The 125,506-nt window shown below is 42.7% G+C and overlaps 2 protein-coding genes across 4 annotated transcripts; one reads left to right on the plus strand and one right to left on the minus strand.

The window, feature by feature from the left end:
• Positions 1-6,842: 6,842 nt before the first annotated feature.
• On the plus strand, positions 6,843-73,756 carry GGTA1 (glycoprotein alpha-galactosyltransferase 1 (inactive)). 3 transcript variants are annotated; one of them, XM_037796900.1, is made up of 8 exons: positions 6,843-7,144; positions 42,761-42,870; positions 55,701-55,788; positions 60,460-60,495; positions 62,186-62,251; positions 62,793-62,888; positions 68,419-68,556; positions 71,270-73,756. In XM_037796900.1, the coding sequence occupies exons 3-8, from the start codon at positions 55,709-55,711 to the stop codon at positions 71,961-71,963; spliced, it is 1,110 nt and encodes a 369-aa protein (XP_037652828.1). In that variant the 5' UTR covers positions 6,843-7,144; positions 42,761-42,870; positions 55,701-55,708; the 3' UTR covers positions 71,964-73,756. The 3 variants fall into 3 exon arrangements, with proteins under 3 accessions (XP_037652828.1, XP_037652829.1, XP_037652830.1); XM_037796901.1 differs by lacking the exon at positions 60,460-60,495; XM_037796902.1 differs by lacking the exons at positions 55,701-55,788; positions 60,460-60,495 and having other exon boundaries at positions 6,844-7,144.
• Positions 73,757-108,390: 34,634 nt separating this feature from the next.
• Positions 108,391-109,840, minus strand: LOC119504958 (glutamine synthetase-like). Its single transcript, XM_037797597.1, has one exon. The coding sequence runs from the start codon at positions 109,786-109,788 to the stop codon at positions 108,667-108,669; it is 1,122 nt and encodes a 373-aa protein (XP_037653525.1). The 5' UTR covers positions 109,789-109,840; the 3' UTR covers positions 108,391-108,666.
• Between the last annotated feature and the right edge of the window lie 15,666 nt (positions 109,841-125,506).

The following is a 125,506-nucleotide window of genomic DNA, read 5'->3' on the forward strand; positions in this document are numbered from 1 at the left end:
ATTTACCTTAGTCATTACCCAGTCATTATTTCTCTGTGCAGCTTTGATTTATTGTCTATTGCCCTTTTCTTTCAACTGTCAGGGCTCACTTTAGCATCTCTTGTGGTGACGGACTTCCTCAGCTTTTGTTTATCTGGGAAAGTCTTAAATCTCTCCCTCATTTTTTTTTCCTTTTATTAAATTGTGAACTTTAACATATTTACATAACAGTAATAACTTTCAAAGTATGATTTCACAAGTAGTTAGCAAATTTCAAAGAATGTCATGGGTCACAGTTCCACAACTGCAACCATTTGCATTACTGTAAAATATAACATACATACAGAAAGATGTGAACTCTCGATGTACAGCTCAACACGCAGTTATATAGGTAATTTCAAAAACTGTAATGGATTACAGTTCCACAGTCTCAGTCCCTTCCCTATTATGCAATAGAAGGTATATACAGAAAGGTGAAGACCTTCAAGGCACAACTCAAGCAGCTATAGAGCAAATCCCAAAAGATGCTACAGGTTACAGTTCCACCATGTCATTTACCTCCTTCCAGCCATTCCAACACCCCAGCATCCAAATATTTATATATATATAAAATTATATAAAGTTCCAGTATGCATAGACCTTTGTTCAATCTTATCTTGTTTGTTGCTACTCCTTCCTCTCACTTAATCTCTTTCTCCATCCTCAAGGGTGTCTAGGCAGTGAGCACCCTAACTTGTTCCTATTGAAAGGGGGTGTCAACAGTATGGGAAGGAGGCTGCATCTGATTGTTGATCTTAAAGAGGCTCTTGCCTCTGGGTTTTAGGACTTATATAGGAACAGTCTGGTGGATTTAAGTTTCTGAAAGATAAAATTTAGTGAGTGTATCTTTTATAGAATCTCAGGTAGGGACCTAGGTATTTGGGGGCTATTATTTGTGAGGGCATGGCATACTCTGGCCATTTGGGATGTCTAGCTGGAGCTTGCATAAGAGAAACCTCCAGGATAACCTCTTGATTCTATTTGGGATCTCTCAGCCACTGTGACCTCAGCTTGTTATCTTTCTTTTTATTCCCCCTTTTGGTCAAGTAGGCATTTTCAATCTTTCTCTGCCAGGGCCAGGTTCATTCCTGGGAATCATGTCCCATGTTGCCAGGGAGATTCATTCCGCTGGGAGTCATGTCCCTCATGGTGGGGGTTGGGGAGGGAGGTTAATGAATTTATTTGCCAAGTTGGCTTTAGAGAGAGAAAGGCCACATCTGAGCAAGAAGAGAGGTTCCCTGTAGGTGCCTCTTAGGCACAATTACAGGAGGGCTCAGCCTCCTATTTACAACCCTAAATTTCACAAGAGCAAGCCTCAAGTCAAGGGCTTGATTTATAAAGTAGTGGGTTCCTAACTTCACTTAATATATAGTGTATCCCAAGATAAATGGTCAGTTTCTTACTATTCACTTAGTTGTATAATCATCATCACTTTCAACTTTAAACAATTATCATAACATAATACATCCCAGAACTCTTATCAGCTGCTAATTATTCATCCCTAGAATTAGTGCAGAGTTGGTAAGATATTCCTATTACATATAGTCTTTAATAAGTAATGTCTCCCTCATTTTTGAAAGATACTTTCACCAGATAGAATCCTTCGGTTGGCAGTTTCTTGCTTTCAGCACTTTAAATATGTTATCCCACTGCCTTCTTGCCTCCATGGTTTCCATTGAGAATTGACACTTAACCTTACTAAGGCTCCTTTACACATGACATGTTGCTGCTCTTGTGCAGCTTTCAGAATTCTTTCTTTATCTTTGGCATTCTACAGCTTGATTATAATATGCTGCAGCATAGGCCTATTTAGGTTTATTTGCCTTAGAGTTTGTTGAGGGACTTGGATATGTATATTCATGTCTTTCATTAAATTTGGGAAGTTGTCAGCTGTTATTTCTTTGACTATTTTCTCTCCCCCTTTCTCTCTTTCTTCTTCTGAGACTCCCCCATTGTGTACATTGGTGTCCCACAGGTTCCATAGGCTATGTTCACTTTTCTTCATTCTTTCTTCCTTCTGTTTCTCAGACTAGATGATTTCAATTGTCTTAACTTCAAGTTTACTAATTCTTTCTTCAGCCAGCTTCAATCTGTCGTTGATCCCCTCTAAGGAATTTTTAATTTCTTGTACTGTAGTCTTTGGCTTTGTTTAGTTCTTCTTCATAATTTCCATCTGTTCCAGTTTGCTAAGCTGTCAGAATGCAAAATACCAGAAATGGATTGGCTTTTACAATGGGGGTTTATTAGTTCACAAATTGACAGTTCTAAGGCTATGAAAATGTTCCAATTAAGGCATCAAAAGGACAATACTTTCTCTGAACAAAGGCCAATATAATCTGGGGTTCCTCTGTCACATGGGAAGGCACATGGCCAGAGTCTGCTGGGCCTCTCCCAGGGTTAGCTTCTGGTTTCTACTGCTTTCTCCAAAATATCTCTGGGCTTCTGTCTTAGCTTCTCTCTCAGCTCCTGTGTGTCTTTGCTTATTACTCCCAGGGCATTTCTCTCTAAGTTTCTGGGGGTCCTCTCTTAACTTCTCTGTGGCAAACTCAGGATCTGATCTCTTAGCTTCTCTCCTGGTTCTGGTTTCAACAGCTATCTCCAATATGGCTCTGGCCATTTTCTCTCTAAGTGTCTCTCTGCTTTCTTCAAAATGTCTCTGCCTTTTATCTTCTCCTAGAGGATGCCAGTAAAGATGATTAAGACCCACCTTGAATGGGCAGGGTTACATCTCCATGGAAACAATCTAATCAAAAGGTCCCACCCACAATTAGTCTGTCTCCACAAGATTGGATTGAAAGAACTTGGCTTCCCTGGGGTACATAGTAGATTCAAACCAGCACACCATCTCTCTGTCGATATTCTTTTTGTGTTCATCTATCATTCTACTGGTTTTCTTTAAGTCTTTGTCCACATTTTCCTTTAGCTCTTTGAGCATCAGGACCATTGTTAAAAAAGTTTCATCTGGTGTGTCCCAGGTCTTGTCCTCCTCATTGAGTTCCCAATGCTTTAATTTTCTCTTTTGCCTGGGCCATCATTTCCCGTTTCTTTGCATGTTTTGTATCTTTTGTTGAAACCTGGACATTTTTATAATTTTAAGATGGTATGGCTGAAATTTAGACTCTGAGGCACATGTTCCTTAAACCTGTATTCAGCTAATGCTTTATGACAGCTTTTCTTGAATGTCAGGAACTAACAAAAAAATAAAAGGTGGAAAAAAGAAAACACCTTTCCCAGTCTTTGCAGAATGACTTGTGTGAGCTGTGAGTGCTTTCCTTCAGGACTTATCTATACAATGATTTTAGAGAGTAGCTCCAGGCCCAAAACATTGGGGCCTCCTTAATCCTTTCTGCACATGCATCTTGCCTTGGGCATGGGCGTGAGGCTCTAGGAATTCCACCCCTTTACTGTTTATGAATGTCCCTTCTTCCCCAGGAAACAGAGCACTGCATTGTATGCCCTAGAGCCAGCAATCCCTTGCCCCAGCACAACTGGACTGCCCTCTCACGGTGTTCTGTAGGAGAACTTGGTGAACTGTCTCTTACACACAAGGCAAGTTCTGGGACAACAAGTCCCTCCAGCCACGACCAGATTGGGCCAGACATACATGCTCCCAGCATGTACATGAGGTTTACTCTGCTCCCTCCAGAATGGAAGCCAACCCCATGCTGAGCCTGTGAGGGGTGGAGGGGCCAGCCAGGGTACCACGAGATCCTATTGCTTTTAAGTCGCCTTTTTCTTGATTCAGAGCTCACCCTGTTACTGCAGTCCTTTTTACCTGTTTTCTGGAGCTTTGAGAAAGATGTTTCTGCAGGTTCTACTGGTTGGTCCCTCTGTGAGGGGTAAGGAGCCCTGAAGTGTCTCACTCCACCATCTCAATTGGGGAAGGTGCCTCTAAATGTTTAAAAATTTGTCTTTTCCTTAGGTCTTGTGCCCATCTATTATATGTGTGTGTGTGTGGTGTGATATAGGGATCTAATTTTATTTTATTGTGTATGGGTAACCAATTGCCTAACAACACTTTTTGAGTAGTCAGTTCTTTCCCCACTGATCTGCAGTTCTCTCTCTGTCACCACTGAGTTTCCCACATGTATGGGTCTCTTTCTAGGCTCCCTATTGTTACCCTCTCTAACAATCCATCTCATACTATCTTAATTAACCATACTATCTTAATTAACAGCTTCAAGGACATCTTGTCATCTGGTTGCACCCATGCCCCTTCCCCCATCCCTCCCCAACTGCTCTGTGTCAACATTGCCTTGGTTAAATTTAACCCTTTGCTCTTCCATGTGAATTTTGGGAGTAGCTCACTTGAGTTCCATGAAAACTCTATTGGGATTTGTGTGAATTTACATGTGGACTTGAGGAGAGTTGCAATCTTTGTGACATTGAAGCTTTCCACCTGGGTGCTTTTCCTCCCACTTCAGGACTTTAGTTTAAGACTCTGCCCGGGTCCCTCTCCATCAAATCTTCACCTAATGAACTCCTTCTGCTGGTCTCAGTCTTCCCAACACTAAGACCCTTTGCACTCTGTATTTCTCCTTCGGAGCACTGATCACAAGTGTCCTGAAATAGTTAACTGGGTGATTATTGGTTTAATGTCTGACCCTACTAGAAGGCAAACTCCTTCAGGGCAGTGATGCTTGTGCTATGTGGTGTCCTCAGCATATAGAACAGGGACTGACACACAGTAGGTTCCCAGTAAATATCTGTTGAAGGAATTAAGGAGGTACAGGGAGAAGGTTGTCGGGCCCCGGGTCACCTTGTCCATCCTTAGAGAGACGGTGAACGAAGTGATTTAACTTCCCTCTGGAAAACAGGGATGTATTTAGATCTATCTCATAGGGTGATCTGAAGATTAAATGAGTTCATGTGTGTACAGTGCTTGAAGCAATGCACGGCAGGTGGTAAGAGCTACCTAAGTGAATATTCAGCCTCACATCCCTGTGCTCTCCAGGTTCCAGAGCCCTTTCACCAACATTATTTCATTGAAAAATTTTTTTTTATTTGTTTAGTTTTACTCCTCCAGTGAGGTAGTCTTTTTATCCTCATTTTGCATATAAGGCAAATGAGCCCAGAGGGGAAGAGTGACTTATCTTCCAGTTCTTAAACCTAGAATCTAGAACCCAAGCCAATGTATATTATCTCTATGGTATTTCCCAGCTCAGACATTAAACCAGGGGAATTATTAGTTTGATTTTGAGAACTATATGGCACCTCTCAAAGGGGAAAATAAAAATGCTTCCAGACCCACAGTGTGTACTTAAATTATTTATATTTTAACAGGTACTGAAATAGGTACAAACCTAAAATTAGGGATGAATTCCTCACACTTATAGCACTAGAAACCAATTATAAAACTAAAAACAAATTCTTAAAGTAAATACAAACACAATAAATTAACAACATTAAATCAATGTGATTGATGTGTTGCAGAAACCAAACCTGACATTCGGTTTAACAGTAGCACAGTAACATTTTTGTGTGTTTTATATTTCCTCTATCATCTTTTAATTTTGCTCATGATGGGCTATCATTTGAGCCACTGTCACAATCAGTCATTGTTTTTCTTAAAAACAAAACAAAACAAAACTTGTTCATAATCCAGTTTGATGGGCCAAGCAATGCATACTCAAATGCAATAATGAAAAATGGGAAATACTCCACTTAATATAACATTGCTCATTGTATATTTACTGTGATACTACTAATGAACTATTTCAAGTATGTTCACAAAAGACAATAATGGCACAATTGATCTGCTAGCAAAGGATGCATTGTGCTGACTGCTATGGAGCTTGCCATTCCAGAGCTGCTGTGTGGGGCGATGACTGGATTCTCCCCCCCCCCCTTTTCACCATGGGCCCCACCAGGAAACTTCACTCTCTCAGTCCATGTGACGTCACCTGGCCTGCCTGTGGCCTCCGAGTACCCCTCAAGTATTAAATCAGGCCTCTGTTCTTTCCTCATTAGTAGGAAACAATTAAAATTGTACATGACACTCATGCTCCGGGCCATTTCTAGGATGTCAAATTGCAGTTCCAACCTATTAAATTATTTAAATAGCTAGTTTCTTAGTCTATGAAAATGACTTTTGGGCAAACGAACCCGGCAAAAGGAAGTTTTTACTTTCTCACCTGGTAAAATAAATCAGCAGGAACCCGAGGTTTGGTTGTCATTTCCAGAGCAGGACAAGCTAAACTGAAGGCAGCCAGGTGTGCCTACATCAGCTCACTGAAGTGAACCTTTGTCATACCGGACTCAGAAGCTCAAACTGTATAGTACAGTATTTTTGATTCCCTTCTAATCCTAGTGAAGAACCCCCAGAGGATGTGTAGAGCCCATTCGTAGGAACTCTGGGCTAAAAGATCACTGAGTCTGAACACACACCCGCAGGACCCGCCCTATGACCAGCCCCCCACTTCCCCAGCTCACGACTTCGGGGGACAGCGGGGACTCCGGCGAGAGCAACCCCAGCTCGCCCGCCTGTGGATGTCTCCTCGTGCACTCTTCCGTCCCCAGGAAACAAAGGGTGGGACAGACCTCCCAGGCTCTCCATTCCCCAGTGGCCCGGGGCACCGAGGCCCCTCCCTGCAGTACGGGGTGACAGACCCCACCCCACCCTCCAATGCCCCCGATGTCCCCCTCCTCCACGTGCAGGCCGAGAAGGCAGAGGCGGCCCAGGGAGTTTATTTTCTTTTTTGCTAGTTTCAGGGTTTTTTCTGCTTGAGTGAAAATGAAACGAATACTAACACTCCACCCACCCCCCCGCCCCTCCACCACACCGACACGCACTCAGTCGCGCGCCCGACCTCCCAGCTGTGTGTCGGGGGCGGCGACCGGCTTTGCACAAACAGCGGCGAGCGAGGGCACAGCTGGGAGGCGCGCAGCTCGCGGTGCGGGGCGCTCGCAGGGTCCCTCAGTCCGCGGCCCCTGTCCCCGGGGAGGCGCCCCGCCGCGGAGGCGGGCACACCCTGCTCGGACACGCCCAGCCCGGGCTCGGGCGGAGGAGGCAGCGCCGGCAACTGCTCTGGCTGCGGAGGGCGCCGCCGGGGCCAGGAGCCGAGGCGCGGTCCAGCCCCGAGCGCCGCTGCACGCCTGCTCTCGCCGCTCAAGTTCTGCGGATCAGGTGGGTGCGTGGGACGCAGCCGAGGCCCCCCCGAGGCCGCGATCCGGGCGTGGTGGGAGACAGGCGCTGGGCCGCCGGGCCCCAGGGGTCGCGGCGTGGGGCTCGGGTGGGGGCTGGGGAGTCTGCTGCTGCTCCGACCCTGCCCCGTTTCCCTTCCTGCTTTTGTTCTTGGCGCTGCCTCTGCCCAGGTCACCCAGTCTGTGTCCCCATCTCTGTCCTTGTCGCTACCTTGTCCAAGCCTTCCAGATCCGCGGCTAAGGGCTTGCGGGTGGAGGGCTCCACCGGGTCCGCAGGGGCGGGGCGGATGGCGTCTGAGGGAGCCCAGGGTACGACCATCCGACGAAGTCTCGCAAACAGTGAGGGGTCTGCCCCCATTTTGTGGGCCATGGCTCTGCCCGGGACAAGATGGGAAGGGAGCGTCTCTGAGAAGGGGAAGCTTGGGAGGGTAGTGATGGGCGCATGAAACCCTGATACCATAGGTATAGAGGGGAGATCGGAGAGGTTGGGGAGCTGAGGACCAAGCCCAAAACCCCGCTCTGGGAAAGTTTCAAACATTGTCCCTGTTACCTTACAGTAATGGGAGGTGGAAGGGTCGCTTCGATTCTTCAAACTACCTCGCTTTCACTGTAAAGGGACACCAGCCCGGGTTTGAAAATGGCAAAAAAAAAAAAAAAAAAAAAAAAGTTGGGGAAAAAATGTCTGGGCGCGAGAAGAGAAAGCTGAGAGACTTCAGATTTCCCAATTTCCCCCCAGGCGTGCGCGAGGGAGGACGGAGCGGGGAAGGGTGTCGGCGCCGCTCCCCCCCCCCCCCCCAGGAAGGTACCGAGACCCAGGCGGCTGGTTTTGTGGCTGCCTGTCGTTTGCACTCGTTCTGGCTCCTGAACGGGCCTGGATCCCTCCTTCATTTTACCTGGAAATAGGTGTGTCTCAGGAGGCAGGAGATGCAGGGTGGAGCCCTGGCTTTGCCGCGTCTCAGCTGGGAGACACTTAACCAGACTGAGCCTGTCCTCAACCGGGAAATAGGCCCCTGCTAGCGACCTGCCTCCTGGCTCTGAATAAGGAATTGGAAAGTGTGTTGCCAGTCAGTGGTGGAGGGGGTCTGTGGGGAGTAGAGGACATGGTTACTCGTTTGCAGTTCTGGCCTTCTTTGGTTACACTAAGCACTTTCTGCCTTTTTCTGCCTTGTTCAATTACTTCTGGATGTTCTTTGCCTTCCCTACCGGATGGGGGCGGGGCACAGGATGCAGAGCCATCCCAGTTATATCTTTTACAAGTAACAGGTGCTGAATGACTGAATGAGGCAGAGCTCAGTCCCCAAGGATTATTTGCTCCAGAGAATTTTGAAAGGTGCGCCTGGGAGGCCTAGGATCCTGGCTCCAGTGCTGCCATGGTGCGGGAGGGGAGCCCAGCCTTCCCTATTTCAGACAGAGCCAGTCCAGTTCTGCTGTGGTCTCTTCTGTGTATTGGGAAACATCAGAGGATGTTTTTGATACCAGTTTACTCAGATTCAGTATGCTCTTTGATGGAGAAACTGAGATCAAGAGGTGTGCAAATTATTGAGGCAAGGTCCTCCAAACCTTACCGGGAACCCTGGTCTCCTTAGTCACAGGACGGGAGGGGCCTCTTCCTGTCCATGGGGACTCTGAGCCCCCCCCTCACTTAGACTCTAACTCCAGGGTCCTAGGGCTGGCTTCTTACCCCTCTGGGAGAGGAAACCTAAGTGTCTCAACCTCTGAGCATTGCCAGGCCTTTAGTGGGAACTTTATGTGCGAACTGCTTGCACAGTTTCGAGTAAAAAAGAATTCACTTCCCCAGGAGCAAGTCAGCAAGTTCATGGTGCCCTTTCCTCAGCCCCACACAGAGAAACCGTGCCTCTCGCTGTGTCTATGCGGGCTCCCTGCTTATTTCCCTTAAATGGTGAAAAAGACTGTGGACCTTATTTCTGACTTTTAGGATCTAAGGTGACCTCAAATAGGAAGCTAGTGATGGTGGTGACCCTTCCCTAATGGAGTTTCGTTCCAGTTTTACAGGGTCCCCAGTCCTTATGGGGGAATGATACCCACCATAATAATGGCCTTTTATGGGGCTGTGCTGGGCTCCTTTTGATTCCCACAATCAGTGTGTAGGGTAAGTATCACTAACCCATTTTATAGTTGAGGAAATGAAGGTTCAGGGACGTCAAATAATTCGCCCATGGCCACTCAGCTATCATATGGCAGCTGGGATTAGAATGCAGTTCTGTCTGGCTCTAAAACCTGTGCTCTTTCCATTATATCACCTCTCATGAGGGCTAGAAAATGGTTAATGGACAGAAGGCCTCAAGACTGGGGGAGGGCAGAATGCTGAAAGGGGGGCACCATTAAGTGGGGGAACTGAGACCCTCAGGAGAAATATGCCAGATAATACAGGTACATTCATAGTGTAAATATAATATTATTTGAAATGAATGTAACTTCTGCCCTTTATCTCCTTTTTATATTAGTGTTTATTTTATAGAAACATTAAAATTTTATTTTGTTTTTCTAATTTTTAATTACAGTATAATTTACTTAGTATAAAATCTACAGATCTTAAGTATCCAGTTCAGTAAGCTTTGCCAGTTGTTTACACCCATGTAACCACGACCCAATACAAGAAATAAACTATTTCCAAAGTTCCCATTTTCAATTATGAGAATACCCTGGAGATATTGTGGGTTCGGTTCCAGATCATCACACGAAGGCAAATGCTGAAATAAAGTGAGTCACACACATATTTTAGTTTCCTGGTGCATATAAAAGTTATGTTTACACTATGGTGTACTTTGTTAATTTTGCAATAGCATTATGTCTAAAAAAAAAACCCAATGTATACACCTTAATTAAAAAATACTTTTTTGCTAACAATCATCTGAGCCTTCAATGAGTTGTAGTCTTTTTGCTGATGAGGGGGTCTTGCCTCAGTGTTGATGGCTGCTGAGTGATTGGGGTGGTGGTTGCTAAAGTTGGAGTGGCTGTGGCAGTTTCTTAAAATGAGACAACAATGAAGTTTGTGGCATCGATCGGCTCTTCCTTTCATGAAAAATTTCTCTGTAGCATGTGATGCTGTTTGATAGCATTTTACCCACAGTAGAACATCTTTCAAAATTGGAGTCAGTCCTCTCAAACCCTGTCACTGCTTTATCAACTAAGTTGATGTAATATTCTAAATCCTTCATTGTCATTTCAGCGGTGTTCACAGCATTGTCACTAGGAGTAGATTCCATCTCCGGAAACTACTTTCTGTGCTCATCCATAAGAAGCAACTCCTCATCTGTCCAAGTTTTATCATGAGATTGCAGCAATTCAGTCATATCTTCAGGCTCCACTTCTAATTCTAGTTCTCTTGCTATTTCTGCCACATCTGCAGCTACTTCCTCCACTGAAGTCTTGAACCCCTCAAAGTCATCTATGAGGGTTGGAATCAACTTCTTCCAAACTCCTGTTTATGTCAATATTTTGACCTTGTCCCACGAATCATGAATATTCTTAATGGCCTCTAGAATGGTGAATCCTTTCCAGAAGGTTTATAATTTACTTTGCCCATATCCATCAGAGCAATCACTATCGATGGCTCCTATAGCCTTACGAAATGTATTTCTTCAATAATTAGACTTGAAAGTCAAAATTACTCCTCGATCCATGGGCTGCAGGATGGATGTTGTGTTAGTAGGCATGAAAACAACAGTCATCTCATTGCACATCTCCGTCAGAGCCTTGAGTGATAGGTGTATTGTCAATGAGCAGTGATATTTTGAAAACAACCTTTTTTTCTGAGGAGTAGGTCTCAACAGTGGATTTGAAATACTCAGTAGACCATGTTGTAAACAGATGTGCTGTCACCCAGGCTTTCTTGTTCCATTTAGAGAGCACAGGCAGAGTAGATTTAGTATACTTAAGGGCTCTCCCTAGGATTTTCAGAAAATTCTTAAGGGCCCTCCCTAGGATTTTCAGGATGGTAAATGAGTATTGGCTTCAACTGAAAATCACCAGCTGCATTATCCCCTAATAAGACAGTCAGCCTGTCCTTTGAAGCTTTGAAGCCAGACATTGACGAATCTTCTTCCAGTAGAAGGCTGCTTTGTCTACACTGGAAATCTATTGTTTAATGTGGCCACCTTTATCAGTTATCTTAGCTAAATCTTCTGAATAACTTGCTGCAGCTTCTCTGTTAGCACTTGCTGCTTTACCTTGCACTTTCATGTTATGGAGATGTCTTCTTAATTTAAACCTCCTGAGCCAACCTCTGCTAGCTTCAGACTTTTCTTCTGCAGTTTCCTCACCTCTCTCAGCCATCACAGAATTGAAGAGAGTTAGGGCCTTGCTCTGGATTAGGCTTTGGCTTAAGGGAATGTTGTGGCTGGTTTGATCTTCCATCCAGACCACTAAAACTTTCTCCATGTCAGCAATAAGGCTTTTTTGCTTTCTTATCATTCATGTGTTCACTTGAGTAGCAATTTTAATTTCCTTCAAGAACTTTTTCCTTTGCATTCACGACTTGGCTAACTGGTGCAAGAGGCCCAGCTTTCAGTTTACTTCGGCTTTTGAAGTGCCTTCCTCGCTAAGCTTAATCATTTCTAGCTTTTGATTTAAAGTGAGAGACATTTGACTCTTCCTTTCGCTTCAATACTTAGTGGCCATTTTATTAATTGGCTCAATTTCAATATTGTGTCTCAGGGATTAGGGAGGCCCGAGGAGGGGGGGGGGGGTGGCTGGTGAGGGGAGCAGTTCAAACACACACATTTATCGATTACATTCATGGTTTGTGGCACCCCAAAACAGTTACAATAATGACATCAAAGATCACTAATCACAGATCACCATAACAGATTTAATAATATTGAAAAAGTTTGAAATATTGTGAGAATTATCAAAATGTGACACATAAACTAAGTGAGCACACACTGTTGGAAAAATGGCACCGATAGACTTGCTTGAGGCAGAGTTGCCACATACAAATGGAGAATTTGTAAAAAAAAAAATGGCTTATATGTGAAGTGCAATAAACTGAAGCACAAGAAGACAAGGTATGCCTGTAATTTTCTTTCCAACCTTCCAGGCCATTTTATCACCTTTGATTAATTTTGTTGGTTCTTGGACTTCACATGAATAGGATCATACTGTATACACTCTTTCATGTCTGGCTTATTTCACCCAACATACTATTTTTGAGATTCACCCATGTAGTTGTATCTACCAGTGGTTCATTCTTTTTATTGCTGAGTAATATTTCATTGTATGGATGCACTGCAATTTCTTTATCTATTTTCCTGTTGATGGACATTTGGGTTATTTCCAGTTTTTGACTATTATGTTTAAAACTGCTATGAACACTCTTGTACAAGTATTTGTGGACATTTGTTTTTACCTAGGAGTGAAATTGCTAGGTCTGTACCATTTTACACTCCCACAGAAATATATGAGGGGTAAGTCCACATCCTTGACAGTATTTGGTGCTGTCAGATTTTTTTGATTTTAGCCAATTTAGTGACCTGCTAGTGGTATCTTATTGTGCTTCCTTTCTATTTTTTTTAATTACTTTATTTATCAAATAAAAAAAAATCTCCAACAAAATAAAGCAAAACAATGGGAAAAACAAATATCCTGAAATAATTTCATTCCTTCCAATAAGGAATAGCTTTGAATGCACCTCTATATTAATCTTTATCTTCAAGTCATATCTCTGTTTTGGGCTCCCTGTCCCCATGTTTAATTGCCCACTGGGCATTTCTTCTTGAGTGTCTCAAAGGCACTGCCAACTCAACAAGTCCAAACAGAATTCATTATCCCATGTGGGCTTTCTTTCATGTGTCATTGTACAAATGATGGTACTACGAGCTGAGAGAGAGAACAGGGAAGGAGGAAATGTTTGGGAATGGGGAAGTAACCAGTTTAGTTCCATGTTAAATGGTATACAGCAGTAGAGGAAGACAAGGACTGCAGATTGTGCTGGGTAATTATGAGATTACTGAAACATACTGAAAGCAGTTTTGGTGGAGGGGAGGGCAGGTTCCTTGCTCATAGGTGAGAAGGGAAGAAATGAAGACAGTAAGTAAAGTCAACTCTCAAGAAATTTGTTTGAGAAGGTCAGGAGAGTGATTGAACTAGCTATAGGGAGATAGGATGAAGGAAGGAATTTTAGGAAGGAAAGGATTAGTGAGGTATAGGCTCAAGGGAAGGACTCAGTCCAGAAGAGGAAAGGTATATCCAGTAGAGCCAGGTGCGAAGAGGAGTGGGAGGGAATGCAGAGGCTGGTTTTGCAAGGATAGATGTCTCCGCCCCTGAGACTAAATGTAAGTGCACGGAGATGAGACGGTTCATCAACTACACATTCTGTGTTGACTCCCCGTTGGTCAAAACTCCTTATCACAACATCTAAGGTTCTTCACAATTTGCTGTCTTCTCGTCTCATATATATAGTGTGTATCAGTTAGCTTTTGCTGGGGCCATGCTGCATAATAAACAATCCCCAAATCTTGGATTATGGCTGCAAAAGCTTTGCTGTTGTTTGCACTCCATGTCAGCTGCCGGGCTGTTGTGGAGCAGAAGATCTGCTCCATGTGTCTTCTCATTCTAGGATTCAGGCTGAAGGAGCTGCTTCTGTCTGGTACATGTTATTTTCCTGGTGAAGGCTGGAGCAAGGAAGAAGTGACTTTGATGCTTCTTAAGGCTTCCATTCTGAACGGGCACACTGTCACTTCTACCCTCATTGCTTTGGTCAAAGTCAGTCAAATGACTAGGTGCAAAGTCAGTGGGATAGAGGTATATACTCTGCCTGCTGGCAGAGAATGGATACCTGGGAACAATAATACAATGGAACACTTACGTTTGATAACAACTCCTTGATAGAGGTCCCCATCTATCTTTATCTCTCCAACCTAATCCCCATCACACAGCTCTTTGGTACGTGCTGCCCTTTCCTCAAACATGGCAATGCACCCTCACCATGGAATCTATGACCTAGTTCAGTCAATCCCACCTGTCTACCAAATCTCCAGATAGTCCTTTAAATTCCAGCCCCACTCTTCTTGCTTAGTTAGGTTTACCCCTTCTCTTCCTCAGGCCTGGACCTCTTCTGTGACGTCCTCCCTTGTCTCTCTGCCCCAATCACATCTCCTCTTGTCACTGCAGCCATGTCATCTTCCCAAACCCCAAACTGATTTTTTTTTTTTTTTTTTTAAATTTTTCTAAGGCTCCCCTCCCTACTGCCCTCAGGATAAAGCACATATTCATTTAGATGACATTTAAGCTCCTGCACAAGCTGCTTTCTTAACTCGTTGCCACCTTCATCGCCCCACCCCTCAGAAATTCTGTTCCAGCCTCAGGGAACTACTGCAATTCCTGAAACTGTCTCTTGGCTTTATGCCTCTGGGTTTTTTACTCTTGCTGTGCCGTTTGCTTGGAATGCCCTCTCTACCTCCTTCCCAAATCCATTCGTACTTACCCTTCAAAACCCAGCTTAGTCTTTACCCTTCCTCTGAAGCCTTTCTCTTCCTCCTGCCTCCCATGAAATGAGTCCTCTCCTCCTCCCTTCCTCCCTCCCTGGGCATCCTGGTTACTTTCTGTAGCATGACTTTTCCCCTCCTCCACTGCAAGCTGCTGGAGGCCAGAAAGCACATTACTCACAGGACCACTATGGCTTTCATTTGCCACACTCTGGTGGATAAGTGAGGCCTCTGGAGTCCCACCGCCTGAGTTTGAATCCTTAATGGCTGTGAGACCTTGGGCAAGTCACCCGTCTCTTTGGGTTAAAAGGGCTGTTGCAGCTTCTCCTTTATTCCTGAGAGAGACTTTCGGTTCAAAAAAAAAGAGGAAGTAAAAATATAATTGTCTAAACCTCCAGCCAAGTCGCTGATCTGTTCAAGAGATAAAACACAAAGTGATGTCATTCCCGGTTTGGAGAATATAGGCCTCCTGCTGCACACCACCCGGATGTGGCTGTGGGAGGCTTTGAGACGTGGGCTTCAGAAGCCATCATGATCTTGTAATTGCCAAATGCAGCCTCATGAAGGAAGAGTGCCACAGCAGCATGGTAGAGATGATCCAGTGTGTCATGCTCACATTTTCGTGTACTGGGGAAACCCCACACAAGCATGTAAAAGGAAGTTTGGGGATGGGCAGGTGTTTCCTGTGGTTCTCGAAGCCACGTGTGATTGGCAGACATGAATGGCAGGGGAAAGTAGGGAGCTGCCCCTTGGGTCAGAGCCTTCCTTGGAGAATGAGTGGTCCAAGAACCAGGTCTAGGAAGCCAAGGAGGGAGAGGGTTTCTAGGCGGGGTGTGGTTGAAGGGGTTGAATGGTGTAGAGCGGGTGGATAGAGAGACAGGGGACTGGAATAAACCAGCTGACCGTGGGCTCAACACAAGAGTGTTCAGGAAATGGAGTGATAATTATAGAATTATTGTTGTCAGAGTTCTTGACATTGATGGACAAAAGCCCTGCAAGATGAGCAGAGCAGGAATTATTCCCCCCACTTTACACATGGGAAACTGAGGCTTGGAGTTTAATGACTTGTCCAAAGTCTCTCAAGAATTAAGTGGCAGAACTGGGGCATGAAACTTGGGTCTTGACTCTGAACAGAGTGTGACTTATAGACCCCAGTGTGGTGTGGGAGGGAAATGAAGGTGGTTCAGAAGGAGGAGGGGTGCTGGGGGCAACTGTGGTGTCCTTTGCTGGGGTGCAGATCCATGCCCAGCACAGGAGAGGAGGGTCCCCGCCTAGTGTTACTCAGACTGAAATCAGCCAGAGATAGCAAAAAGCAGCAGTTGGGAGGGGCTGGGGAGACAGGCCAGGTCTTGTGATTAATTCCAAATAGAGTTTTTAATTCCATCCCAATCTGGGTGTGATTGTCTTCAGGCTCACTCTAAATGCCCTGGACTTTCTTCTCCTTAAGGGTGGGACACTGAAACAAGCTCTGATTGTTGAGCTGAATTTCTGAGCTGAAAGTGAGGCAGTCTGCTTTCATCTGGTGCTGGGTAGCCATTGAGCCTCAGTTTCCCCATCAGCAAAATAGCACAAGGCTTTGACCTAGCAAATCTCTTTCTAAACCCTGAGCAATAATTGCTGTTAAACAAAGTGCAGAGAAAAGTCCAAACCCACAGGAAATAGACGCTCAACCTGAAAACCTACAAGAGAGAAGCAGTTGGCCCAAGGCTGAATCAATTATGCTGTTGCTCCCAGAGGGATCACAAGCTTTGGCCCACCCCCTGCCCACTTGCCAGTTTGGGCATCAGGAACTATGATTCTAGAAGTTGTGTGTGTTCCAGACTCTCATGCTTTGAATCAAACATTCATTCAACAGTCACTGGGTCACCATAGATTCATTCGTTCATTTGCTCATTCACTCACTCATCCACAGTTTATCGAGTACCTACTGTGTGCTGTGCTAGATAACCTGAGATGTTGCAATGGACAAGATAGATGTCATCCCTGCCCATGTGGAGGCTACAGGTTAGCTTGGAGACCTTCATTAAATAACAATTGCACAGTGAAAGCCACGAAGGAGAAGTGCAGGGTGTGGTTGAGAGGGCCCTGCCCTCGCCTGGGGAAGTGTCCAGGGAAGGCTTCCCTGAGGAAGTGACTTTTCAACTGAGCCCTGAAGGAATTAGAGGGTGAAGAGGGACTAGTGTTCCAGGCAGAGGGAAGAGGCCATGAGAACCTGTCATTCTGATATTCTTCCAGCTGTGCCAGAATCCACATGGCCCTGAGTGGCCAGTGGGGCACAGAGGAGGGAGCAAGCTTGGGGGATAAGAGGCTGGCTGCCCAGAGGGGTGACATGAGTGTTGGCAGCCCTGGATTATCTGTGTGCAGAAGACCAGCTGCCCGCCTCTCCCCTTCCTCAGGGAAACTGCGAGTCCTCAAATGTCAGGCCAGCTGTCTCCAGAGAAAATTCTTTAGCATCTGTGGGGAAGGCCAAGACATTTTTCAAAATCAAGGGCTGCATTTCTTTTAAGGAGGAGATGGCTCCCTAAGAGCAGGGACTGGATCTCAAGGTTGACTAAATCCTTGGCTTTGACTGCCCTGTGAGCCACTTCCATGTGCAGGGCAAATTCTGGGATGGCAAGGCAGAGATGAGTGTCCTGGTTCAGTCCTTCAGGCTGCCACCAGACAGACTGGCACAGGCATACATGCCCCCTAGTATGTGTATAAAGGCTACTCTGCTTCCTCTGGAACCGGGACCAGGAACCCACACTGGAGCACAGGCTGGCTGTGTACCGAGCTGGGGATGGGTTGGGGGAGGAGCCAGCAAAGTCACCACAAGGTTTTCCTACTGTTTTTAAGTTGTTTTTTTCTAAATTTGGTGCTTGCCCTGTTATTGCAACCCTTAAACTATTTTTTGGAGCTTTGAGAAAGACGGTTCTGCCAGTTTTTGCTTGTTGTTTGAAGATTCTGTACAGGGCGGAACCTGGAGCATCTTACTCCACCATCTTGGTGATGTCACTCCCTGTCACTGAGCTGAGCAGCCATAGAGTCCACAGAGCCACCAGGGATGGGGACCTTGTGGTGCCCCAGAACCTTGCAGGTCTAAGGCTGCAGCCCAGGGAAGGGAAGGGCTTTGGGGAAACTTTCAGAGGGCAGCTTTGTGAAAGAAGGGGCTCTCCCTCTCCTTCCCCATGGCCCTGAGCAAGTTATTGAACGTCTGAATCTCAGCATCTTTGTGTGTAAAATGGGTTGGTGTGGATTTTAGATATGTGTCTAATGGCTGCCATGTGGTGCTATTAAATGGCAGCTGCCATTATCACTATTATTAGAACAAGTAATAGTAACTTCACTCAGCTGTTACCACAACAGTTATGTCCTCCAATGAATGAAATCCTACATATGAAAATGTAGAGGAATTAAGAAGGACTAAATGCATTTATACAAAGAGATTTTCTACAGGGTTCCTTTAAATTTTTACTGCCCCAGGACACCTAATATCGGGGGTTTAATTTACCAAAAATAAATAATCAAATGAATGAATGAATCATCATTATTTTACAAACTCTTGATAAATGCTGAAGAGAGCAGTTCTTTTGCAGGGACAGACAGATTCGCTTAGAGATCCCAGACTTGCTTCCTCACTGTGGAAGCCTTAAAAAAGGAAGAAGAAAGTTCACATCCACACTTGATTGGAGGAGCCGCCCCCATCCTCACTTCCCTGGGAGAGCTGAGCTGAACCCCCACACCCTCCCATCTGAAGATGCAGACTCCCACAGCCACAGAAGGCCTGGGTTAGAGCCAGAGCTCAAGGCAGAGGTGAGCTGGTAAATGTTTCACAGCCAGCTCTTTGGAAAACCAAAGCCTTATATGTGGTATTTGCCAATTTCTATAGTGTAAATATTTCCAGCATGATGAATTCCAGGCTACCACTTGAGGAGTTGGGAGGAGATACTTAGCAGCACTCTGTTCTTTAGTATTTTCCACTATGTCTAGATACAATAGCTGTAAATAACCTCAAGAGTGCAAGGAAAAAACCTCAAGAGTGTAGGAAAATAATTAGGAAGTGATGTGTTTTGATTATTACCTTTGTTTTTAATATAATCCACTTAATTGTAAGTTTATATAATTTAATTTGGCTGTGCTTAACAGCTGGTTTGCCAGGTTCCTGAAAATTTAACATTTGGGTGTCATGAGCTGTATGAGCCAAATCCAGCACGCTACTGGCATGGGGGAGTGCGGTCGCAGTTGATTCGTCTGGGGGAGGGTGGCAGCCGGTTGCTAAATCCTAGGCTCCCAGGATTGCTCCGAGGGTACCGGCGGCGGGGGCTCTTTCCCGCAGGCGAGGGCGAGGCGGGGGACTTGGCCAGGTCCCCGGCGGGAGGCGTGCAAGTATGGAGGGCGGCGAGAAAGGAACAGGCGGGACACGTTTCTTTTAGGATGATGAAAACCAAGAGAGAGAGAGCTTTATTAGGGGAGAGTACAAGTTTATATTGGGCCGTTTAGAGGGCGGGGTAGCTGTAGGGGTTAAAGGCTTGGATTGGTTCTGAGAGGGCGCGGAGGTTGATTGAAAAGGGGCGAGAGTTGCTCCCGTAACGGTGTCCGGCAACAATGTATGCGCACCGGTGGTGATGGGAGTTGCGCTGGCAACGGGGAGTGTCCGGGCAAGATAAGGGGGTGGGGAAAAGGCGGTTCCCTCCGGCAAGCCTCTCCTAACATTTGGTATATTTTGGGTGAGGAAATGGGGCCTGCCTCCGGCCTCACTTTCCCAGGCCCGGGGGGCTGTAGAGGGCGCACTCACCCGTACCCACTACCCTCCCCAGGGGTGGATCCGGTCCCCCAGCCCAGGCCCGCCAAGTTAAAGCGCGTAATCAGTGTCCCGCATTTCCCCCTTCTTTTGTAATTAAAGGAAGAAGCTTACCGGAGAGGTCAGCTAAGGGATGAGGGAAGGGGGAGGTCGGGGAGGGGAAAAGGGGTTGACGGTGGCTCAGCGAGGCTGGAGCTCGGCGTTGGTGTGGCGCCCGGGCGCTCGACAGGGGCCTTGCTGCTTGCGGGATGGACGAGGGTGGGGGGTTTAAAGTTGGAGGTTCAGAGAAGCTGGAGCTCGAGGTTGGTGCGATGTTCAGGCGATCGAGAAGGGCCTCGCGGTCGGCGGGTTGACCGGTGGCGGTGAGGTCGCGGAGGGTTGGTTGTCATCTCGGAGTAGGGAGCGTCAGAGGTGGCGAGTCGCTGGTACTGGACTTGCACGAATGAGGAAAAAATAGCATCCGTTTGTTTCCTTACAAGCTGGACAATTCTGCGGATAATGCAGGGTGCTAAGGTGAGAGCTAGAATAATCATTAGTAGGGGGCCGAGGAGAGGGAGGAGGTATGGGAGGAGGGGGGTAAAGATGTGGGACCAATAGCTGGTGGCTTCACGGTCCTTTTTTGCATTGTTCCAGTCCCTCTCGGACCTTTTTTAGGCTGTCCTCGGCGAGACCTGTGGAATTGGCATATACACAGCACTTTTCTCCTAGGGCGGCGCAGAGGCCTCCTTCTTTGAGGAGGAGAAGGTCGAGACCTCGGCGGTTTTGGAGCACGACCTCAGAGAGGGAATTGACAGAATTTTTAAGATGGGAAACAGCGTCTTGTAGGTGACGAATGTCCTCGTCAACAGCCGCCCGGAGGTGAGTTAGGGCGGAGTCTTGACTGGCTAATGCAGCGATTCCGGTGCCAGCGCCTGCAAGACCTAGGAGGGAGGCAATTGTGAGGACGGTGATGGGCTCTCGCTTTTGCAGTGGGGCAGAAGCTGCAGTTGTTTCCAGGCGGAGGAAGAAGTCTTCCTCGCTGTGGTATAGGACCCTAGGGATGAGGACAATTAGGAGGCAAGTTTCATTAGTTGTATTGAGGGTTTGCACGTTAAGGCAGGGGGTAAGCCCTGTAGAGGAGCAGAGCCATTGGGAGGAGTTATGAGGAATGAGAAATTTTGCAGAGCTGCTGGGAGATGAGTAGTCGGCGCAAGCTGTGAGGTTGGGAGAGTTACTTGAGCGAGGGCGGATGCACTTTCCTGTAAAGGAGACTGAATGAAAGGTTAGGGGGACGGCAGAGGTATTCCAATTGCATTCCGAGGGGCTGTCCTCTGTGTTTTCTGAAAAGGAGAGGTTGGAGGCAACTGGCTCATACAGGGGGGAGGAGGTGGAGAGGCAAAGCCAACAAGAGGAGGTAAGATTGGGGTTGGAGGAATTCACTGAGGTGAAGGCCGCTTGGATAAGGCTGAGGAGGGGAGAGGAGTAACGGGCGGGGGGCGGACGAGGTTGGGGTGGTGGTGTTGGCAACGCGCCGTTTGCAGCTGAGGTGCGGCTGGTTGGAGCTGAGGTGCGGCTGGAGAGCTGTGGAAAAAGGGGGTTAATGACTTTATTGGGACCAATGGCAGAGGGGTTTTTTTTGTACAGCCTCCTTTTTTACAAGAATAAGGGAACCTGGGTCGACTCCTTTCAAATAAATTCTGAAGCCCCAGGTTCGACCGAGTAACCAGGAGGGATCATTGGGGAGCTGCACACTGAGATTTAAATGTGAGCAGGTACCTGTAGGTGCAATCTGGTGATGGCCTCCATAGATACCCCAGTTAATGGGTTCTTGAGGTGGTTTGCAGTTAAAGGGTGCCCATTTTAGAGTTAGGTAATGATCAGTGGCGTAAGTCTCCCACTGAGTGGCTAATGTTTCACATCCCCAATATGCACAGTAGTATTGGTTGGGGGAATTGCAGTACTGTTTTCCAGGATTTGAGGATGGGCACATATAATATTGGGCTTGATTCCAGCCAGTGGCTCCCACTACCGAGGGACCATCGAGAACCATGCACATGGTGGCATACTGAGCGGGCATGCAAGAGACCTCTGCCCCTGAATCGAGCGTGCCCGTGTACCATTGCCCCTCTATTCTTAACTTACGAGTAGGCTTTTCTGGGGTGATAGGGACTGTCCAGAGAAGCGTTTTACTGCCGGTGAAGTGATTAGTTTTATTAGAACCGGCCGGCACGCTGCCTCTTAGGGGCGGGGCTGAGGCTTGCCCCGCTTGGAGTTTAAAGCTTGCTCAGTGCCCTGGCGCTGACTGCCGTCAGGGCACCAGGGATAGCAGAGGTTTTTTAAGCTATTCTTGCTAAGATCTCTGGGGCTGCTCTTGCAGTCGCGCGCCCAGTGATAGCCACGCTGGCAGCGTGGGCAAGGAGTGGGAGGGGGGCGCCCATTACGCTGCATGAAAGGTAGGCGGTTGATTTCTGCATTGGGGCACTCCCGTGCAAAATGACCGCTCTGCCCGCACTTAAAACAACCGGTGGTGGCGGCTAAGGCGGCAGTGACAGCGCCAGAGACAGCCTGGGCTAGGGACGCGGCAGCTGGGTCAAAGGCGCTGCAGGCGAGAACCCAGTCATCTAGACTTTTTTCCCTCAAGGGGAGAATGGCTTGCTTACAGGGGGGGTTAGCCCCTTCTAGAATGAGTTCTCGGGTGAGAGCTAGCTGGGCTTGGGGGTTGCTAACTTTTCTAGCGCAGGTTTCTTCGACTCTGGATACGAAGGTGGCGAAAGGTTCGTTTGGCTCCTGGAGGAGCTTGGTAAAGCTGTCAGGTCGACGGGCAGAGCAGTTGGCAAACGCGCGTAGGGCGATGCCTCTGAGGATAGTCCAGAAGGTGGCAGGGACATTAATATAAGCAGACACATTTAGAAACGCTCCCGTGCCTAGATAGGCTTCGGGGGGATGATAGACTCCAGTGGCTGCGTCTTGCTCACTTTGCTTAGCTGCTTCCGCCTGGAAGTGAGCACGCCAATCAATAAACTGGCCGGGGTTAAGAATGGAACGGGCAAGCGAGGCCCAGTCTTGGGGGATGCAAAAGTCCATGCCGAGATCCTGCAGTATTTGGGAAGCGTATGGGCTACCCAACCCGTCCTCCTTGACGGCCCTGCGAAGCTGCTTAATAGTATTAGAGTCAATGGGATACCAGTCATACGGTTTCTGTGGTGTGGGGGTAAGGTTAAGAGGAAAGCAGTGAAAGGCACGAGAGAAAGGAGGACGCGCTTGCAGAGGGCTTGGCGCGGGAGTGGGGGTAGGGGGAGTGTTGCCCCAAGGGTTGCCTTGAGGTGTAGAAGGCAGCCAGGGGTTGTTAGTCGGCAGGGTGGGAGGAGCGGCGGCAGCTGCCGGAAGCGGCTCCGAGGGGGAGCTCGCCGGAGGGGGAGGCGGAAGTGGGAGGCCCCAAGCGTCGCAAGACGGCGGCGCGGTGGGAGTGGCTAAGGCATAAGATGGTGGACTAGCTCCGCCCTGTGAAAGGGCGGGGTAAAGCGCTTGCGGTTTCCGGCCCAGCTTAGGGCTGACGTCATCGCCGGAGCACTTCCTCCCCTTGATGGAAGAAGAAGGAGGAGGAGGAAGTTCGCCATCTTGGCGAGGCTCAGTGTTATTTTGTTTTTTGGGAGTCACTTCGAGCGCGTTGTTAATCTGCTCGACTAAGGATTCTGTGTCCGAATCGTGGTCTACATTAGTATCGCTGTCTGAATCTGTTGGCTGGGTTGATAGGGCCTCCTTGGATTTAATGGGGCCTCGATCAGGGGGGAGGGAGCCTTGAAGGCAGGAGCGGACGGTTATTAAGGTGGGGAGCAAGCCGGGAGGGAAGCGTTTGCTCTCATGTTCCATGGCGTTGGTGACCCGATCAATAAGGCGATCATAAGTAACAGGGTCCCAAAGATGGCAAGTGGTGAGCCATGGGTTAAAGGGCAGCAGGAGGTCCCAGTATACCTGCAGCTGCCGGACAGACACTTTACAGCGATGTGTGTCTAGGAGACCCGCCAGAGCGCGAACTTGGGGTGCTTGGCGTGCAGATAGACGATTACCCATAGCGGAGTGAGAAAAGAGAAAAAAGGGGGGTTGATTATTGAGTAAAGAAAATGAGGTAAACTGTGGCAGCGAGGCCGAAGGAGATGGTGAGAATGGAAGGCAGGAGCCTCTAGTAGCGAGAGCAGTTTGGGGGGGGGGGGGCGGTTGCAAAGAGGCACACCGCGCGAAACAAAGAAACAAAGACACAGAGGACCACAGCAAAGTAATGGAGGGGAAGAGGGAAAGCTACTGGAGGAAGAGTGTTAGGAGGAATGTGGGGATATAGGAAGAGAAGACGAAAGGTAGTCGGGGGTAAGAGTTAGGTTAACGCGGGAAAGGAAGAGCGGCCCGGGCGCGGAGCGGCATGGGAGGGGCGGCTCCGCGGGGCGGCGAGGGAGAGGCGGCCCTTACTTTGCAGGCGAGGAGAAGGGGAGCTGGAGAGGCGTCCGGGCGAGCGGGTGGTTTTACTGGACCGCTGCGTAGAGAGGACTTTTAATTCCAGGTGGCCCCACGTTGGGCGCCAGTTGCGGTCGCAGTTGATTCGTCTGGGGGAGGGTGGCGGCCGGTTGCTAAATCCTAGGCTCCCAGGATTGCTCCGAGGGTACCGGCGGCGGGGGCTCTTTCCCGGAGGTGAGGGCGAGGCGGGGGACTTGGCCAGGTCCCCGGCGGGAGGCGTGCAAGTATGGAGGGCGGCGAGAAAGGAACAGGCAGGACACGTTTCTTTTAGGATGATGAAAACCAAGAGAGAGAGAGCTTTATTAGGGGAGAGTACAAGTTTATATTGGGCCGTTTAGAGGGCGGGGTAGCTGTAGGGGTTAAAGGCTTGGATTGGTTCTGAGAGGGCGCGGAGGTTGATTGAAAAGGGGCGAGAGTTGCTCCCGTAACGGTGTCCGGCAACAATGTATGCGCACCGGTGGTGATGGGAGTTGCGCTGGCAACGGGGAGTGTCCGGGCAAGATAAGGGGGTGGGGAAAAGGCGGTTCCCTCCGGCAAGCCTCTCCTAACATTTGGTATATTTTGGGTGAGGAAATGGGGCCTGCCTCCGGCCTCACTTTCCCAGGCCCGGGGGGCTGTAGAGGGCGCACTCACCCGTACCCACTACCCTCCCCAGGGGTGGATCCGGTCCCCCAGCCCAGGCCCGCCAAGTTAAAGCGCGTAATCAGTGTCCCGCAGGGGAGCCTTGGGGATTCCAGAGAGAGGCCAATACAAAGAGGCCATCCCTGAGCAGGGCCTCCTCCCCACCATTCACTCCTTAACATGTCAGTGTCCGCTATTTGCTTTACAACCTTCTTCACCACCTGAAGTTAGTTCCTTTGGTTATTTGTTGACCAACTAGAAAGTGAACTCCACGAGAATAGTCTGTGTCTGTTTGGTTCGCTGCTGAATCCCGGTGCTTGGAACAGCAGTGGCCTGCATAACGTGGGTTGATTGGTCAAGGGCTGTGGGGCAAGGAACTAGACAGGGTTCAAATCCTGCCTCTGCCATCCTCTCCTTGAGCCTCTGTTTCTTCATCTGTAAAAGAAAAGGGCTTGACTATAGACCCCTAAAAGTTCCCTTCCGTTCTAAAAAGTCTCTACCTGATACAGACATCCCTTCCACACCACCCGGCTCAGGCAGAGATTCTCCACTAAGCATCTTCAAAAGTGAGTGCTCCTGTGTCTTTTTTATTCTTTTCCTCTGTGGACTGCTTTTTTTTTTTTTTAATCATATGTTTTTAAATTGTAGAATATAACATATACATAGAAGTGATAACTTTCCAAGTACAAGTTAAAAAGTAGTTAGCAAATTTCAAGGAACGTTATGGTTACAGTTCCACAGTTTCAGTTATTTCCTTATTGTGAAATATAACATGCAAAAAGGTAATATCTTTCAAAATATGTTTTAACAAATAGTTATATAGGAAATTTCTGAACATGTTATGAGTTACAGCACCATAGTTTCAATTATTTCTTTATTGTGAAATATAGCATATATGCAAAAAGGTGATAACTTTTCAAATTACAATTTAACAAGTAGCTATAGAACAAATTTCAAAAGATGCTATGTGTTACAGTTCCACCATTTCAGTTCTTTCCTTCTAGCTATTCTAGTACCCTAGCAATTAAGAAAAAGAAAATTATAGAGAGATTCAGTATTCATAGTCCTTTGCTAAATTCCATCTCGTCTGTTTTGCTACCCCTTCCTCTAGTTTAACCACTTTCCCGAACTTCATGGATGTCTAGGCGGTGACCACCCTAACCTGTTCCTGTTGAAAAGGGGTGTGTGGGCTGCTTTTAAACACAGAGTTTAATATGGGCTGTGCTGGGAGAAAGGCCACCTCCCAAGATGGAAGGAGGCTCAGCCTGTTTGAGGCATACTGTGAAGCCCATTGCGCTGGCTGCTTGGCAAAATGCTGTAGGGTTAGGGAGGGAAGGCTGCCTGGGTGAGCCGTCCCAGCGAGATGGGACCCACAGCTCCATCTGGAACACGGAGCCCACTGGAGCTGACGGGGCAGTCCCAAGAGGCTGTACCATGATCCTACCTCTTTTGCGTGGTGCATCGTACTTTACGCCTCAGGACAGCGTGGTAAAAGACCAGTCCTCCCTTTTTTTTTTCTTTATATTTCTAATTCTGTAGGGAAGGATACATTCGACAATGACTCACTCTCAAAATCTTTGCCTCCTTGTGGAGGAACAATCAGCACCCATCTGTGGGCCACACGTGGAGGGTTGCTGTCCTGGGAGACACTGCACTGCCGTTAGGTGACAGTGCCGCTGATTCTCGCGGCAGCTTGCCGAAGTGGTTATTTGAGAATCCTCGCTTTGCAGATGAGAAAACCGAGGCCCAGAGAAGTAGGGTGGCTTGCTCAGTTCTGTCACTATAGAAACATGAGAGGGTGAATGTACAACCCTCACGGCCGAGGTGGGGCCAGTACCACCCGTACTTCCCACCACCCCGGCCTGAGTCAGGCGTGCCCCATTCTTCCCAGAGCAGAGGTGGCTGAACCCATCCTCTTCTACCTCTGAGGTTCAGTGGCAGAGACAAAGCCAGAACCTGCATCTTCTGCTGCATCCTCCTTGCACCATCCCCAAAAGGCTGTCTTCCTCAGGGCAAACGGGATGGGCCGAGGATCTTCCCTCAGCTGCAGAATCTGGGTGCCGCCTGAGGCCTTCTCTGGTGCCCGGCACTCTGGGACAGCTGCCATCTCCCAAATCCATCTGCCTCAGGGTGGCATCATAGTAATTTCTGCCTTTCCCCTACCATTTTCTTTCCTTGCTGTGCTTAGTTCAGACTGACATTCAGATTTACTTTCCCTGATAGTAAAGCTTGGATGTGGTCTGCAGGGCAGCAGCCTGCATGGGCTGGGCTCTCTGGGTTCTGCAGAAAGAAACCCTGGGAAAGGGAAGTGATCCAGAATCCAGAGTAATAATAAAACAACCTACTGGGCATTTACTCATTCCAGACACTGTTCAGGTGCTTTATGGGAACCCCGCCATTTATTCATTCAGAAACTCCATTGTGGTAGGAGTTAGTCTCCTGGGGCTGCCGTAACAAAGAACCACAAACTGGGAGGCTTAAAACAACAGAAATGTACTGTCTCACAGTGCTGGAGCTGGAGTCTGGGGGAAGGTGTTGGCAGGGGCCAGGCTCCTTCTGACATCTCTGGAGAAGACTCTGTCCCCGGCTTGTCTTCTGGCTTCTGGCAATCCATGGCGTTCTTGCCTCTGCCTGTGTGTGGCCAATTCTCCCTTTCTTGGAAGGTCACTGGTCATATTGGATTAAGGACCCACCCTACTCCAGGGTGACTGCATTTGAACTTGCCCACTTCCACCTTCAATGACCCTATTCCAAGTAAGGTTGCATTCTGAGGGATGGGAGTTAGGACTTCAACACATCTTTTTGGGGAGCACATTTCAACCCTTAACCATGGATACTGTTAAGCAGAGATTGTTATTATTCCAGTTTTGCAACTGAGGAAAGTGAGGTACAGAAAGATTAAGACATTTCCTGGTGCCTTGGGCAGTGACCTGTGTCATTCACCACTGCATGGTCCTGAGAGAGGGCATCATTGCAGGCAGGGAGCAGGGAGGTCCCCAAGTCCAGCCCCTCCTCACTTAACAGATGGGGAAACCCAGGCCTGGAAGTGGGTAGGGGCTTCCCTGAGGTCACACCGGGCCTGGCCTGAATCCAGGAGTCTTGACCCCATCTCTGCTTTCTCCCCTCCACCATCCACTCTGATCTGGGGCCCTCCCACCTACGGTCAAGCACCAGCATTTAACAATCATAACCTAACCTTCCGGGACTGCTAGTTCTGTGCTATGAGGTTTCCTGCTGGATGGACCAGAGTGGGGGTGGCGGGGGACGCCCAGCCAGACACGAACAACTTCCTCCTCCTCCTGCCTGGAAAAGGTCTTGGGGCGTGCAGTCCTGAATTGTGCTGGAAAATTCAGAAAGTCTTTGTTCCCCCATCAGTCTACCCATGCTGTGGAGAAACAAGCTGCACATCCGCTCCTGGATGTCACATTTCCTGTTTGTGCACCCAGACAGAAATAGAGTTTTAGGTGAGGGGCATAGGGAGGGAGGAGGCTTCCTTACTGGAAACACCACTGTTGGAGGTAGAGGGGACCTAGAAGACTATGTCTAAGTCCTTCATTTTGTGAGTGGGGAAACTGAAGCCCAGAGAAGGCAAGAACCTGTCCTTGTTCACACAGCACGCTAGAACTGTAATCACAAGTGCTTTACGTTTTGTTTTGCTTCTGAGCTGGCAGTAATCTAAGAAGTTACCCAGTCCTACTCCCCAGGCTCTGTAGATAAGAAGCTGAGGAACAGGATGGGGTGGGTAGGAAGTGCAGGGGGTGGGGGCAAAAGGTGCATTCCTGAGATCTTAGAGCTGGCCGCTGGAGAGCCCCCGAAGAATCCACCATTTTTCAAGGATGATACAACAGATATTGTTGACTGCCTCATCTCTGCTAGACACTGATGAATGAGTTTGTAATCTCATGGGCGGCACATATTAATCCAAGAATCACACATACGTTTCTGTGTAGTGCTCAGAGCTCTAAAGGAAAAGAGCACTATGGAAGAGAATAACATGGGGAAGACTTTTCTTCAGAGGTGACATTTTAGCTGAAATCTGAAGGGGGTGAGGGGATGGGGAAAGAGGGTCCTGGGCAGAGGGAAAGGCTTGTGCAAAGGTCTTGAGGAAAGAAGTGCAAATCCATCATCGCCTGCTCATTTAATAGATGAGAAAACTGGAGCCGAGAGATTGGAAACCCATCTAGTTTAGTGCTTCAAAGAACTTTCTTTTCCTCATCAACCCCCTTTTTTGGAAAGAGGTAGGAGGTTAACTAATTAGACAAAAGAGGTATAGCTAGTGTCAGAGCTGGAATTTCTGGGACTACCCCCTCTCGAGTAAGTTCTAGAAAACCCCAAAACTGGCTTGTTCCTTATTCTGAGACCTTGAACAAGCCAGTTAACCTTGTTGAATCTGTTTCTTCATTTGTAAAATGGAGCCCAAGTGCCTGCTGGGCTCATCTCACACAAACTTCCCAAGAAAGGACTTTGTGAAAGGGCTAATGAATGTGGGAGCTAAGCTGGGTGGGGGCAGCTGGCTGCTGGGTTTGCCTGTCCTGTGCCCCCTTCCTTTTCTTGATCCTTGGGCCTGTCCCTGAGCCCTAGGCCTGAGGGGCCTTGTCCCCATCCCGTTGCCCCCGGTTCTTAGTTGCCTAGAGCTGCCATAGCAAACTACCAGGAACTGGGTGACTTAAAACAACAGAAATTTATACTCCTAGTGTTTTGGAGGCCAGAAGTTCAAAATTTGGGTGTCGGCAAGGCTGATTCTCCTAGTGTCAGTGGCTCCCTGCAAGCCCTGGCATGCCTGGGTTTGTAGATTCATCACTTCTGTCTTTGCCTCCATCTTCATATCACCTTCTCTGGGTTCCTCTGTGTCTCAAATCTCCCTCTGCCTTTCTCTTATAAGGCCACCTGTCACTAGATTTAGGGCCTACTTGGATAATCCAGGGTGATCTCCTCTGGGATCCTTAATTAATCTGCAAAGGTCCTTTTTCCAGATAAGGCCACAGCTTCCAGGGGTTAGGACTAGGACTGATCTTTTTGGGAAGCCACCGTTCAGCCCATTACCACCCCACCCCATCCCACGGAGCTATGTAATTCAAAGGAATGAATCGTGAACAATGAACTTCCAGGAAATAAACGAGGACAAGTGAGCACCTACTGTGTGTCAGACATGGCCCTAGACACATGACACATGCGGTACCAGTTAATCTTCATGACAGCCTGCAAGGTTGGCTAGGTAGGGGCTGAAGGTCTGAGGGACATTCTGTAGGGGGTGGTGGATCCCAACCTTCTCAAACCCTACTGGGGGCCACCTTTTTGCTGTCTGCCCTTGAGCCAGTCCTAAGCAGAGGGAGCAGCAGCCAGGAACAGTGGGCCATGTGGCCTGGGACAGAAGGACCCTGGCAGGCAGACACGTTGGCTGCCCTTCAAACCAGTATTCTTTAAATATTTGTTCCACATTTTTCTGCTGTGGGGGTGGGAGGGGTGTTGGAGGAAATGGATTTCCTCTTCTAGATTCTGAATTTGTTTTTACATAGAATCTTCTCTGGAGATAAAGAGGACAGAAATTCTCAGCAACAGTGAGTTCATGTCCTGAAAAAACATTGGCTGTTCCCACTTTCCTATAGGTTGCTTTCTCTCCCCAGTTTGTGTTGGAGGTTTTGCCAAGCCAGACATCCTCCTGAGGAGCTCAGTAAAGGATTTATTTTGGTTCAGTTTTAATTTGAAATTTATTTGAGTATCGATGAGAACAAGTAGTCTTAGAGAGGTGGACCACTCTGCCTGACATTTATTTCAGCTGAGCAACTTGGCATCCTTAAAGTGGCTCCTTTTATTAATCAAGTACATCAAGTTCTTAATTACATTTACACAGAAGACAACCATGCATTTTTAGAGAGTGCCAGAGAACCACCAGATTTATTTACTTAAATAACTTTGTGTCTGGTTATAAAAGTAATATATTCTCATTGTGGAGCATTTGAAAAATGTGGAGAAGGAGAAAGGATAACATGATCACTCTCCAATAAGCCCTTTGCATAGAGGACACCACCATTACGGTGTGAGTCTAGTTTTGATGTATAAATTACACAGTTGTGATAATAGCCCATGTACAATTTTGTATCTGACTTTCATTTAATTTTCCATTTTATTGACTATTCTTCATAAACATTACTTTTTAAGGTGGCATAATATTCCTATGTACTGCTATATCATTTTTCCCCATTTATTGATTGTTAGACCACAACAAGTGATTTTAAACTATGATGATAAAATAAATAACTTCTTATGCTCTGCTGCCATCAAGATTTTTAACTTCTCCTTGAGTATTCTTGGGGATCATCCAATTCAGTGGTTTTTAAAGTCCTTTTCAGTTAAGGAACCCTACTTCAAGTAAAATAGCCGATGAGAACACAGTATACAGATAAAACATAGTACACAGATAAAAGGAGACCTGCTCTGAAGATGAGGTGGTTGGGGGCTTAGACTCCTGTCCTCTGGTCCTTCCTCTCTCCTCTCTGCAATCCCTGAGGCTCTTCCGGGGGTTCTATGGAACACAGTTTGAAAACCACCAGGCTGGGGTGGACATTTTGAGAGAGGAAGGGACTTACTCAAGGTCAAGTTTGTTCATTCATTCATTTATCCACCATCCATCCATCCACCCATCCATCCATTTTTTTCAACACATAGTACCTATACTGCCCACATCTAGGAATCACTTAGGGAGCTTGTTAAAAATACAGGCTTCTAGGACTTTTCCTTCTGGAATCCACAGCAGTAGGTGTGGGAGGAGATCAGACTAGATACCATGGCTCCCTGCTGCGTCTCTGTGGGGTGCCTGTCACTCCAACCACCTGGGTTTGCTAATGCTTGTCCTCCAACCCCAGAAGGTCCTTTCCCACTGATGGGACTCCTGCTCACCATTTCAAGCCTGCCTGCAAAACCCCACGCAGGACGGCTGACTCCTTCTGTTGCCCCCAAACTTGAAATTCTATTGCTACTTCACATTTCTTTCTTTCTGTCTTACGTAATAGTTCATTGTTTCCAATTTTGGCTCCCCCACTAGAATGCAAACTTGTTAAGAGGAGAGATGAGGAGCTTGTATAATCTCCGCATTCCCCACAGTGCCAGGCACACTGTAGGGGCTTTGTAATTCTTATTGGCTGGAATTGGACCTAGTACACTCCCCATATTTGGAGGATAAGGAAACCAAGGAAGGAAGGTCATGCAGCTCATTGGGGCAGCATCAGGATCCTAAGGATCAGCTCTTGGCACTGGCTACCTTATCCCTTGAGTCCTACTATAGCCAGTTCCCAGCCTGAGAGCTTCCTGAAACCCAGAAAGCTCTGCCTGATTTGTGATTCAATGTACCTGTTTCTATGCCTGTAATTTACAAAAAATACACAAAAATTCAGCAGATAGAGCATGAGATATTATACTGGTACTAGGTTGAGCTCATGGCATCTGCTTCTAATGGGGGTGTCTCTCAGGCTGCTAGGCCCCCTTATTCTTACCAGATGATCTAGCTTCCTATTAAGAAAGGGAGGCTGAATCAGTGGCCTACAGACCACCTGTGGGGCATGACGGGTTCAGAGAGAGTCCTTAGCTCCACCCTGAGTGACCTTGATCTCAGCCCCCCACTCTGCATGGAGAAAGTAGCACCAATCCTGCCTCACAGGTTGTGGCAGAGACTCCAGAAGCAGGAAGGAGGATTTGAAAATACTCTGGGAACTGTCAAGCCCATGCAAAGGGAAGGAATGATTGTTTCGGGACACAGGAATGTTACTGATCAAACGCGTGGTTCTCTGTTCCATGTGCAGAACGGCCAGTTGATGACACTGGGGTTTCAAAAGGAGAGAGAGTTTACTGCCATGTGAAGCAAGAACAGATCTGCCTAAAATCTGGTTCCCTGAACTGCAGTAATTGAAAGTTTTAGAGTATCAAAAGATGGTCAGGTTTTAGGATAAAGACTATAATGGCTCGAGATGATGAAGTTAGAGATGATTTAATTACAGAGCATGTGTAGATTGATTACAGAACATTTATAAGAAAATGGCAGCCTTAATATGATGATGGGCATGATTTTTAGTATTATAATGAGGTATAGGTCACTTATAGGTTAAGTTTTAAGCTACTGCACATGTCAGGTGGGCCAATTTTTGTTAGATCCAGCTTTGTCTAATAAGATAGTTTAGGAATTCGGGTGGGTTAATTCTGGGCTAACTCAAGTTCCTTCATTAATCAACATTACGGTGTTGCCCATGTGATCACAAGACTTCAAAGTTGTAAAACAGGATAAGGAGATGTAAGTGGGAACAGTCATAAAGTTTTTAAAATCACAAATAAAGGTTATATAGTTATATAATCAGTATAAAAGAACAAGGCCATCTGGGTTACAGTTCAATAAGTTTCAGTAATTTGATATTTCCTTTTGGCTATTCTATAATATTCTAGAAAGTAAGAAAAATGCATCTATATCAGTCATCAAAATTATTTGTTAACTCTTAATTTTTTAGTTACAGGAACATGGTGCTAGAGCCTGTGAAATGGAGAATTCTGGAATAATCATTATTAGGAATTTAGTAGTTACCTCTCATTGAGCATTTGCTGCAGTACTAGGCCCTAAGCCATGTGCTTTATATACGCCATCTTGATTCCGGACAAACTCGGATTTGCTACCTGATGTACTCAATGACCGATTCTGAGACACTGGGATTTCAGAGAGAAAAAGTTTTTATTGTGATGCTCAGCACAAGAAGAACAGGAGGTTAAAAACCTCTGATCTGTCTCCTTCAACTGCAAGAAATTTGGACAGTTTTATAGTATTCAAGCAAAGGCAGGGCAGACTGAGGACAGTGAGCAAGGTGGTGAATTCTGGGCGACCCATGTCAGTTTAATAATTATTAAGGGTTCAGTGTGGGGGTACCAGGCTGCAGGTTGGAAAATAAGATGAGAGGGTCTTGTTGTTCAGTTATAAATTGAGATTGGGAGTCTTGGCAGAGCTAGTCAGGAGTTATAATGTAAGGTGTCATTATGCAAACCTTCAGGTGTCTGCGTTACAAGTATTTACTGCTTCAAAGGTTAAGACACTAAGACAAGATCAGAGTTTCGTGGCAGAGCCAGTTACAAGTTTTTAAGACGTGTTACATTTTTCAAGAAACGTCCATTTTCAGATAAGGTTTATATATCCACTTAAGGCGTTATTGTCAAAACATCCGGGCATCTAGGTTGCAGTCCAGTGCCTATAGCTATAGGCTTTTGCTTCTGGCTACTTCAAAAGTTACAGACTATATTTCAAGGAGGATTTGTGGGGTTTTGTTTTTGTTTTTAATATTTTAAGTATTTATCTTCTCGCTACATCAAAGGTTAGCACACTTTTGGACTCCAGTTCATTTAAGCTTTGGCCATTCTACTATATATATATACCACAGATATGATATGAACAAAAGCTAGTTTTATAAAATAATTCAGTTGCTAATAAAAGATAATACACCACTGTGGGTATGTGGGTTTCAATTTCATTTCTTCTTTTTCTTTTTAAATTGAGTTGTCAAAAAGTATAGGAAAGCAGGCATTCCTATATATTGTTGGTGGGAGTATAGACTGCTAAAACCTCTATGAAGGGAAGTAGGTGAATCAAAATTTTAGATGCACATGCTTTTGAACCCAACAATTGTACTTAAGAATACAACATGTGTTACAGATATTTATGGTAGTATTTTTTTCATAATAGGAAAAACCTAGAAACAACTTAAATGTACATAAATAGAGACTGGCAAATTGAATATGGTATAGCCATGCAATAAAACACTGTGACTGTTGAAAATAGTGAGGCACCTTTTCATGCACTTATGTGGAAAGATCTCTAAGACACAGTACAGAAAAAGTTTCAAGGTATATAATGGTGTGTGCAATATGATAAAGAACTTGGCTAGCCTTTGTACCTCGTTCCTGGAAGATAACCTCTGCTTCCTTGGAATTTGTTAGGAGTGTCTTTGGTTATTAATAATGACCTTGACCATGCCTGAATAATTTATGCTAACGAAATGTTATGGTAAGGTGCAGCCTAGTCTTAGGATGGGAGACAGGGGTGGGGTTGGCCACCCCAGAAAGACATGAGGTTACAGGGCTGGAGGTTGAGTTCAACACCTAGGCATCAATTCCTTCAATCATGCCTATATAATGAAACCCCTATAAACATGGGGTACTTGAGGCTCAGTAAGAGCTCCACCCTTCTGACTCTACCTGGAGAGGACAAGAAAGCTTGTATTTGAGAACCTCCCAGACTTTGCCCTCTGCATGTTTTCTTTTGGTTGTTTCTCATTTGCATCCTTTTCCGTATAATAGAACTATAACTATAAGTATAGTGCTTTCAGTGAGTTTTATAAGTCATTCTAGAGAATTATCAAACCTGAGGGAGTGATGGGAACTCTTGAATTTGTAGCCAGTTGGCCAGAAATGTGGGTGCCTGGGTTCCCGAACTTGGATCTGGTGACTGAAGGGCAGTTTTGCAGGGGATCGCCCTTAATCTGTTACTGGACAAAGATGGTGGATTCTTTGCCCTAAGGTCTCACATGACCAATTCCTGAGACACCAGGGTTTCAAAGAGAGAAAGCGTTTATTGTTTCACTTGAAGCAAGAGATCAGATGGCCTAACAGTCCCTAAATCTGTCTCCCCAAACTGCAGAATTTCTGATAGTGTTATGGTATCAAAGATGGGTAGGTTTTAGGATAATGAGCACAATGCTCCGTATGATGTAATTAGAGGTGATCTAATTATTGAGCATGCACAGACTGATTACATGCTCAGTCATAGAACATATGTAAGAAAATGGTGGCCTTAATATGATGGGCATGATTTTTAGTACTATAATGAGGTATAGGTCACTTAAAGTCTAAACTACTGTGCATGTCAGGTGGGCCCACTTTGGTTAGATCCAGTTTTGGTTATCAAGATAACTTTGGAATTGGGGTGGGTTAGTTCTGGGCTGATCCAAGCCCTTCATTAATAAACATTAGGGGCTGTCCTTAGTGATCTCAAGACTCCAAAGTCTAAAAACTAGATAAATGGATACAAATAAGGGTCAGTCACAAGGTTTTTAGAATCACAAGGGCACAAGATAAAGGCTATACAATCGTTACCAAAGATCAAGGCAACTGGATTACAGTTCAGAGATTTGTTATTTTCCTTTGTCTACTCTAATATATCAGAGAGTAAAAGGAATATCTATATAATGATTCAGTAATCATAATCATCCCTTAAATCCTAACTTCTCGGTCACAACTGAACATTATCATTTTTGATACTGAACAAAAGCGGTAGGTTCTCTGCCAGATGTGCACAACAGCCAATCTAGGACACCGGGGTTTCAAAGAAAGATTTTAATGATCTGCTTGAAGCAGGAGATCAAACGGCCATAGGTCAAAAACTCTGCCTCCCTCAGTCTAAAGAGTTCAGGGTTTTTGTGGATTCACACAAGGAGGGATGGAGTTTTTACCATTACAATAGTAAGTATATACAAGGCTGAGACCAGGCTAGAATAACCATTACAAAACTAAAAGAAGGCTGAGACCAGTTGAGTTTCAGTAATTTCAGGTATTAACTTCTGCCTAGTCTACAATATAGAAAGAAAAACATTTATGTAATGATTCAGTAATTATAATTAAATTCTTAACCTCTCAGCTACATTTTTTGTAGAAAAATAAAAGGTGTGTGTGCGTGGGGGGCACATAGAACATCTGAGGAAAGGTAAACAATGAAACTGATAAATTGCTTTCCTTATAACTTTTTTAAGAGCTGAGTATTGTTTTTATTTTGAATTGTTATGGTTGGAGGGGTCAGGCAACACCACTGGCAGCACCACAGTCTTTTCAGTGCTTGGAGATTCGAAAGGCCTGGCTGTGGCCCTGAACAGATCGATTTGGGGATCAGTTCAAAGTTATGGACCCTCTTCCCAGAAAAATGTACTTAGGCACTAACATTTGTCATCCATCACATTTATATTTGTGATGATTTAGGAGACATTGTTATTCTCATTTTACAGACAAGAGAAATCAAGTCTCAAAGGGCTCAAGTGCTTTTCCCTTAGGCCCCAGTGATAAGCACCTGCCATCTGCCAGCATCTTGAAGATGTCACTACTCATCCTTTCAGCACCTTAAGTAAGGAATTATCCCTATTTACAGACAAGTAAACTGAAGCTGTCAGAGTCCCTCTTTTGTGATCATTAAGATTCTAAAGTTGTAAAACAGGATAAGGAGGTACAAGGGTAGCAGTTAAGAGGCTTTTACAATCACAAGACAAAGACTATATAATTAATCATTATTAAAAGTCAAGGCAGCTGGGTTATTGTTCAGTAATTTCAGGTATTTCTTTCTGGTTATTCTACAATATACTAGAAAGTAAGAAAAAGGCATCTATATAATGATTCAGTCATCATAATTTGTTAATTCTTAATTTCTCAGTTACAAGAGGGGGTGAAATGCCTGACACAGGGTCACACAGCAAGAAAGTGGGGGAGCTGGGACTTGTATCCAGGCCTGTGTCATTTCAAGAAGAGATAAGAGAAGAAGCCGCCTCCCTGGTGACCTGAATGAAAAGTTTCCGGTTTTTAGCTTTCTGCTAGGGTTCCTGAAACCTCATCATTAAGAGATTAATTCTTGGAAGGCTTTTTATGCTCAAGTCATCTTATTAAAACAGACCCAGTAAAATCTAATGGACGGGGGAAAAAACCCAAGACAAAACAACCCTCAGAATTTTCTTAGACTCTGAATGCCCCCTGACAACTTCCTTTGAGTTGACCACTCGTTGAGTAGGGAATCAGGATGGAAACCAATTTAGAGATGTTGCAGAGGAGCTTCACGTGGAGCTCCCGGGGCATTTGTTAGGAGCCCAAGGGCTGCAGCCCACACAGAGGAAGTGGGGAGAGCCAAGAGCCCCCAGCCACTAGTGCCAAGGGGTTGGGGGTGGGATGAAGTAAGGGGGGTGGGCAGAAATGCATCCAGAGGGACTGGGCTTGCAACACTTCTTGGCAGCCACAGGCAGGAACCCAGAGGCCAGAGAGGGGTATCCTAAGGGCCTTGAATCCTAGAGGATCCACGTTGCAAGGGATCTTGAAGAGGACTTCATTGAACCCCCTTTATTTTACTGAGTCAGATTTGCATATGATGTCTCCAGACTGGCACACAGCCTGAAGGACCCCCAGGCTCCTCAAACTCACGTGTGCAGGAGGTTAATTCTCTTCTTCCAATTTAACCCCTCTGCTCTTGAGTCTTCCAGAAAATTCTGATCAAACAGAGACGTACTATGGCTTCCCTCTACTCTCGTCTTTCCCAGGGACACCTCTCTCCTCGTTACTTTCAGCTCTGTAATTGTCACCAGGGGTGTGGCCCTCACAGGTGTCTTCCTGCCCACAGCCTTTGGGTGGCTGCCCGTGTGCCCGTCAGTCCACGGCTCCTCGGAGGGGAACCAGGGCCTAGAGGAGAACGGGACCTCACTGCTGTCATTGCGGACGGCAAGCTGCACGCATGGCTCCCTGTACTCCAGCCCCATGAAACAAGCGGCCCGGCGGCGCTGTGGGGATTCATTCCGCGGGGACTTAGTTCCGGCGGAAGTGGATTTCCGGCGGAAGTGGATTCTTGGAGGAGGCGCGTTTGAACTCCGAGGGGTGGGCGTTCCTCAGCCAGGTGTGCTGAGTGGGAACAGGCCGTTCAGAGCCATCGAGCCCTCGTGGGTCCCCGCCAAGTCCTCGCCACCCTGAAAACAAACGAAGCTGCATAACTGCTTCTGCTTCCTTAATGCCCAGATGGGGACTGTGAGATCCACAGGAGGGAAAAGGATGCCCGAGGCCATGTGGCCCATGGAACTGCGTTTGCTTGGATTTATGAAGTACTTTGGTTGGACATTTTTTTTTCCTAGGTGTATGGCTAGCATTGCTTTTTTTTTTTTTCTTTTTTAATTTTTATTTTCTTTTTTGTAAATTGGCTCCATTCATTGGCTTTCTCTAGGGAGAAAGAAATGCTTGCCAGGCTAAGCTGGGTGGAGGGAGCCCAGGCAGGTCTCCCTGTCCTCTGGTGTCCTTAGTCACCCTCCCCTTTGCCGTGACTCAGGGTGGGACAGAAATTCTGTGTGGGTTCTGTCCGGAAGCTGGGTTTCCTCTGTCTTTGCTTGGTTGGTTTTCTCTGTTTCAGTGTCAGCATTGGTGCCCGTTTCCTCTTCCCTCTCACTAGCAGGTCGGGACTTCTCTTGGTGGGGCTCGGGGAGTTCTCTTCTGTGGCATTGTGTCCCCCACTCAACCAAGGCTAGCAGCTGGTACAGAAGGCATGCCTGCAGGACCTCCGGGGTTCTGAGCCTGAGTGGAAGAGGACTTACAAATTCTGGAGGGTGGAGGTACCTTGCTTTCTCCAGCAGAGTTTGTTTTCCAGCCTGTCTTCAGGATGTGTGTGAGAAGAAGGGGGGTGGGGGGTTGGGGGGTTATGGACTGAGAGGCTGGGTCTCTGGGCCCTCTCCCCAGGCTCTGGGAGATAAGAGGAGGGTTTGTAAAGGCCTAGTTATGGCACCTCCACAAAGCCTTCCAAGATTCCCCCAGTCACATTTCTGTAGGAGCCTGATTCAGAGCTGTAGTCCCAGGTTCAGGCCCAGGCAGCTCAGTGGAGAATCCTTGGTTGGGGAAATCCTCCACCTGACTGTGGGCTCAAGGCCAGGCTGCTCTGTGTGTCAAGTATCTTGCCAGTTGGGTGAGAGCTCCTCACTTCTAGGGAATCTATAAAAGTGGCTTCTTCCTTGTCCAGGAAGAGACCAACCTACAGCCTGAAGAAATGGAGTTAGCTCCAGGGAAGGACTTCCTTGTGCCTCCAGGGAAGGTAGCTAGAAGGAAGCTGGAGGCTGCAGCTGGCGTGGGGAGTTCTCTGACATGGCTTTGGTGTGGTCTGTCCTGGAGTTGTGAGGGACTGAGGCAGTTCTCAAGATGGTTTGCTATTTATTGCTTGAATAGAGTCATAATGACTTAATTTATTCTAGTCTAGATTGACTCTCCTGTCAAGGAAATAGACTTACAGGTGCAAATGAGATAGGGTTTCATGAAGACCATTTCAACACTAATACTCACCAGGTCCATTAATTCCTAATGGTTATGTGCTGGAAGTCTCCCCTTCTACCTCCTTTCCCCCTTGTCCTGGAATGACATGGACAAAATGTATATTGGATACACAAATGTAAAATTGAGTGAATGACAACACTGGATTAGTTGAATAACAGAGACTAACAATTGCTGAGCACCTTGAGATGCTGTGCTGACTCCTTTTCAAGGAGTATCTCCTTTAATTTGCACAGTAATGGGTAACGTGCATGTAGCACCTACCTTGTATCATTTCCCAGCTTTTTGAATAATCACTCATTCAGTCCTCACATCATCTTAAGTGTAGGTGCTGCTATTATTCCCATTTTACAGATGTAGAAATGGAGGCACAGAGAAGTTCTTTGAGTTGCCCAGGGTTGCACAGCATTAGGGGCAGAGTGAGGACCCAACCCCAGGCAGCCTGGTCCCAGAGCCTGTGCTCATAACCACCATACCAAACAGCCCCTTCACTACGCTGAGATGTGGGGATTGTGATTACCTCATGGCACAAGGAGGAAAACAACCAAATTGCTCTGACACCTGCAAGCATTGTCAAATGTGTTTTGGGACTGCTTTAAACCGATTCAGGATTAAGCAAATAATGGCAACCTGCAACCTTCAAGTCTCTGCCCAAGAACAATTAATCCTCCCTCCTGCACAGAAGGTAAGCAGGGCACGGATTGCAAACTTCATTTTCCCCAAGAAGAAGTGGACCGGGGCCCAAAGCGCCCCACACCTTCGCTATAGCTGTTTCCACAACAGCTCTGAGGTCCTGTAATTCTCCAGCTTGGGGTATGGAAGATGGGTGAATACTGAGTGCCGATTGCTCATAGATCCATGGGCTTTTAGGGCTGGAAAAGGCCTTAGAGACTGATCATCTAGAGAGGAGATGAGTTAACCAGGGCCAGGCAGTGTGCCAAGCTCTTACCTGGACAGCCTCTGGCCAGATTTGATCAGCAGGTCTCTGTGGACTAAAGCTAATTCATTACAGTTCTAGGCCTTTGTTCTCTCAGTGAAAGAATCACCAGGAGCATGTGTTCCTTTGTCTTGAGGAGTAAGGATGAAAGTGGGTCAGGAGAGGAGGAAGGGCCTGTTTGCATGCTGTAGGAGTTGAATTTTCTGCCTCCCAGGTTTGCAGGCTCTTTTCCAAGCTGTGGTTATCCAGCCTGGGGTCTGAAATTCTACTGCGTGATGTGGGTAGCATCCTCTGGAGATGGCTCCGTTGGAAGAGCAGCCCTGGACTAAGTCAGCGAGGCTCTATTGCGAATGGTGGAGGAGGGCCCTCCATGAGAACCCACTGAGATAAAGAGGAGGCTGTCTTGTAAAATTGAAAGTAAGAGACACGTGACCTGTGATGTGTGCTTGCTTGTCAAGAGGACCAACTTACTTTTGTCTGGCTGCTTAGATTCCAAATTTTGTTTTCCTTCTCTTCTCTGTTGCCTGTAGGTCCTGATTCTTGGGTTTTTTTAATGTGACAGATCTCCCCTGGGCCCCTGTGGAGGTGCTTGCTGTGGGGGAGGGGAGCCCAGGAGAAGGAAAAGGCAGGGCTTGTCCATAGTCCATGGCCCTAACTGATGTCCGGGGAAGACAGTGGCTGATGGAGGACAGCTTTCAGCAGGAAGGTTTCTGTTACTTTTTGTTCTTCACGTACAAACAGAAAAGGCACATTTCATAAGTACATGGTGAGTTTTCAGAAGTGGAATCACCCATGTAACCACTACCCAGTCAAGAAACAGACCATCACCAGCCCCTAGGAGCTCCCGGCACCTTTCCCAGTCTCTGCTGTCCCTGACACAGATCAACTTTGCCTATTTGTAACCTTAAAGAAATGGAATCATCAGGATTTGTTCTGTTGTGCCAGCATCTTTCGCTCAACAACATGTGTGTGTGTGAGATTGGTCCTTGTTGAAGTGTGTAGTTCATTCATTCTCATTGCTGTGTGTGGTGACTGGACGACGAGTCAGCTGTTCTGTTGGTGGGCCTGGGGCTAGTTTCCAGTTTGGGGTGCACTGTGGACTTTCCAGACCCTGTCTCTTGGTGAATGTGCACACACTTTCTCCTGGGCAGAGACTAGGAGTGGGATGACAGGGTCGTAAGGCAGGAATGTGTTCAGGTTTGGTGGATACCAGCAGGAAGGATTTAAGCAAGTTGTTAGGAAGAACTTCCAGACCAAAAGGGGGTCACTAGCCCATGTCCCCCAGGAGGAAGCTGTGAAATTTCCTTCTAGAGGAAGGAGGAAGAGGCTGGAGCTGGCATGGCCCAAGGACCACGAGGCCTGTCTGTGAATCCTGCCTGTGGGGCTTTTGGGCACCTCACCTTAGTCCGGGGGCTTCCAGACTGTAGCAGGGGTGGGATGGGTGGGCTTTGTGCTTCATTTCCTTTCTTCAGCCAAAGGACTTCTTGTATTTTATATATTGCAGTTCTGAGAATGACTTCTTTTGTTTTCTAAAAAAGTTTTAGCTGTTCCATTGTTTGAAAATCCACTGCTGCTAGGTCCCTTCTAGCTGGAAAATTCTATTTTGGGAACAGGAGGTGGGTGTGGGTGGGAAGGGTTAAGCACTATTCAGCCAAGGGTTGGCCTTCAGTGGCCTTTTAAAGGTCTTGTAGCTTGGTTTGCCATGTGGGGAGATCTCAACAGTCTCTAAAAATGCAGTGTCCAAGGCAAAGCAAACAAACTTCTGAATCTTGAAGGACATAACAGAAACAGCTTGACTTTGAGGAAGATTTAGGTACAATTTTGGCAAGAGTCTTGAGGACTGTCTCCTTCACTCACCCTTTACTCTTTTTATTGAAAAAAGGAATTATAATTTTTTTATTTTCTCCTTTGGCTATTCCTGGTAGCCGTCACTTTGGGTTGTTTGCTGGCAAATGGTTCCCATTTTGGCCAAGGAGTGGGTGACGTGGGCGGTCTGTGTGTCACTCTCAAGGGTTTTGGCTGTCTCTCCTCCAACACTGGGCCTAGTTTGGTGTTGTTTGTCTTGTTAGTGGTTTTGCTTGGGGAGCGAGGCTGGGCGTTCATGGGCCGGGAGAGAAATATCTCCACCTTGGCATGTGGCGCTGAGTCAACCGGCCTGATAAACAGCCCATTTCCCGGGGCCTGTGAGGAACAAAGCCCCTGGCTGCCAAGGGATCTGTCTACCCTCCTTCTTCCTGAAACAGCTGTTTATTCTTTTGACAGGAGTTGGAACACACCACTTTCCCTCCCTGGCCCTGCCTCCTTCTGTGGAACGGAGCTTGACAGAACTTTGTTGTGCCTTTTCCACTGCGGGGAAAGAAGCAGATGATGAGGTATGTGCAATGTTGTAATGATTTAGTTGCATGCAGACTGCTGCCTGGACCCACCTGTGGGCGGAAGCTTGCTCTCTCCTTAACCTCTCGTTGGTCCCTTCAGTAGTTTTGGAAGAGGACAAAGTCCTTCTCTCCCTGGCAGCGGATCTGGAAGCAGACTGGTGGGATGCTCGCTCAGTGACTTCCACTGTCAGTTCTGCTTTATTTTGTTCCCCTTGGCAGAATCTCCCTGGGTTGTGGTGGCTGTGGGCTGGGGTTTTCTCTGCAGAAACCAAAGTGGCAATGGGATGGGGGGAGTCTCAGAGCCGTGGAGGGTTGTTTGGGGCAGGGCAGTACCCTTTCTTTAACTTACTTGTTTCTCTCAAAAAACCCTTTGCACAATGATTTGTAGGCCAGGCAGGAAGGAAAACTTGGTTGGATACAGGCTTTAGGTTTGCTGAAGGGGATTCAAGAAAACACACTACAAGATGTACCTCAAAGAACAGGTTATTCCATTTGTCCTGGCTGGATCAACAATCAGCCATATGTTTAGTCTTAAACTTGTCTCAGATTGTCTTCTGTCTGTGTTTACTGTGACTCTTATAACGAAAAACATAACTGAAAACAACCTTCCGTGGACTTTTTCTCACGTCCTTTGCCATGTTTTTTTCCAAGGAGGAGCATTTCCCTGGAGTGCCCACCAATTTAGAGAGGCTTTAATAAGGTATTCTCCCTCCTCACCTCCAGTCTCATCCCAGTGCCAAGTTGTGGAGCCCGGGAGTCAGTGATCTGCCTTCTTTTTTTTATTAGAGATGTTGTGGTTTTACTGAAAAATCATGCATAAAATACAGATCTCCCATATACCATCCTATTGACACCTTGCTTTAGTGTGGTACATTAGTTACAATTCATGAAAGAACATTTATATAATTATACCATTAAGTATAGTCCATCATTTACAATAGGGTTCACTTATTGTGTGTGTATGTTTGTTTGCTTTTAATTTTTACACTGCTAATATATACAACCTAAAATTGCCCCCTTTTAACCACATCTTTCAATATTTGCTCCATATATTTTTGGGCTCTGCTGTTAGGTACATACATATTTACAATTATGTCTTCTTGTTAAATTGACCCCTTTATCAGTATATAATGATCCTGTTTGTCCCTTATAACAGTTTTGGACTTAAAGTCTATTTTATCTGATATTTGTATAGCTGCCCCAGCTGGCTTTTGGTTCCTACTTACATGGTATATTTTTTTCCATCCTTTCACTTTCAGCCCACTATATATTTGAATTTAAGGTGACTCTCTTGTACACAGCATGTAGTTGGGTAATGCTTTTTTATCCATTGTTTCAGTCTCTGCTTTTTGCCTGGAGAATTTTATCCATTTACATTTGAAGTAACCACTGGTCATGCAGGACTTTCTTTTGCCATTTTTCTATTTTGTCTTTGTAGATTTTACTCCTTTTTGACCCTCAATTCTTTTGTTAATGCTTACTTCATTTATTTATTTATTTATTTATTTATTTATTTATTTATTTATTTAGTTTGTATCATTGTGAGTTCCTTCTTATTTCTTTCTGAATATGTTTTCCATAAATTTTCTTTGTGGCTACCATGGGGTTAAAATTTAACATCCTGAATCTATAACAATTATATTTGATATGCTACCAGCTTATGTTCAATAGCGTACACCTACGTTGTTCCTCTACTCCTGTGTCTCCCCACCTTTTTTGTGTGTACTTGTTACAAACTATATCTTTCTACATTGGATGTCTAAAACCACAGTTTATTATTACTTTTTATGCATTTGCATTTATCACCTATAAGAAATAAGGAGTTACATAACACATAACACAATACCATAGTACTACTATGAATACCCATATAGTTGTCTTTATCAGAGTTCTTAAGTTTTTTATGCTGCATTTAACTCTGTTTGGTGTCCTTCCCTTTCGTCTGAAGAATCCCTTTAGCACTGTTTGTAAGGCAGGTGTGATGACAATGAACTGACTTAGCTTTTGTTTATCTGGGAATGTCTTAATCTCTCCTTCATTTTTTTAAAATGTTTTTTATTGTGAAATATAACATATATGCATAAAAGTGATAACTTTCAAAGTATGATTTATCAGTTATAGAGCAAATTTCAATTCAAGTTATGGGTTACAGTTCTACCATTTCAGTTATTTCCTTGTAATACCCTAGAGACATATATATATATGTGTGTGTGTATATATATGTATATATATATGTGTGTGTATGTGTGTGTGTGTGTGTGTGTGTATTCATATAGAGATTCAGTATTTCCCCTTCATTTTTGAAAAGTTTTGCTGGATGTAAAATTTTTGGTTTTTTTTCAACACTGTAAATACTATGTGCCACTGCCTTTTTGCCTCCATGGTTTCTGATGAGAAACTGGCACGATCTTATTTGGATTGTCTTGTACATTACTTGTTTTTCTCTTGCAGCTTTCAGAACTCTCTCCTTGTCCTTGGCATTGGACAATTTGATTTCTATGTGTCTGGGCATGGTTCTCTTTGAATTTATTCTGTTTGGGCTTTGTTGGGCTGCTGCTTCTTTTTTTTAAATGTAATTTTATTGAAATATATTCACCTACCATACAGTCATCCAAAGTACAACAGTTATTCAGTTTCATCATATAGTTGTGCGCTCAATGCCACAATCAGTTTTGAACATTTTTATCACTCCAAAAAATGAAAATGAAAGTAAGAATAAAAATAAAAGTAAAACAGAACAGTCAATGCATCCTCTCTTCCCCATCTCATTTACTTTTTTTAAAAATTGAAATATATTCACATACCATACAATCATCCAAAGTGTAAAACAGTTGTTCACACTATCATAATATTGTTGGGCTTCTTGAATGGGAATACTTGTGTCTTTTATTAAATTGGGATGTTTTCTGCCATTATTTCTTTGAATATTTCTTTTTACCCTGTCTCTCTTTCTCCTTCTGGAACTCCATAATATGTATACTGGTATGTTTGATGGTGTCCCACAGATCTCTTAGGCTCAGTTTGCTATTTTTTATTCTTTTATCTTTCTGCTTCTTGGCCTGAATCATTTCAGTTGTCTTGTATTTGAGTTCACTGATTGTTTCTTCTTCTACCTCCAATCTGCTGTTGAAATTGTCTAGGATATCTTTATTTCAGTATTGTGTTTTCAACTCCATTTTTTCTCTGGAGAGATTCCCATAATGTTTATTCACTGTTTTCCTCATATCCTTTGGTTCTTCCTCTGTGTTTTCCTTTATCTCCTTGGGCATATTTGGGATCCTTTTTTTAAAAGTATCTGTCTGGTTAGTCCAAAGTCTGTTCCTTCTTTGTTGATGGTTTCTGGATTTTTATCTTGTTCCTTTGGATAGCCATCATTTCCTGTTTCTTTGTTTGTCTTTCAGCCTTTTGTTGCACACTGTACATTTTAATGTATTAAAGTGTTAGCTGTGGGATTTAGTCCCAGAGCTAACTGTTTCTTAAGTTTCTAACCAGCTAGTGATATGGCAGAGATTTTCTTAAATGCCAGGAGTTAATCAAAACAAACCCACCAAGGCAAAAAGCACCTTTCACTGTCTTTGCAAATTTCCTCTTCTTGGCTGACATTCTCCTTCAGAGCTTAGCCCTTTTATTGAGAAGATCAGCCTGAGACAAATGGGAAGTGCAGGGTCCTCTTTGTCTATCGGAGCCTGAGTGGAGCCGGAGTCACAGAGCCTGCTTCTTTTGCTAGCAGTCTTAGGGTTTCCCATTTACAGTTTTCAGGAGTTCGAGTGAATGTCCCTCTACTCACTTTGAAATAGACTTCTTACCCCTCCTGGGTTCGCTCTTGAGTGACTTCATGTGGTAGTCCTCTTTGCAAAGGCCACTTCAACTTGTTTCTGACAATTTCCCAGCTGCGTGCAAGCAGCTTCTCTGTTGACAGGATAAATTCTGGGAGGTCCAGCCCTAGACACATTCTCTGGCTGTCTCTCAGACTTCCACCTGTTAAACTGGCACTGCCATATATGCACCCTACTATGCACACAGGGACCACTATGATCACTTGGGAAGAGTCAGGGACCTATTATGGGAGTGCAAGCTGGCTGTACCCTACATTCTGGAGGGTGTGGAGAAGGGGCCAGCAAGGACCCCAGAACTTCTGTAGCTTAATTCAGCACTGCTCAGTAATGCAGCCCTTTAACTGTTTTTTTGTAGCTTCAAGGAACATTACTGTCTTTAAGTTTCCTCTGTAGCCTTTGCCTGAGTGGGGTTGGAACAATGGTCACACTCAGAGCTGGCCCCCAGCTATTTGAAATAGCTGATCTAAGGTAGAGAACTAGGATCAGACAACACCTCCTGGAGTTTGGAGGACTAGGTCTTGATGTCCTACCCTGGTACCAGCAAGCTATACTAGGAGCCCAGGCTCCAATCCCCAGTGCTGTCTGCTATGAGGCTGGGGGAAGGGGGAGGGTAGGTGCTGCTGGGAGGGTGAAACTCACCAGTATTTACTAGAAGTAACCAGCTTCTTCCTCCTGCTCCTCCCTGGAGGCTGCACAGGTTGTTCCCCTGGCCTCTGAAGTTATAAAGTAGTTGATTCAGATAGTTCCTGCCAGTTCAGTAGTTGTTTTGGTGGAGATACTGATTCCTGGAACCTCCTGCTCCACCATCTTCCCAGAATCCTCCTCCAGAGGATCTCTACTGCCACCTCTGGGTGAGCCGAGTGATTGCAGGCAAACTACTTCCTTTCGCGACAGGTCAGTTGCCTCTGCTAAAAAACTGAGATAATGCTGCCACACCAATCACTGGATAAAGGATAAAAGAGATTGTGCAAGTGAGTATACCCCACGCCATGCTGAGAGTGCTGGAGGCGCCTAGGGAATGGGGAAGAGTCAAGCCAGAGTTAACTGGTGCTTCCGAGGGAAAGTCAGCCCTTCAATGACTTTAGCCAGTGGCTGGTTAGGTTTGGATCAGTCGCTATGTGGTAATCTCAGGAGGTACAGTTTTGTGCCAGGGAGATGTCAGTGATTAGTCCATGGGTAAACCTTCGTGTTTTCAGAACAACATAGTGGTTAGAAGAGTAGGTTTTGGCGGCAGACTCCCTGGATCTGAATCCCAGATGCACTACTTTGTGCTGTGTGACTTTGGGCAAGTCACTTAACCTTTCTGAGTTTCCATTTTTACCCCTGTAAAATGGGGATAATAATCGAGTGGACCGGATAGGGCTGTTGTGAGGCTTAACTGAGGGACTGCTGGTAAAGCGTTTAGCCAGGACCTGGCCTGGTGCCATTGGGGAGGATTGAGATGTTGCAAGGCCTGAAGTGCATTCAATTTTCAGGGCCTTCTTTAAGAACAAGAATGCAAAGTTGCAAATGCCTGAAAGTGAATATTTCAAATATGAAACACAGTAATCACAAGAAATAACAAAAACTGGCAAATACTCCAAATATGGCAAAATCCAGAAAATGATGTAATAAGATAATTTCAAAATGATTAGTATTAATTAGCTGCCTAATACATCTGTTGTATGTTTTGGCTGCATAGTCTTTGCCTCATTAGCTGATAATTTTGTAGTATTGTTTAATACAAGAGAAAGATAGACAAAAAGTTATCATTTAATACAAGAGAAAGATACACAAAATTGGCCTCTAGCATAGTCAATCAATGGCTGCTCCCTATTACTGAGAGTTTAGAAGAGTTTCCTTCTGTTTCACTACTTGTTTATTGGTGAGTCACAGCTGTAAATCTTTTGGCAGGTTCTTTTTTATTTTTTTTTCCATGCAATTTATTGAGAAAGATTCACATACCACACAGTCATCCGACGTGTATAATCAGTTGTTCATAGTATCATCATATAGTTGTGCATTCATCACCACAATTTTTGAACGTTTTCATTACTCCAAAAAATAAAAATCAGAATAAAAATAAAAGTAAAAAGAACACCCAAAACATCTCATACCCTCTCTCTCCCCCTATTATTCATTTACTTTTTGACCTCATTTTTCTACTCCTCTGTCCATACACTGGATAAAGGGAGTGTGAGTGACAAGGTTTTCACAATCATGTGGTGACACCGTGTAAGCTACATAGTTATATGATCGTCTTCAAGAGTTAAGGATACTGGGTTGCACTTCAACAGTTTTAGGTATTTCCTTCCAGCTATTCTTATAAACTAAAAACTGAAGAGGGATATCTATATAATGCATAAGAATAACCTCCAGAATGACCTCTCAACTCCATTTGAAATCTCTCAGCTACTGAAACTTTATTTTGTTTCATTTCTCTTCCCCTTTTTGGTCAAGAAGTCTTTCTTAATCCCATGATGCCAGGTCCAGACTCATTCCTGGGAGTCATATCCCACATTGTCTGGGAGGTTTATGTCCCTGGGAGTCGTGTCCCCCATAGGGGGGAGGGCAATGAGTTTACCTGCAGAATTGGCTTAGAGAGCAACAGAAGAGGTTCTCTGGGGGTGACTCTTAGGCACAATTATAAGTAGGCTTAACCTCTCCTTTGTGGTAACAAGGCAAGCATTCTTTTTATGGCGTTTACCATGGTATCCCAGTCCCTGCCTGGCACAGATGCCCAGTCCATGGTAGGCATCGACAAGTATTCATGGAATGGTAAAAATAATAGGAACTTACGAGTTATTTATAAGTTAGAAGTCTGATTTATTTGCTTAACTCAGGAAGGCAGGATGATATGTAAAGAACACTGGACTGCGAGACCCTCTGTCCAATTCCCAATTTCTACACTAACTCTCTCTATGAGCTTGAGCAAAATCTCCTCTTTTCTCTGCACCACCATCCCTTCATCTTTAAAATGAACAGGTTGGGTTTGGTAGTTTTCCTTTCTAAAAAAAAAGTACAATCCATAAGAAATTCATTTTCATTTTACATTATGACCCAGAATACATTTATTATTTATATACTGTATATAAAACTGCAACATCAGTTTCATGAAACAGTAATTACTCTTACTATATGTGTTGCACCCCGGTACTTTTCGTTGTTTAATTCTTCTAATCTATTCTATTAGATTTTGAAATATGCTCTTTGAAATTAATGAAATCATTTTTATCACCCACCAATGGGTTAAAAATTACAATTGGAAAAATAATTGTTGGAGGGTGTTCTCTCCAGGTCTGGAATTCTAGTCTGCCTGCATATTCCTGATTAAGCAGTTCTCCCAAACTAATGTCCTCTCCTTCCTTCTTATCTATTTGATCTTTTTAAAATGCAATTTTATTGAGATTTAATCACATAACATATAGTGATTCAAAGTGTACAATTAGTTGTTCAGAGTATTGTCATACAGTTGTGCTTTTATCACCCCAGTGACTCTTTGAACATTTTCATTACTCCAAAAAATAAAATTAGAATTAAAATGAAAAAGAATATCCAAAACATCCCATTCCCCTCCTCCCCCCATTGTTCCTTTACTTTGTTTTTAAAATACACTTTTATGGAGATATATTCACACACCCTACAGTCATCCACAGTGCCCCATCAGTTGTTCACAGCACCATCATATATTTGTGCATTTATCACCGGAATCAATTTTTTGAACTTTTTCCTTACTCCAAAATAAAAATAAAAGCAAAACAGAACACCTAAATCTTTCCATCCCCTCCATTCCACCCTATTCTTCATCGAGTTTTTATCTGCATTTTTCTACTTATCTGTCCATATGTTGGATAAAGGGAGTGCAAGCCACAAGGTTTTCACAATCACACAGTCACCCTGTGCAAGCTACATAGTTATACAATCATCTTTAAGAATCAAGGTCACTGGGTTGCAGTTTGACAGCTTCAGGTATTTCCCTCTAGCCATTCCAACACTCTAAAAACTAAAAAGTGGTATCTATATAGCACATAAGAGTACCCTCCAGAGTGACCTCTCTATTCCATTTGAAGTCTCTTAGCTACTGGAACCTTATTTTGTTTCATCTATCTTCCCTCTTTTGGTCAAGAAGATCCTCTCAGTCCCACAGTTCTGGGTCTAGGCTCATCTCCAGGAGTCGTTTCCTGCATTGCCAGTGGGATTCACACCCCTGGGTGTCATGTCCCGTGTAGGGGGGAAGACAGTGAGTTCACTTGCTGAGTGGGCTTAGACAGAGAGGGGGCCACATCTGAGCAACAAAGAGGCTCTCTGGTGGGGGTGGGGGGGCACTCCTAGCTTTGGCAGTTTCTTGCTCAGTTGTGGCTTCTTGCCAGGGTGTGGGCAGGGTGCAGCCCTTCGGAGAATTCAGCCCTGGGAATGCTGGGGCGGCTGGGTCTGGGTCTGTCCCCAGGGTCCTGGGTAAGGGGCACAGGTGGCTGTGAGCCTGGATTACAGTGACCCCTGAGTGGAAAACAGCCATGTCCAGTTCACCTCCTTCTCTTTCAGGTCTAAGGTGGAGGTGTCTAGGTGCTCAACAAGGTCAACATGGGCAGATTGTTGAGGAGGGTGGTGGTCCAGGTGGGTGTGCAGGTAATGTTCAGCCCCTCAGGCCTCATCTGTAGCCCCCGGAGCTGGAAGGTGATCCTCCAGGCTGAGGCAGTCTTCCTGGCCTCTGGGATGAATTTGGGGCTTGCCCACACCCACCCCATTGGGAGGTCAGGCCCGGCCTTGCAAAGGGCCTGTGCAAGTGAGGAGCCCTGGAACCTAAGGTCCATTAGCCCTGTGTTCAGTGTACCTTGGTTAATAATCTTATTATTTGATCATTACTTCAAGGAATTCACGAGGGCAGAAAGATGAGCTCCATATGGCTAAATGAGTTGCCCTCTTGTGAAATCGAAATTTCTAAGCCTGTGGTTTATTTTTCATCTGTGTCCTGAGTCAATCAGGTAACCCTGAGTCAGTCAGTGAAAGCTAAGTCCAAAAGCCTCATTTCACAGGTGAGGAGACTCACGGGACCGGGAAAAATCCAATGTACAAAACTGTGTGTTGGCACTGGGACCGACCCACGGGCTCTCTTCACCCCTTCCCTGTCCAACGTGTGCACAGGGCAATGGAGGCAAGAGTGACGGCCAGGCTGGTCCTGAGTGCCCTGAATTGATATGGGGCTGAGGGGGGTGCAGGGATTCTGGCCCCGGCCTCTTACTCTTCTGTGTGGGTGCTGCCTTGGTTAAGCCAAATTTCTCTCTCACGTGGACCTAGAGCTCCGCTTTCAGAGACAAAAGTCTGAGCCACTCATTTCTAAACCTCTCCCATTAAAAAGTATCATCATTAGTTATAGCTGCTGAGTATTATGTGGTCTTGGTTTGTCCTTTCATGAACCCTAGGAGGAGGGTGATTGAATCTCCATTTTATATATGTTCACTTGCACAAGGTGCACATCTAAGATCCACATCCAGTTCTTCTGGTTTTAGAGGCTTACACTGGCCCAGTTTTCCCCTGGAATGCTGGATCTGAATGCTCTTGTTTACAATTGAGAATGTGGAGGACTAAAGACTAGAGTCCTGCCCAAGCACATCAACACCAGCTAGAGCCTTCACCTGTCCCCTCCCCTTGCCGCTCACCACTGCCTGGCGTTGTAGTCTATGTTCTTTTGAGTATCTTGACTCCCCTTTGGAGTTAGAGCTCTATGTTGTTGACCTCATTCACTGAAGTACCACTGGCGCCGTAAACTGTGTCTGGCACAACGTAGTCCGGCTTAGTGTTTGTTGCATGAACTTGTGACAAAGCAGAACAGGCACTCCGCAGAACTCTTCTCCCTCAGTTGTCACTCCACAAACACCTACTGTGTGCCAGGGCCTGTGCCAGCGTGGACATCTTGCAATAGTCCAAAAGTGATTAAGTCTTGAGCAAAGCAGGGGCAGTTCCCGGGGGGGGTGGGGAGGGGCAACCAGGATCTGGTAGGGGAATCGCAGACAGAGAGAATTCTCAAGCCTCGGAGAAGGTGGAAGGCTGTGGTGGTGGTAGTGGTGGAGTGGGGTGGGAGGGTTGGTTTCCTCTGCCACTGCTTTCACCCTGCCTGATGGCTGCTCTTGTGGAGATAATGGCTTTTCCAGGTCCTCTGAGTAGACTGTTGTTCAGTCGAGACATTCACCTTTCCCCCTGAAATGAGATGGAGAAAACAGTGTCCACTGGAATTCCTTTCAGAGAGGAATTCTATTTGGAAGGAATACCTTGCTTTAGCCCAGTGGAGGTGGGACCATGAGATTCTCTGAGGGTGTGTGTGTGTGTGTTTGTGTGTGTGTGTGTGTATGAGAGAGAGAGAGAGAGAGGTGCTGGGGGTGAGTAGTGAAGAGTTATTTTATGGGTCACATGGAAAAATCTTTCTGAGACTCCAGGGACATAGAGGAAAAGGAGGAGGGGAGGGTGGGGGGAGGAAGCTGGGGAAATGAATTATGGGCTTTGCAACATGACCCTGCCTTGTGAAAGGCTCCCTGCATTTTTAGCAAAATCTACCCAGATTCCAGGAGGCGTGGTGTGAGGGGTTATTTGGGAACCGGTGCCGGGGCTGTGGTGTGGGTGACTGGGAGCGGCCTCGGAGTGGCGCAGGCAGGGTGGTAGGAGAGACTGAGAGAAGTCACAGGCGCCTTAGTCAGGGGCCGTCAGAGATGGTGGCGAGGGCTGTGGACCATCACCTGCTGTGGAACTGCAGCTGGCTGAGTCCTGGCTTTGGAGTTACCCTCTCCAGTTTGAGACAGGGTTAATAGAGCTCCTGATTCTGTGCTCTACCCCTTAAAAGGGGGAATTTAGAAGCAAACTCAAATTTCTTATCTGGCTGGATAAGATAGTCTGAGAGACAAACACCAAAGATAAGGATTTTTGGACCATGTCAGATGACATTTTTACACAGGGAGGAAAAAAAAATGTTTTTAAAGACCATTGCCCACATTGCCAATCCTTCTTTCCCTGGAGACTTGGATTCCAGATTCCAGGAAGCAAGCCCATGCTCATTTCCAGTTCTCTGCTAAAAGAGGCAAAAATGGCTTGTTTGGGCAGCTTCCAGTTATAAGCCTCAAACAAGAGTGACAATTGGCTGTAGCCAAAAGTAGGCAGATTCAAGTGACCTGAGAATTTCAGAAAGAAATGGGCTTCAAGAGTAGCCCCTGATGCTAATTTCTGAAAACAAAACAAAACAAAACAAAACAAAAAAACCTGAACACCTGCCTATTTGGGATGGGGATTAGAAAGTGAATCTGATTTTGGCTGTCCCTTAGGTAAGCATCAGTGTTCTCTACCGGGAGAATTTGCATGGTTCTCTGTTTAATATTTCTTACATGGGGGACAGTTTGCATTTGCTCCTCAGCACTTGGGCTTGACAATGCTTTGTACACACAGTCGCCCGAGTGCTCCTGCCTCATCCCCAGTTTGCAGGGTATTGTAGCAGCTCCTGGGATTGATCAAAGAAAGTCAAAGTTGTATCCCAATTCTGGAGCTCCCAATCAGCCTGGGTCACAGGAGAGAAAAGGGTAAATCTTTAGAGTTCCTCATTTGCAACTATGTGCACTTCAATGTATAACATGTTCTTATTCCCAAACCCTCTTTCCTTTCCTCCAAATGTGCTTTGAACCTTGCAAAGTATCAGGCACTGGGCTCTTTGGATCTTCCCAACCGCTCATTGTATGGAGGTCAGTAATCAGAACTAGCCTTTTTTTTTTTTTTTTTTTTTTGAGTATTTATACTGTGCCAGGCACAGTGCTGAGCATTTTATGGACATTATCTCTTGTAATCATCACTATTTTTTATCCTCATTATTCCCTGATGTCCAAATCACTAGCCGTATCCTATCAGTTCCCTCTTCAAGTATATTTTGAATCACCCTACTTCTCTCCATCTCCTCTGTTGACTTTTAGCACAGGCCACCTCTTTTCAGCCTATGAATATAGTTTGCTGACTCACCTCCCCTTCTGCTCTTGTCCTCTTATCCATTCTCCATGCCCAGTACCCAGACAGGTCTGAGTGAAGTTGGAGCAGGTCATTCCCCAGCTGCAATGCTTTGGTGGGGGAGGTTTTCTTCCTCCTTTGCACACCCCTTCAAGGCTTTCTGACCCGGCCCCTGCATACCCTGTCTATCTTGGTGTCTACCACCATCTTCTCCTTATTCATGAGTTTCTGGCCATTCTGAGTTTAGAGAAGTTCTGTATCTTGTTGTCCAGCTTTGCTTTGTGTTGCTTTTCAAACACAAGAAGCATTTTCTTTTGCAGCCTGTTATAGATGCTGTTCCTGAATATTCTCACCCTGTCTCATGGCCCTTTCCATCTTGTTTTCATCCCTTAGGACTCAGCCATCTCCCAGAGAGGCCATCCTTGACCACCCGCATTCAAGTGCCTCCCTCCCTGTTATCCGCGACACAGCACAGCTTTCCCCCTTTAATCACAACTTAATGAGGCCAACAAATATTTATGGAACTGCTGTGCACCAGTTGGTTCTTTGCATGTGGGAAAGCTGGCTGGGGCTGGAAAGTGGGTGAGATCAAGTTGGTTGAATGGTCTTTTTTCCCCATCGTGAGCGGGGGAAGTGGTCAAGTCCTAATGAGGGCAGCAGCGCTGTGGAATGGAGTGGTTCCTTGCAGTCACATGCAGAAAGCCTTGGTGATCTGGACCAGGAGGCCACGAGTCCATGGGAACCATTTACAGCCACTCCCTCGCTCTCCCATGGCCATGGCTGACTTCGTATTTAATCAGGATGCTTTTGACGAATGGCCCTGACATTCCTATCAAAGGCAGTCTTGTCAATTAGTTGGATTGGCCGTATTTGCCAGTACAGACTTGCACAATTTAAGGAAGAACACACTTTAGTGTGGTTAAATATTCATAAATTATCCTTTTAGAGAGGATACGAGTAGAAGCATTTTTTAAAAAAACATATCTCACTCTGATTGAATTTATTTAATCTCTTTTTCCCCTTCTTCTTTCTTCCCAGAAGAAATAATGAATGTCAAAGGAAAAGTAATTCTGTCAATGCTGATTGTCTCAACTGTAGTTGTGGTGTTTTGGGAATATATCAACAGGTAATTATGAATATGATGAAATGATGTTGATAAAAATACTGTTTTGACTCTAATCTAATATGAAGTAACTCTGCTGAGTTAAAATTAGGATTAATTGAAACTATGAATAAGGGATTCCACCTTTCTTGTATTCCTGAGCCCCCAGACTGTCTTTAAAATCATTATATCTCTAAGTAACTTCTGGCTAATTAATTGCTATCTTCCCTCTTCCCATGTTCCTAATATCTTAATTTTTGTACCTTTTCCATTTTGAGTAGGGGTTCAGAGACAGTGAGGTCAAATTAAGCCCAAAATGTAATTTTAAACTATTTGCGTGGTTCAACATGGGAATTACCTTAAGGAAATTCAGACAGGAATTCCATGGGAACTCCACCCTGAATTTTGCAATCCTAAAATATTTGTAGAGTTTAAAGGAGCAACTTAAGTTGTTTTGCTGCAACATAACACTGAGTTGTTGGTAATTCAGTTGTGCCTTGCTAAAATTCTTGGGGTGCTTTATTATTATTATTTTTAACTCTGGAAAGCAAAACGAGTTAAACGTTTCTGACCCTTCAGATTCTCCAGTGGATTCACCTGTGCTTTCGGAAACTTAAAATGCCTTGAGATTCCAGTTTAGAGAGTTTTCTGAAATCTCGGCACACAGATCCAGAACTGTATGCCTTTGACTTTAGGAGGCATGGGTAAAGCTTAGCCTCCACGTTCAAAAAGTCCACTGTACAGTCATAGCAGGGAAAGTGATCTCGGCACCATTAATATTTATGCGGTGAGGTATTTTAGTGACTTGAACATGGGAGCTCGAGGATGGGGGGCGCTGCACAGATCTCATTGCTTCTGGTGTGCTGTTTGGTTTCATTATGAACAGCTCCTTTTAAGAAGAAACATGACAGGCTAGAGTATGATTAAGTCAGTGAGAGAAGGGTCTAGAAATCAGGTCTTTCAAATCAAGGAAACTAGGAATACTTAGTCTGAAGGAGAGATGACTCAAGAGTTTGGAGGTGGTGGTGCCAGGAGATGGGATTCCCAGGCTGAGGAAATATCCTCACTGGAGGCTAAGAGCAGGGACTCCAGAGCCAGGCTGCCTGTGCCTCCACCTACTCCTCTGTGACCTTACGCAAGTTACTCAGCCACTCTGTTCCTCAGTTTCCCGAGGATAATAATAGTACCTGCTCCATAGGTTGGTTAAAGGATTAAGTAAGATATTGTGTATAAAGCACTTAGGACAATGTCTAGGACTCGGTAAATTCCAGCTTCTGTCCTCACCACCGCCACCATCTGCGGCTGCTGCTGCAAAGGGCAAAGCAGTACAGTGGATTTTGGCAAATAGAAGGAAAAGCTCTAGGAGTTGGAAGAGTCTATCAGGAGAACAAGTCCCTTTGAGGTCCTGCCCTGAGTCAGATCAGAACACTTGGGTGGGTAACCTTCAAGCTCTGACCGAAACTTGATTGATTGGCTACAACTCCAGGGCTGTACTTCCATATTTTGGGTGGTGCACAGACTTAAAATATGGGAGCCAGAGGTCTACATGTACATGTTGGCACTGGCCTTCCCTGAAGAGGGTTATTTCTCAGGGCAGGGTATGTTCCCTCTGCACGGTTGGTGGCCGCAGCAGGTGCTGGCCATTCTTCAGGGCCATTGTCAGGCAGGAGGACTATGGTTGCCTCATTCTCCGATGTGCAGAATCCATTCAGTTGTCTGCAGGAGGCTTAAAAGGCCTCGGTTTCTTTGCCACTTCACAAAAAAGCCATGGGATGTCTTGAGGTGAGCAGAGGACACTAACCTGGGACAGGTGGGCAGCACTGGGTTAAAAAGGTTTTTTAAATAGCTAAATAGAACTCAACAACCGATAAGTAAACAAAACAGTTGTCACTGGAGCATCCTGAAAGAATGCCATTTAGGACAGCATTTAGTTTGAGGCAGGATGAGAAAAATCATGGAATGTTGGAGCTGGGAGAAATCTTCAGATGTTATAATAAAATAATGATGATGCTGTTGGGTGATCCTGATGATAGCAGCTACTGTTATTGAATGTTTGACATGGAACTGCACTATACATTACCTGCAGTTCTTATAACAGTCCTGCAAGGTAGGTATATTCCAAATTTCTAGGTGAGAACACCGAATCTCAAAAATGTTAAATGACTTCTCAGCGTCACATTTTCAGAAGATTTAGGCCCCAGTCTGTCTGTCTGCAGCCCACCCTCTTACCCCCTGTACAACCCTTCCCTCGGTCAGGGGCCCTCATTTTTTTAAATGATGAAATAGAATCTGAATAGGTTAAGTGACTTAACCATGATTTATGTCCAAGTTCTAACTAGATCTTAGGTGTTCTGGTTCCTTGGACTCCTTCTGAGCTACTTGGTGCTGAGTGAGGTGAGAGATACAAGAACCAGACCCTCGAGGGTTATGATCTAGATGGGATGACATGACGTAAAGCAGAGGAAGGACATCAGGCATCAGGCACAGAGGAGGGACTGCGAGACTTCAAGGACGCCAAGATCATGTTTGCCTTGGAGGGGGATCCATTTTTTGCATTCATTCACAACTATTATGTTGAGTGCTTACCAGGTGCCGGGTACTAAGCTACTGTCATATCAGGGGAGGCTTCAGCCAAGAGAGAGCATCTGAGCTGGGCCTTGCAGGATGCATGGTCCTTGTACTCTTTACTGCAGTGTGGCTATTGCTGTGACCCCTGCAAAGTCAAAGGGTCTGGGAGAGGAAAGTGAGAAGCAAAGTTGGAAGGGTTATTAAAAAGATTAAACATGTTAGTGAACCCGAGTCTACAAATTGGTGTCCTCAGTGCCAGGTGGGGGCTGCAGCTGATCCTTTGCTTTCTCCCTCCCTCCCTCTTCCTCTTCCCTTTCCTCTTTCCCCCTTCCTCCTCATTATGATTTTAGGGCAGGGCAGTATAGTGATTAAGCTTGCAGGATAAAGAGTCAGATTCCCCAGGTTCAAATACTGGTTCTCCTCACTGGCAGTATGACCTTGGAAATCATTTAACAACCCCGTGCCTCAGTTTCCACATCTGTCAGATGAAGTGATTGATTATTGTAAGGATTTAATGAACTAAGATATATAAATTGCCTGGTATATTAGCAAGTATGGACTATTATGAATGTTGGAATCAATAAGCACATTTAGAACTAGGAATTTTAGAGCTTGGTTGAGGAGTATTGCACTCAGAGGGGAACCTTCACTGGTGAGAGGGGATGCATTGTCCTCATCAGAGGAGATGTGGACTCACAGTAGGTGGAGAGGAGAAAGGGGAACAGGACTGAGGGAACTCAGCAGGTATCTGAAACCAGGGCCTGGTAGGGGCTGAGCCAGGGCAGGTGCTCTAACTCGTCCAGAACTCTCTCTACCAGGCTATATTGCTTTTATTCATAGGGAGGAGAAGCGAGCTAAGTAAGGCTTAGAAGGGACATAACTTCCCTGCACAAAACAGTGGAGTAATCCAGTGTGACATTGACACCTGCCTCTTTTAGCCCCCAAATGTCTCTCGAGTCAGTCCCACTTCTCTCGATCTCCATGGGCTGCCATGATTCCTGCCTGGACCATTGCCATTCTCCTAACTAGTCTCATACATCCATGCTTTGCACCCTGCACCCCTTGTGATCTGTCTCCAGTGACCTTTTTCAGATGCAAATAAACCTGTGCCTCTCCTGCTTAAATCTCTTTCCTCAGGGCAAAATCTCCCAGCAAATCCCAGCAAGATCTTGATTCTGGCTACTTTTCTTTTTTTCCTTGCTATTGCTTCCTTTTTACCTCAGCACCTTTGCATATTTTGTTTGCACTATTGAAAACATTTCCTACTTCCTCTTCACCTGGTGATCTCATCCTTCGAAACTCAGCCCAAGCATCACTATTCCCTTTTCTACGAAGCCTGCCAGGTCCTTACGTGCTCATGGTTACTTATGCTTTTTCTTTATAGCATTTCTTGGAGTTTGAAGTCAGGTAGCTATGTGATCATCTGAGTAAGGTCCACCTTCCCTGCTAGACTATATATTCCATGAGGATGGGGGCTTTGTCCTGGCCAACACTGTCTCCCCAGCACGTGGTACATGCTCAGCATATGTGTTGAATGATTGACTGGAGGATTCATGTATTCACCAACCCGGCCTTGGAGGTGCCTAAGACAGTCTTCCTGCCTTCATGAATCCAGGAAATGCCTGTTGGGACTATTCTGTAGAAGGATCTGAGGCAGATGTGGCGTAAGGCCCCGCAGTTGGTACTCTTGTTTTCTGCGGGAAGATAAATGCTGGGTAAAGGATGGCTGAGCCCTGACGTCCCCATCCTCCCAGGCCTTCTTCAGCAGCGACACCTCACTGGGCTGAGGTGGGGCTCTCCTTTGGAGCCCCTCGCTGTCCCTGAAGCCGCCCCTGGGCAAAGCAGGGCTGACTATTGTGGTTTTGTTTGTTTTTTTCACCATTATTTTAGATTCGCCAGAAACCCCCTTCCCACACTTTGTGATGGTTAATCCTGAGGTGACTGCAATTGGAAATTCCCAGGCTCCTGATATATCCCTGGTTATATCTCAAAGGAAAGTGGAAAACTGAGAGTAGTCCTCACCCAGACTCTCAACTGAGCCCGGGGCCTTCATTATAATGATTGCAGAAGAGCTGTTCTCAGAATTGAAAGTAACATGATACATTTTAATTTCTTTTTTGCTTTTAGCCCAGAAGGCTCTTTGTTGTGGATATATCACTCAAAGTAAGTGCTTTGAATGGTGACTATGTATTGGAAGGCTCCCATGTCTACTTTTGTACCCCCTACAGTCCATTTTGCTCAGCAGCTAGTGATCCCGCTCAGGCCAAACTTGGAGGAAAGTGGGTGGGTGCCTGGGGACGACTGTGTTCCTCCAGCCCCCATAGATTTACCTTTTCTGAACCTTGACTTTTATTTTCCTTTGGTTCTCATCTAGTGTCACTTTAAGTGGTATCATTTTGGTAACATTTCTGTCTTGCTGATTAGAAATAATCTGGGAAGACAGCCTCCCTTATGTTACCCAGTATATGTTGTGTGAAGACCCAGGCAAGAAATTTCTCAGAGGCTAAGGATCAGAAAAAAAGTCTGCGTTTCCTAGTGAGTTAGTATGTATCTTTTTTCCCCCTTTTAATATATTTTTGCAGAAAACAAGAGCTAAGTACGTCTTAATTTTCCCGTTGTTGGCTTGGTTGCCTGGATGCTCAGAATCGAGTGTTGTGCTTAACCGCTTTTCCTTTCTGATATAGTTTATCCTCTGGTATTCAACCCTGGCTTTTATGCTTACATGCCATGGGACTTAAGCAACCTGCTCAAACCTGCTAGACTAATATCTCAAGTGTAAATGAAAATAAAAGATAAATTAGCCTTTATTCTCATAGAGTGTATGGATGATCAAGGTCATGTGAAAATACCTACCTGAGTGACTAAATGCTTTTCTCTCGCACCTTTTGTTTTTATTCATGCATTTTCCCATTTATTGTAACTGTAGTTTTTTGTTTTTTGTTTTTTTAATTGTCAGTCATCTCAAACAATTCCTGAAAGTGGATGGGCTTTATAACAGGTTTCTTAACCATTAACCTGGTCATGAATCAACTTGCTGACTTGTGTGTCCACCTGAAGGGAGGGACCTCTCCTGCCTCTGCCCCCCACCTCCCAGGATGCCCCAAACCGGGAGAGACTCTCACAGTGAGAGAATGTGGAAACTTCTCCACGCAGGTGGCTAAGGTGGCTTCTGATTACGCTTTCCTGAGTTTCTGGTTCAGTGACCCTCAGATTTCCTGAGGCTATCTCTGTTGACTTCTAGGCAACCTGAATTTTCTTTGGACTGACCTTTGTTGGAACCAGAATTTCCTGGTTTAGCAAAAGAGATAATTCTTGGAAATATGTATTGGTTTATTATTAAGACTACAACTTTTTACAGCAATTTTTAGCTAAAAATAAAGCTTTTTCATGTATGCTGTCTCATTCAGTTTTCAAAATGCTTACATGGTAGGTTTGTTATTATTAACTCCACTTTTCAGATGAGAAAATTGAGATCCAGAGAGGGTAGACCTATCACAGTCACAGAATTAGTGAGTGGCAGCTGCAGGGCTCAGGTTTATGCCTCAATACCCCATCCTCCCCCTTAGGTTTTTCTTTTCCTCTCCTTCCCTCTTGGGACTCCCTGAATGAGCTGAATTTTGGGAACTACCCCAGGGAGGAGAGTTTGGGGTGCTCCAGCTCTTGTGTCTCTCACTTCAGCTGGAGCTGTTTCACTTCTGTTTTACAAATTGAAGTTTTGAATTTGGTTGTGTTTAAAATAAAAATTTAAAAAAATATTCTCTTACCTAAAAAGAGTGGAAACCCCCTACCCCCACCCCCAGTTTTGGGCCTACATCATTTACTAAAAATCTTTGTAATCTTTTTCATTTCTTAGAAACCCAGAAGTTGGTGGCGGCAGTGCTCAGAAGAGCTGGTGGTTTCCAAATTGGTTTAGCAATGGGTAAGGTGGTCAATGGCCCTCTGTTTTTCTGCCCACCCAGGCTGTATAGAGAGTCCACATGAAATGTTTTCATGGTCATAATTTTCTCAGTCACTCATCTTTCTTGCTTATTGAAATCATATGAAAAATCTATTTTGCAATTGGAACCTGGATATTTAAGGTTTTGTTGTTGGTATTGTTTTTCATTTAACTTGGGGGTGAGGCTTAGGCTGAAGTGTAGACTGCAGGAAAGGCATTCATAAATGAAATGTTCTTATGAGGATTGTTTCATCACGTTTCCCCCATCCCCTGAAATAAGCTGAGGGTGTTAGGTCATTAAATTACTAACTGTGCTGACCTGGTGGGGTCATAAGAAAGGTTCATACTGAGCTTGTTCATCAAATGTTTGTTTTTCTAAATAAAAGTTTAGTGTCTTGAGGTTTCTCCAGCCAGTTCACCTGATACATGTGTTCTCTGTCTCTGAACATGTTATGACATCCTGACACTGCAAATCACCCTCCTTGCCTTACTCTGCTTCTGCTTGCTCTCTCTTTTTACTCAGGACCCACAATTATCAAGAAGAAGAAGACATAGACAAAGAAAAAGGAAAGGAAGATGAAGAAGAAGAGTTACAGCTAAGGGACTGGTTTGATCCAAAGTAAGAAGTGGAGGGTCATCCCCTGTGCTCAGCAGGAGGTAGTGGGGGCTGTGAAGGCCATTGAGAACATTCCTGATTTTGGAGAAAGGCAGTTAGCATATATTAAATCTTTAACATTAGACTTTGGATGAAAACTGAGGGTCCAAACTGTTTTGACCCAAATGTTTGAGCAACACAGTGATTCTGACACCAATTGGCCAATGGTAGCAGATGAATCATAGAATATTGGGGTTGGAAGGGTTCTTAAGGCCACAGAGTGTTGTGGAAAGCCACGGATCTTGAGTCAGACCAAGAAAATTCCCTCTGAGATTCAGTTAATGCATCTGTAAGATGGGGATAATGATAAAAAGTCTCATGGGGCCCAGGCATTCATTCATTAAGCAAGCATACCCACAAATGTTTATCATAAACTTATTATTTGCTAGGCTGGTGTTTTTCAAACTGCTGGTCATTATCCATTAGTGTATTCAGAAAAATGCTTAATGGTCAGAGCAGCTTTTTTTTTTTTTTTTAAATGAAATGGAATAAAAAATATTATCAGAGGGTATTACATCATCACATAAAATAATGATAAGTTTGTTTAGTAAAATGTTTGTTTACATCTATATGTGAGTGCATGTACTGGGTTACAATTCAAAATATATTTCTTACTCTAAGTCATCAAAAAATTTAAAAAAATACTGACAGGAGACCGAAGAAATCAATCAATATGGTTATGTTCAAGAAGCTCATGGTCTTCGAGGGGCAGTGGTCATGAAAACAGTACTTGCTAAGACTGGTGAGGAGGTGTAATCAATCAACTTAGAGAGGCTGCAGTTTGGGGCATGAGGAGGTAGGCGCTGTCAGGCATGACTGCGGCCTGGGAGACTGGGGGGCAGGTGGGGTGCCCGTGACCAGGAAGGGATGTGCTTAGGGATGTGCTTGGACTGAGATGCTGGGCGGCATCTGGACCGATTCGTAGGGTCCCTGTGAATGTGCGGAAAGTGTATGCTGGTGACGTGGGTTGGGGAGTCACTGGGGTAAAGGTGACACTGGGATTCATGGACCTGGATGAGGTCACCTGGGCAGAGGAAAAAGACCGATCTGTCTGATCCCATCACTTAAGGCGCTGGTGGGCTGGCTCAGTCCGAATGGGAGATGGAGCAGGGCAGCTGCTGAGGGAGGAGGAGGACCAGGAGAGAAGCGTCTCTCTCCCATTGTGCGGTTTCTTGGGCTCTGGAAAGACTGAGCATGTTTGAGCAAGTTCTCTTATTGTTTGGAGCAGGGGGGGATCTACATTTGCATGGAAGGATGGGAGTTTTGGCTTCCCTTGTGGACAACGTCATGTTATGAAACAGACAACGGGGTGGCCATCTGTGAGATGCATAAACATGACTAGAAATGTAAGGAGGGGGAAACATAGGCCCCTTTGTTAGGGACGCAAGATTCCCCAAGGGGCAGGCTGGATAAGTCAGAGAGAGTCACCAAGTTCCCTTCTATGGAGGGTGGGTCAGTTTTACTGTGATTGCTGCGTAGGACTTGGGGGTCTTGGGCCAGAGCTGGCTTACTGGTAGCAGAGAGGAGATGCAGCATTGCCACCAGCTGTCACTCTGTCCTCTTTCCCCCAGACATGGCTCAGCTTCTCATAAGCAATGGTGAACAGATATTTAAAGAATATTGGTTCAAAGGAGCATCAAATTTAAGCCTTCTCAGGGCACCAAAGTACATTTATTACATACTTTGTAATAAATGAATGAATGAACATATATTTTATATAAATGGCATCATACCTAAAAACATTACAATATATTGTGCACACATTTCCACATCTGTACATCAAGATCTGTTTGTCTACCATGACACGAAATCCTCTTGATTTTCCTCCTACTTATCCATTCTTCCTTCTCTGTCTCCCTTAGAGGGTCATCTTCCTGTTCCCAACCATCAAATATTAATGTTTTCCAGGGCTAAGTCCCACATCCTTGTCCCTCTCTCCCCACTTTTTTTAGACCATATTGCAAGGTGCTCTCCTCCATTTCTGTGGCTTTAGATGTCATCTACGTGACGATGACTCCACACTTATCTTGAAGTCACACGTTTCCTCTGAGTTTACACTTGTATGTAACTGCCTACTTGACATCTCTGCGTATCTCACATGATCCAAATGGATCTCTTGATTCAACCCCATCCTTGTTCTCCTTATTTTCCATCTCAGTAAATGGCTCAAGTCAGAGCCCAGGGAGACATCTCTGATTCATCCTTTTCCTCCATCCGCCCCACAGTTCATTTCATCAGCATGCTCTGTCCATTCTTGCTTCAAAATATTCTCCTTGTCTCCATTCAACAGTCACATCCTAGTTCATGCCACCATCAGCTCTTCTCTGGATCACTGTCTAGCATACTGCCCCTTAGGAGTTCAGTAACTGCATCTCTTTTTCACCTGCTGCATGACTCATAGAATTTGAACACTTCCTCTAGCCAAGCCTTGGATACCACAATATACCCATAAATACATAAAATTTAAACCTGCAAATGAGCTAGGTAGGTGTGTTTTGGTTACAGAGGCCTTTTTTATGTGAGGGAGAGGGGGATCTTTACCCTTCATGGAACTGAAAAAGTCAATGTAGAATGTTTGGGTGCCCTGCTTCGATGGAGCTCCAAGTCTTTCCTGGCATCTTTTGCTCCTTACAGAGCTTTCAACTATTAGATGTCAGCCCCATCTTTGTGACCTTGAGCATTTCTGGCAGTCAACACTGTGTGGCCTGCCTTCTCTCACTTCTGTGTGAATTTTGATGATGGAGACTTCTTGGTGGGAGGTTGGTCCAGGAAGCTGATCTCAAGCTCATCCTCCCTCCTTCCCCCAACACTCCTTTCCTCTCCTTTTTTCCCTTCCCCCTGCCTTGCATTTTCAGGCTGTTGTCTGGTTTCTGAGGGTTGCTGATAGATGGCAATTGTTAGTGGAATTTAATAACAGCTGGGAAATAGCGAATTTTAATTTTTAAGTAAAATTAATATTTAATATTACTACTTTTTCTTTCTGCTAGAAGGAAACCTTCTTATCCAAGTAACCAAACTGGACACTGGTTTTCTGGTCCGGTCTTTCTAGGTGTGGAAGTGGTTGGGTAGGTGAGGAGCGTGTAGCAGGCTCGCCACCTGTGGAGACAGGGAGTTCTCAGTTGGCAGGGCTGGGTCTCCTGTCTCTGGTTTCCATGCTTGACCTTGGGCCTGGTGCAGAGCAGGGACATAGGCAACGTGTGGTGAGGGAGTGGGTACCCTGGACTGGCCCTTCATATAAACTGGCCAAAGACACAGTACTTTCTCCTTCTTGCCTAAGCCCTTTATTTGCAAAATGAGGATGATGATAGCACCCACTTCATGGAGGGGGCGGTGGGTTGTGAGGATTTAATTAGATAATGATGTTCAAGTACTTAGTTCCTAATGCAAGTGTTAAATAAGTGTACCTGCTCCCTTCATTTCCTCTGCCTCCTCCTCCTCTTCCTTTTTTGTCTTTTTTTAAATAATATGAGCTACTATCAAATGTTTAGCTCAAACACAGCTCAGGACTTAGCCAGCAGGCTAGCTCGAAGTTGCTAGAAGATGCTTGATGGGCTAAAGCTAAGGGCTGTGATAAATGAGGCAGCGATAAATGGGAGTGTTTAAGTTCAGAAATCAGTTACAGAAGTATAAGCCACTTGTGTGTGTGTGTGTGTGTGTGTGTGTGGGTGGGTGGTTTTAATGGTTTGAAATCCTGTCATTCAACAAAATTGGGGATTTATGTGACTAAAACTACCCTGTAAGCTTATAAAAAACCAAAATCTATCATTTCTCAGTTTACACTGATGAAAATGTCAATGTAGCTTCGTTTAGTGAAATAGTCTTACTTTTAGATCAGGACAAACCTGGTTTCAACCCCAGCTTTCTCAGCATAGCAATAAATTTCCCCATAAGAAGCAATATAGTGTGGTGGCTCAGAGAATAGATTCTGGAGTCAAGATTATCTGGGTTCAAATCCAGCTTTGCCCCTTATTAGCTGTTACAGTTTCCTCATGTGTGAAATGGGACTTAAAATAACACCTACCACAGAAGAGTGCCTGACCCCATGGAAAGGGCTCATTGTGTGTTAGTTGCCATCATCAGCAAGCAGCTGGGTGACCTTGGACTAGTGAATGCGCTTCTCTGAGCCTTGTTTTTTTCTTATACAATGGAGATTAATACACTTCAGTGCTGTTGCAAGGGCTAAATGAGTAAGTGTATATGATTTTGCCTGGCCCAGGTTGAGGCAGAATCTGTTTCTGATGATCAAAGGAAACAGAATTCTGTTCCTCCAAGCTGCAGGGACCTGTAGGGTGCTGAGGGCAAAGCTGATCTCAGAGATCAAAACACCAGCCAAGACAGGGCCAGCAGAGCAGTGAGAGCCGTGTCCCTCGCTGTCTCTGGGCGACTCTGGACCAGCCAGAAGGTGATTCCCACTGTGCTGGGAAGGAATGAACCCAGCCAGGAGCAGGGCACAGGGCTGGGGTGGAAGGGCAGAGTCAGTGCAAGAGTTAGCACATGTCTTGTTGACAGAAGGGATAGGAGGCTTGAGGGAGAGTGGACTGAGGCTCCCTTTTCCTCTGCTGGATTTGGGAGTGGTAGAGGATGACCCAGTGTTGCATGCCTCCCTTGGGAAAAATCCTGCTTTGTAGATGGAATCACGGCAGTTTTGTGAAAACAAAACACACACAGACCACGTGAAACAACACACACAAACCTTTACAGCCAGTGTCCAGCTTGTTTGTTGCTCTTACATAGCTTCCTGTGTTTACATTGGCTTTGCCAACTCTCTTTCAAGCTTTCCGGGTGCAGAGACCATGCTCCCCCCTCACCCTTTTTAGTTTCCTAGTGAAGAGACAACATGGTCTGAGGAGAGGGGCTGCCCCTAAGCCCTGTGCTCCACACTAAGCCTTGTAGAGCCTTTGTCAAGTCCCTTCCTCTGTGGATGCTTCTGTCTCTTTGTTTGCCAAATGAATGCTATCACCAGGACTTGGGGCCCCTTCTGGCCTAGTACCAGGTTCTTACCCAGAAATCCCTTTCTGGCAAAACGCAGGACAAAACAGCTTTTCCTCTGTCAGCTCTAATCTCACTCTCTCATCCCCCTGAAACAAGAATTAGGGGTTTCTTAGCCCCAGATGCCACCCATGGATATAAATAATGCCCAAAGATGCCACTGGCAGCTCAGGAAGGAGCTGGGGATATAGGGAAAGGGATTTAGAAATAGAACAGGGAAAGCAGGAAAGGACGAAAGAGGGTGTGAGATATAGAAGTAAGGTGTCCCTAAGTGCCCCTAAGATAGCCCTCAGAGGCTCCTAGGCCAAAGCCTCCTGTCCCTCACCCAGAAGATGCTGCCCCTGCAAATGTCAAAGCTTCCTTTACATTTAATTAATGGTGTTCATCTACAGGCAGGATTCAAAGACAGTCATTGCAGAGAATAGTTGACCTGTTTTTCCTGGGACAGGCTCTCCTTGGTCTTAGCAAAGCTGTGACTCATAGGACTCTATGTTTTGTTACACAGCAAACGCCCAGAAGTTGTGACGGTGACCAGCTGGAAAGCTCCTGTTGTGTGGGAAGGCACTTATGACAAAGCCGTCCTAGAAAACTATTATGCCAAACAGAAAATTACTGTGGGGTTGACGGTTTTTGCTGTTGGAAAGTAAGTGTCACGAATGAAGTCATCTTTTACTTTTTCTTGTTTCATTTTCAAAATGTTTGTGAGGGGACCTGTGGATTCACAGAGGCTAGTCATAATTTGTCATAATACTAGGATACAAGAAAGTTTACATGGAACCATTTCTGTCTCATTTCTGCTGAGGCCACAAAAGGCTGAGAATAAAACAGTAGTAGGGGAGTCCTCCATTCCCACCCCAAAGTGAGTGTCTAGGGATGCAACCAATTTCCATGGCTTCCCTTGGAAATTCCAAAAGTGCCAGCTACTGGATGGTCCAAATGCACAGCATTACTTCTAGGCTCTCAAGAGCCAGGACCAAGGACAGAGGGACTCACAGCAAGTTGTAGGCACAGAGTGAGCTGAGCATGCTGGATTTCCACGTTCAAGCATGGCCAACCACTCTCCTCCATGGGTTTCTCAGGCCACTTTCACCCTTTGACCCTGGAGGATTTGGTTTGGGAAGATTTGGCTGGTCGGAACTCCCTCTTCCAAATGTTGGAGAAGTTCCTGTTTCAACTTCCATACCCTTGTTCAGAGGATTTCTTCCAAAATTTCACTGTTTTTTTTTACTTGACGGTAGCAGTTGTACTATTAGTTTTTAAATAACTCATTTTGCTCTTGTGGAGAATTTCCAATTTGATTTTTTTATCCCCCAAAGCGAAAGAGAAAGTTCAGTTTTCTTCAGTTTTTCCCATATATGGGCCTTCCCATATGTACTTCTTCTGAAAATGATACATAGAAAGTTGATTCCCTTGCCTTACACAAAGAAAGGACTAGGTTACTCCCAGAGCATTGCAGAGTCAGGGCCCAGAGGAGAGCCCTGAAAATCTGACAGCTCACTAAAGACAACCTTCCCCAACCTAGAGCCCAGCAGCCATTGTTGCTATTAACAATACAATCAGGACTTGGTTAAGTACTAATTTCACTAAATGTGTCAGTCCCAGGAGCCTGTCTCTAATAGAGAAAGGTGACTAGAGTTTTGATGTTTTCTCTAGAACCTGTAACGTTGTGAGTTGGGATCCAATGCTCAGCTCAACTAATCCTTTGGCACAGAAGGGGACAAGCCAGCCATGATGCAGATTGATTTGATCTGGATGTTTCTGAAAATATCAGAATGTTGCCTGTTGCCACACATGATACCAACCATACATGTACAACTCTGCAGAACTGAACTGTAAATCACATATCCTGTTGAAAGCTCTGTGCTCTCAGCTCTCAAGCAAGGGAGAGTAATATTTGGGCTCATCAGCAATAAATCTCCACAGATAGTGGATGTAGACTTTCAGGAAGTATGATTTTTGGTTTGTTTACAAATAATGCCTGCCTGGAGCCATGTATGGTGCTATAATCCTAAACAATGTTAAATTTCACAATGACTTTTCCCCCATTGTTGATTCCCAAGCTTCAAGACACAATAGATTTCTCTTAAAGTTATAGTGTTTTGAAGAATTTCCTGTCACAAGCCACAGAGCAATGTCAAGTTTACTTTTTATATTGTTCAGATATATTCTTTCCATATCTATGTGTTAAAGTGATAAACACAAGTGACAACAAACAATGAAAAGAATGCCAGGCATTATTACTCTCAAAGCATCAGGAATGAGAATGATCAGTAGTTTGATCAGCATATTAAATTCAGGCAGCATTCATTGAGTATGAGTTTTGGATGTGGACGAGCTGTATTTAGCCACCTGATTCTACCTTCTTTTTCTTCCCTATGATTCCCCTAGCATGTCCTCACAAGATATGTACTTTGGAGTTATAGATGACATCAGTATAATGTTTTTTGAATGAATGGGTAAATGGTGAAAATAAGGTTAAATCTGAGGTTGTTTGCTCTGATGTTTGAATGGGTCTTACAATGGTGGTGTCTGCATAATGGATTGGGGTTTTGGGTGACCATGGAAGACTCAGAGTATGAAATATTTAATATGGAGGGAGCTCCATGTCCCAAAAGCCATTCTCTGGATCAGAGAAGAGGATAAGCGAGTGCCGATGGCTGGGCTTAATGCATTCCCAAAGGATCCAAGTTCACATCCTCCTCGCATCTGGTAGGATAGTGACAACACTGGGGTATAGATTGAAGTCTTTGAAGTGGACTCAAGAACCAGCTCCCCTTTTTCCTGCCCAAACTCTGAAACAATTAATGAATAAGACAGTGGGGTAAGGCAGATGGTAGTAATTATCAACTTAATTTCTGGTAAAGCTGATATTGGAGAATGTGGCTTATATCTGCAGGCCCTGGGCCTCCTAATACTGAACCACAGAATATGAAAGACTTAGGCACCCATAGTCACCTGCAGCACTGGCAAAACTGCAGGCCTCTGGATGTAGGGATAGGACCTTTACCACTAAGCTTACTGGAAGACACAGAGTGGTCAGACACACATGTTCTCTTAGACCAGTCATCTTACAAGAGTGAGAGGAAAGGCAGGGGCAGGGCTGTGCACGCTGTTTCTCTTCCGAAGTTGGTAGTCAGATAAGTCACTCCACCTCCCCAAGATCTGAGTGAGTGAATGGAAGAGAGTGGCGAGGAGGGTTACACCGACAGACGACCCTGCACGTGAAAACAAACAACTGGGTTGGAGAAGAGTCATCCCCCTCCTAATTGCAAAATATAGACAATATAGTTATAATGGCATGTGGTCTCCTGCAGAAATTCAGGAGGTTAAATTTATCCCTTTCTCCTTTGTTTCAGATACATTGAGCGATACTTGGAGGAATTCATAATATCCGCTAATAGGTACTTCATGGTTGGCCACAAAGTCATATTTTACATCATGGTGGATGATATCTCCAGGATACCTTTGATAGAGCTAGGTCCTCTCCGCTCATTCAAAGTGTTTGAGATCAAGCCTGAGAAGAGGTGGCAGGACATCAGTATGATGCGCATGAAAATCATCGGGGAGCACATTGTGGGTCACATCCAGCAAGAAGTTGACTTCCTCTTCTGCATGGATGTGGACCAGGTCTTCCAAGACAACTTTGGGGTGGAGACCCTGGGCCAGTCAGTGGCTCAGCTACAGGCCTGGTGGTACAAGGCACATCCTGATGAGTTTACCTATGAGAGGCGGAGGGAGTCAGCAGCTTTCATCCCATTCGGCCAGGGGGATTTTTATTATCATGCGGCCATTTTTGGAGGAACACCCATTCAGGTTCTAAACATCACCCAGGAATGCTACAAGGGAATCCTCCAGGACAAGGAAAATTATATAGAAGCACAGTGGCATGATGAAAGCCACCTAAACAAGTATTTCCTTATCAACAAACCTACGAAAATCTTATCACCAGAATACTGCTGGGATTATCATATAGGCTTGCCTTCAGATATTAAAATTGTCAAGGTATTTTGGCAGTCAAAAGAGTATAATTTGGTTAGAAATAATATTTGATTTCAAATTATCCCAGTAGGTTTCTGAATTTGAGAGAGTATTATTCTGGCTATTTCCTCAGAAAAGTAACACTTAATTTTCACTTAAAAATACTAACAAAACACCAACAACACAGCAAACACATCTATTCTTCTTAGTAACTTTGAGCCTTGTACTATATCAGAAGGAATCTATGGTAATCATGTAAATTCTCAGTGATTTCTTACCTATTCTGACTTTGGGGTAAATACTATCAGCTAAACCAAAAAATTTTTCACAAGGGAAAAGAAAAAGCCAGAAATACTCTATAGGTGCCAGATCATGTACGGGAGAAAAGAGTTCTAAGGAAAGTGTTTGGCAACAAGATAACAGTTAGGGGAGGGAATATCCCCGGGATTTCAACGTTTTCCTTTCCATGGTGAGAATTGCTTTATATCAGGAGAACTCTTAGTAAGGACACAATCGGACTTGGCAATACTGAAAAACTTTCTACAGCAGATTGGTTCAGGCCAATTGTGGTCCATGTCGCTTTCTCATCAGGATGTTGCTTGGCTTCTGTGCAACAGATTGGTAGAGATTCCCAGTGGATGTGATGGTGAATGTTCTGAGTCACAGGGCATGAATGAGTCATTGGGTACTCAGGGTGACGTGACAACAAAACCTCCAAGTGAGAATTCCATTAAATAGTAAGGAAAGAGTGGAAAGAGGGCTCATCACTGTGGGGCCGTGCCCCTTCGAAAGGGCACAGTGCATGGATCCAGATGATGAACGGGAGGCAGCGTGGGTGACCTCCAGCCTCCTTGATCCCACAGCTATCAGAGGAGCAGGGGCTTGAATGGAAGATGCTTCTTGTTTTGCCCAAGCCACACTCAGGCTGCCAAACTGCAACTTGTAGAGTCTTCAAGTCCTTGGCAAGAAGTGGATGGTATCAGAGCAGGGAGAGGCCTGCAATGGGTTGAAGAGACCTGCCAGAGCCTGAGCTTCACCAGAGGACAATCAGGCCAGGGCTGGTCTAATCCTCAGGGCCCCTCAGGCCCTCAAGCCCCCAGTTTGGGGGATTGGAGGAAAGTCCCTCCCATCAAGCAATCTCACTCCACCCCCAATCCCATCCCAAGTAAAGGTTAATTGATTTTATAACAAAAGCATGAGATGGCTATGGAAAACCCAGTCTATTCAGGACTCATTGGCTTAACATTCAATTCCTTTCTCTAAGAGAAGCTGTGAAATCCTAGATATTATTTAAAATTAAGCAATTCAGGGTAAAGGAAGTTAGGAGGCAACACTTACATATCCACATGTTTATATATTTTGTATTGTTTCCATTTTTAAGCAGTTTATTTAAAAGGCCATTCCCTTGGCTTGATGTGTAGCACAATGGGCTTCTTTGATAAAAAGAAACTCCATTTTCTCTAGTGTTTCATTGCTGCCTCCTCCTCTTTAAAATTCTTGCCCAAAAAACTCACAGCCCAACAAAACAAAACAAAACAGAAACCCTGAAAAGAAGTGGGCTTTAAAGAAAGAAAAAGGAGACCACGTGTCAGTCAGGAATCTTCTCTATAACTCAAGTTGTCTTTGACCCATTCTGGAATAGGGAGAGTTAATGGTTTAAGCCCTGCACCAGAGAAATGGTTTATTATGAAAGGTTAGAGAAAAGAGCTGATGTTTACTTTTAAGGGACTTTTGTGATTTTTTTTTTTTTTTCATTAAAATTTAAGTCCCAAATGGACAAATTGAAGATCTCATTAGTGGTTATTCTCAAATGTTTCTAAAAATAAAATTCCTTATTTACAATTGAATAAATTATTTTCTCAGTATATTCTGGTCTTCTGGTCTAGTCATGGATTGTACATGTTCTTACAAATAGGTTCAGAATTGTCCATTACAGAATTTTAGATTCTTAAACTCAGAAAAGTCCTCGTGACCTTTTGAAAATGTATACACTATTACAAAGAGAACATGTTTGAGATTCCCAAACTTTTCAAAGAACAAATGCATCTATTGTGCTTTCCAAAGTGATGCACTGAAATAATGAACTGCCAGTGGAAGAACCAGTAGGAAAAGTCTTGGCCATGAAGTCTAGGGTTAGGCACTAAGGCAGAGGAAGAAAACGGTTTCATAACCGTACCTGGGGGTTATTAGTTCTGACCTCCGGGGAATATTTGGCCACAAGAACTCTGGGGAAAGGGTGGATTTCTGGTAAATCTGAGTGGGTGGGGTCTCAAAGTATTTGTAAAATAAAAAGTGAAAAGAAAGGTTACTGGGCTGATGTAAAATGTACCAAATATATGGCAGGGCATAAGTCCCTCCTAGTAGAGGATTATTCCAGTTTCCCTGATGAGAAAAATGAGGTTCAGAAAAGTTAAGCCATACAGCTGATAAGTGGCTGAGCTGAGGCTTAAACCAGAGAAGGTGACAAGGAAAAATGTGTTGACCCAGTCCATACAAAGGTTATTTTCCAAGAAAATGCAAGTTATAAAAGAATCTTAAAAAGAAATTATTGCCACAGAATAATTTAAAAACTAGATGTGTTGTGCATAGAAGGAGGGGATATTTGGGAACTCACTGTGAGGACAAAAATACGCACATATCCAGGCCCAACCTAGATCTAATAAATCAGGAGTCTCTGGTATGTGACCTAGAAACCTATATTTTAAATAAGCTTCCCAGGTGATTCTTATGCACGGTAAAGATGAGAACCCTGATAAAACAAAACAGCTTGGCATTTTCCCAGGACTGCACAAACTCACACTTTCTATGCACTAAACCTGCCCTGATCACAATGTGTCTTGTAAAAACTAAAGACTTCTTATTCTTTTTAAATCATGCAGGCAGTACTGATGTCACACTGAGCTGCTGCACCAAGTCAGTGGCTACAACCACATAGCCTTGATGGCTCGAGCTAGTCAGTGGAAGCGCATGGTAGGGGCAGTTGCATCTCTGATCTGGGAGCCACAAGCAGCTGGAAGGGGAGAAATTTTGTTCAAGGCCTGGAGAGCTTGTCTTTAGCCTTCATGGAACCACACATCTTTGATTTCTCCCAGCCAGTTGCTGTGTGATTTATGAATGAGAGAACCACAGCTATCCTGTTGTTAAACTTGTATTTACAAGTCTTTATTTATTAAATGTACCCTGTGTAAATGAGTAACACAAGCATGTTAGCATACTCAGAAGTGTGAGAAGTCAGAAAGGGTGAGTGCATAACATACTATCATACATTTTAAGGAGAGAAAACAGGGTCAAATGGGGATCAATTGTGTTATTAGGGTTCTCTAAGGAAAAAGAACTGACAGAAAATATATCTAAATATGAGGTTTTTTAATAAGAATTGTTTCATATGACTGAAAGTCCAAATTCCATAGGGCAGACTGCAAGCTGGGAACTCCAGTGAAGGTTTTTGAAAAATTCCCCAGGAGAAGCTGGCTGGCTGCAGTAGAGATGGAAATTCTCCCTTCTGACTGCTGAAGTCATCACTTCTCCTTTTAAGGCCTTCAGCTGATTGGATGAGATTTCTTTCATTGTGGAGGGCAAGCTCCTCAGTTGATTGTTGATGTTATCAGCCACAGATGCAATCAACTTCCTGATGATTTAAATTCACAAACCCTCACAGTAACAATCAGGACTTGCTTGACCAAACAACTGGACACCATAACCAGGCCAAGTTGATACATGAGTTTAACCATCACAAATGGGTCAAAGCCTCAGATTTTATTTAAAAAGAGCAGAGTTAGGTTTCCAACCCAAGACTGACTAAATCCTGTGCCCTTTCCACAGATCCAGGCTGCTGCCTTCACTCTTTCACACACACATTTTATTTTGTTTTTGAAATGTGAGAACACCAAAAGAACCACCATCAAAAGCTCTCAATTCCTTTGTTAGGCATTAAAGAGAGAATTTAGAAGACTCTTAAAAGTCAGGATATTGGTCTTAACCTGACATATAGCCAAGCTACAGAAGCAGGAAAAGTGATATCTGAGCAGGTACAAGGCATAGGTAAGTACAAGAGCTAAGGGAGCAGGAAAGAAGAAAGGATGTCTAGGGAGGCAAAAATAGCTTCACTGAGCTTTGACAGAAGAGCAAGGGACCACAGAGAGGAGCGAGGTGGAAAGAGGTTTCAGAGAGAGGAGCAGCAGGTATAAAGCAGCAGAGAGGGCTGCAATGAGACGTTTATGGAAACCCACAAAAATGGTCCTAAAGTCTGAATGAAATCAATGACCCAAGCCTGTGTAACAAAAAGCAAGACCCCATGTGGGGGCTTTGGCTGGTTGACGGCCCCCCATTCACCCAGCATTTGTGGTTCTTTTTCTCCCTTTCCAGTATTACCTAGTCTTGAGGAAATCTGTAATTTCTTTGGAAACTGGTGTCAAGGTGCAAGAGATCTAGGCTAAACTTATCAGCACTTTCCACCTCCCTCCGAGCAATGATGGGCAGGCAGGTGACTAAGTCCAATCAAGTAGAATCACAGATCCTTTGCTGGAAATGAAGAAGCATGTAACTTTGGCGTTGTTAGCACCTCTGGTGACCAGGAGGAAGGTCAGCTTTGGGGTGAAACTGAAAAGGGAGAGCAGGAATACAAAAAGAAACCCAGTCCTTGGTGACAAACATGAGCCCCAGGATCCAGTCCTAATTAAAGCCTGCATTGCCTGCGGGCTTTTCAAATGTGTGAGTCATTAAATAATCCCATTATTATTTAAGCCAGTTGGATTTGGGCTGCTTTTGCATCAACTCTTTGCATCAGCTCTGGCACATATTGCTTTACCTGTCTCAGAGGCACTACTTAAATATTTACTAAATAAATGAATGAATGAATCATATCCTTTCCTATCATGCTTCATAGGAAAGGCTTTTTTTTTAAATTTAAATTTAAAAAATGTTTTGATTGTGGGCTATGTGTGCTATTAAAAAGTAGATCCTTTTATATCTGGCACCTGGAACTTTTCTTTCTGTAGTACACGGTGTGGGTAACCAGGAGCCAGCCACAGCCTGAACTTCAGGCTCAGGCTCTAACCTAGTGCTATTAACTACTGGGTTCAGTGTGCTCTTAAGGTCAGCGATGCATGGGATAAATTGGCTTCATCCGTATGGTTCTCACAGGAGTGATTCCCACCCCCACCCCCACTGGGGACGTTTGGCAATATCTGGAGACATTTTTGGTTGTCAGAATTATGAGGACAGGTGGTTCCACTGGCATCTAGTGGGTAGAGGCCAGGAATGCTGCTGAACATCCTACAACCCCAGGAAGGTCTCCCACACAAAAGACTAATCTGGCTCAAAATGCCAATAGTTCCAACATTGAGAAATCCTAGTTTAAAGCTTTCTTGGACTTCATTAAGAAAGAAACATTGGGGAGCCAATATGCATAAAACCCACCTGTCCATAACCTGGCAGTAATTCTCTAACTCATCTCTTCATCCTGCATTAACATTCACAGCTAAGACAAAAGTAATTCTCTAAACCAGACACTAGAGAGCAGGAATTTCCAATGATAACTGTTATCCTAAGCAAGTGCAGTAATAAAAACATTCTTTTCTGGAGTTGGTGAAAACTCCACACCTTTGCAGAAATAGGTATGAATTTTGTATATAAATGAAAATGGCTATAAATGTCTAAAGGATGTGACTGTAAAAATCAGCCAAAACTTAGAACAAGTGTTTATTGGTTGGTTGTAACTGTTCAGAAAAAGAGGTGGTTATGTTATATAGGTGTTTTAGTTAAAGATATTTTGGTTGCAAGTAATCAAAACCCCTTTGAGCTGGCTAAATTCCAAAGGGAGTTTATTGGAAGGCTATGGAGAGTTCCACTGAATCAAAGGGACAGTCAAAACCCAGGCAGTGGTGTGCTGAAACTGGTTCATACGGCTTCCAAGTGCTGACAGCACCCAACTCTTCTGAACGATGTGTAAACGACTTGGGTAGCTTGAAATTGGTCATGGTGGGGATTATTTACACCACAGATATCGGCAAACACTCGAAACTAGGGCTTTTTGTTTGTTTTCGTTTTGTTTGGTTGGGGTTTTTTGAGAGTTGGTTGTTAAACATTTACTAGCGCATCACTGTAACCAGGCCATGAGCAAGAGCCAAGAAAGCTCGGGGGCCTTTGCAGCTGAAAACTGTGAACTGCACGTGAGGCTCTGCCTTTAATGTGACCCAGCTCCAACCATCCCGCCATCTCTGGAGTTCTTCCTTCAAAACTAAGTTTCTGGGAAAGAGCTCCCAAGTGGCCCGGCATCTCCTTCTACTACCCGCAGCTGTGCTCTAGGGTAGCCTTCCTGGGGAGTGGATTATACCATGAGTAATCCTCAGAGAAGGACATATTGTGAGCTGGGTAGATGGCCCTGAAAGTGTCTACCACATTCCATTTAACTAAAATATTCCCTGCTCTCACGATCCAAAAATGCTATGAACTACTGCAGCCTGCTCTCCTGATAGCAGGTCACTGAATCCTCAGATGATGTCATGGGGCCGGGCTTTTCAGAGTCTACCACATCCAGATAATAACCATCCTCCTTTGGTTCCTTGGCAAGCCTGTTCAACTCTTCTGCAATCTGTGAAATAAATAGTTAATTTAACTAACACCCAAACACACTGGATGTGAAAGAAGGTGAGCACAACTCTGTCCTCAGTGTCCATGCAAAAGAAAGTTTTATTCTACTTATTTCTACAGGTCTTTATAGCATACAAGGTAGTCTCCCACGTGACTGTTCTCAGGTATTTCACGGAGGATACATTTTTTCTAAAGCCATGAGGTGTATTTACATATCCTTAATCTCAAGGGACAATTTCTTTGGGGCTAGACAGGAAACAGCAGGGGCAGGGGGCAGGAGGCAGGAGACAGGAGCATGGAAGGAGCCCAGCAAGAGCTGAGACTATTCCCTTACCTAAATTGCAGTCCGCTTTCAGACATGAAAGGCTTTTGGCCTTTTCCCATTCTGGAGCCCGCCTTCAGGCTTCCAGATTTTGGGAAATGGGCCCTATGTATAATCTATTGAGCCAGGGGACCTTCTGTGTCTCCACAACTGGAGTCAGTAGTGAGAGACAAGGAAGGAAGAGGGAAACAATTACACTAACTTCTGTTTAAAAGGGGGAAGGATAGTTACCTGCTCAAGGGGAGTGACCTTCCTCTGGAACTCAGGGGGCCTCTACTGTAATTTTTCTCTTAAGATTAGCCACACACTTCACTTGCCTTTCCAGTCTACTTCAGACCCATGTATAAGAATGACTGGTCATCAGAGTTCAGCGGCAAGTGACTTGCCTGCAACCTGAATTAGTTGGAGAGATTTCTCTTGTCTGGGTCCCCCAGAAGTTCACTGCTTTTTCATTTATCAGGTAAATGGGAGGCAACTGTACACACACACGTATAGGATGCTGTCTCCAAAATCAAAAGAAGCTCATAGGAGTTACATTTCTTTCTTAGTGGTAGGGGACACCAAACTCTGGTTTTCAAAATTGGCTACATACTGGAATTCCTGGACAGGTAATATTGATGCCTGGATTTCACCCCAGAGATTCTAATTTAATTGGTAAGGGTATGACCTGGGCATTGGGATTTGTAAAAACTTCCAGGTGATTTTAATATACAGCAACATTTGCAAACTACTGGCACAAAACACAGCAATTTGCCCTTCTCTTTGGACAGGGTTACCTCACTTGCACCAGACATCTTGCTTTCCTGGAAATTATCACTGCAGGCCCTTGCTTTTCTACATGTGTCATCTATATTTATGAGCTGGCAAACAGGACTTTATTAAAACAGGTGTACCTTGTTTTATTGCACTTTGCTTTATTGTGCTTTGCCAATATTGTGTTTTTTACAAACTGAAGGTTTGTAATTGCCTTGAGCAAGTCTATTGGCACCACTTTTCAAACAGCTTGTACTAACTTTGTGTCTGTGTCACATTGTGGTAATTCTTGCAATATTTCAAACCTTTTCATTATTATTATATCTGTTGTGGTGATCTGTGATCAGTGATTTTTTTAAAATTCAGTTTTATTGAATGAGATATATTCATAAACCATACCATTTCCCACAGTGTACAGTCTTTCACAGTATCATAATATAGTTGTGCATTCATCAACACAATTTTGAACATTTTTATTACCACACAAAAAAAGAATAAGAATAAAAATTAAAGTAAAAAAACACCAAAAACATCCCATACCCCTCATCCCTCCCTATTATTCATTTACATTTTGTCCTCATTTTTCTACTCATCTGTCCATACACTGGATAAAGGGAGTATGAGCACAGATTTTCACAATAACATGGTCACACTGCATAAGCTATATGGTTATATAATCGTTTTTAAGAATCAAGGTTGCTGGGTTGCTGTTCAACAGTTTCAGGTATTTCCTTCTAGCTACTCCAATAGACTAAAAACTAAAAAGGGATGTCTTTGTAATGCATAAGAATAACCTCCAGAATGACCTCTTGACTCTATTTGGAATCTCTCAGCCACTGAAACTTTATTTTTGTTTCCTTTCTCTTCCCCCTTTTAGTCCAAGAAGTTTTTCTCAATCCCACAATGCCAGGCCAAACTAATCCCTGCAAGTCATGTCCCACGTTGCCAGAGATTTACACCACTAGGAGTCATGTCTCACATAGAGGGGAGAGCAGTGAGTTTACCTGCAGAGTTGGCTTAGAGACAGAGGCCACATTTGAGCAACGAAAGATGTTTTCTGGGGGTGACTCTTAGGCACAAATTTAGGTGGGCTTAGCCTCTCTTCTGCAGTAACAAGCGTTGTAAGGGCAAGCCCCAAGATCAAGGGCTCAGCCTTCTAAACTGGTAGTTCCAATGCTTGTGAGAATATCAGTAATTCCCCAGGTGGAAAAGTTTACTATTTCCACATTTTCTCCCAGTCCCTCAAGGGGACTTTGCAAATACATTTTTATTCTCTGCCCAAATTACTCTGGGATGTAGCAGGGCTTCACACTAATCTGTATAAATCAACCAGTTTTCACTCCCTATTCAATGTTCCATGTGATTATGTTGTTTGAATAAACTGCCCATACAAGTTAAATTATATAGTGTGCTACAGAAAATATAGATTTTGCACCTAATAAACATCTCTTCCTTCGGTCTCACACAGAAGTTGAAGTTTTAAAACACCGTTAATATTGTCCTTTATCCTTTAGTCTGATTTACCTTAGTCCTAACCAAGTCCATTTTGTTCATGTCTCTAATTAAAGACTGATCTCTTTTCCTGCTTCTTTAATATTTGCTGTGTGGGGTAATGCTGACATTCATAGCTGCTGAACTCTGGCTCTGAGTCTCAGGTGTCACACAGATACCCAAAGGTCCAGGGACCAACCAGGTTATACACAAAGAACTCAGCATCTCAGAATTTAGAAATAACCATTGCAACTCAGGAGTAGATGTAACTGCTGTTAAGAGCTTACAATCTAGGAAACTTTACAAGAAGCCTTCCCCCGATAACCTATGTTCTCAGATTCAATTCTAAGTTTGCCCATTACAGTTAGTCCATATTAGTGAGGCATTATAATGTTTGTCTTTTCATTTCTGGTTTATTTCACTCAAAGTCTATTCACCTAGTTGCATACCTCACAGATCAGTGATCTTTGATATTACTGGAATTGTTTTGAGTGCCACAAACCGTGCCCATATAAAACAGTGAATTTAATCAATGTTGCATGTGTTCTGGCTGCTCCACCAACTGGCTGTTCTCAGCCTCTCTCCTTCTCGTCAGACCTCCCTATTCCCCGAGACACTACAATATTGAAATGAGGCAAATTAATAACCCTACAATGGCCTGTAAGTCTTCAAGTGAAAGAAAGGGTCAAATATCTCTCACTCTAAATCAAAAGCTAGAAATGATTAAGCTTAGTGAGGAAGGCATATCAAAAGCCAAGATAGGACGAAAGCTGGGCCTCTTGCACCAATAGATAGCCAAGTTGTGAATGCAAAGGAAGAGTTCTTGAAGGTAATTAAAAGTGCTACTCCAGGGAACACATGAATGATAAGAAAGCAAAAAGCCTTACTGCTGACATGGAGGCAGTTTCTGTGGTCTGGATGGAAGATCAAAGCAGCCATAACATTCCCTTGGCCAAAGCCTAACCCAGAGCAAGGTCCTAATTCTCTTCAAATTTATGAAGGCTGAGAGAGGTGAAGAAGCTGCAGGAGAAAAGTTTGAAGCTAGCAGAGGTTGGTTCAGGAGGTTCAAAGAAGGAAGCCATCTCTGTAACATCAGAGTGCAAGGTAAGTCAGCAAGTGCTAATGGAGAAGCTGTAGCAAGTTATTCAGAAGATCTAGCTAAGATAACTGATGAAGGTGGCCACACTAAACAACAGATTTTCACTGTAGATGAAACAGCCTTCTATTGGAAGAAGATGCCATCTAAGACTTTTCATCACTGGAGAAGTCAATGCCTGGCTTCAAAGCTTCAAAGAATAGGCAGACTCTCTTGTTTAGGGGCTAACGCAGCTGATGAGTTTCAGCTGAAATCTATTTTGGTGTGGTAAAGCTGACAAAATGCAATATACCTGAAATGCATTGGCTTTTACAATGGGGATTTATTTTTCTTTATATTCAATTTTATTGAGATATATTCACATACCATACAGTCATCCATAGTGCACAATCAGTTGTTCACGTTACCATCATATAGTTGTTCATTCATCACCCCCATCTATTTTTTTTGAACGTTTTCCTTGTACCCAAAAAAGTGAAGATAAGAATAGGAAAAAATAAAAGTAAAAAAAGAACACCCACATCGTCCCCCCCACCCTATTTTTCCATTAGTTTTTTGTCCCCATTTTTCTACTCATCCATCCATACACTGGATAAAGGGAGTGTGATCCACAAGGCTTTCACAATCACACTGTCACCCCTTGTAAGCTACATTGTTATACATACATCTTCAAGAGTCAAGGCTACTGGGTTGCAGTTTGTTAGTTTCAGGTATTTACTTCTAGTTATTCCAATACATTAAAACTTAAAAAGGGTTATCTATTTGTGCATAAAAATGCCTACCAGAGTGACCTCTTGACTCCATTTGGAATCTCTGAAACTTTATTTTGTTTCATTTCATATTCCCCTTTTGGTCAAGCTGTTCTCAATCCCACAATATCAGGTCCAGATTCATCCCTGCGAGTCATATCCTGCAATGCCAGGGATATTTACACCTCTGGGAATCAGATCCCATGTAGAGGGGAGGGCAGTGAGTTCACCTGCCAAGTTGGCTTAGCTAGAGAGAGCGAGCCACATCTGAGCAACAAAAAGGTACTCAGGGGGAGACTCTTAGGAACAATTATAACAAGGTATAGCCTCTCCTTTGCAGTAACAAGCTTCACAAGGGCAAGTCCCATGATAGAGAGCTCAATCCATCATTCTGCCAGTCCTCAATGTTTGTGAGAACATCAGCGGCTATCCAGGTAAGGAAGCCCAACACCTCTGCCTTTCCCCCCAGCTCCTCAGGGGTGCTCTGCGTATACATTTTTTTCATTGTATATATTTTTTTTCAATTAACTTTATCAAAAACTTTAAAAAAACAGACAATGAAAAAACAATTTCAAACAAAAGCAAACTAAAGAAATAAGAAAAAACTAATAACCTATAAAAACTACATTACCTCCAACATGTTCCTACTCTACCCCAAGAGAATATTTAGACTATGACCCATCAAAGGAATAAAAAAAACAAGTAACCTAAAATAACTACATTTTTTCGAACTTGTTCCTACCATTCCTGACAGAAATTAGCAAACCATAGTTATTCCGGAGCATTCCCAGAACATTAAGTTTACCCATGAAAACTTCTCTGTTCTTATTAGATTATTGTTCCCCCTTCACGATTTGCTATCTATTGCCACATCCCCTACATTCTGCATTATAAACCATTTATTTTACATTTTTCAATGTTCACATTAGTAGTAACACACAATATTTCTCTTTTTGTGTCTGGCTTATTTCACTCAGCATATGTCTTCAAGTTTCATCCATGTTGTCATATGTTACATGATCTTGTTCCTTCCTACTGCCATGTAGTATTCCATCGTGTGTATATACCACATTTCGTTTATCCACTCATCTGTTAAAGGACATTTGGGTTGTTTCCATCTCTTGGCAATTGTGAATAATGCTGCTATGAACATTGGTGTGCAGATATCTGTTCATGTCACTGCTTTCAGATCTTCCAGGTATATACCGAGAAGTACAATCGCTAGATCGAAGGGTAACTCTATATCTAGTTTTCTAGGGAACTGTCAGACTGTCTTCTAGAGTGACTGAACCATTATACAGTCCCACCAACAATGAATAAGAGTTCCAATTTCTCCACATCCTCTCCAGCATTTGTAGTTTCCTGTTTGTTTAATGGCAGCCAATCTAATTGCTGTGAGATGATATCTCATTGTGGTCTTAATTTGCATCTCCCTAATAGCTAGTGAAGCTGAATATTTTTTCCTGTGTTTTTTGGCCATTTGTATCTCCTCTTCAGAGAACTGTCTTTCACATCTTTTGCCCATTTTATAATTGGGCTGTCTGTACTATTGTCGTTGAGTTGTAGGAGTTCTTTATATATGAAAGATATCAGTCTTTTGTTAGATACATGGTTTCCAAATATTTTTGTCCAATTAAGTTGGCTGCCTCTTCACCTTTTTGACAAATTCCTTTGAGGTACAGAAGCTTTTAAGTTTGAGGAGTTCCCATTTATCTATTTTTTCTTTTGTTGCTTGTGCTTTGGGTGTGTAAGGTCTAGGAAGTGACCTCCTAATACAAGGTCCTGAAGATGTTTCCCTACATTATCATCTAGGAGTTTTATGGTGCTGTCTCTTATGTTGAGGTCTTTAATCCATTTTGAGTTAATTTTTGTGTAGGGTGTGAGGTAGGGGTCTTCATTCATTCTTTTGGATATGGATATCCAGCTTTCCCAGGCCCATTTGTTGAAAAGACTGTTATGTCCCAGTTCAGTGGCTTTGGGGGCCTTATCAAAGATCAGTCAACCATAGATCTGGGGGTTTATCTCCAAATTCTCAATTTGATTCCATTGATCAATATGTCTATCTTTGTGCCAGTACCATGATGTTTTGACTTCTGTGGCTTTATAATAAGCTTCAAAGCAAGGGAGTGTAAGTCCTCCTGCTTTGTTTTTCTTTTTTAGAAAGTTTTTAGCAATTTGAGGCATCTTCCCTTCCAGATAAGTTTGATAACTAGCTTTTACAAGTCTGCAAAGTAGGTTGTTGGAATTTTGATAGTGATTGCATTGAATCTGTAGATGAGTTTGGGTAGAATTGACATCTTAATGACATTTAGCCTTCCTATCCATGAACATGGAATATTTTTCCATCTTTTTAGGTCCCTTTTTATTTCTTTTAGTAAAGTTATGTGGTTTTCTATGTATAGGTCTTTTACATCTTTGGCTAAGTTTATTCCTAGGTACTTGATTTTTTTAGTTGCTATTGAAAAGGGTAACTTTTTCTTGATTGTCTCTTCAGTTTGGTCATTTCTAGTGTATAGGAACATTACTGACTTATGTGCATTAATCTTGCATCCTGCTACTTTGCTAAATTTGTTTATTAGCTAAAGTAGCTGTGTCATTGATTTCTCAGGGTTTTCCAGATATAAGACCATATCATCTGCAAATAATGACAGTTTTATTTCTTTCTTTCCAATTTGGATGAGTTTTATTTCTTTGTCTTGCCAGATTGCTCTGGCTAGCACTTCTAGCACAGTGTTGAATAACAGTGGTGACAGCAGGCATCCTTGTCTCATTCCTGATCTTTGAGGGAAGGCTTTCAGTCTCTCACCATTGAGTACTATGCTGGCTTTGGGTTTTTCATATATACCCTTTATCATATTGAGGAATTTTCCTTCAATTCCTACCTTTTGAAGTGTTTCTATCAAAAAAGGATGCTGGATTTTGTTAAATGCTTTTTCAGCATCTATTGAGATGATCATTTGATTTTTCCCTTTTGATTTGTTAATGTGTTGTAATACATTGATTTTCTTATGTTGAACCATCCTTGCATGCCTGGAATGAACCCCACTTGGTCATGGTGTATGATTTTTTTATGTGTCTTTGGATTCGATTTGCAAGTGTTTTGTTGAGAATTTTTTCATCTATATTAATTAGGGAGATTGGCCTGTAGTTTTCCTTTCCTGTAGCATCTTTACCTGGTTTTGGTATCAGAGTGAAATTAGCTTCATAAAATGTGTTTAGGTAGTGTTCCATTTTCTTCAATATTTTGAAAAAGTTTAAGCAAGGTTGGTGTAATTTCTTTATGGAATATTTGGTAGAATTCCACTGTGAAGCCATCTGGCCCTGGGCATTGATTTCTGGGAAGCTTTTTGATGACTGAGTGGCTCTCTTCGCTTGTGATTGGTTGGTTGGGGTCTTCTATTTCTTGTTTGGTCAGTCTACATTGGTCATGTGTTTCCAGGAAATTGTCCATTTCCTCTAAATTATCCAGTTTGTTGGCATACAGTTGTTCATAGTATCCTCTTATAATTTTTTTAATTTCTTCTGGATCCACAGTAATGTCACCTCTCTCATTCATTATTTTTTTTATTTGGGTCTTCTCTCTTTTTTATTTTGTCAGTCTAGCTAGGGGCTTGACAATCTTGTTGATCTTCTCAAAGAACCAACTTTTGGTGATATTTATTCTCTCTATTGTGTTTTTGTTCTCTATGTCATTTATTTCTGCTTTAATCCTTGTTATTTCTTTTCTTCTACTTGGTTTAGGATTGGTTTGCTGTTCATTTTCTAGCTCCTTCAGTTGCTCCATTAGTTCTTTGATTTTAGCTCTTTCTTCCTTCTTGATGTATGCATTTAGAGCAATAAATTTCCCCCTCAATACTGCCTTTGCTGCATCCCATAAGTTTTGATATGTTGTGTTCTTATTTTCATTCATTTCTACATATTTAACAATTTCTCTTGCTATTTCTTATTTAACCCACTGATTGTTTTAGAGTGTGTATGAATTTTCTAAGTCTCTGATGGTTATTGACTTCTAATTGTATTCCATTATGATCAGAGAATGTGCTTTGAATAATTTTAATCTTTTTAAATTTATTGAGGCTTGTTTTATGTCCCAGCATATGATCTATTCTGGAGAAAGTTCCATGAGCACTAGAGAAGAATATGTATCCTGGTGATTTGGGATGTAATGTTCTATATATGTCTGTTAATTCAAATTCATTTATCAGATTGTATAGGTTTTCAGTTTTCTTACTGGACCTCTGGTTGATCTATCAATAAGAGTCAGTGATGTATTGAAATTTTCCACAGTTATTGTGCAAACATCTATTGCTTCCTTTAGTTTTGCCAGTGTTTGTCTCACATATTTTGTGGCACCTTGATTGGGTGCATAAACATTTATGTTTGTTATTTCTTCATGTTGAATTGTCCCTTTTATTAGTATGTAGTGACCTTCTTTGTCTCTCATAACATCCTTGCATTTAAAGTCTATTTTATCTGAGATTAATATTGCTACTCCTGCTTTCTTTTGTCTGTAGCTTGCATGAAATATTTTTTCCATCCTTTCACTTTCAATTTCTTTGTGTTTGTATGTTGAAGATGAGTCTCTTATCAGCAACACATTGATGGTTCATACTTTTTAATCCACACTGCCAATCTATATCTTTTAATTGGGGAGCTTAATCCATTCACATTCAATGTTATTACTGTGAAGGCATTTCTTGAATCAACCATCCTATCCTTTGGTTTATGTTTGTCAGATATATTCTTTCCCTCTCTCTCTTAATTTCCTTTAACATACTGTTCTAGTTTGCTAATGCTGCCAGAATGCAAACACCAGAAATGGAATTGCTTTTATAAAAGGGGGTTTATTTGGTTTACACAGTTACAGTCTTAAGGCCATAAAGTGTCCATCAACAAAGGGTACCTTCACTAAAGAAAGGCCATTGGCATCCAGAAAACCTCTGTTAGCTGGGAATGCACATGGCTGGCATCTGTTCCTCCTAGGTTTCAAATGGCATTCTCCAAAATGTCTGCATCAGCTTCCAAGGTCATCTTCAAAATGTCTGTCTGAGCTCCAGCTCACTATGCGCTCCTTTTGTCTATGCTTATATAGTGCTCCAGTAAACTAAACAAAGCCCATGCTGAATGGGTGGGGCCACAACTCCATGGAAATTATCCAATCAGAGTTATCACTTACAGTTTGGTGGATCACATCTCCAGAAATGCTGAACCAATAGGTTCCAACCCAATCCACACATATGTCTGCTCCCACAAGAATGCATTAAAGAATGTGCTTTTTCTGGTGGACAGAAATATACAAACTGGCACACATACCCTTACTAATCTCTGTAGTTCTGAACCTTTCTCCATACCTCTCTCTCCTTTCTTTGTTTCTCTGGTGGTAGGGCTCCCTTTAGTATCTCAAGTAGGGCAGGTCTCTTGTGAGCAAATTCTCTCAGCATTTATTTGTCTGTGAAAAAATTTTAAAAAAATTATTTGCTGGATAAAGAATTTTTGGTTGGCAATTTTTCTCTTTCAGAATTTTAAATATGTCATACCACTGCCTTCTCAACTCCATGGTGGCTGCTCAATAGTCACTGCTTAGTCTTATGCTGTTTCTCTTGTATGTGGTAATTGCTTCTCTCTTGCTGCTTTCAGAACTTGCTCCTTCTCTTCAGCATTTGACAGTCTGATCAGAATATATCTTGGAGTGGGTTTGTTTGGATTTATTCTGTTTGAAGTTTGTTTGTGTCTATGATTTGTGTATTTATGTTGTTTAGAAGGTATGGGAAGTCTTCCCCTACAATTTCTTTGAATACTCTTCCTAGACCTTTACCCTTCTCTTCCCCTTCTGGAACAACAATGATTCTTATATTTGGCTGCTTTATGTTGTCCATCATATCTCTGAGGTCCATTTCAATTTTTTCAATTTTTACCCCATTCTTTATTTTGTACTTTCACCATCCATTCTGGCCTCTTCCAGCTTGCTGGCTCTGTCTTCAGCTTCCTCTAATCTAGTGCTGTGTGTATCCAGAATCTTTTTAATTTGATCAACAGTTTCTTTTATTTCTATAAGATCATCTATTTTTTTAGTTGCTCTTGCAAATTCTTCTTTATGCTTTTCTAGGGTCTTTTTCATGTCCTTTGTATCCTGTGCCATGATCTGTTGTTTGTCATTAGTTCTTTGATTAATTGCTTCAAGTACTGTGTCTCCTCTGATCTTTTGATTTTAGTGTTTGGGTTTGGGTTATCCATATCTTTTGGTGTCTTCACATGCTTTAAAATTTTCTGTTGTTTTTGGCCTCTTGGCATTTGCTTATGTTGATAGGGTTCTTTTTGGATATGCAGATTTATTTAAACAATTATCTCTAATTTGTCAGAGCTACAACTTGGTGGTGTGCACTTTCCCTGAGTTACCAGCAGATGGCACCTGTGAGCTATCCATTGCCTTCAAGCCAGTTTTCCCCAACTTTGTCTATGTGGTGAGTGGGGGTCTGAATCTTGTGGGGGCCCAATCAGTGCCTCATATTTCCATATGTAGTTGGTGCTGCCAGCCCTGAATGTGGGGGAGGGGGTAGCAGTTAGCAAGGGAGGGCAGCTTAAGAATCAAATCTCCCAGGCATTCCTGGAGACTTAAAGCTGTGGCAGGAGTCCAAACCTTTGGTTCAGGCTCCCCACAGTCTCTCTCTGCTTGGACCCACAAGTCCCTGGTATTGGTGTAGGGCCTCTGGGACTTGCATGTGGGTCCTACCTCCAAGGGCTTCAGTGGGGGCAAGACAACACAATGTCACAGGTGAGTGCAGTCTCCAAGGGAAGCTCTGGGCAGCTGTGCCTCACAGGGGCATTCCCAGCCCGCTGAGATGTTGGCTCTATGGGGTGTGTTAAATTCCCCTTCAGAGGACCCCTGCCTTCCTAGCTCCAGTACAATTAGCTGTGGCTGTGCAAAAGGCTATTATCCACACCAGATACTGAGGTGGGTGCCTAGGGTTTGGATGGTGCTTCCTGCCTCACTTGACTGTGCAGCATAGCTCTGGGCCATGGTGCCACACAGGGGCATTCCCAGCCTGCTGAAAAGATGGCTATATGGGGCATGGTATTTTCCCCCTTTTTGCAGACCTCCACCTTCCTAGCTCTGGGACAGTTAGCTGCAGGTGTGTGAAAGTCTATTGTCCATGCCAGATACTGAGGCAGGTGCCTGGGGTGGGGAAAGCAGTCACCCCATGCTCAACTATGCAGCTCTCACTGCCAGAGCCATAGCCACTTATGGGATTTTTAAACTAATCCCTCTCCAGAGGGCAACCCCCGGTTTCTCCCAATTATGGCATAGCTGCTGGCTCCCTAGCAGACTCACTCACTCGTTTCTGAATACAGACCCTCAGATTCACCAAGTGCACAGTCCCTGTGCATTTAGCAGACTTTGTCCAGTCGGTGCAACACAGGAACTGGTATTCTGGAGCACTTTCTGTCTTTTATCTAGTGTTTTTCATAGAGACATTTTTTGCCCTGACTCTCCTAATCCACCATCTTCCCTCCTCTCTCTACAATGGGGATTTATTAACTTACAATTTACAGTTCTTAGGACATGAAAATGTCCCAATTCAAGGCATGAGCAGGATGATACCTGGACTCTGAAGACAGGCTGCTGGCATGTGGGACACCTCTGTCACATGGGAAGGTGCATGGTCAGCATCTGCTGGTCCTTCTCCCCAGGGTTTCATTGCTTTCAATTTCCAGCTTCAGTGTCTTCTTTCAGCTTCTGTGGTGCTCTTCTCTGTGAGCTTCTTTTAATTTCATCTGTTAGCTTCTGTATGTGTTTTGACCTCTTATGAAAGACTCCAGTCAGAGAATTAAGACCCTCCTTGAATGAGGGGCATCACATCTCAATTGAAATAACCTAATCAAAATGTCCAACCTAAAATAGGTCTACACCCACAGGAATGGATTAAAAGAACATGATCCTTCTGAGGTATATACAGCCTCTAAACTACCAAAAGCCAATGCTCTTTTTCCATTCTGAAAATCCTAGTGAGGGCCTTTAAGAATTAAGCTAAATCTATTCTGCCTGTGCTTTCTAAATGGAATAACAAAGCCTGGATGTCAGCACATCTGTTTACAACATGGGTTACTGAATATTTTAAACCCACTGTTGAGACCTACATCTTGGAAAAAAATATTCTTTTCAAAATATTTCTTCCCATTGACAATGAACCTGGTCACCTAAGAGCTCTGATGGAGATGTGCAATGAGATGACTTGTTTTTGTGCCTGCTAACACAACATCCATCCTGCAGCCCATAGAGCAAGGAATAGTTTTGACTTCCAAATCTTATTATTTAAGAAACACATTTTGTAAGTCTATAGATTTCAAAAATTGTGATTCCTCTGATTGATATAGGCAAAGTAAATTGAAATCTTCTGAAACAGTTCACCATTCTAGAGGCCATTAAGAACATTTGTGATTCATGGGAGGAAGCCAAAATATCAACATTAACCAGAGTTTAGAAGTTGATTCCAACCCTCATGGATGACTTTGAGAGACTGAAGACTTCAGTGGAGCAAGTAACTGCAGATGTGGTGGAAATAGCAAGAGAACTAGAATTAGAAGTGGAGCCTGAAGATGTGACTGAATTGCTGCAATCTCATGATAAAATTTGAACAGATGAGGAGTTGCTTCTTATGGATGAGCACAGAAAGTAATTTCTTTAGATGGAAACTTCTCCTGATGATGATGCTGTGAACACTGTTGAAATGACAATAAAGGATTTAGAATATTACATCAACTTGGTTGATAAAGCAGTGGCAGCATTTGAGAGGATTGACTCTAATTTTGAAATAAATTCTACTGTGGGTAAAATACTATCAAACAGCATCATATGCTACAGAGAAATCTTCCATGAAAGGAAGAGGCAATCAATTCCACAAACTGCTTTGTTGTCTCATGTTAAGAAGTTGCCACAACCACCATCCTGATCAGTCAGCAGCCATCAACATTGAAACAAGACCCTTCACCAGAAAAAAAGATTTCAACTCACTGAAGGCTCAGATTGTTAGCATTTTTTAGCAATAACGTATTTTAAAATTAAGGTATGTACATTGTTTTTTAAAGATATAATGCTATTGCACATTTAATCGAGTACAGCATAGTGTAAGCATAACTTTTATATGCACCGGGAAACCAAAAAATTCATGTGGCTCACTTTATTGTGCTGGTCTGAACTGAGCCTGCAATTTCTCTGGGATATGCCTATAGCATACTCATCTCCCTTTTTGAAGGAAGTTGCAATTTCTTTGATCACAGTTTTGGCTATGTAACCCATTACTGGGACTTGGAGACAGGCACTCTACTGACAGCATTGCTTAAGATTACCCCCTTCCCAGAGGGAGTGCAGTGATAAGGATCAAGTAACCCCAGTGATTCAGGTGGAGCCTTAGTGAGAGGAACAAAGGGAGCAAATCTTCCCTTCCATGGGAAATAATGGACTTTGGATGATGCAGGATGGAAGATGTCTTTTGAGTTGCCTCTGCACTCTACTTTTCTCTTTTACTTTTCATGAAGTTGGTGCTGCAGGATGTGCCTAGGGCAGCGTCCTACTCTGGAGAAGTTGCCCTCTTCATTCTCCCCCTCCAAGGCGAGGCAGGAGCAAGGAAGGACCTGTCTCATGTTGGAGTACTTGGGAATCAGGATTCTGGACATGTTTTCATCTCTGGTGGCTGGTACTGTTAGTGCAATCACCTGTTGCAGGCACAAGGAAGATGCTACACCTCCCTCTTCAGGGCTCCTTTAATTTCTTTTATCAGTACTTTATACTGTTCAGCATATAGACCTGTCACATGTTTTGTTTGATTTATACCTGAGTATTTTATTTTGTGGAGCTGCATTAAATGGCATTTGTTCTGGTTTGCTAAAGTAGCCATTTTGCAAAATACCAGAAATGGGTTGACTTTTATAAAGGGGATTTCTTAGGTTACAAATCTACAGTTCTAAGGCCATAAAAGTATCCAAACTAAGGCATCAACAAGAGGATACCTTCACTGAAGAGATGCCAGTGGCATCCAGATCACCTCTGTCAGTTGGTAAGGCACATGGCTGGTGTCTGGCTCCCAGGTTCTGGTTTCAAAATGGCTTTCTCCAAAATGTCTCTGGCCTTCTGTCTCTCTTAGGTTCTCTCTCTTGCTCCTGTGCATTCCTTCTTGTTTTCATAGGGAGTTTCTCTCTAAGCATCTGGGGGTCCTTTCTTAGCTTCTCTGGGACAAACTCTTGGCCTCATCTCTTAGCTTAGCATTTCCAAACATCCTTCTGTCTGCATTTCCAAGTGTCTCCAAGCATCTGGGTCTGTGTCAGACCCTTAACTCTCTTAAGGATTCCAGTAAACTAATAAAGACCCACCGTGAATGGATGGGGGGGGTCACACCTCCGTGGAAATAGTATAATCAAAAAGTCTTACCTACAGTTGGGTGGATCACATCTCCATGGAAACAACCTAATCAAAAGATCCCACCCATTAAAGGTTGAAACTGACTGTGTGTTAAAACTTCAACTTCCATGTGAGACCAAGGGAAAAAAATGTTTATTTGTTGTAGGATCTATATTTTCTAAAAATATAACTTCTACCGTCAGTTTGTTCAAACACCACAATTACTTGGAACTTTGAATACGAAGTGAGATATGGTAGGTCTGTATAGGTTAGAGTGAAATAACACATCCCAAAGTAATTTGGGTGAAGAATAAAAATATATATTCAGGGCACCCCTGAGGAGCTGGGGGAGGATGTGGAGGTTTTGGTCTTCCTCACCTGGATTGTTGCTGATGTTCTCACAAACACTGGGGACTGACAGCTTGACATGCTGAGCCCTCTGTCTTGGGGTTTGCCCCTATGAAACTTGTTACTGCAAAGGAGAGGCTAAACCTGCTAATAATTGTGCCTAAGGGTCTCCCCCTGAGTGCCTCTTTGTTGCTCAGATGTGGCTCTCTGTCTCTCTCTAAGTCACCTTGGCAGGTGATCTCACTGCCCTCCCCTCTGTGTGGGACCTGACTCCCAGGGGTGTAAATCTCCCTGGCAATGCAGGATAAGACTCCTGGGGATGAATCCAGACCTGGCATAGTGGGATTGAGAATATCTTCTTGACCAAAAGGGGGATGCAAAATGAGACAAAATAGTTTCAGTGGCTGAGAGATTTCAAATGGAGTTGAGAGGTCACTCTGGTGGACATTCTTATGCACTATATAGATAACACCTCTTAGGTTTTAGTGTATTGGAATAGCTAGAAGTAAATACCTGAAACTGCTAAACTCCAACCCAGTAGTCTGCACTCTTGCAGACAATTGTATATCAATGTAGATTACAATGGGTGAGAGTGTGATTGTGAAAACCTTGTGGAACACACTCCCTTTATCCAGTGTGTGGATGGATGAGTAGATAAATGGAGACAAAAACTAAATGAAAAATAGGGTGGGATGGGGGGATGATTTGGGTGTTCTTTTTTTATTTTTAATTTTATTCTGATTCTGTTTCTGATATAAGGAAAATGTTCAAAAATAGGTTGAGGTGATGAATACACAACTGTGTGATGGTACTGTGAACAGTTGATTGTACACCATGGATGATTGTATGGCATGTGAATGCATCTCAATAAAACTGAATTAAAAAAAAAATCCCACCCATAATAAGTCTGCCCCTACAAAACTGCATTAAAGAACATAGTATTTCCTGGGGTACATAACAGTTTCAAATTGGCATGGTATTGTTTTAAAAATTTCAGTTTTCAATTGTTCATTGCTAATATGCAGAAATATGATTCTCTTTTTGCATTGACCTTGTTTCCTGTGACCTTCCTAAAGTTAATGGTTCTAGAAGCTTTGTTGTTGTTATTGTTTTTTTTGTAGATTCCTTGGAATTTTCTACATCAGACAGTGTTGTCTTCTAAAAGCAGGGCCAGTTTTATTTCTATCTTTGCAAACTTTATTTTCATTTCTTGCCTTACTTCACTGCCTAGAAAATTTAACACAAAGTTCAATACAAATGGTGAGAGTGTGTTTTTCCAAGTCTTTTTTTTTTTAATTAGGGAAGCTGTAGGTTTACAGAAAACCCAGACAGAAAATCCAGAGTTTCCATATAAACCCCTATTGTTAACACCTTGCATGAATGTGGTAAAATTCATGAAAGAACATTTTTATAATTGTACTGTTAACTATAGTCCATCATTTGCAACAGGCTCACTGTTTGTGTTGTACAGTCCTATGGTTTTTAAAAAACTTTATTCTAAAAACATACATACCAGAAAAAATTTCCCCTTATAACCACATTCAAGTATATAATTCAGTACTGTGAAATGCATTCACAATGTTTTGTGACCATCACCACCATCCATTACCACAATGTTTCATCACCCCAAATAGAAACTCTGCACAACTTAAGCAATAACGGCCATACTCTACCCCTACCCCATCCCCTGGTAAGCTATATTCTAGTTTCTGACCCTATGACTTTGCTTATTCTAATTATTTCTTATCAGTGAGGGCATACAATATTTGTCCTTTTGTGTCCGGCTTATTTCACTCAACATGATGTCTTCAAGTTCATCCATGTTGTCACAGGTATAAGAACTTTCCTTTTTTCTGCTGAATAATATTCCATTGTGTGTGTATGCCATATTTGTCTATCCAATCATTGGTTGATGAACACTTGGGTTGCTTCCATTTTTTGGCAATTGTAAATAATGCTGTTAGAAATATCAGCATGAAAATCTGTTCAAGTCCTGCCTTTCAATTATTTCGGTATATACCCAGAAGTTGGATTGCATGCTCATATAATTCTATATTTAATTTTCTGAGGAAATGCCAAACTGTCTTCCACAGCAGCTGCACCATTTTACATTGCCATCAACAATGAATGCATGTTGTTATTTCTCAGCATACTCTCCAACACTTGTAATTTTCTGTTTTTTTTTAATAGTAGCCATTCTAATAGGTGTGAAATGATATCTCATTGTGGTTTTGATTCATAATTCCCAAATGGCTAATGATATTTAGCATCTTTTAATGTGCCTTTTAGCCATTTGTATATCTTCTTTGGAAAAATTTCTATTTATTTTTAATTGTGTGATTTGTATATTTATTGTTGAGTTGTAGGATTTCTTTATATATTCTGAATATTATACCCTTAATAGATATGTGGTTTCCAAATATTTTCTCCCGTTCTGCAGACTTTCTTCTTTTTATTCATCAATGTATCTAATACAAGACTTTAATTGAGAATATATTAAAAACTATCAAAACATAGTAATAAGATAGGAAACAATATGAACAGGTACCTCAACCAAGAAGATATAGAACTAAAATGTAAACACATGAAAATAGGACACATAGTGAGTAATTAGAGAAATAGTAATTAAAATCTCATGTAGGCTGTCTATACTTTTATGATGAAGTCCTCTGATGCACATAAATTTTTGATGAGGTACCATTTATATTTTTTTCTCTTGTTCCTTGTACTTTATGTGAAAAATCTAAGAAACTATTGCATAACACAAGGTTCTGAAGATGCTTCTCTATGCTTTCTTCTAGGAGTTTTATAGTTCTTGTTCTTATGTTTATGTCTTTTATCCATTTTGAGTTGTTGCTTGTAGGTGAGATAATGATCCACCTTCGTTCCTTTGCATATGGATATCCAGTATTCCCAACACCATCTGCTGAAGGCACTATTTTTCCAAATTTAGTGGACCTAACACCCTTCTCAAAAATCACTAGATTCAACTTCGGGGAAGATAGTTGGTTAGGGTGTTGTGAGGCACAGTTCTTTCCAGAAAAACAGTGAGGAGACAGGCAGAAACTGTCTGGAACAATGATTCTAGGGCTTCACAGAGTAGTATGCAGCACCCAGGAAAGTACAGGATGAAGAGCTGGAGACACTGTGGTGAGAGGTTGTGAGTAACTCCTTCAGCCCCACTAAGAGCATCTATTCCACACTCTTGGGGAAAACAGTTTTGGGTTGTCTTGTCTCTGTCTGGGCATGGCTGCAGACAGAATGTGCTGTGGAAATTCATTTTCTCCTCTCTGGAAATTCACTTTCTCAAGTACAGGGTGGATCACAGTCCAACACAGTTCTACCTTTTGGTTGGCAAATTTAGACTGCTGGGTCCTGCAGTTTCAGCCCACCAGGCCAGCTTTTGTCATACCATTGTTTTCACCTGTGCCCAGGAGCAGACAAAGCTAAGAATAGCCTGCTTTCTGAGGGCTGAAGGGAATAGAATAGGTTGTCAAATAGTGCTATCTGCTGGGAATGTTGGGAAAGTGCACCTCCCAGAATATGTACAAAAGTCTTTGGGCAAAGCGCACCATCCTCTGGGTGAGCAAGGAAGCACAACCTAGGGGAGCAGAATTAAAGTCTCTTTGGCTTCTTTAATTGACTCTCTTACCCCAGGGCCCTGTGGAACTTGTGTGCACCCCATTTGTGGGTCCCTGGCCCAGCCCTCGTTCAGTCAAAGTTGGAAATCAAAAGTTGGAGCATACATAGAATTGGGAACAACTAATCAAAGATGTTCAAACAAATCTCCTAAACCAATTCAAGGACATGGCTGAAGAGCTAAAGGATATTAAGAAGACACTGGGTGAGCATAAAGAAGAAATTGAAAGCATGTAAAGGAAAATAACAGATCTTATGGGATGGAAAACCACAGTAGATGAAATTAAAAAACACTAGAGGAATACAACAGCAGATTTGAAGGAGCAGATGAAGGGATCAGTGAAGTAGAAGACAAAACATTCAAATTTGAAAAGACAAAAGAATAGACAGAGAAGAGAATAGAAAAAAATTGAGCAGGGTCTCAGGGAATTGATTGACAATTCAAGGCACATGAACATATGCATCATGGGTGTCCCAAAAGGAGAAAAGAAGGGGAAAGGGACAGAAAGAATAGTTGATGAAATAATGGTTGAAACTTCCCAACTCATGTGAAAGACATAGCTATCCATGTCCAGGAAGCACAACATTCTCCAAACCAAATACAACTGAATACACATTCTTTCAGTTTGCTAAAGAATGTAATATACCAGAAATGAGTGGGCTTTTTCAATGAGGATTTCTTAGTTTATAAACTTACAGTTCTAAGGCCATGAAAATGTCCAAATTAAGGCATTAACAGGATGGTACCTTCTCTGAAGAAAGGCCACTGGCATCTGAGACACCTCTGTCACATAGGAAGGCACATAGCCAGCATCTGCTGGTCCTTCTATACAGCTTCCATTGCTTTTAGCATCCTGCCTTTGGTGGCTTCCTCTCTTGGCTCCTCCAGGGGCTTTTTCTCTCTGAAAACTCTCTGGGCATTTACCTTCTTATAAAGGATTACTACCCACCTTGATGGGGGTGGGTCACATTTCAATTGAAATAGCCTAACCAAAAGGTCCCACCCACAACAGGTCTGCACTCACAGGAATGGATTAAAAGAACATGACCTTCTCTGGGGTGCATAACAGCCCAGCACAGATATAATCCAAGACCATATTAATTGGAATTCCAAATTCCAAGGATACAGAGAAACCAGTAAGAGAAAAGTGATTCATCACATACAAAGGATGCCCAGTAAGACTATGCACTGATTTCTCAGCATAAACCATAAGTTGAGAAGGCAGTAGTATGATATATTTAAAATATCAAAAGAGAAAAACTGCCAACCAAGAATTCTATATCCAGCAAAACTGTCCATCAGACATGAAGGGGAATTTAAGACATTCACAGATAAACATAAACTGAAAGAGTTCAATAACGAGAGAACTACCCTATGAGAAATACTAATAGGAAATATGCAGGCTGAAAAGGAAAGACAGGAGAGAGAGACTGGAAGAGATTGTAGAAATGAAAATTATCAGTAAAGATAATTAGAAGGTTAAAAAGAGAGACAAAGACCAAGTTATGGCATAAAAAAGCCAAATAGAAAATGGTTGAAATAAGTACTGCTATCATAGTAATAGCATTGCATTTTAATGGATAAAACTCCCCAATGAAAAGACACAGACTGACAGAATGGATAAAACAATGTAATCCTTCTATATGCTGTCCACAAGAAACTCAACTTAGACCCAAGGATGTAAATAGGTTGAAAGTGGAAGGCTGGAAAAAGACATTCCATGCAAACAATAATGAAAAAATAGCTGGGGTAGCTATACTAATATCAAATAAAGTAGACTTTAACTGGAACACTGTTATAAGAAACAAAGAATGGCATTAAATTTTAATAAAAGGGTCAATCCACCAAGAAGAAACAACAAACAGAAATATTTATGCACCTAACCACGGTGCTTCAAAATACATAAGGCAAACACTGGGAAAACTGATGGAAGAGACAGCTGTCTCTGCAATAATAGTAGGGGATTTCAATACACCATTCTCATCTATGGACAGAACATCTACACAGGGGATCAATAAAGAAACAGAGAGCTTGAATACTATGATAAATGAACTATAGCTAACAGACATATACAGAACATTGCACTCTAAAATAACAGTATATATATTCTTCTCAAGTGCTCATGGATCATTCTCCAGGATAGACAACATGTTGGATTACCAAACAGATCCCAATAATTTTAAAAAGTTTGAAATTATACAAAGCACTTTCTCTGATCATAATGGAATGACCAGTAACAGGTGGAGGCCTAGAAAAAAAAGAGGTTAAACAACACACTCTTATACAATCAGTGGGTCAAAGAAGAAATTGTAAGAGAAATCAGTAAATATCTCAAGATGAATGAAGATGAGAGCACAACATATCAAAACTTATGGGATGTTCAGGAATTGAAATAACTAATTAAAGATCTTCAAATAAATTTGCTAAATAAATTCAGCGAGTTGAGGAAAGATATGCCAAAAAAGAGGAAAGATATAAAGAAAACATTGGGTGAACATAAGGAAGAACTCAAAAGTTTGAAAAAACAACTGGCAAAACCTATGGAATTGAAAGGCACAACACCAGAGATGAAAAACACAGTGGAGACATACAACAGCCAATTTCAAGAGGCAGAAGAAAACATTGAGGAACTGGAGAATAAAATACACCTGAAATCCTACACACAAAAGAATAGATAGGGAAAAGAATGGAAAAATATGAGCAACATCTCAGGGAATTCAATGACAGCATGAAGCGCATGACTGTATGTGCCATGGGTGTCCCAGAGGGAGGAGAGAAGGGAAAAGGGGCAGAAGCAATAATAGAAGAAATAATCACTGAAAATTTCACATCTCCTGTGAAAGACATAAAATTACAGATTCAAGAAGTGCAGTGTACTCCAAACAGAATAGATCTGAATGGATCTACACCAAGACACTTAATAATCAAATAATCAAATATCAAAGACAAAGACAGAGTCATGAAAGCAGCAAGAGAAAAGTGAACCATCACATACAAGGGAAGCTTGATAAGACTGTATGAGGATTTCTCAGTAGAAACCATGAAGGCAAGAAGGAAGTGGTGTGATATATATAAGATACTAACTAGAAGAGAAAAACCACCCACCAAGAATTTTATATCTGGCAAAACTGTCCTTCAAATATGAGAGAGTTTAAAATATTCTCTGTCAGACAATGAGAGAGTTTGTGAACAAGATACCTGTTCTACAGGAAATACTAAAGGGAGCACTACAGACAGTTAGGAAAAGACAGGAGTGAGAGGTTTGGAACACAATTTTGGGTGATGGTAGCACAATAATGTAAGTACACTTAACAAAGATGACTATGAGTATGGTTGAAAGAGGAAGGTTAGGAGCATGTGGGACACCAGAAAGACAGAGGGAAGGTAAATACTGGGACTGTATAACTTAGTGAAACCTAAAGTGGTCAACAATTGTGATAAAATGTACAAATATGTTTCTACATTAGGGAGAGAATATGAATGTCAACCTTGCAAGGTGTTAAGTATGGGGTGGTATTGGGGAAAAAATATAATCAATGCAAACTAGAGTCTATAGTTAACAGAAACATTGTATTATGCTTCCTTTAATGTAACAAAGGCAATTTACCAAAGCTAAATGCCTGTAAGAGGGAGATAAAAGGGAGCCGTATGGGATTCTTGGCATTGGTGGTATCTGACATTTTTATTGTACTTTATTTTAATTTTGTCTTTTCTTTTGTTGCTTTTTAGCTGTCATTTTTTCCCTTTCTTTTTCTTTTTCTTTTGTCTTTCTACCTTTTTTTTTTTTTTTGACTCTTGCTCTTTCTTTGTGGAAGAAATGGAAATGTTCTTATATAGATAGTGGTGGTGGTGGTGAATGCATAACTATGTGATTATACAGGGAACCATGGATTGTTTACATAGGATGGACTGTATGGTGTGTGAACAAAACTGTATTTAAAAAAACTGGGTTGATTGTTGAACCTTGAGGACATTATGTTGAGCGGAATAAGCCAGACACAAAAGGAAAAATATTGTATGATCTCACTGATGTGAGCTAATCATGATACACAAACTCATAGACATGAAATACAGGTTACCAGGATATGAAATGGGGCTAAAGAATGGGAGCATTTGCTTATTATGAGCAGAATGTTTAACTAGGTTGAACCTAAGTGTTTGGAAGTGGACAGAGGTGATGGTAGCATGTTATTGTGAGAATAAATAACCATGCTGAATGGTGTGTGAATGTGGTGGAAAGGGGATGCTTAGAGTCATGTATGTCACCAGAAGGAAAGTTGGAGGTTAAAACATGGGAATGTATAACACAGTGAATCTTGTGTTGGATAATGTCTGTGATTAACTATAAAAATATTAGAAATTTCTTTCATGAACTAGAAAAAATGTATGACACTTTAACTAGAAGTTAATAATAGAGGGGGTATATAGGGAGAAAATGTTACTATTGCAAACTATGTACTACAATTAGTAATATTTTAATATTTGTTCATCAACAGTAATAAAAGTTCTATACCAATACTATGAGCCAATAATGGAGCAGGGGGAGTTAGGAGTATGGGAGGATTTGGGTTTTCTTTTTTCTTTTTATTTCTTTTCTGGAGTGATGAAAATGTTCTAAAATTGAAAAAAAAATAATTGTGGAGACGAATGCACAAGTATATAATGGGTATGTGAATAATGTCAATAAAATTGAATTAAAAAAACTTACAGGATGTAGCAAAGGCAGTGCTGAGAGGGGAATTCATAGCTCTAAACACCTACATTAAAAAGAAAGAAAGAGCTAAAATCAAAGACCTAACTACACACTTGGAGGAACGAGAAAAAGAACAGCAAACTAATCTCAAAGCAAGCAGAAGGAAAGAAATACCAAATGTTAGAGAAGAAATAAATGAAATTAACAACAAGAACAACAACAGAGAATCAACAAAAACAGAAGTTGGTTCTTTGAGATCAGCAAAATTCACAAACCCTAAGCTAGCCAGACAAAGAAAAAAGAGAGATGAGGCAAATAAATGAAATCAGAAATGAGAGGGGGTTTATTACTACTGACCTCACAGAAATGAAAACTATCATTAGAGGATACTGCGAACAACTGTATGCCAACAAACTAGATAACATAGATGAAATGGACAATTTTCTAGAAACACAAACAGACTACACTGACTCCAGAAGAAATAGAAGACCTCAAAAAACCAATCACTAGTAAAGAGATTGAATCAGTTATGAAAAAACTCCCCAGAAAGAAACTGGTGGTTTCACAGGTGATTTCTACAAAAAATTGCAAGAATTAACACTAATCCTGTTCAAACTCTTCCAAAAAAGTGAAGGGGAGGTTTGCTGGTTTCAAGCTGTTATATATCCAAGAAAATACCATGTTCTTTTAATCCCTCTCTGTTGGGGCAGACCGATTGTGGGTGGGACCATTTGATTAGGTTGTTGCAACTGAGATGTGACCCAACCCATTCAAGGTTGGTCTTAATCCTTTACTGGAGTCCTTTATGAAAGGATAAAATGTAGAGACATTTGGAGACAGCTTAGAGAGAAAAATACCCCAGAGATGTTAAGAGAGAACCCACAGATGCCCAGAGAGAAAGTCACCAGAATCAGAAGGTGAAAGCAACAAAACCCCAGAGTGAAGGACCAGCAGACACCAGCCATGTGCCTTGCTACCTGACAGAGGAACCCCAGATGCCAGCAGCCTTTCTTCAGAAAAGGTATGCCCTTGTTTTGCCTTAACTCAGACATTTTCACAGCCTTAGAAATATAACTCATAATTTAATAAATCCCCATTGTTAAAAGCCAACTCATTTCTGGTATATTGCATTCTGGAAGCTTTAGCAAACTGAAACAGGAGGGAACATTACCTACCTCATTCTATGATGCCAACATCACTGTAATACCAAAGCCAGATAAAGGTATTACAAGACAAGCAAATTACAGAACAGTCTCTCTAATGAATACAGATGCAAAAAATCCTCAACAAAATACTTTGAAATTAAATCAAATCAAACAGAACATTTAAAGAACTATTCACCATGATCAAGTGGGTTTTATCCCAGGTATACAAGGTGGTTCAACACAGGAAAATCAATAAATTTAATACACCACATTAACAAATTGAAGGAGAAAACCACATGATGCTCGATTGACAATGAAAAGGCACTTGACAAAATCCAGCATCCTTTCTTGATAAAAACATTTTGAAAAACAGAAATAGAAGGAAATTTTCTCAACATGATAAAGGGTATATATGAAAAATGTATAGGTAACATTGTACTCAATTGTGAAATATTGAATGTTTTCCTATTGACATTGGCAAAAAGACAAAGATGCCCACTGTCACTACTGTTATTCAGCATTGTGCGAGAAGTACTAGCTAGACAATTGGGCAAGAAAAAGAAATGAAAGGCATCCAAATAAGAAAGGAAGAACTAAAACTTCCACTTTTTGCAGATGATATGATCCTATACCTAGAAAGTCCCAAAAAGTCAACAACAAAGATACTAGACCTAATAAAAGAGTTCAACAAAGTGGCAGGACATGAGATCAACATGCAAAAATTAGCAATTTTTTATACACTAGTTAATGACCTATCCAAGGAGGAAATCAGGAAAAAAAATTCCATTTACAATAGCAACTAAAAGAATCAAATATCTTGGAATAAATTTGACCAAAGATATAAAGGACCTGCATTCAGCAAACTACAAAATGTTGCTAAAATAAATCAAAGAAAATCTAAATAAATAGAAGATCATTCAACATTCATGCTTTGGAAGACTAAATAAATATTGTTAAGATGTCATTTCTACCCAAATTGATTTACAGATTCAGCACAATCCCAATCCAAATTCCATCAGCTTGCACCCTATTCTGGAGAAATTTAGTGCATTTCGGTTTGTACACTGCACAGCAGAGTATTGTTGGGTGAAATATGTCTGTTATAGTTCTCTATTTAGAGATAAAGTGTGGTGTTAGGTGATGTGTTTAACTGCCAAGTTGACAAGGGGTGGACTGTGATGTTTAGGTTCATGTATCAGCTTGGCCAGGTGATGGTACCCAGGTGTCTGGTCAAGGAAGCACTGGCCTAACTGTTGCTGCAAGGATGCTTGTAGCTGGTTAATAAACCAACAGGCTGGTTTATTAAATCATCAGTCAATTGGCTGCAGCTGTGACTGATGACATTAACAAAGGGCACATCTTCTGCAATGAGAGAATGCAGTCAGTCAGCTGGATTTAATCCAATCAGTTGAAGACTTTTAAGTGAGACAGACAGAGGACCTTCACTTCTTCTTCAGCTGACCAGTGAAGTGTTTCCTGAGGAGTTTATTGAAGTTGCCAGAGGAGTTCATCGAACACATTCATTGAAGTTGCCAGTTCATTTCCTGAGGAGTTCATCAAACATCTTCATTAGAGTTGCCAGTTTGCTGCCTGCCATGTGGAATTTGGACTTGTGCATACCCACAGTTGTGTGAGACACTTTTATAAATCTTATATTTATAGGTATCTCTCATTGATTCTGTTTCCCTTGAGAACACTAATACAGATGATAAAAAAGAGTGTTTACTCTGATAGAAATAGATTTGTTGTTATGTAGGGCTATAGAATGTTAGAGGGATTAGGAGATGATTGTGAAGGGGTATGGGTTTTTTTTTTTTTGGAGTAATGAAAATGTTCTAAAATTGTGGTGATGAATGCACATCTCTGAATATACAAAAAGCCATTGATTCTACACTTTGGATGGATTGTATGGTATGTGAATATATTTCAGTAAAATGGCTTTAAAAAATCAATAGTCCATTTATGGGTCTATTTCTGAACACTCTAATAGATTGCATTGGTCTAAATGTCTGTCCTCATACCAGTACCATGCTGTTCAATTACTGTCACTTTGCAATAAGTTTTAAGACTGGGAGATGTGATTCCTGCAACTTGGTTCTTTTTCAAGATGGCTTTGGCTAGTCACAGCCACTTACCCTTCCATATAAATTTGAAGATTGTCTTTTCTGTTTCTGCAGAAAAAGCTGTTGGAATTTTTGTTGGGATTGCATTGAGTTTATGAATTGCTTTGAGTAGAATTGACATCCTAATAATATTTGTCTTCCAATCCATGAACACAGAATATCTTTGCTGTTATTTAGGTCTTCTTTGATTTCTTTCAGCAATACCTCACAGTTTTTTTGTATACAAGTCCTTTATATCCTTGGCCAGATTAATTCCTAGATACTTGATTATTTTAGTTGCTATTGCAAAAGTATTTTTTTTCTTGATTTCCTCTTCAAAGCGTTCATTACTAGTACAGTACCTAGAAACCCTACTGAATTTTCCATGTGATCTTCTACACTGGCACTTTCCTGAATTCATTTGTTAGTTCTAGCAGCCTTGTTGGTTTTTCAGGATTTTCTGTATATAGAATCATGTCATCCGCAAATAAGGAAAGTTTTACTTCTTTTTTCAATTGGATGCATTTTATTCTTTGACTTGTCTCATTACTCTGGTGAGAACTTCTAGATCTATATTGAATGACAATGGTGACAGGGCATCCTTATCATGCTCCTGATTTTAGTAAGAAAGCTTGATTCAGTCTTTCAGCATTGAGTGTGATGTTAGCACTGGGTTTTTCATATATGCCTCTTATCAGATTAAGGAAGTTTCTTTCTATTCCTAGTTTTTAAAGTGTCTTTATCAAGAACTGGTGTGGATTTTGTCAAATGTTTTTTCTGCATCAATTGAGATGATCATGTGGGTTTTTTTTTTTCTTCATTCTATTAATGTGGTATATTACATTAATTGATTTTCTTTATGTTGAAACACCCATGCATATCTGGGATAAATCCCACTTGATCATGGGTGTAGAATTCTTTTAATGTGTTGTTGGATTTGGTTTATTAGTATTTTCTTGAGGATTTTTGCATCTACATTCATAAGAAACATTGGCATTTTTATCTGACTTAGGTATAAGGGTGATGTTGGTCTCATAGAATAAGTTAGGGAATGTTTCCTCCTCTTCAAATTTTTGGAAGAGTTTTACCAGGATTGGTGTTACTCATTCTTGGGATGTTTGGTCAAATTCACCAGTGAAGCCATCTGGTTCTGAACTTTTCTTTGTTGGGAGATTTTTGATTACCGATTCAATCTCTTTACTAGTTATTATGTAATTTGTTGGCATACAAATGTTCATAGTATACTCTTATAATCCTTTTTGTTTCTGTGGGATCAGTAGCAATGTCCCCCTTTTCATTTCTAATTTTAGTTATTTGTGGCCTTTCTCTTTTTTTCTTTGCCCATCTAGCTAAATGTTTGTCAACATTATTGTTCTTTTCAAAGAACTGAGTTTTGATTTTGTTGGTTCTATTATTTTTTATTCTCTACTTCATTTATCTCTTTTCCAATCTTTGTTATTTCCTTTTGCTCACTTTGGGTTTAGTTTTCTCTTCTTTTTCTAGATTCTCTAATTTTGAGACAAGTTCTCTTATTTGAGATCTTTCTTCTTTTGTAAGGTAAAGATTTAGAGCTGTAAATTTCCCTTTCAGCATTGCCTTTGCTATATCCTATATGTTTTGGTATGTTGTCTTTTCATTTTCATTCACCTCAAGATATTACCTAAATTCCTGTATGATTTCTTCTTTAACTCATTGATTGTTTAAGTGAAAATTGTTTAACTTCTACATATTTGTGAATATTCCATTTCTCCCTTTGTTAATGATTTTCAGCTTAATTCTATGCTGATCAGAGAAGATACTCTGTATAATTCCAATATTTTTGAATTTATTTATGTTTTAGCTAATGTGGTTTACCCTGGAGAATGATCCATGTTCACCACAGAAGAATGTATATTCTGCCATATTTGGGTGAATTGTCTTTTGTATGTCAGTTAGGTGTAGTTGGTTTATGGTATCATTCAAGCCATCTATTTCCTTACTGATCTTCTGTCTAGATCCATTATTGAATGTGGTGTATTGAAGTCTCTTACTATTGTACAACTGCCTATTTCTATATTCAAAACTGTCAATATTTACTTTCTATATTTTTGGGCTCTGCCATTGGGTGCATATATATTTATAATTGTTATGTTTTCTAGTTAAATTGTCCCCTTTATCAGTATATAGTGCCCTTCTTTGTCCCTCATAATGATTTTTGACTTAAAGTGTGTTTATGCTGAGATTCTTGTAAACCACATATAGTTGGGTCATGTTTTTTTTTTTTTTTTTTTTTTTTTTTTTGCTTTAAAAATTTTTAATATATCAAAAGGCCTGCTTTAGTGACATGCTACTCCCACCAGAAAATAACCCCAGTACCCCCTTGTCGGGAACATAAAGCTTAAGTTGACCAGCCAACTCATATTGCTGAACCCCTGTGTGTACAAGTACATGTGTGTCTTCCAAACCAGAGCCACCAGGCTCACGTGACTCCCACTGCTAGTAACCTGCATCTACCTGTTACCGGACCAATTCCCGCTCCCTTTGGAAGGTTGGGAAGGGCACAATGAAGCTCCCCAAGTGGAAGGGAGGGAATAATGACCTCAAGTAGCCAACTTTTCAAACAATGCCTCTTCCACCCTGACTCAAAAGGAGATCCTTATTTCTAACCAGACAAATTTGCCTTCCAGTGATTAGAATGGTTTTCTCCTTTAAAAAAAACACATATATCCACACACCCATACATATAATTTTTTTGTTTTTACATTTAAATATAAAAATACTACTCTGCTTTGTGTTATAAATGGAGGACCAAGCAATAGGAACTTTTTCTTCTTCTTATGGTAGGACTATCCATCAGTTAACACTCTTCAGGTTAGGGCATTTAGCCTCAAGCAAGGGAAGCACAACAGCAAGAGATCAAGGGCATTTTCCTCCTAATCTCCGTAACCTTTCCTTCTCTAACTCCCACTTCAAAAGGAAAGTTGGTTATAATCCTTTTTAAAAAATGGAACTTCCCACCAAAAGTGGGAAGGGTAAATTCTCAGCTATCTACTCAGTAAGTCAGCTCCCCCTCACCTTAGCTAACCTCACAGAAAAAGTCCTGCTCTCCTTTCACAAACACAGATGTTTGCTGTCCAGACTGGACTATGCCTACTGGACAAACACACCTGATTAAATGGAAGCAGTGGTTATGTTACCCCTCCTTCTCCTCCCCACTAATGCACTACTTCCTCAGTCTTCCAAAGCTTCTGTGATAGGATAAGAAGGGGGATGGGGTGGGTGTGAAGAGATTAAGAACTTGACCCCTCTACCCTGACCCAAAAAAGCAAGAGTTATTAACTGGGCACAAGGGAAAAAAAAGACCTTGATATTCTGCCCTTTGAGTTACAGTTAGTAGGACAATTGGGAGAGAGGAAAAGTGGGAGTGGGGTGAAGAACTGGGAGGGGTTTGACGGCTGGAGGTCTAAGTCCACTTAGTTCTTATACTGGAAGGGCTCGTCGCCAGTCTCGTTGAGCAGACACGTGCGTATGAGGGCTTCTGTCACCCCAAAGGGGTTACAGTTGGCAGAGGGGTGGCGGTCTTCAAAGTAGCCCTTCTTCTCCTGGCCAACCATCCAGGGAATGCGGATGCTGGCGCCACGGTTGGCTACACCAGCAGAGAAATCATTGATGTAGGAGGTTTCGTTGAATCCAGTTAGGTGCCGGGCGTTGTCAAGGCCCCCCTTGGGATCATAGGCATGGATGTGGTACTGGTGCCGCTTGCTTAGTTTCTCGATGGATTCCTCAGTGTACTTCAGACCATTCTCTTCTCGCGTGGCCTTGGTGCTGAAGTTGGTATGGCAGCCAGCACCGTTCCAGTTCCCAGGAATGGGCTTAGGATCAAAGGTCGCTATCACGCCAAAGTCTTCACATACCCAATGCAAGATGAAACGGGCCACCCAGAGATGATCTCCCATGTCGATGCCTTCACAGGGTCCTATCTGGAATTCCCACTGGGCAGGCATGGCCTCAGCATTCGTTCCCGCGATCTTGATGCCGGCGTACAAGCAGGCCCGGTAGTGGGCCTCCACGATGTCTCTGCCATAGGCTCTGTCTGCTCCCACTCCACAGTAATACGGGCCTTGGGGCCCAGGGAAGCCATTGGAAGGCCAGCTGAAGGGGTGTCCATCTGTCCCCATCAGGGTATATTCCTGCTCCATTCCAAACCACGGGTGATGGTTGCTCACCATGTCCATTATCTGTTTACAGGAGTGCCTTAAATTGGTCTCTGCAGGCTTTTGGTTGTACTTGAAGACTTCACAGAACACCAGCTTGTTGGGGTCCTTGCGGAAAGGGTCCCCAAACATGGCAACAGGGGTGAGATACATGTCACTGTTGGAGCCTTCAGACTGAAAAGTACTAGAGCCATCAAAATTCCACTCAGGCAGCTTTTCTACACACTTGGGTTCACTGTCCAGGGTGCGGGTCTTACAGTGCAGTCCTTCTCCAGTGCCATCAATCCAGATATACATGGCCTGGACTTTCTCGCCCTGGGGCAGAGCCATGTATACCTGCTTGACGCCTTTGTTCAAGTGGGAACTTGCTGAGGTGGCCATGGTGTAAGGTGTTCTGTGCAGCAAGCAGGACAGAGGGCGGGAAGGCCGCAAGAGCAAAGGGACAGGAGGCACGGTGTGCAGGTCAGACGCCCAACTCTTCTCTCATTCTCGGCTCTGCGGGTCATGCTTTCTTAATCCGTTCTTTCAATCTCTGCCTTTTGACTGGAGTGTTGAATCCATTTACATTTTAAGTAACTACTGATAATGCAGGACTTTCTTCTACCATTTTTCTATTTTGTGTTTGTAGGTTTTACTCCTTTTTTGACCCTCAATTCTTCCATTAATGCCTACGGTGATATTTATCATTTTTTAAAAATTGTACCATATTGAGTTCCTTTTCATTTATTTCTGAATATATTTTTAAAATATTTCTTTGTGGTTACCATGAAGCTAAAATTTAACATCCCAAATCTATAACAACCATACTGACTTGATTCATACTTAACTTCAATAGCATAAATATGCACTATTCATATAACCTCATTTCTCCCCATTTTTGTTGTGCTTCTTACAAATTATATCTTTATACAATGTATGTCCAAAACTATAGATTTTTCATTACTTTGTATGCCTTCATATTTTATATCTTGTACAAAGTAAAAACTGGTGTTACATATCTCCCAAAATAACACAATAGTACTGCATTTATAATTACCCATATGATTACCTTTACTGGAAGTCTTTATTTCTTTATCCCACTTTGATCCACTGCCCAGTATTCTTTCCTTTCAGTCTGAAGAATCCCTTTAGCATTGCTTGCAGGGCACATTTAGTGGTGATGAACTCCCTTAGCATTTTTTTAAAACCTTGGAATGTCCTAATCTATTCCTCATTTCTGAAAGAAAATCTTGCTGGATATAAAATTCTTGGTTGGCATTTGTTTTCTTTCCACACTTTAAATTTTTAACACCATTGCCTTCTTGCCACTGTGATTTCTGAGGAGAAACTTGCCCTTAATCTTACTGGGATTCTGTTATACATAACTTGGTGCTATTCTCTTGCTGCTTTCTGAACTCTTTCCTTGCCCTTGGAATTAGATGGTTTGATTACTATGTTTCTGGGCATGGTCCCCTTTGAGTTTATTCTATTTGGTATTCATTGGTCTTCTTGAATGTGCATATTCTTTTCTTTCATTAAATTTGAAGTTTACCTTAAATAGAAGTTTTCTACTATTATACACACACACACACACACACACACACAGTCTCTTCTTCTGGGACTCCAATAATTCATATATTCGTATGTTTGATGGTGTCCCACAGGTCTCTTGGTTTCTGTTTACTTTTTTAAAATTCTTTTTTTCTTCCTACTCCTCAGCTTGAATCATTTCAATTGTCTTGTCTTTGACAACACTGATTATTTCTTCTGCCAGCTCCGATCTACAGTTGAAGCCCTCTTGGGAATTTTTCATTTCAGTTATCATGGTCTTCAACTCCAGTAGTTCTGTTTGGTTCTTATTGTGACTCTCAAGGAGTTTCTCATATTGTTTCTTCATTATTTCCCTCATATCCTTTAGTTCTTTCATTGTTTTTTCCTTTATCTCATTGAGCATACTGAGTATCTTTTTTTTTAAGTCTTGGTCTGGTATGTCCAAGGTTTGGTTCTCATTGATGATGTTTTCCAGATTTTTATATTATTCTTTTGGTAGGTCACCATTTCTCTGTTTTGCAATCTCTTCTTTTGCAGTGTACACTTTAATATTTTAAAGTGTTTACCCTGGGCATTCCCTAAGTTCTCTGTTCTTTACGTTTTGTTTACAGCCAGTGATATGACAGAGATTTCCTTGCATGCAAGAAGCTAATAAAAACAAACAAACCAAAACAAAAAGCACTTTTCACAGTCTTTGCAAATTAGCTGTGCTTCACTGGTGGTTTTCTTTAGAGCTTAGCCCTCCTATCAAGAAAATCAGCCCATGGTGAGTGTGACATGCAAGGTCCTCTGTGTGTTATTTGTGCATGCTCGGAACCATGATGCCTGCTTCTTTTCCTGTGCTTGTTATGGTTAGCACATAACAAGCCTTAGATTTCCCCTGTTTACTGTTTACAGGAGTTTGAATGCCCCCTTTCCCCTTTGACTTACACTTTTTTTTAATTAATTCACTTTTATTGAGATATATTCACATACCATGCAGTCATACAAAACAAAGCATACATTCAATTGTTTACAGTACCATTATCTAGTTGTGCATTCATCACCAAAATTAATTTTTGACATTTTCATTACCACACACACAAAAATAATAAAAATTAAATAAATTAAATAAAATAATAACAATTAAATAAATTAAATAAAATAATAAAAATTAAAGTGAAAAAGAACAATTAAAGTAAACAAGAACACTGGGTGCCTTTTTTTATTTTTTTTCTTCCCCCATTTTTCTACTCATCCATCCATAAACTAGACAAAGGGGTGTGTGGTCCATATGGCTTTCCCAATCACATTGTCACCCCTCATAAGCTACATTTTTATACAATCATCTTCAAGATTCATGGGTTCTGGGTTGTAGTTTGACAGTTTCAGGTATTTACTGCTAGCTATTCCAATTCATTAGAACCTAAAAAGGGTTGTTTATATTGTGCATAAGAGTGCCCACCAGAGTGACCTCTTGGCTCATGTTGAATCTCTCAGCCACTGAAACTTATTTCATTTCTTTTCACAAACTCCTTTTGGTCAAGAAGATGTTCTCTATCCCATGATGCTGGGTCTAGATTCCTCCCCAGGAATCATATTCCATGTTGCCAGGGAGATTCACTCCACTAGGTGTCAGATCCCATGTAGGGGGGAGGGCAGTGATTTCACCTGCCAAGTTGGCTTAGCTAGAGAGAGAGGGCCACATCTGAGCAACATAGAGGCACTCAGGAGGAGGCTCTTAGGCACAATAACAGGGAGGCCTAGCCTCTCCTTTGCAGCAACAGTCTTCCCAAGGGCAAATCCTGTGGTAAAGGGCTGAGCCCATCAAACCACTAGTACCCTATGACATAGACTTTTACCTCCTCCTGGGTGCTCTATTATATGACTTAATGCAGGTAGTTCTTTACCCAGGCAGCTTCAACTTAATAGTTCCTTGCACTGCATTAGCAAGCTGCTTCTCTGCCTTCAGAGAGGGTAAGGCTGGGTTAGGTTTCCTTGTTTGACCTTTTAGGTTTTCACTGGATAGACTAGCATTGAGAGTAGTCACCCTAGTATGCACACAGAGGTTACTCTGCTCCCTGTGAAACAGGACCAGGGACCCACAATGGAAGCACAGTCTGGCTACACATAGTACTGGGGAAGGCGTTGGCTAGGGCACCATATGCTTTACCTACCCTTTTTTCAGGCTGCTTTTTCTTGATTTGGCAGTTGCCCAGTTACTGTGACCTCAACTGGAGTATTGAGGAAGATGGTTCTGCCGATTTTTGCTAGGTGTTCAAAGATTCTGTGGGGGGACAGCATCCTGGGGCATCTGACATCTCCATCTTGTTCTACCAGAAGGTCCTGGTTCCAAATCTTAAGGGGGAAATTACTTCATCTTTCACCATGAAGTATGGTGTTACCTTTAGAATTTTCTCAGATTGAGGAAGTCCCCTCTATTCCTGGTTCCCTGAAAGTGTTTTTAGTTGCATTTTGTCAAATTTTTTTCCTACATCAATTGTAAGAACATGTGTTTTTCTTAATTAACCTGTTAATATAAAAGGATTACATTGATTGATTTTCAAATATTGCAGCAGGCTTGCATTCCTGGGATAAACCCCATTTGTTTGTGGTACATAAGCTTTTTTATATATTGCTAGATTTGATTTGCTAATATTACCTTGAGGATTTTTGTATCTGTATTTATGATGAATATTGTTCCATAGTTTCTTTTTATTGTACTGTTTTCGTCTGGCTTTGGAAGCAAGGTAACATTGATCTCATAAAATGGATTGGAAAGTATTCCTGATTCTGCTATTTTCTGGAAGAGATTGTGTAAATTTGGATTTATTTACCTTGAAATGTTCGGTAGAATTTGGGAATTGTGAATTAGTGAAACCAGCTGAGCCTGGAGTTTCCTTTTTCTGGAAGGTTTTTAACTATGAATTCAATTTCTTTAAAAGATATAGGATTATTCATGTTATCTACTTTTCCTTGAATTTAGGTAGTTTGTAGCTTTTAAAGTGTATTTCACCTAACCTGTCAAATTTATTTGCACAGAGTTGTTTGTCTTATTTCCTTATTATTCTTTTAATGTCTGTGGGATCTATCATAGTATTTTCTCTTTCATTCCTAATATCAGATATCTGTGTCTTCTCCTTTCATTGCTATAGGTCTATCAATTTTATTTATCTTTTCAAAGAACCATCTTTTGGTTTCATTGACTTTCACTAGTTTTCTTCTATTTTCAATGTAACTGATTTCTGCTCTTATCTTTATTTTTTCTTTTCCTTTGCTTGCATTGGGTTTCATTTGCTCTTCTTTCTCTAATTTCTTAAGATTTGGGACCTTTCGTCTTCTCTAATGTGACTATTTAATCCTATAAATTTCTTTCTATATATTTTTTAAGCACCTGTTCAGCTGCATCCCACAAATTTTGATATGTAGTATTTTCATTTTCAATCTTTCAATGTATTTTCTAATTTCTCTTGAGAATTTCTCTTTGGCCTATGGATAATTTAGAAATGTGGCTTAATTTGCAAGTATTTTGAGATTTCCAATTATCTCTTTGTTATTGATTTCTAATTTAATTCCATTATGATCAGAGAAATATTTTGAATGATTTCAATTCTTTTAAATTTGTTAAGATTTGTTGTATGATTCAGATATGGTTTTTATTGGTAAATGTTCCATGTGGACTTGATAAGAATATGTTATTGTTGTTGGATATTCTGTGGCTATTGTGTGGAGTGTGCTATAACTGCCAGTTAGATCCATTTGTTGTTCACCTGTTCTATCTCCTTGCTGATTTCTATCTACCTTGTTCTATTGATTATTGAGAGGGGAGTGTTGACGTCTCCAACTACAACTATTGATCAATCTTAAATATACTGAAATTTCTCTGTCATCTCCATTCTAATATAATATAATATAATACAATATAATATAATATAATATATAATATATATGAGATACATACATATATATTATATAATCCCTTTTTTTTTTTTTTTTTTTTTTTTTTTTTGGCTATTACACTTTTTAGTTCTAAAATTTCCATTTGGTTCTTTTCAGTATTTTCTCTTTTCTGCTGAGACTTTCTTTATTTCCATTAGTTTCAAGCATGTTCACCCTTACTTATTGGAACATGGTTTTAATTGATGCTTTAAAGTCTTTGATAATTCCAGCATCCATGTTATCTCCTGCTGTCACTTATTGATTGATTATCTTTTCCCTTAGGAAATGTTTATATTTTTCTGATTCTTTGTATGTTGAGGAGTTATGAATTGTATTGTAGACATGGGTCTTGTTTAAATTCTATGGAGAATGTGGATTTTTTTGTTGTTTGCTTTCTTCAGACAATGGCCCAGTTAGGTTCAGGCTGAAAATTCTTACCTACCTGCTCTGGGCTGTGATTCAAATGTAAATGCGGCTTTTTAAGGCTTTGTCTTACTACAAAAATCTGTCACATGGGCACACAACCTAGTAACTAGTCTGAGACTGCAGTGGTGGGCTACTGTGTAGTTCAGTTTTCAGAATTGTTTAGGGTCATATCCACATGTGCCCACTTCGGGGTTGAGCCCAGAAGTTCATATGGACCTTTATGAGATCACTGTCTTGAACTCCCTGCTTTCTGTAATCTACCCTAACACCTTCCAGCTTGCAGGCTTTCCCTTTGTGGCCTTTTGCCTAGAAAGCCAGGGCTTTCATTTTCTCACTCCACCATTCACTTCCTACAACTTCTGCCTCTGGCCAGTGGTTTGTGGACAGAGAGGTATAAAAGAAAGCAATCAGGCTTCCCCCCAAACTTTTAGGGTCAACGTTCCTCTGATCAGAGGGAAGTGTTCTCTTTTCTAAAGTGTTTTAGGTGCCTGCCTAGCCATTGCTACCAGTTGCCTTTGACAACCCAGGATTGTTTGGGGTCTAGGGTGGGAGAGAACAGAGAAACAGATCCATATGGAATCCTCTTTCCCACTCCTTGGACTAGAAATAAAGTGTTTCTTTTGGAGCTCTTTCCATCTACATGCATGTACAGTTCTAGGTTTTGGGCTATCATCAGGTCCAGACACAGAGAAAAGAGGAGAAAACAGTAACAACAACAGAAAACTCATTGCTGATTCCAAGATATTTTGAGTTCTGGTTTCTTTCCCTAATATGTCTACTACCATTTACTTTGCAGAGTCCTGGGATAGCTAGCTACTCCATGCATTTTGTCCAGGGTTTTTTTTGTTGCATCTGGTAGAAGAGATAGAGTGATGTGTCCTTACTCCATCTTGCCCAGAGTGAACACCATCTTCTGTCTCTGCCTACCATTAAAAAAAGGTTAAACTAGAAAGAAATAAGCCCCATTCCAGGACCTACATAAAATAATATTGGACAAGCAAAGAAAGGTTTATTTGGAGGGAGGCCGTTGATTGACAATCTGAGTGTCCTATGTTTTGCAAACTGTCTGACTTCCCTGGTCCACTTTTCCTCTGGTTCATGCCAGGGAAGAGAGAGCTCCCTTGCTGGAGGTTTTCCCGTTTTATCAAGTCCTTTGCCACATATTTACATTTTTGTTTTTGTTTTTAATTATGATTCATCTTGAATTAATTTTTGTGATGGTGTGATGTAGGGGTTGAAGTACATTTTTTTTTCCTATATGGATTTATAGTTTTTTTCAGTACAATTCTTAGAAGACTTTCCTTTTCATAACGAATTGAGAGTCCATTTCTGGATTCTATGTTACTTTCCATTCACCTATTTCTGTCCTTATTCCACTACTATTTTATCTTGATTACTTTATAATCTATAGTTTTGCAATAAATAGAATCCATAGCTTTATATCTATATAATCTTTATAACTATAGCTTTATAGTAAGTTTTGAGGTGAGGTAATATAAGTCCTCCAGCTTTCTTCTTTTTCAAGATGGCTTTGGCTATTCTAGGTCCTTTACACTTCCATATAAATTTTAGAATTAGTGTGTGTGTGTGTATCCATATATATTTGTATAACTGTATCATTATCTATATCTATATATATCCTGATGGGAATTCATTAGATGTGAAGATCAAATTAGAGAAAAATTACATCTTAAAACAACTGAGTCTTCCAATCTATAAACATGATATATCTCTCAATTAATTTAGGTCTTCTGTGATTTCTCTCAGCAATGTTTTGTATGTTTTAGCGTAAAAGTATTGCATGTCTTTTAAAATTTATTCCTAATAGTTTATATTTCTTTGACATTATGTAAATGGAATTATTTTTTCATATTTAATTTTCCAGTTGTTTTGCTGCTAGGAAAGATGGAAATACTATTGGTTTTTGAATATTTACCTTGTAACCTGCACTGTTAAATTCTTTTTATTTTTAGAAGCTTAGAATTTTCTATTTAGAAAATTGAGCCATTTGTGAAAAGAAACAATTTAACTTCTTCCTTTCTTAAATGTACTAAGCTTAGCCTTTAACTATAAGTGACCTATACCTCATTATAATACTAAAAATCATGCCCATCATATTAAGGCCACCTGTTTTCTTCTTGCACCCAATTTTTCTTCTTGCACCTGCTTGATTTTAAAATATTGAACCAACTTTACATCCCTGGAATAAACCCCATTTGGTTAAGATGGAAAATTATTTTTATAATTGCTGAATTCTGTTTACTAGTCTTTGTTAAGGATTTTGTATCTATATTCATGAGGAAATCAGTCTTGTGAATATTCCTATTGCTCTTTTTAGTAATATAAACTTGTCCCTGAATGTCTTATTTTAACAATGGAATGTTATCATGATTCCAAGACTTTATAATTTGTTGCTATGTCCTAGAAAAAATGAACTCCAAATTTAAACATGTAAATTTGGTTATTTGAAAATTTATGACCATGGAAAAATACTATATTTAACAACTCTGTATTCCTAAACTATTATATACATGTAAGAAAGGGTTAAGTTTAGCTTTCACATAAAGGCAAAGTGGAATAGGGAAAATGGAAAGGGAAGGAGAAGGCCCCTGATATAAACCTCCTAAGTCTTTGTACGCTCTTAGAGAAGTCAATAACCAGAGTCACTGGAATGTACAGGAATGTGTGGTACAATCAAAGGCAGGAACTCTTGGCTGGAAATTTAAACTGGATGAGCTCTCTCGGACAGGCTGTACAATTTAAAATCCCAAAGGTGGGCTAGTTAGCTCTTTCAGATAGGCTGTACCCTCTGGAGTATCCAGCCAATGGAGAGACAGGGGAGGGACTTGTGTGTTAGGCTTAGGGTATAAATATTTCTGTGTTCTATTGTTTGGTGCGCCTGCCACATTTTTGGTTGTGCGCCTGTTCTTGCAAGATGATGAATAAATTCTTTTCTCCTCCACAATCATGCGAGTGTTTATTACAGCATTCTTTCCAACATACATAATTGTAAAATTTCTCTGAAAGGATCATAAGCACTTTCCTCTTCTCCTATAAGCCAGGTGAATCAAATAAACACTTATGACTCTGCTGATTCTTTAATACAATTTCAAAGTCTTTATCATGTGATGAAAATTAATATATACAAATTTTCATTTCTTATCATATTTTTAATTGCCAAGAGCTCTTTTCTTGTTTTCTCAGTACAAGAGAAAATACCACACAAGTTATATTGTGGAGGCAATATTAGCAAACAAAAATCTGGTAAGGTTTAGGTTGAGTTCTTTTCTTCCCTCCCACCTCCCTCCCTCCCTTCCTTTCCTTCTTTCCTATGGGTATCCAATCACTCCAGCACCATTTATTGAAAGGCTATCTTTCCTCCATTGGATTGCTCTAACACCTTTGTTGGTTGGGGGAAATTTACTTCTGAAAAGATGGAGTAGATCTACTTATTCCTATTCTTCTTGCTAAGTACAGGTAAGAACTCTGGACATTATATATAAAACAATTTTTTTAAGACTCTGAAATGATTTCTCTGTAAACTTATGACTTCTCTATTAAAAAATTAAGGGAAAAAAAGGACTCAGAGTTGGAAAGAAGAAATCAGACTGGCTAGGGACCTTGGGATGCAAGGAATAACATATCAGGGAGTTCCCTGGGTTTTCTTCTTCCCTCAGAATTCCAAAATTATGAATATGACATGCATTAAGGATACTTGATGGCAGTATTTTTTTCAAAATAGGAAAAGATTATAAGCAACTTAAATGTGCATAAATAAAGACTGGTAAAATGAATATGGTATAGTCATGCAATGGAACACTCTGTGACTGTTAAAAATAGTGAGGCACCTTTTCATGCACTTATGTGGAAAGATCTCTAAGATACAGTACATGAAGGATTTCAAGATATATAATGGTGTGTGTGATATGACAAAGAACTTTCCTTGCCTTTGTACCTGGTTCCTAGAAGGTAACCTCTGCTTCCTTGGAATTTGCTAGTAGTGTCTTTTGTTATTCATGATGACCCTTGACCATGCCTGAATAATTTATGCTAATGAAATGTCATGGTGGCCATCAACCATATTCCTAGTTTTTAGGATTTTAGGGGTTGGGGGACAGGGGCTGGCCACATGAGAAAGACATGAGATTAGGGGGCTGGAGATTGAGTTCAACACCTGGACATTGATTCCATCAATCATACCTATATAATGAAACCCCTATAAACTTGGGGTACTTGACACTCAATTGATAAAGATATAGCCAGTGCTGGAATGGTGACACCTTCTGACTCTACCTGGAAAGGACAAGAAACGTTGTATTTGAGAACTTCCCAGACCTTGCCATCTGCATGTTTTCTTTTGGTTGCTTCTCATTTGCATCGTTTTCAGTATAACTAACTTTAAGTATTGTGCTTTCAGTTAGTTCTGCAAGTCATTCTAGAGAATTATCGAACCAAGGGAGTGATGGGAACTACTGAATTTGGAGCCAGTTGGCCAGAAGTGTGGGTAGCCTGTGTTCCTGAACTTGCAGCTGGTGACTGAAGGGCATTCTGCAGGAGATCCCTTAATCTGTTACTGGACAAAGATGGTGGATTCTTTGCCCAATGGGCTCAAATGACCAATTCCTGAAACACCAGGGTTTCAAAGAGAGAAAGAGTTTATTGCTTCACTTGAAGCAGGAGATCAGACAGCCTATCAGCTCCAAAATCTGTCTCCCCAAACTGCAGAATTTCTGATAGTGTTATAGTATCAAAAGATGGGCAGGTTTTAGGATAATGAGCACAATGCTCCATATGATGTAATTAGAGGTGATCTAATTATTGAGCATGTACAGACTGATTACATGCTCAGTCACAGAACATATGTAAGAAAAGATGGCCTTAATACAATGGGCATGATTTTTGGTATTATAATGAGGTATAGGTCACTTATAGTTAAAGGCTAAGCTACTGTGCATATCAGGTGGGCCCACTTTGGTTAGATACAGTTTTGGTTATCAAGATAACTTTGGAATTGGGGTGGGTTAGTTCTGGGCTGATCCAAGGCCCTTCATTAATAAACATTAGGGGCTGTCCTTGGTGATCTCAAGATTCCAAAGTCGAAAAACTGGATAAATGGGTATAAATGAGGGTCAGTCACAAGATTTTTACTATTACAAGGGCACAAGATAAAGGCTATACAATCATTATCAGAGATCAAGGCAACTGGATTACAGTTCAGAGATTTGTTGTTTTCCTCTATCTACTCTAATATATCAGAGAGTAAAAAGGAATATCTACATAATGATTCATAATCATAATCATCCCTTAAATCCTAACTTCTCAGTCACAACTGAACATTATCATTTTTGATACTGAACAAAAGCAGTAGGTTTTCTGCCAGATGTGCACAACAGCCAATCTATGACACCGGGGTTTCAAAGGGAGAAAGATTTTAATGCTCCCCACGAAGCAGGAGATCAAATGGCCATAGGTCCAAAACTCTGCCTCCCTCGGTCCAAGGAGTTCAGGTTTTTTATGGATTCAAACAAGGAGGGATGGAGTTTTTACCATTACAGTAGTAAGTATATACAAGGCCGAGACCAGGCTAGAATAACCATTACAGAACTAAAACAGGGCTGAGACCAGTTGAATTTCAGTAATTTCAGGTATTAACTTCTGCCTAGTCTATGATATAGAAAGAAAAACTATGTAATGATTCAATAATCATAATCAAATTCTTAATTTCTCAGTTACATTTTGTGTAGAAAAATAAAAGATGTGGGGGGCACATAGAACATCTGTGGAAGGTAAACAATGAAACTGATAAATTGCTTTCCTTATAACTTTTTTAAGAGTTGAGTATTGTTTTTATTTTGAATTGCTATGGTTGGAGGAGTTGGTCAGCACCACAATCTTTTCAGTGCTTGGAGCTTTGAAAGGCCTGGCTGTGGCCCTGAACAGATCCATTTGGGGATCAGTTGAAAGTTATGGACCCTCTTCCCAGAAAAATGCACTTAGGCACAAACATTTTGCATCCATCTCATTTATGCTTCTGATGATTTAGGAGACATTGTTATTCTCATTTTACAGACAAGAAAAACCAAGTCTCAAAGGGCTCAAGTGCGTTTCCCTTAGGCACCAGTGATAACGACGCAAATTGTCCTTTCCTAAGCACCTGCCATCTGCCAGCATCTTAAAGATATCACTGCTCATCCTTTCAGCACCTTGAGTAAGGAATTATCCCTAAATTACTGATTAGTAAACTGAAGCTGTCAGAGTCTCTCTTTTGTGATCATAAGATTCTAAAGTTGTAAAACAGGTAAGGGGGTACAAGTGTGGCCAGTTAAGAGGTTTTTACGATCACAAGATGAAGGTTATATAGTTAAACAATCATTATTAAAAGTCAAGGCAGCAGGTTACTGTTCAGTAATTTCAGGTATTTCTTTCTAGCTATTCTACAATATATTAGAAAGTAAGAAAAAGGCATCTTTATAATGATTAAGTCATCATAATTGTATGTTAATTCTTAATTTCTCGGTTACAAGAGGGGGTGAAATGCCTGACCCAGGGTCACACAGCAAGAAAGTGGAGGAGCTGGGACTTGTACCCAGGCCTGTGTCATTTCAAGAAGAGATAAGAGAAGAAGCCACCTCCATGGTGACCTGAATGAAGAGTTTATGGTTTTTAGCTTCCTGCTAGGGTTCCTGGAACCTCATCATTAAGAGATTAATTCTTGGAAGAACTTTTATTATGCTCAAGTCATCTTATTAAAACAGATCCAGGAAAATCTAATTGTGGGGTGAAAAAACCCAAGACAAAACCACCATTAGAATTTTCTAGTTAAATCCTTTGACTCTGAGTGCCCCCTGATAACTGTCTTTGAGTTGACCACTCTTTGAGTAGGGAATCAGGCTGGGAACCAATTTAGAGATGTTGCAAAGGAGCTTCACACAGAGCTCCCCAGGTATGTGTTAGGAGCCCGAGGGTCGGAGCCCACACAGAGGAAGTGGGGAGAGCCAAGAGCCCCCAGCCACTGGTGCCAAGGGGTTAGGGGTGGGGTGAAGTAAGGGGGTGGGCAGAAATGCATCCAGAGGGACTGGTCTTGCAACACTTCTGGGCAGCAGTAGACAGGAACCCAGAGGCCACAGATGGATATACTAAGGGCCTAGCAGGTAGCAAACACAAGCCCCGAATAGTACAGGAGCCAAGTTGGAAGGGATCTTGAAGAGGACTTCATTGAACCCCCTTTATTTTACTGAGGCAAACTTGCATATGATGTCTCCAGACTGGCACACAGCCTGAACGACCCCCAGGCTCCTCAAACTCACATGTGCAGGAGGTTATTTCTCTTCTTCCAATTTAACCCCTCTGCTCTTGAGTCCTCCAGAAAATGCTGATCAAACAGAGATGCACTATGGCTTCCATGTATTCTCGTCTTTCCCAGGGACACCTCTTTTCTCGTTACTTTCAGCTCTGTAATTGTCACCAGGGGTGTGACCCTCACAGGTGTCTTCCCGCCCACAGCCTTTGGGTGGCTGCCCGTGTGCCCGTCAGTCCACGGCTCCTCGGAGGGGAACCAGGGCCTAGAGGAGAACGGGACCTCACTGCTGTCATTGCGGACGGCAAGCTGCACGCATGGCTCCCTGTACTCCAGGCCATGAAAGAAGAGGCCCGGCGGGCCTGTGGGGATTCATTCCGTGGGGACTTAGTTCCGGCGGAAGTGGATTTCCGGCGGAAGTGGATTCTTGGAGGAGGCGCGTTTGAACTCCGAGGGGTGGGCGTTCCTCAGCCAGGTGTGCTGAGTGGGAACAGGCCGTTCAGAGCCACCGAGCCCTCGTGGGTCCCCGCCAAGTCCTCGCCACCCTGAAAACAAACGAAGCTGCATAACTGCTTCTGCTTCCTTAATGCCCAGATGGGGACTGTGAGATCCACAGAGGGAAAAGGATGCCCGAAGCTACGTGGCCCATGGAACTGCGTTTGCTTGGATTTATGAAGTCCTTTGGTTGGACTTTTTTTTTTTTTTCCTAGTTGTGTTAACGAGTATTGCTTTTTTTTTTTTTTCTTTTTTAATTTTTATTTTCTTTTTTGCAAATTAGCTCCATTCATTGGCTTTCTCTAGGGAGAAAGAAATGCTTGCCAGGCTAAGCTGGGTGGAGGGAGCCCAGGCAGGTCTCCCTGTCCTCTGGTGTCCTCAGTCACTCTCCTCTTTGCCCTGACTCAGGGTGGGAGAAAAATTCTGTGTGGGTTCTATCTGGAAGCTGGGTTTCCTTAGCCTGTTCTTGGTTGGTTTTCTCTGTTTCAGTGTCAGCATTGGTGCCTGTTTCCTCTTCCCTCTCTCTAGGAGGTCGGGACTTCTCTTGGGAGGGCTCGGGGAGTTCTCTTCTGTGGCATTGTGTCCCCCACGCAACCAAGGCTCGCCTGTATAGAAGGCATGCCTGCAGGACCTCCGGGGTTCTGAGCCTGAGCGGAAGACTTACAAATCCTGGAGGGTGGAGGTACCTTGCTTTCTCCAGCAGTTTTTTTCCAGCCTGTCTTCAGGATGTGTGTGAGAAGAACGGGGGGTGGGGGATTGGGGGGGTTACGGACTGAGAGGCTGGGTCTCTGGGCCCTCTCCCCAGGCTCTGGGAGATAAGAGGAGGGTTTGTAAAGGCCTAGTTATGGCGCCTCCACGAAGCCTTCCGAGATTCCCCCAGTCACATTTCTATAGGAGCCTGATTCAGAGCTGTAGTCCCAGGTTCAGGCCCAGGCAGCTCAGTGGAGAATCCTTGGTTGGGGAAATCCTCCACCTGACTATGGGCTCAAGGCCAGGCTGCTCTGTGTGTCAAGTACCTTGCCAGTTGGGTGAGAGGTCCTCACTTCTAGGGAGTCTATAAAGTGGCTTCTTCTTTGTCCAGAAAGAGACCAACCTACAGCATGAAGAAATGGAGTTAGCTCCAGGGAAGGACTTCCTTATGCCTCCAGGGAAGGTAGCAGAAGGAAGCTGGAGGCTGCAGCTGGCGTGGGGAGTTCTCTGACATGGCTTTGGTGTGGTCTGTCCTGGAGTTGTGAGGGACCGAGGCAGATCTCAAGATGGTTTGCTATTTATTGCTTGAATAGAGTCATAATGACTTAATTTATTCTAGTCTAGATTGACTCTCCTGTCAAGGAAATAGACTTATAGGTGCAAATGAGCTAGGGTTTCATGAAGACCATTTCAACACTAATTCTCACATGTCCATTAATTCCTAATGGTTATGTGCTGGAAGTCTCCCCTTCTACTTCCTTTCCCCCTTGTCCTGGAATGACATGGTCAAAATGTGTATTGGATACACAAGTGTAAAATTGAGTGAATGACAACACTGGATTAGTTGAATAACGGAGACTAATGATTGCTGAGCACCTTGAGATGCTGTGCTGAGTCCTTTTCAAGGAGTATCTCCTTTAATTCGCACAGTAACAGGTAACGTGCATATAGCACCTACCTTGTATCATTTCCCAGCTTTTTGAATAATCACTCATTCAGTCCTCACATCACCTTAAGTGTAGGTGCTGCTATTCCCATTTTACAGATGTAGAAATGGAGGCACAGAAAAGTTCTTTGAGTTGCCCAGGGTTGCACAGTATTAGGGGCAGAGCTAGGACCCAAACCCAGGTAGCCTGGTCCCAGAGCCTGTGCTCATAACCACTATACCAAGCAGCGCCTTCACTATGCTGAGATGTGGGGATTGTGATTACCTCATGGCACAGAGGAGGAAAACAACCAAATTGCTCTGACACCTGCAAGCATTGTCAAATGTGTTTTGTGACTGCTTTAAACTGATTCAGGATTAAGCAAATAATGGCAACCTGCAACCTTCAAGTCTCTGCTGAGAACACTTAATCCTCACTCCTGCACAGAAGGTAAGCAGGGCAGGAATCGCAAACTTCATTTTCCCCAGGAGGAAATGGACCGGGGCCCAAAGCTCCCCACACCTGGGCTGTAGCTATTTCCACAACAGCTCTGAGGTCTTGTAATTCTCCAGCTTGGGGTATGGAAGATGGGTGAATACTGAGTGCCGATTGCTCATAGATCCATGGGCTTTTAGGGCTGGAAAAGACCTTAGAGACTGATCATCTAGGGAGGAGATGAGTTAACCAGGGCCAGGCAGTGTGCCAAGCTCTTACCTGGACAGCCTCTGGACAGATTTGATCAGCAGGTCTCTGTGGATTAAAGCTAATTCATTATGGTTCTAGGCCTTTGTTCTCTCAGTGAAAGAATCACCAGGAG

This window comes from Choloepus didactylus, chromosome 10 (genome assembly GCF_015220235.1).
Source record: "Choloepus didactylus isolate mChoDid1 chromosome 10, mChoDid1.pri, whole genome shotgun sequence".
Classification (NCBI taxonomy): Eukaryota; Metazoa; Chordata; class Mammalia; order Pilosa; family Megalonychidae; genus Choloepus; species Choloepus didactylus.

Bases quoted from the DNA above. Each gene is read 5' to 3' on its own strand.
- GGTA1 (XM_037796900.1), top strand. From the start codon at position 55,709: ATGAATGTCAAAGGAAAAGTAATTCTGTCAATGCTGATTGTCTCAACT. The intron at 62,252-62,792 runs GTAAGGTGGTCA...CTTTTTACTCAG, and splicing joins CCAAATTGGTTTAGCAATGG to GACCCACAATTATCAAGAAG. The intron at 62,889-68,418 runs GTAAGAAGTGGA...TTTGTTACACAG, and splicing joins AGGGACTGGTTTGATCCAAA to CAAACGCCCAGAAGTTGTGA.
- LOC119504958 (XM_037797597.1), bottom strand. From the start codon at position 109,788: ATGGCCACCTCAGCAAGTTCCCACTTGAACAAAGGCGTCAAGCAGGTA.